Below are 109,244 nucleotides of genomic sequence, written 5' to 3' on the forward strand. Positions count from 1 at the left end.
CCGTCAGTCTGCCCCTGGGCAGCTGTGGCTGCAAATGTAGTTTACCACCACCAGAGTGTGAAAGTGTGACTGAATGAATAATGGATCCACTGCACGGCCTTTGAGTATGCGTTCATATAAAAGTGCTATATAAATCTAATCCATTATTATTATTATTATTATTATTATTATTATTATTTTGGCACAGTGTACATGACCAGGACTCTACTATCACAGCTTCTTTCTGATCTAGCAGAAACCCTAAAGTCGCGGAAAAAAGTATTAGACCACCCTTTTTTTCTTCAGTTTCTTGTTCATTTTAATGCCTGGTACAACTAAAGGTACATTTGTTTAGACAAATATAATGATAACAACAAAAATAGCTCATAAGAGTTTAATTTCAGAGCTGATATCTATCCATTTTCCATGTTTTCTTGATAATAACCAAAATCACTTCAGTTCTTACATCAATATCTATGGCATTGTACTGACAAAAACAGTGCTTTTAGGCATTCCATGTTTTCTTTTCTGTCTGTTTTAGTCACATGATACACACAGGAGTTAGAACTGGATTGCATAAAATGTTTGATGACTTTTGATGGTCTAATAATTTTTTTCTGTAACTGTATATGAATGAGGTAATAAATCTTGGCTTCACCAAATAACTCATCCAATTAAAACCTCTGGTGTTACCTGTTTGTACATCAATGTGTTTTCTGCCCTGGAGGGCCTCTGGAGTCTTTGGTTTGAACTGTTCTCTGGCTTGTTTGCGAGCGATGGCTCTCCTCCTGAGCTCCTGCTGTCTTTGTATTTCAGCTGGGTCTGGTTGAGTCGTCTGTTAAAGGTGGATTACAATAAACATTTTTGAAATAAAGTAATAAAATGAATGGCAAACTAGGAATACATGTTTGCACTGTACTTACAGTTGGAATGATGCGTTGGGCGTATGTGTTTCCTCTGACCACTCGTCGATCATACATAATGTTTCCATAATTAATGTGACTCCTACATTTTGAAAGACATCACGCACAGCCCAGTCATGTTCATGTCATTAGTTTGCGAGTTTTGGTGGGTTAAATTTTAATTTTCATGATCATTTTGTGTGCAGCCTAGTGGAGGAAGGAATCATGATCTTTTACTTGTTCAGTGATTCAATGATTCAGGGATTTATTCCGAACATGCAATGAAATTTGACCCTTTCATGCATAGTGGCCACTACAGTGGACAGCTATTCTCCAGCTGTTCTCTTGTATATTCATGGATTTAGTTGTTTTAGTTCTGTGTCAACCAACACAGTGGACACTTATGCATCATCTCATAAACTGCAATTCATACCACTACTGTAACTTTGCTGTTCTTGATTGGTTCTTGAGTGGAAATCAATTCTTAATTGTTATTTTTTGCATATTATCTCCACGAAGTGAGTAATAACTAGTATTAGAATATGTTCAAATGTGAGAAAACATCAGATTAGCTGCATTAAACATGGTTTCATTTCACTGTTTTCATATCACTTTATGATATTGGGTTCAAAATACATGTTTCTTTGCTTCAAAAATAAAATTCATGGTGTAGCTGAGTGGACATTTTTGTAAATCTATGGAAAAAAAACCCCAAAAAAACCAAACTCAATCTAATTTTTTTTTTTTTTTTCATGCCTAAGGAGGAATAAAATCACTCAAAAAAAACCAAAAAACCCTCAACTAAGGTTCTCATAATTCATGCTTGAAAGGGTTAACATATATGCACTAGCAAAACATACATAATAATACAAATATCAGGAATCATAACAATCTTAGTCAGAAGAAAAGCACAATAATTCCATTTACATGCCAAAGTAGTATTACTCAGTCAGAAGTAAAAGTGCTGCATTCAAAACCTTACTATGGGGTACAAAAGTATTTTCAGCAAAATTTTCTTTAAAACACTGCTAATAGTCTATTTCACCACAATATACCTTACTACGAGGGCCGTTCAATAAGTTCATGGCCTCACCCAGAACAGAGCAACACAGACTGATAATTTATATTTTATTTTTCAACATAATCTCCATTTACAGCAATGCACTTGGTCCATCGATGTTCAAGCATCACTATCCCATCACGAAAGAATGTAACATCCTGTATTATAACAACCAGTATTTCTGGGTGAGGCCATGAACTTATTGAACGGCCCTCGTACTGCTTTTCTCAGGATCAGGACCCAAAATGCGCCATGGAAGATTTTTTACTGGATCACCAATCAAATTACATTACATTAATATTATATGTGAATTCATTTTCTTAATTAAAAAAGTAGAAGGGTGAGCTCTGAAAGAGTTTCTAAATGTTTACATATCTATGTAATGCAGAGGTAAGATAAGAGATAAAACCATCTGAACTGGCTCCTCTGTGTTTGTACTTCATATATTACATGGACAATAATTACAGTGTGGATGAATTAACTGTCAGTTTAATAAGCTAGTAAACTGTAATCTGGTACAGAGCATCTTTACTCTGAGGCTGATGTTTTCTGTACATGGTCCCTGACAAACAGATGAATGAAACACAGAAAATGTTTTTATTTTAAACTGTTTCAATCTTTGTTGTTTTTAACTTCTCTGTACCCTTTAACCCATAAAGACCCAAACATCCACCATCTACCACAATCATCTGCTGATACAAACTATTTAATACTTGTTGATCCACAAATCCTAGCAATCCATGTAAACAACTGGTGTAAAATACAGTTTGTCATCTTTTCATGGTCATCAGATCAGATATGACCCATTTGGACATTCAGAGGCTCCGTAGTCAATGTGGAAACACTATCATCTTCTACAACATTGATTCACCAGTAAAACCCATGGAGTTGGATCAATGATTGAATGATTTATTTATTTTTTTGTGTGTGTATGTTTTTTTTTTTTATGTTTTTTTTTTATTGTGTTTCTATATATCTGTTTGCTTTTTAATGTGGACCATGAGTCTGTAATAAAGCTTACCTATCTATCTATCTATCTATCTATCTATCTATCTATCTATCTATCTATCTATCTATCTATCTATCTTCTTTGTTAATTGTGCCACTTATTGTTGTACTTATTGTTGATTTTTTGATAAATTTTGTCTCATTTTGTTCATTTTTCGCTAATTTTGTTGCTTATTTTTTGTCTTTATTCATTTTGTTGCTGATGTTTGCCCATTTTTGGCTACTTCGTTTCTTATTTTGTTAACTTTTTTAATCAATCTAACATTTTTTCCCATTATCAATTTACCTATGGCAACAAATTATTAATATTATTAATTTGTTCATTGTGCTACTTATTTGTGTTTATTTTTGTCCATTTTCTTGCCTTTTTTGTTCAATTTTTTGCATCATTTTGTTCATTTTTCATTAATTTTGTTGCTTATTTTTGATTTTTTGAATTTCCCCTTGGGATTAATAAAGTAAATCTATCTATCTATCTATCTATCTATCTATCTATCTATCTATCTATCTATCTATCTATCTATCTATCTATCTATTGACAGTGGATGGAGACATTGGGTTATGTTCAGTTAAAGATAGATTTAACAGAAAAAGTCACTTTTTCTGCAGTTTTCTCAATTTTTGATAATGACCCTCAACTTTACTCTGAGCTTTTATGAACATCTACATGATTAGCAAATTAAATGTAGGAAAATGTTTGATTTTCACTGAAAAAAAAAAAAAAAAAACACAAAATACGGAAGATAATATTACAATAAATGGTGATAAATCACTTAAGGATGGTTAAATATAGAGAAAAATTAATTTGGGCACTGCCACAAATGTCACACTGGATCCTTATGGGTTAAATGTGACTCTGCACAATAAATATTAATTATTTGTCAATTGTATTTTTAATATTATAATTAAGGTTGTCAGAAGAAAATAGTACAGTGCATGTTTTTGCCTCTGAGATGTAAGGCAGAAATAGCTCTAAATGTAGTAGTGATAACACAGACAGCCTGAATACAGTCCTCCTATGGTTTACTTTTTGATAATACTGTCTGACACTTAGGTAGCGGTGAAAATACTTCAAACCAAACGGTAACGTTAGTGGAGACGTACTGTTCTTGTGGAGGTTCTCGGTACTTGGAGCGGTTCTCCACAGCCCTGGGACGGCTAGAGAAGGTGTACATTCCGTTTGGGTCTCTTTGGCTATGCGAAACAAAAGCCATTCTTCAAAAATTACCACAAAACACCGGTAAAAGCTAGCGTTTCTTGGTACGCTAGTTACAGGAACAGGAGAGGAGGTTGTTGTAGAAACCGTATCCAGGAAGTGTAACTAAGGAAACTAGTGTGACGTATCTTCCGGTGAAACAGAGGAACAGTGACTTTTACCAAATTAATTTATAACGTTATCTATATTATTATTATTATTATTATTATTATTATTATTATTATTATTATTATTATTATTATTATTATTATTATCATTATTATTATTATTATTATTATTATTAATAATAATAATAATAATAATAATAATAATAATAATAATAATAATGAGAAGAAGAAGAAGAAGAACCCATAAGGACCCAGTGTGGCATTTGTGGCAGTGCCAAAGTTAATTTTTCTCTATATTTAACCATCCTTAAGTAATTTATCACCATTTATTGTAATATTATCTTTTGTGTTTTGTGTTTTTCTCTGTGAAAATCAGGTATTTCCCCACATTTAACCCTTTCATGCATAGCCGTCACTACAGTGGACAGCTATTGAAAGATGTTCTCTTACATATTCATAGATTTTGTTGTTTTAGTTCCATATCAGCTAGCACATTGGGCACTCATGCATCATCCCATACACTGTAATTGATACCATTACTGTAACTTTGCTGTTCTATATGAACCTGATCTGCACTAACATATTTGAGTGTAAAGCAATTACTTGTTATTTATTTATTTTTTTTGTTGTTGCATATTATCTCCATGAAGTGAGTAATGACTAGTATTAGAGTATGATAAAATGTGACAAAACATCAGATTAGCGGCATTAAAAATGTTTTTATTGCATAGTTTTCACACAGTATATTAGTAAATAAATGTTTATTTGCTTCAAAATAATCAAACGCGTGCTGAGTGGACATTTTTTGCAAATCCATGTAAAACAGTTTCATAAAATATTTTTCAATCGCATAATTTTTTTAATGCTTAAAGAGGAATAAAAACACCCAGGAAAGAAGATTCTCATAACTCATACATGAAAGGGTTAATTTCCTAATCATGTAGATCACAGGTGTCAAACATGCACCAAATTTGGCCCACCAAAAGGTTCAATCCGCCCCTAGGATGAATTTGTGAAATGCAAAAATTACACTAAGATATTAACAATCATTTTAGTTCAGGTTCCACATTCAGACCCATTCAGTCTCAAGTGGGTCAGATCAGTAAAATACTATCATAATAACCAACAAATAATGAAAACTGTAACTGTAAATTTGTCTCTTTGTTTTAGTGTCAAAAACGAAAAATTACACAAAAATGTTTACATTTACAGACTAGCCTTTAACAAAAAATGTGAATATCTGAAATGTCTTAAGAGAAGTATGTGGAATTTTAATAATATTCTCCCTGTTATTTAAAGTTTTGTGTATTTGTAGATCCACTGTGATCTCTAAGTTGTGATTCACGTGTATAAATGATAAACTAAGGCGTAATATTGTTAACATTGCACTTAATTTTACTAACTAATTTTCAGGTTCGTACTTGATCATGTTCTGTTCAAGTACAATTCGTAGATATAAACATTTTCATTACGGAATTTACTTTTTTCACTCAAAAGTTCTTATCCTATTATTTATATTATTTTACTGGTCTGGCCCACTTTAGATCATATTAAGCTGAATGTGGCCCTTGAACTAACATGAGTTTGACACCCCTGATGTAGATGTTCATAAAAGCTCAGAGTGAAGTTGAGGTTATTATATAAAAAACAGAGAAAACTGATGAAAAAGTGACTTTTTCAGTCAAATCTATCATTAACTGAACATAAACCCAGTGTCTCCATCCACTGTCATTGATCCAACTCCATAGGTTTTACTGGTGAATCAATGTTGTAGAAGATGACGGTGTTTCCACATTCACTACGGAGCCTCTGAACATCCAAATCGGTCATATTTGATGACCATGAAAAGACGACAAACGGAATTTTACACCAATTATTTACATATATTGATCAGATTAGTGGAGGTATTAAACATGTTAGATCAGCAGCAGGTTTTGGTCGCCAGTGGCTGTTTGGGTTCAAAGATTTTTTTAATTGTCAATTCACAGAAGCACAAGAAACACATGTAATTGAGATCATTTTGTTAATAAATAAGTGGTATAAAGAATAAACTCTAATAGAATATAAAGTGTGCATGTCTAATTACAGTAGCAGCGGTAGTGCAAAACAGTGACGGTTGAGGTGAGGAAGTGAATGATGGAAGTAAACAGCAGCAGATATGACAATAGTGCACTGTTTGTAATAAAGTGCAGAAGACAGTCAGCAGCTACAGTGAGAATATCACCAAATATAAGTCTACTGAGTCTTAAGTGCTTTGGCTTTGATTGAATTAGTGAAGTTTCTTGAGATAATCATGTATTATGATTGGTTCTATGGACATAAAACTGAGTTGAACTGAATTAATAGGCACCAGAAGTTAAACATAATATGTAGAGTCACTGGAGTTACACACATATGTAAATTCTGTGTTTAACCTTTTGATGCAAAGGTTACTTCCTGTCACTTCCTTCTCAAAGTCTACCTGCTACATTTCAGGTCCTTTTTTATCCAGTGTTGTATAAAGTACTGCAGTGGTTCTCAAACTTTTTATAGTGGAGTAACCCCTGAAATATCCTGTTTTTTAGCCAAGTACTTACTCTTGCTGCAGCATTTTTGAAAATAATTAGGCAAAATTTGTTCCTGTGCCAAAGGAGTCTGTTTATATTTTCAAAACTATGTAAACAAACAACACATATTTAACAGTAATATAGAGGCAATAACAAATTTTGGGTGCAAAATATAAACTGAAATGTGCACCGTCGTTTGCACTTGTTCATTACATAACACTGGGGAACACAATTTTTGTTGAGTTAGGTCTGACAGCTGTTTTTAACTAATTTTTGGGTGCGGAATCCAAAACTGATCTCAGTTTTTCTCTATCACATCAAGTTTTTGAACTACAGGGTGGGGAAGCAAAATTTACAATGAACATTTAGTTGTTTTTTCTCAGCAGGCACTACGTCAATTGTTTTGAAACCAAACATATATTGATGTCATAATCATACCTAACACTATTATCCATACCTTTTCAGAAACTTTTGCCCATATGAGTAATCAGGAAAGCAAACGTCAAAGAGTGTGTGATTTGCTGAATGCACTCGTCACACCGAAGGAGATTTCAAAAATAGTTGGAATGTCCATAAAGACTGTTTATAATGTAAAGAAGAGAATGACTATGAGCAAAACTATTACCAGAAAGTCTGGAAGATACTATTAAAGAAGAATGGGAGAAGTTGTCACCCGAATATTTGAGGAACACTTGCGCAAGTTTCAGGAAGCATGTGAAGGCAGTTATTGAGAAAGAAGGAGGATACATAGAATAAAAACATTTTCTATTATGTACATTTTCTTGTGGCAAATAAATTCTCATGACTTTCAATAAACTAATTGGTCATACACTGTCTTTCAATCCCTGCCTCAAAATATTGTAAATTTTGCTTCCCCACCCTGTATAGGATCCCAGTTTTCTTAAAAAATATGAAAAATACTGTACTTAATAGATATGTGCTTGTTTTATAAAAATTTTCAAATATTAACATACAATGAAATATCAAATCCCCTACGAACTGAATCCTCGTGAATATCAAAATCTGCATCATTGCTGTCACTGTGTTCTTCAACATCACTCAGATCTTCCAGAGGAGGTAGTTGTTCGAAAACTGGCACTGGAATTTCAGCTGAATGAGGCATTGGTCTTATAGCTGACGGTAAATTAGGATATTCTATTTTACTTTTATTTTTCTTGTTAAATCCTGATGTTTTCACTAAACAAAAGTAACAGTCTGTGCAATCTTTTTGCTCTTGCCAAACCATGGGAATACCAAATGCTAAGTGCTTGTACACTTTGTGAGGGGCCCATGGCTTGTCTTGATCACCGAGTTTTACTTTAACCCTTTCATGCACAAATTATGAGAACCTTAACCAAAATTTTTTCCTGAGTGTTTTTATTCCTCTTTAGGCGTGAAAAAAACAATGCGATTGAAAATTTTCTTCTGAAAAATAAAAAAATAAAAAATAAAAAAATAATTAAAAAAAAAAAAATTAAAAAATCCATTAAAAAATAATAATGAAAAAAAATTCTTATGAACCTATTTTTCATGCAGTTGCAAAAACCACACATTAAATTTTTGACGCACAGAAACATGTATTTACTGATAAATTGTGTGAAAACTATGGGGAGAGCTTGTGTTTCTGGGGGTTTATGCTCAGGAGAGATCTACATAATGTTACCAATTCATGTCAGAAAAGATATGTAGTGTCTTAAAACTTTAATAAAGATATGTGTAAAAAAACAAACAAACAAAAAAAACAATGAAAAGAACAACAAAATCCATGAATATACAAGAGAACAGCTGTAGAATAGCTGTCCACTGGAGTGACCAGTATGCATGAAAGGGTTAAAATATGCAAAATATACTTGTTTGACAAATGCACTGATGTTTGTCCTCTGACTTGGAATGGTGAAACTACCACAAATATAGCAAAAGGAGTCAGGGTTGTTTAGGCATTTACGACGAGAAGTAGCAGGAGCAGATATGATCTGGAACAAAGGAAATATATATGTCGAGGCCCAAAACGGAATCTGGCCCGATTCAGAATTGGGCCGGCCCAGAATGGAATTCTATTCTAGGCTGGCCTAGAATGGAATCCTGCTGCTATAATGTTATTTTTATTCCATGTTTAATGCAAATGATCTAAATTATTACAAAAATCAATACATGGAATTTGCAAATATGTGAAAAAAAAATGAAACAAACAACATTTTAATTGTAAACTATAATACACTTTATTTACAAATAGAACCTAGTGGTACTCCCCACCAATATATGGTACAGTGAAATCGACTGAAATTGACAATAGTTACTCAAGGTATGTAAGACTGAAAATGTAAAATTATGACAAATTGTGGAATTATGGATCATTTGCATTAAGCATGGTATAAAAATAACATTATAGCAGCACGATTCCATTCTAGGCCGGCCTAGAATAGAATTCCATTCTGGGCCGGCCCGATTCTGAATCAGGCCAGATTCTGTTTTGGGCCTCGACATATACCTATGTAAATAAAACACTAAGATGGAATAGTTACAAGCTTTGAAAACTAAAAAAACAGCATAAAACGAAATAGAACTTACAAAAGTATGCCCATGGTTACAAGGTTAAGAGAAAAGCAGCACAAATCCTCTTAATTCCTACTATGCTAGCTTTCTGTTTGCAGATATTGATAGTACTGACCTACTGGGAGCTGCACACACCTCTCACTGCACTGTCTCAATTGTGACTGCACAAACAAGTTGCCATGTAGCTGTAGATGAGTCAAATCGTAATCAGCTGGCAAGTCTTACTACAGCTAATCAGTGGAATTTTGCTTATCTGGAGGGTAAGCTGTGAAGGAAAAACTTGACGTGCTAAAAAAACTGACTGCAATTTTGGAATCAGCGTGCCAATTTTAGTTTAAATCAGCATAAAAATCTAACTCAACAGAAATTTTTTTTCAAATTGTTCCTTATTATAATTACGCCCAATGACAAATCAGCTTCCTGACTTTGTTGCAGTCTCAGCGGTGAAAACACCAAATTTCCTTTAACCCTTCCATGCATGAATTATGAGTACCTTAATCAAGATTTTTTTTTTTCCTGAGTGTTTTTATCCCTCTTTAGGCATGAAAAAAAGCAATGTGATTATTTTTTTTTTTTAAATCAACCTGTTTTTCATGGAGTTACAAAAATGTCCACTCATCTACATCATGAATTTTATTCTTGAAGCAATGAAACATGTATTTAAAACCCAATATCATAAAGTGATATGAAAACAGTGAAATGAAACCATGTTTAATGCAGCTAATCTGATGTTTTCTCACATTTTAACATATTCTAATGCTAGTTATTACTCACTTCATGGAGATAATATGCAAAAAAAATAAATATTAACAACTGATTTCCACTCATGAACCAACCAAGAACAGCAAAGTTATAATAATGGTATGAGTTGCAGTTTATGAGGTGACGCATAAGTGTCCACTGTGTTGGTTGATATGGAACTAAAACAACAAAACCCATGAATATACAAGAGTAAAGCTGTAGAGTAACTGTCCACTGTAGTGACCACTATGCATGAAAGGGTTAATTTATTTTTTGTAATGAGTAATGATACTGTGCATGAAAAATGTTTCAGAGTAGAAGTGTGCAGTTGAGTTTGGAAATGTAGTGAAGTAAAAGTGAAAGTAAACAGAATAAAAAACACTCAAGAAAGTACAAATCATCCCAAAACACACTTTAGTTGGGTAGCGCAGCCTTCTTACTACGTCACTGTACAACACTGCTTTTATCCCATGTCAGTAGGTCATTTGCAGAGCTGTTACATACACACACCTCTTGCTGAAAAGTAAATAGTGTTCGATAAAACATCAGTGCGGGCTGTGCTGCAGGCGTCCCAGCTGTTGTCACCTTTATGCATGCACAAACACAACAAGAGCAAAACAATCCATGCTCTTAAAAACAGATTTGTTTTGTTCACATCCTGCAACCCTGAAAGTGGGTGCCATGATACATTTAGAGAAAGCAGAAAGTCAAATCTAGAAGACGTTAACCACAAAAAGCATTTTCAGCCCTACAGAAAAGGTTTGAAGGAGTTTCAGAGAAAAATAGGCCACCGGAATTCAGACTTGACTGTACTTGTATGAGTAAAGGTGACGATTCTGTGGTCAGAGCGAACACTAAACATATCAGAGATCTTTTATCACAAGCGATCATGACTTAGTTGTACTGCATAATAGTAAGAGATAGTGAGAAATTATGATGGATTTGAAATAATCCTAAAAATTCAACCGTTTGCTCATAAAGAAAACATTTCAAAACGTGCTGATAGAACAGACCTTCGCTTTCCACAGACATCTGAGCATGCTCAGTGCAACCCCCACGAAACACTGAGCAGTGAGTGAGACCGACTCACTATAATAATAGACTGATTTTTTTTAACATCTTTTTCCTGGTCATTTTTGGTTGTAGTGGTGTGTGCAGTGTTGTCAGGATTTTCCTTTATCTATCTATCTATCTATCTATCTATCTATCTATCTATCTATCTATCTATCTATCTATCTATCTATCTATCTATCTATCTATCTATCTATCGTTCTATCGTTCTATCGTTCTATCGTTCTATCGTTCTATCTACCTATCATTCTATCTATCTATCTATCTATCTATCTATCTATCTATCTATCTATCTATCTATCTATCTATCTATCTATCTATCTATTGTTCTATCTATCGTTCTATCTACCTATCGTTCTATCGTTCTATCGTTCTATCTATCTATCTATCTATCTATCTATCTATCTATCTATCTATCTATCTATCTATCTATCTATCTATCTATCTATCTATCTATCGTTCTATCGTTCTATCGTTCTATCGTTCTATCTATCGTTCTATCGTTCTATCGTTCTATCTATCGTTCTATCTATCTATCGTTCTATCGTTCTATCTATCTATCTATCTATCTATCTATCTATCTATCTATCTATCTATCTATCTATCTATCTATCTATCTATCTATCTATCTATCTATCGTTCTATCGTTCTATCGTTCTATCTATCTATCTGTCTGTCTATCTATCTATCTATCTATCTATCTATCTATCTATCTATCTATCTATCTATCTATCTATCTATCTATTTACATATTTTTTTTTATTTTTACTGCTTTTTAGGCTTCAATTAGTTGCTAAAAAAAAAACAAAAAACAAAACAAAACAACAGAGAAAAAGAGCCTCAAAACAAAAACCACGGGGCCAAAATTCAAACACTTGTTGTTGTTCATTGTGTTCCAGTTCATGTCCAACATCCTAAATCTCTTATTAATGTACGTTTTGAGTGCCTTATTTAGTAAAAACCTGTCAAACTTCAATTCCTCTCGTGGTCTTTGTCTGTTATTCCACTTTATTCTGACCCTAAAACACACAGTAAAACAAAGTGACTGAAGGAAAGGAACACAAGTACAAACTCACAGCAGCTTTTACGACACTTCCGCAGCCGATGAAATAATTCTTAGGGGTAAAAGGGTTAAATAGACAAACAAAAAGTGTTGCATAACATCGCATAGAAAACTATGCTGTAATCACAGTACAACGAGCCAAATATAGCCGTGTCAGTGGTCATGTTGGAAGCACGTCGTGTGTTTTTGATCAAACAGAATAATGAGTGTCTATTTACATACATGTCAGTGTTTCTGTAAAAGGGTTGCGATGTGCTCTGCTCCCTACGTGTTATATTGTTTATGCTTCACTTGCCACAAATCATTAACCATTATTAAAGGATAGACCATCCGGCCTGCCCCAGTGTTAGCCTCCTCTCATTAGCGTTGACTGCCGGCCATGAGATTATGCAACAGGCGGCATAAATCCATATGTTCACTCCAACAGTGCCTCCTCACAACACATCTTTTGTTTTTCATTCTCAGGTTGACTTAAGATGCGTGGCCTCTTTTCACTTTCGTACAAAATCCACAAATGTCACATACATTGTATTTTCAACACCTTAATCAAGGGTGAGAAACAACAGTCGCCCACATTTTAACCTTCTGCACTGAGCGATCACACGATATCAGAGAGAGGAACTACAGCAGATTAAAAAAAAATTTGGGACTTTGTTGTGTTGGGTCACAAATATCGCAGATGACAGAAGCAGATCCAGTGGAAAGGAAAGTTTACCTCTGCAAGCAGCCTGTAGTCCAGTGTTTTTCTACCTTGGGGTCGGGATCCCACATGGGGTCACCTGGAATTCAAATGGGGTTGCCTGAAATTTTTAGTAATTGATAAAAAAAAAAAAAATTAAAAAAACAAAAAAACAAAAACAAAAACAACAAAAAAAACAACAACAAAAAAAACCTTACTAATAAAAAATATTTGGTGAGTTGATAGAGACAATCCCAATCCATAAAAGACCTGACAAACTCTGAAGCTGAAACTGAAGCACTGTGGTACTGTTTATCTGTCAAATGTTCATTGTGGTCAGTTTCAGATGCTGCAGCTCTTTCATAATTCATATGACATGGTTTGCATCAGGTTTTCATCCCTTTTACCTCTGCTTTAACTGTTATTTAGATGAATTGACTAATTTACTTCAGTTTTTCTTAATATCAGTCATAGTTTTATCTAAAACTTGTCCCATTATTTAATAAATCTCTTTTTTTAATCAGTTCTATTCCTCTTATGAGTATTATTTAGATGATTTGAGGGATTTTGGATGAGTTTTGCTTTGGTTTTTGTCTCACTGTCATGTAAAACTAATTAATTCTTCTAAAAATACCTAAGCTTTTCTTCAATATCAGTCTTATTTTGTGTTTTTTTTGTTTTTGTTTTTTTTTTAGTATTTCATGCGTTTTAGTCCTGCTGCAAGAATTATTTTTTCTTTAATTGTTTTCTTTTTTTGTTCAAAATCAGTCGTAGTCTGATTTTGGATGAGTTTTGCTTTGGTGTTTATTTCAGTTTCATGTTAAACTAAATATTCTCCTAAATATGGAAATAAACTCAGATTTTCTTCTTTATACAACTTTATTGGAAATAAAATGTGCAACACCGGCAAGGATCGTTTTACTGCAGAAAGTGCATTTTGCTGATCATACTTGTACACTTTTGCTTAAATAAGGATTTGAATGCAAAATCTTTACTTGTTGTGGATCCTCTTCCCAGACAGAGAAATCATGTTTTATCTAAAAAGACCGAAGCATTTATCATCGTGGTATGTGGTAGTTATGTGCATGCAGGACATATATATTGTATAATTTACTCTTTAAATGAGCCACTTGTTCTTAAATCTCCCATTCACTGACACCCATATTTAGGTGTTATATCCGTTGGGTAACCATAGTATCCTGTTGTGGGGATATATGATATGTGCTTGTTACTTTGACTCCATTACTGATTATTAAAGAGCTTCACAGCTTTAATTAGTTCCAAAGAATTGCAGTTACAATGAGGCACGTTGTACAAGCTGTGAATTAGCTGATAAAATGTGAACAGGTCAGTAGATGCTTATTAGCTGCAGTGCATGGATAGTGGTTTATAACAGCTCTGACTAAAAAAAACCTGCCAGCAGGATTATGTTATGTAACATGGAATTTAATGAGCGCCAATAAGAATGCTTGATTACTCTCAGTTAGGTTGATTTGCTGTTTTCCTTCTGTTCAGGACAAAACAAAAAACAATCAATGTGAAGAGGTCACATAATATGGAAAAAAAAGTTATATTTGTTAAATTGTACATAAAACACTGAGTTTGAAGGTTTTAAAGCACAGTTAATAAATAAAGATACCAGAGAGATACCAGTCTGAGCCACCAGAGGAGAGAGAGAGAAGAGGTTAGGATGGATGGATGGATGGATGGATGGATGGATGGATGGATGGACAGACAGATGGATGGATGGACGGATGGACGGATGGATGAATGGACAGACAGATGGATGGATGGATGATGGATGGAAGGACGGACACATGGATGGATGGAAGGACAGTCAAATGGATGGATGGATGGATGGAAGGACAGTCAAATGGATGGATGGATGGATGGATGGATAGAACAATAGAATGATAGATAGAACGATAGAACGATAGATAGAATGATAGAACGAACGATAGAACGAACGATAGAACGAATGATAGAACGATAGATAGAACGATAGAACGATAGATAGAACGATAGAACGATAGAACGATAGATAGATAGATAGATAGATAGATAGATAGATAGATAGATAGATAGATAGATAGATAGATAGATAGATAGATAGATAGATAGATAGATAGATAGATAGATAGATAGATAGATGGAAGGACAGTCAAATGGATAGATGGATGGATGGATAGAACAATAGAATGATAGATAGAATGATAGAACGATACAACGATACAACGATAGATAGATAGAACAATAGATAGATAGAACGATAGAACGATAGATAGATAGAACGATAGATAGAACGATAGATAGAATGTTAGAACGATAGAACGATAGATAGAACGATAGATAGAACGATAGATAGAACGATAGATAGAACGATAGATAGATAGATAGATAGATAGATAGATAGATAGATAGATAGATAGATAGATAGATAGATAGATAGATGGAAGGACGGACACATGGATGGATGGATGGATAGAACAATAGAATGATAGATAGAATGATAGAATGATAGAACGATAGATAGATAGAACAACAGATAGATAGAACGATAGAACTATAGATAGAACGATAGAACGAACGAACGAACGAACGAACGAACGAACGAACGAACGAACGAACGAACGATAGATAGATAGATAGATAGATAGATAGATAGATAGATAGATAGATAGATAGATAGATAGATAGATAGATAGATAGATAGATGGAAGGACAGTCAAATGGAAGGACAGTCAAATGGATGGATGGATGGATGGATAGAACAACAGAATGATAGATAGAATGATAGAACGATAGAACGATACAACGATAGATAGATAGAACAATAGATAGATAGAACGATAGAACGATAGATAGAACGATAGATAGAATGATAGAACAATAGAACGATAGATAGATAGAACGATAGAACGACAGATAGAACGATAGAACGATAGATAGAACGATAGATAGAACGATAGATAGAACGATAGAACGATAGATAGAACGATAGAACGATAGAACAATAGAACGATAGATAGAACGATAGATAGAACGATAGATAGAACGATAGATAGAACGATAGATAGATAGATAGATAGATAGATAGATAGATAGATAGATAGATAGATAGATAGATAGATAGATAGATAGATAGATAGATAGATAGATAGATAGAAGGACGGACACATGGATGGATGGATGGAAGGACAGTCAAACGGATGGATGGATGGATGGATGGATAGAACGATAGAACGACAGAACGATAGAATGATAGAACGATAGAACGATAGATAGATAGAACGATAGAACGATAGAACGATAGATAGAATGATAGATAGATAGAACGATAGAACGATAGAACGATAGAACGATAGATAGAACGATAGAACGATAGATAGAACAATAGATAGAACGATAGAACGATAGAACGATAGATAGATAGAACGATAGAACGATAGATAGAACGATAGAACGATAGATAGATAGATAGAATGATAGAACGATAGATAGATAGAACGATAGAACGATAGAACGATAGAACGATAGATAGAACGATAGAACGATAGAACGATAGATAGAACGATAGATAGAACGATAGAACGATAGATAGAACGATAGAACGATAGAACGATAGAACGATAGAACGATAGATAGATAGAACGATAGAACGATAGAACGATAGATAGATAGATAGATAGATAGATAGATAGATAGATAGATAGATAGATAGATAGATAGATAGATAGATAGATAGATAGATAGAAGGACGGACACATGGATGGATGGATGGATGGAAGGACAGTCAAACGGATGGATGGATGGATAGAACGATAGAACGACAGAACGATAGAATGATAGAACGATAGATAGAACGATAGATAGAACGATAGAACGATAGATAGATAGAACGATAGAACGATAGAACGATAGAATGATAGATAGAACGATAGATAGAACGATAGATAGAACGATAGATAGAACGATAGATAGAACGATAGATAGATAGATAGATAGATAGATAGATAGATAGATAGATAGATAGATAGATAGATAGATAGATAGATAGATAGATGGATGGATGGATGGATAGATAGATCGATCTTCTCATAATATAGGTTCAGAATTGAAAAGTAAAGTCATCCTAACGTCCTCACTCACACACACACCTGCAGATGAGTTCTAATCAGCACAGGTTCTTTCAGAAGTTGAAGTTTGACACTAAATTGAATTGAATTCAAATGCATTCTTATTTAATTTGAAAACAATGACCTTGGCTCATTGATAGCAGCTTAAGAACACAATGATATTAAAACCAGTTTGTCGTGATGCATTAAAGGTTACAAAACCAGGCTGCACCAATTGAAACATGACTGCTCTGCATTAACTCTGTGACACTGACTGTGTTTGTTGTTTGTGATTTTGCATTAATGAGGTTTTAATTATGCTCTTCGGTGACTTTCTTACAAACTTTGTGGTATTGCACAGTTGCATAGTGTTGTAATACACTTCCTGCATTTTGCTTTGTGTGTGCTTGAAAAAACGAACTTGTCATTTGTCTGTGTGTGTAGTTACATAAGAACAAATTCAACAGTTATTGAATTCAGTGTGTGTTCCATTGGATTACAGAATTATATTATTTAGGTTTTTCTATATTGTTGAAAGAATCCACAAAGACACATTTTAATATATATATTATGAGTACTTTTTCACTTTTTCAGTAACAAATTGATCAGTTTTCTATTAAATATTCATCTTCAGGCTATACTTTGGGATGAATTAAATCACCTTAATAAGAAACAAAGTGTTAAAACTTTACAAAGGAAGGAAGAAGAGCTGGCATCAGTTCACCATGCAGTCAGAGACAGAGGAACTGCAATTCAGAGAAAAACCAAATCCGTCCATGTGACCGTGTCTGGTTTCCTCCTGTTAGAGTATATGTGTCAGAACATCGTGTTCTCTCAATGATGCCTGTTTCTTCTGTTACGCAACAAATCAAGCAAAGAGAAGTTGAATTTCACCAGTCATTTTAACCCATTTAGTCAGTAATCGTAGTAATCATAGTTTCTGAACAGTCTAATCTACTGAATTAACCTACAGGCGTCCAAACATGTGCTGGTAGAAAAGCTTTTATCTGTGCAGTATTTTGCTTCCAGTTTCATTTTGCCTACAACTGTGACAGTAATACTGGACTTGCATAAGAAGGGTGGAAAATGGTGATAAATATTACTCATACACAAATCATCAAGTGCTTCTGGACTTTATTTAAATGTGCAGCAGACAAGTAAACTGCATTTTTGACAGAAAAGTGCTTCAATGTAGTGAAAGAAGAAGAGCATGCAAGGTCAGAAGGATGTTACAAAAAGCCAAAAACTTGCGTGCTCACCTGTACAAGTTACTATGTTAAAGAAAACTCACAGAATACAAAAAAAAAACATAGCATATTTAAACCACAGTAAACCGTGTTTTTATAGCTTCATTGTGATAGACTAGTTATCTATCAAAATAACTATACATATATTACTATATGTACTCTAAACAGTACTACTGACACAGTGCAACCATCACGGCAGCACAGACATGGCATTTTTCCAAAGTGAGACAGTGAAAATATACAGGATTTTATGTACATTTACAGCTTTTCTCAAACACGGAGCTGCTCAGCCTTAAAACAGTTTCCTCATTTACAAGAGTAAAGGGAGGTGCACAGCATGAAAGCAACTCAAGCCCTGGTAGAGTTCAGACACTCCCAGTGTCGAAGTCAGAAGGTCAATCTGGTTAACCTTCTCAAAGGTGTGTCAGCGCCCTGATGACGTGACTGGAAAATATACTTCAGGTAGCTTACTAGCAGTATGAATAAAATAGTCTGTTTTGTGTCCTACGTCTGAATTATTTCTGCCTTTAAGTCGGTCTGTACGAGTGAAATCCAGTGTGTGAAACCTCTGACATCTGTACAAGTCCCTCAGACGTACGACTCCTTAGCATAAGAAAACTCCTCAAACACGGGCTGGCTGCACCGCCGGGACACGGCCTCGTGGCGGCCTGCGGACACCGACTCGGACATGGCTCGCTGACGGAAAGGCTGCCTCCTCTGGACGCTGACGCCTCTGTCCTGACCAAAGCAGTCCACGTACTGGTTCACAGGGCAGTCATAGTTCACAGAGGAGGGGCGGGACCTCCTCTCCAGCTGAATGGCGTCGTGTACGGTCATTGAGCCGTACTGCGGAGGAGGCCCCGCGTTCTGGACCGCCTGCTCGTACGACGGCGGCCTGCACGGCAGCGCGATGGCCGACAAGGGGCGCGGCTTAGGCAGAAGTTCGGAGGGCGCGTCTGTTTCGCTCTGAGAGTCCTCCTGCAGCGTTTCACAGGGGAAGGAGTTTTCCTTCTGAGAGTCCCCTTTCTTCAGGCTGTTCCTGCTGAAGGCACCTAAGCTCCTGGTCCTCAGCAGGACTTTACTGGTGACTCTCATGGACTGGGAGCGTCTCCTCTCGTCTGAAATTGGCGTGGGAATGTCCGGCTGGGGCTTTGCTACTGGAGTGGGTTGGTTAGGCCTCCTGGAGCAGGTTGGTGACCCCTGTGGAGAGCTGGTGAACACAGAGCCCTCTGATTGGTTCGAGGCGGTGCTCTCCAAAGACGAGCATGAGCAGCCTCTGACGCCTGTGGCATAGATCTCCATGTTAGAGCTCAGTTTGTGAAAACCCACAACCGGTCTCACTCCACCTTTTCCTCTGAGCAAGAAGGAGTCATCTGAGATCTGCTTGGTCAAAGGCTGCTCCTCATAGTCCCTCCTCTCCACTGAGCAGTCGTCGTGGCTCCTAGCGTGGCTGCACAGACCCTTCAGATCGGCCGAGAGGACGATGATGGGCTCGGAGCAGCGGCGGTTGAACGGCGACTTTGTGAGAAAGGCGGCGTCGGAGGTCCAGGAGGAAGTGTTGGTGCTGGGGCTGAGGGAGGAAGAGGAGCCAGTGTCTCCTTGTGCGGAGCTGGTGCTTTCTCCTGCTTCTCCATCTCCATCTGGGTCGGTGCTGTCGTATGCAGAGTCATGATGCTGGGAGGACAGTGAGTCTGCAGAGGAGGAAAGCCAGACATCAGTATCCTTAAACACATGTGAATTCTACTAATTATACAGTCTGTCATCTACTGTCACTCAAAGCTCCAGGTGTCATTTGCTTTTCTATTGTTTGATTAAATGGGTTGTTTTCAAAGAGCAAAGACTGCATCTTGAAAATGAAGCCAACGTGTCAGTGTCTTAAAATTATAACAGTGTTGATGACATTCCTGTGAGGCTTCATAATCCCCCACTGGATTTCACTCTACTAAGTCAGTCATTCTTTTCCAGGACTCAGCAGCTTAGCCCTCTCTGACCCTCAAACTCTAAACTTTGCATCACTGTTTTCCAAATGACAGACGAATAAATGCTTCTATACTTCTACAATATGCTCCATCCACTGAAAAATGGCTTCTGGTTAATATTGGATTTTAGCTTGAATGCATCATGTTAACTGACCTTTTCTTTACCCTCAATTCTGGAAAACATTTTTTTTTTCATTTCTGCTGTAGAATAAGTCTGACTTGACTTTAGTGTTGTAAAAAAAAAAAAAAAAAAAAAAAAAAGAATGTGTTTTTGGTTTACTCTCTGTGATGGCTTTACGTATGTCTGTTATTCCAAGTTTACATATTTAATCAAATCAGTCCCTTAGACGAAAAAACAATGTGAGTGATATTTAAAGGTACCTTCATCTGTGTCCAGTAGATTGGGGATATTTTCTCCAAGTAGCTCCCAGTGCTCGATCATGAACTGAGTTAGATCTGTCACCTGTAACAAATCAGAAAAAGAAGCAGATGAGTAACACAAGAAATGACAACTGAAAATGAAAATTTAAGTGAAGTGTGAATCAAATCTGGCTTTCGGATTAAACAGGACATGGGAGTATTTTACTTCCAAGTACTAATAGTGAGTGACACATTATATTCAAGTAGGAATTGACTGGTTCTTTTTAAAGTAACAGAATACTGACACTTTATTAGACATTATTATTATGATGTGTAATTATATTCTTATTCATGTGTATGTGTGTGTGTATATATGTATATGCATGGGTACTTGCATGCATATATGTACATATGTGTATGTGAGTGTGTGTGTATGTGTATATGTATGTATATATATGTATATGTACAGGTACTTGCATGTATATATGTATATATAAATGTGTATATGTGTGTATATGTGTTTATACATTTAATCTACAGTCAAGAGCGTGGTCTGACATTTCAATGCACTGTTTTAACCTTGTTTTTAAGATTGTGTGTGACAAATAAAATCAATCTATCATTCAATTCAGACTTGACTGTACTTGTATGAGTAAAGGTGATGATTCTGTGGTCAGAGTGAACACTAAACATATCAGAGATCTTTTTATCACAAGCGATCATGACTTAGTTGTACTGCATAATAGTAAGAGATAGTGAGAAATTAAGCCTTTAGCCCCTGATGTGTCTGTGGTGAACATTCTGAATGTATGATGGATTTGAAATAATCCTAAAAATTCAACCGTTTGCTCATAAAGAAAAATTTCAAAACGTGCTGATAGAACAGACCTTCGCTTTCCACAAACATCTGAGCATGCTCAGTGCAACCCCCACAAAACACTGAGCAGTGAGTGAGACTGACTCACTATAATACTAGACAGTTTGATTTTTTTTTACCATCTTTTTCCTGGTCATTTTTTGTTTGTAGTGGTGTGTGCAGTGTTGTCAGGATTTTCCTTTATCTATCTATCTATCTATCTATCTATCTATCTATCTATCTATCTATCTATCTATCTATCTATCTATCTATCTATCTATAAAGCTCTTATTTACGGCTTATTCTGCATGATCATACTCTAAAACACCTTGGTAAAAGCAGCTTTTCCTTAATAACCTTGTCATTATTGCTTATTAATAGTAAGTACGGATGTTTTTATACAGAAGTATACTCAGTATGGGTATATAACGTGGTTTAGTTGTTATTAATGTACAGTAAGTAGGAGGAAACTGAGGAAAAACTATTATTTGTAGGAAATGGAACTGAAGAGCGACCAATAAAAAGCTATTATGCTACTGATATGTTTGCTAATAATCGACTACTTAATCAGCTTTTGTTCTAATTTGCTCTTGACTAAACAATCCGCTTCCAGGAGTCTGTACAACTGTAACAACACTTATGAAACTTGGTGAGGTTTTCTGCACCATGAACCACAAAGCTTCAAAAGCCCCAAACAGAGAAAGTACATTCATACTGAGAGACCCTCTACTACCTTCTTCATCTTCTCCGGCTGCTCATCCAGGGGGGTGGCGTTCAGCTGCAGCAGCGTGGGCCCGATGCACAGCGCCAGGTTGGAGGCGTCCATCTTGTTGATGTCGGCGCTCTCCTGGATGTGATGCAGGACGCAGACCAGGTGCTGCAGGAGGAGTTTGTTAGGCCTCGGAAGCTCATCCACCACACTGTTGGCGGGGCAGAAAAAAAAAAAAAAAAAAACAGGAAGGAAGAAAAAAAAAGGAAGAAGACATTAGCTTGGCGCTCTTTTTTTTTTTTTTTTTTTAATTCAGTATCTTCCTCTTTTTAAACAGACAGCGGGTTGTGTTCAGCCACAAAAAAAGTAGGACAACGGAACAAACTCAGCTCTATATACTGATTTCCTTCCTTTAGTGTCCCTACTTCAGTGTTAGCTCGACTTCCCAGTTGTCAGTATATACCTCATTAGCAGCTATTGATTACTTACTTTCTAATTTCCAGGGCTCTCTGCTGGGCGTCCTTACAGTCCAAAGCTGCCATCCACTTGTCATAAAACTCAGTCACCAGCAGGCTACCAGGAAGTTCCTTCAGAAAACTCTAAAATAAACACAGCGGGGCGGCAATGAGCATTAATTCCACCTGCATTGATCCATGACAACACACTGTAGATACTGATACTGGACAAATAAACTACTATAGTGATGCAAGGCTGTGTTGATGTACTGCTCTTATGTAAAAAATCAACTATAACCAGTGATTTAAGATGTTTTTACTCATACATTAAAGCACTTAATGTTATGAATGAGCAATACAGCTCATGATTGGACGTACTTTGAGTAACCCCACGAGCAGAACAACCGGCTGGCCTTCTAAGTCCACCTCCATGTCGCTGTTAAGCTGCTCTCTGACGTCCTTCATGTTTTTGGAGTTGCATTGCTTCCGAAAAACTCCCTCTGTGGATGGGCCGTTCTTCCTCAGCAACATCAGGATCTCCTAAACAGGAACAGGAAAGAGGAAAGAGGAGAGGAGTTAGTAAAAAAGACAGACCTGTGCTTTTCAGAGCGCTGTCGGTTCAGGTGACTTCGCTGGTAGCATTTGTGGTTGCATGATTTCCTTTGCGCATTAGCATTTTCTGAGAGCAAATGTCAGAGGTGAACTACAAAGTTGAGTGTTTTTAGTTTTCAAGTTCCTCATGTCTAGCCTTCACTGCTCATTTAGTTTAAAGTAGCTATATATTTAACCCATAAAGACCCAAACATCCACCACAGACCAAAATAATCTAATGATCTAAACTGTTTAACACCTGTTGATTCACCGGTTCAATCAATACATGCAAATAATTGGTGTAAAATGCAGTTTGTCATCTTTTCATGCTCATTTGGAAATTCAGAGGCTCTGTAGTTGCCATGGAAACACAGTCATCTTCTATAACACTGATTCAGCAGTAAAACCCATGGAGTTTGATCAGTGACAGTGGATGGAGACACTTGGTTTATGTTCAGTTAATCATAGTCATTTTGTCTTTAGTTTTCTCTGTTTTTGATACAATAACCCTCAACTTTAATCTGAGCTTTTATGTAAATTAAATATAGGAAAACACCTGATTTATATTGATAAAATGCAAAATACAGAGGATAATATTATACTAAACGGTGCTAAATCACTTGAGAAAATTTCAGGAACTGACATAAAAGTAGCACTTTATGGGTTAAGCAATATATGTGCACGTTACACACACACAAAAAAAAAAAAAACATTCAATCCTTCCAAACATTTTAGAGGATGTGTGTGAATTTAATGTGACATTTGAAGGTTAAGTGAACTTACTGTGACTGATTTGGGAAGTGAGGCCTGGTCGGGGCAGATCCTGCTGAGGGGCTGTCCGAACAGCTGTTTCTTGGCGTCTGCATCTGACCCTCTTGATTTGCTGATGAAACTGTGGCCCTTTTTCAGCCTCCTCACCAGGTTCCATTTAGAGTCTGGTTGTAGCAAAAGTGTTTCATCCATCAGTTTGTGCCACTATTAGTGATTCACTGTCCAACATTGCAAGTATAACCCTACATCTAATGTGCAAACCAATGTGAAAAAAACATTTTCTTCACTCGCTCAACCCGTTATGAGTCGAGGCGTTTCCGTTTTCTGCCTCTGCGGTTGTTCTCTCTGGTCTCATCTCTACACATGGCACACCTAATGAGGCCCTCCTTCAAACAAAACTGACGCTGAGTGGCCGTTCAAACTCACCAATGGACTGCGTCAGCTTCTCCTCATTCAAGTCCTTTGCTGGAGCGGAGATATTTGCATTGCCCTGGCAACAAAATAAAGAGAGAAAAAAAAAATGGTGTGGTTATGATTATGTAAGAGGAACATCAACATGCTAGAAGAGAGAGAGGGGATGGGTTTGATCTACTAAACTAAACCGCCCAACACCGGCGCACATCCTCAAAACTCATGCCTGTTTACACGTGAACGAATAATCACCACAAAATAGTCAAATCGACACAACCAGATGATTCATTTTTAATTCAGATGATTATCAAAAGTTATATCTGGTCTGTTTGAGCTGCTAAAACTGTTTACTTTTTGCAAGTATGTATTAGTACATTTGGAAACGGTACATATCTGTTATATGTAGGCATAAGCAAGACTGGAAAAATGCAGGATATTTATTTAAATACATTTAAACCGAATACTTACATCAAGGCGAAACTCAATTAATTGTTCCATGCCACCTCCGGTTAGAGTTTTAGTCTGTTTAGTAGCAAGAAAAGCACAATAAGACACAAGAAATGACAAAGAATGTGGGAGATAACTTAGCAAAAGCTGGGGTATTTTAGTATTTAAATGAGAAACTTACTGCGATGTTTCCACTCAACACCTTCATGAGTACGTCTGGAGGTGAAGAAGCACAACCAGCCCTCACTTTTGCCTCTTTAATTTTGCTTTAAAAAGAAGATACAGAAAATAATGTGCATTTAATAATGAATCTTTAAGCTGTTTTTGCTTCTTTTTGATTTTCAGAATCAGAATCAATACTTTATTAATCCCAAGGGAAAATTACTGGGTGTTATAGTCGCTCCATTCAAGTATAGTAAAAAGTAGCAAGAAGAAATGATCAATGCAACAGAAAAAGAAAAAAAAAACAAATATACATGTTGAATCACTCTTTTAAGACACAAAATTATAGCAGCAATTTGTACAATACGTACTAGACAATACATTCTCAATATAATTAAAGAAATATACATAGGAAGTGTGCAAAAATATAGTTTTAGAATTATTGTGATGCTAACAGTGAATCAACAATATACTCTTAAAGCACTTTTTGTACATTTTCTTTATATTAACTTATTATTTTTGCACTGCATTATATGAAAAGTTGGCTCACAATGAACTAAAATAGCATTTTATAGTGAATATGGCTGTTCAAAACAATACAAATAAACTTAATTTCTGTCCAATATATTATCTATATATTATCAATATGACAATTAAAGAAATATACATAAGTGTGCAAAAATATTGTTTTATATTTATTGTTATGCTAACAGTGAATCAAAAATATACTCTTAAACCACTTCTTGTACATTTTCTTTATAAAAACATATTATTTTTACACTGCATTATATGAAATGTTAGCTCACAATGAACTAAAAGATTATTCTATTGTGAATATGCCTGATCAAAACTAAAAATTAGCTTCATTTCTGTCCAAATGTTATGAATTATTTATGATAATTTGCTGATATAAGCATCCTCTTACCTGTGAAGAGTATCTGACCAGCGTTCTTTTACCTCAGGCGAGCTGTGGACAAAAAAACAGCATGGTATAGTTACTAATCCACAGTGAGACTGGAGTCGACGGCAAGTACAGTGGGAGGAATGAGCCCAAACGTGCACCCACAGTCTCTCTTAAGACCTCTGCTGGAAACTCTAACTCAGTCATGGGAACAGGAAGCAGCGTCACGGCGGGCCCCGACCAAACACCTTCCACTTCCTCTTAGGTTAGTTTTGCTGCAGTTTTGTATCCACGAGTGGAAACAGACCTGACGCGTGCCTACGTTTTCACCTGAAGACTTCACTTTTATTAACCTCCATTCACCCAAGGACAGAAAATTAGTGAGAAAAACAAGCAAATATTTCAAAAAACGGAGCACATGTTTTCAAATAGGCTCTAATGAGAAGGATGAGAAGGAATGAAACTTTCACACACTGAATGAAACTGAGAGAAAAATGGCATCTCATTTTAATACCAAACAAGTCAAAGCCCACCAGTCGATTCGTCATGTTCTTGGAATGAAAAAGGCAAAAACACAGTTGATTTTCATGATTTTGCGAGAAACGTGGGAGTCCATGAAGAGCTTAAATGGACCGTTTCTCTGTGAAGTTGATCAGACAGAGTATTCTTTGAGTCCAATAGTCGATTACAGTGAATTCTCTGTCTAGACTAAATGTAGACTTTTCCTTCTGATGGTGTTTTTTTTTTGTAAAGCCCTGTATTTCTTGATAAACTCACCCCTTACATAAACACCAGTTGAGCTCCCTACTTCTCATTTTGCAACATTTGTCTTGTGACGCTGAAGAGAGGACTTTCTTTTTGCTACTTCTGTTTTTGGGATGGCCACAGATCATAAGACCGTTTACTACAAATGTGGGATAGTTCATGAAAAAACTCAAGTTACGATAAATGACAGAAAGATCACAAACAATTATTGAAAGTCTATGTTTGGGAGAGAAGTAAAGCATTAAGTTTTTTCAGTTTGAAGCTTTATTAGTCTTACAGTTTGATTTTAGCTATAGTCCATTGCAGTTTTAGTTGTAGTCTAACAACTTTAATTGAAAATTTTTATTAGATTTTGGAATTAGTTCATGTTCTTCTAAGAAAATGTAAACAATTTGCTGTTTTATTCTTCTGTACCATGAACCATTACTATCAAAAAATGAAAAAAAAACATGTTGATTTTATTTGAAAGTCCTTTTTGTAAACTCTACATCTTTTATTTATCTATCATGTGAGTTGATATTCAGCTTAATGTTATGGTTAACTCACTTTATTATCTCCATAGGGGAATTCAATCAGCATTTCACCCATCCTAATGCACACACAGTATTATTACGATTCATTATATATACAGTCGCGTAAAAAATGATTAGACCATTAAAAGTCACCAAAAATAACGGTTATGCAATCAAGTACTAACTCCTGTGTGTATCATGTGACTAAAACAGACAGAAAAGAAAACATGGAATGCCTAAAAGCACTGTTTTTGGCAGTACAATGCCACAGATATTGCCATAGCTCTGAAATTAAACTCTTATGAGCTATTTTTGTTGTTATCATTATATTTGTCCAAACAAATGTACCTTTAGTTGTACCAGGCATTAAAATGAACAAGAAATTAAAGAAAACAAGGGTGTTCTAATAATTTTTTCTGCGACTGTATGTGATGATGATTAAGGGCTGCATATTTTCAAATCAATGTCATCACAAATCACCTGAAATGTGGATAATCATGTCATCTCATTCAGTCAGTGGCAGTAGTATGGTGGCCTTGAAGCTCAACACAAAATGGTTCACCAAAAAAACAAATAAAAAAACATAACAAGTCAGGACAGCTGTGATATTTCTTGTTTGTGATAGAACCCTGAAGCTGCCACCCACAATTCAATGTTACTTCCTTCATTTTCCCTTCCCCTTCCAGTTGTGACCCATGGGACTTTATTACAGTCAATGGTGACAGACATGAAAATTTCCTTTTTTTTTTTTTTTTTTTTTATGGGCTCAGCTGGCTGACAGGCAGCTGTCTGTACCGATAAGGCAGCAGCCGACACCAACTGTACTCCAAGTCAACATTGCCCATTTTTCTGACACCTTTGCTTGTGTATCCTCTTTTATTTGGACATTTTACCAGGGAGTATCTCACATTACTTTTTTTTTTTTTTTTTTCCTACTTGTCTTGTCCAGGATCCTAACAGCAGAATGGTAGTCTGGTTCCTTTTGGTGCTGAACAAATTTGCTTTGCCAAGGGTAACTTCATAAAGTGTATGAAATGCCCTTTGATATTCTGCTGTGTTTATTATGAGTTTTGTTGAACCACATTTCGATGCCGGACCTGACATGGGGGGTGGGGTAGAAGAAGGGGAGAGAACAAGAGACAAGAAGGTGGCGAAGACCCTCACAAGACAGTATCAACAACACAAACAGTAACAACCATGGAGACAATTATAATGGTAACAATAACTACAACCAGAACTGAATAAACTAGGCAGAAGAGAGAGAAAAAAACCCAAAACAAACAAAACTGCAACCCCCCCCCCCCCCCAAAAAACAAACAAACAATGAAATACATAAGACCTATGAAATGATGAATATAAGAAAAGAAAGCACGAACAAAATATCAAAAATTTCCAGTCCTGCTTGAATTAAACCATCGTTTATACATATGGTGTTCGTCTGTTTAAGTCAAGCAAGTGGCAGAGGTGAAGTCATCATACTTGTCTTTCTCCACAATCAGTTCTGAGCTGCTGAAGATGTCTTTGCAGGATCAACATGACAAATTTGTGGAGATTTTCATCTTTTTTTAATGTTTTCTCCTCACTCTCCAAGATTGAGGTAAATTCTGCCAGAGCAGTGGTTGTTCTAGTGTTGGTGATGCGTCCGTTCAACAGTTGAACACAAAACTAGATGCTTCATTAATATCATTTCTACAACCTGCAACTTTTTTAGCTTCTAAAATTATCCTTTAAGTGACAGAAATCATATGTATAAATGGTGGCATAAATCAAACAGGATAAAAAACAAACAAAAAAAAAAAACTGCCCATATTTTATATGAATTCAAAGTGGAAGGGGCAGGGCTTCAGCGCTTTATTGAATATACTGCTATGAAGAAAGAAATGGATTTGCAGTAGTTTTGGTGAGCATATTGTATTTTATTAGCATTTTTATGTTTTATTCATTAATTTCTGAAGTAAATATTGATGCTTATGCTTGAGATGATGTATGTGGTGCATCTGTGGCTGTAGTGAAAAGAGTCCTGCTGAGTTGTGTTCACTGGTTTAAAATTTGTGGGTTTTTTTAAATATATTTTTGTTAACTTTATTTTTCTTATTTTACTACAAACATGGTAAAACATACATAACACAAACAGCAGGATCAGGCTTCATCTGTTTTTGAAGCCAGCATCTGTCATTTAATTGTATTTTTATTAACCTTTATTTAACCAGGGAAACAAATTGTATAATTAGCCTATTTATCTATTTATTTATTCTTCTTGCTCTCTTTTTTCTCTCTTTCCCATTCTATCGTTTATATCTTATTCTTGCTCGAGGAAAGTTAGTGCATTTTTAGGATGTTAGCCCCGTTTTATGTATTTAGCTGAAGCCATTCAGTGTGAGCAGACTTTCCTATATCTGTCATGTTTAATGGTTTTCTTCCAGTATATTATGACTTTGTAATCTAAGTAATGTTTGTTATGTTAGTCGTTTGTCCAGGACAACAGATGGAAATTAGCTTCCCTGCTAAATCTGGTGCATGCATCTTGTTGTTTGTAACTAATGTCAATACACAATGTTCTGTAACTAAATAAATAAAGACAAATACAAATACATATCACTTTGAGATTGAGAACCTCTTTTACAACAAAGTCCTGGCATAGATTACAGATACACAGTTACAAAATTACACCGTTAAAACACACATAACTGACACATTTAACAATAATTTGTAAAAAAAAAAAAAAAAACAAACTACTTTTGCTTTAATAAGACTTTCATTCTTGCTATATGAGATACCTATCCGTGATGTAACGCCTTGTTATATTGTATTTTTTTGCATTGTACTGATGGTATAGTATTGATCTGGTACTATTTTTAGTTGCAGAACAGTGAAGTGATCATCTTCTGCTTACGTTCTCAGTGGACTGTGAGGTGTTTGAGTAAGACTGCAGTGTCACAGTCAGCTGAGGGCCGTAACAGCGACACATGCTTTATCATGTGTGTCAAAACTCGCCTCTGTTTGTATGTGAGTCATCTGTATTGTGTCAGCTTACCAGAAACACACCAAACACACAGTGAGATCCCAGGCCAGGATGAGGGTCACCCTGAGGTCGATGTCGCCCGGCGCTCCCTCCTCTTCCTCAGACTCACTTTCGAACCCATAGAGCCAGACGTCCTCCAGGTTCACCCGGTGCTTCAAGCGGTAACTGGCTGTCGACCTGCTCACACAGAAGAAGAAAACACTTTGGTTTTCTAAATAAACCTCTTTTTCTATTCCTCTGGGTCTTTTGTGATATATTTAGATTTTCTAGCCTCGAGAAAACAGGAGCTGAAAATACAGGAGTTCCTTTTTTATCCTACCAGCAGAAGTTCACCTTTTGGACTTTCCACATAAAACATTTGAGGAAGTTAGGTGAGACAGTTTAAAGAGTTAAAAAAAAGTCCCTAAGTGAACCAGGTTGTGGATGAATGGGTTGTGCTTAACTTTTACTTATTATTTTCATAATTTTCAGTTTCGGTTACACTTTGGTTATTTTTAGGCACCAAAACTAGTTAATTATGTTCAAGAAAATCTCACTGTTTAAAGCAGGGGTGTCAGACTCATTTTAGTTCAGGGGCCACATTAAGCCAAATTTGATCTAAAATGGGCCGGACCAGTGAAATAATAACATAATTTATAAATAATGTCAACTCCAAACTTTCCTCTATGTTTTTAGAGTGAAAAAAGTTAAATTATGCGATGAAAATGTTTACATCAACCAATTATCGTTAAAACAATGTGAATAACATGAACAAACTGAAATTTCTTTTAAAAAAAAAGAAAAAACTCAGTTCAATTTTAACAATATTATGTCGAATTAAAACAAGCTTTTTTGGAAATGTGGAGGGTACGAGGTGGGGTAATAGTATTGAATGGCGGTGCATTAAAATACAAGGAATGCAAAAAAGTTGTAAAGAGAGATCAGTTTTGGATGGATTGCAGGAAATATTGTTTAAGGAAGGAGATGAGATGATCTTTTATGGCTCCAGTGAGTTGATCTAGGTTTGAATGACCTTTTAATGGGTTAAAACAGTGATTTAATGATGATCATGATGATGATGTTTAGGAGGTGCGAAGGGTGCTGAGGTTGAGGAAACGTAGACACTCAAACCATGATGATGATGAACAAACTCATCCCCACCTAGTATTCAATTGTATAGACTGGACATGCATACATCTGCATTATCTCTTGCTGATTTTTTGAAAATTCAGGAATAATCTACTGAACATTTGAATGGAAACCATCTGTTTAAAATGTGTTCATGTGCCAGACGCATCTGACTCAGGCTACAAAACATTAGAAACCAGTCAATATTCATTACTCTACCTGTAATGCACTGCAGATAGACTTTGTTTTTAACCCATAAAGACCCAAACAGCCACTGGCGACCAAAATCATCTACTGATCTAAAATGTTTAACAGCTATTGATCAGCTCATCCAATCAATACATGTAAATAAATAGTGTAAAATACAATTTGTTATCTTTTCATGTTCATCAAATATGACCCATTTCAACGCTCAGAGGCTCCGTCATCTTCTACAACATTGATTCACCGGTAAAACCCATGAAGTTTGATCAGTGACAGTGTATGGAGACACTTGTTTTTATGTTCAGTTATTGATATCTTTGCTGCAAAAGTCACTTTTTCTTTAGTTTTCTCTGTTTCTGATATAATAACCCACAACTTTGATCTGAGCTTTTATGGACATCTACATGATCAGTCAATTAAATATAGGAAAATGCACAATTTATGCTGAAAAAATATAAAACAAGCAGGATAATATTACAATCAATAATGATAAATCACTTAAGAAAGGTTAAATATAGAGAAAAATTCATTTGGGAACTGCCACAAAAGTAGCATTGGGTCTTTATGGGTTAAAACATACAGCTGTTTGTGTGACATGCCTGATTCTGAAGCACTTTCTAAAGTAAAAGCAGTTCACATTGACATTATAACTCATGTTAATTCATGAAAATATAGCCATGTGCAGTAATAAAGGTGATATATTGAGCTGAAGCCTTGTCACTGTCAGTTTTAATCAAATCATGAAACCAGCGAAAATTCACACCTGAAAGATCATTTGTTCCTTCTTTAAACAGTTTCATGTAAATCAATTATCCGTACATTTATAGCACTGACCACAGAGTGTGTACTCGCATCAAAAACTGAGATTTGTGTAAGTAAATAGATACGAGCGCTAAAATGATTATGTTGGCCGTTTAGCGTGAAGATACTATTACCAAGAAGCATTTGAGTAAAATCACATGCATCCCATTATGTAGATTATACACTGGAGGGAAATCAAGGACACGTTCTTCTGTATGTGGATATTGAGTGTTAAGTGAGGAGTAGTGTTGATGTTTGGAATAAATAGATCCATAACAGGTTCAACAAGGTGCTTCAGAAATGGCTTGTGGACATTTTTTCCTTCAGTTTTCACAGTGTTTTCTGATCTTTCGACCTGTGTGTGTTTGAGGCAGACTAGTGTCGACTGTATCCCGGAGAGCGCACAGATTAAAAGGAATAAAGAGTCAGAGGAGACGAAACCTGAATCACCTGCAGCTTCTGGGAAAAGCGAGTGGATGCATTAACATGGTACAGTGTATAGTACCAAGCCTCTCTGATCTACAGTTCAACACAAATAACAAACAGCAGCAACTAATGTATACGTTCTGTATTTGTCTGTTGTGTGAGTTGTGATTCTAGAATATTAATTTATTTATTATCCGTTTTTTTTGTTTCATGAAAAGTGGTGTTTTGATATGTGTAATTTTTCATGGTGTTTTTTGTGACGTTTGTGTTTTGAGGAATGATGTGTTTTATGTAATGGTGTGTTATATGTCGCATTGTGGTGTTTTTAAATATCGTGTTTTGCAATATATGTGATTAAAATGTTTTTTTCTGAAATGTTGTGATTTGTGAACTTTTATCTTTTGTGAACTTTGTTTGATGTGTAATTTTTCAAAAATATTCCTGCATTTTGACATGTTTCTTCTAACATACTGTGTTACATATTGTTTTTTTGTGATTTTTTTTTGTGTCAATTGTCATTTTTTTCCTGAAATGTTGTGATTTGTGAACTTCTGCGTTTTGTGAAGTTTGCTTGATGTATAATGTTTCTAAAATATTCCTGCTTTTTGACATGTTTTTTTTTATAACATACTGTGTTACATATTGTGTTTTGTCAATTTGTTTTGTGTCATTTGTCTTTTTTTTCTGAAATGTTGTGTATTGTGAAATCTGGCCTTTTGTGAAGTGTGTTTGATGTATAATTTTTCTATAACACCCCTGCTTTTTGACCTATTTTCTGTGGTACATATTGTTTTTTTGTGAAATGCTTTTTTATGTCACTTGTCATTTTTTCTGAAATTTTGTGTTTTGGTCTTTTGTAGCATGTGTCTTATGTATTGTATTGACTTTTGTTTGTGTTGTTATGCATCATTTTCCTGAAATGTGTTTCAACATGTTTAGTTTTGACATGTTCTGTTTTGTGGCATGTTGTTTTGTAAGATGTTGTGTTTTATGAAATATGTTTTCATGTGTTTTGTAAAACATTTTGTGTGTTTTCTGAAAAGTTGTCGTGTTTCATGAAATGCATGTCGGGATAAGTGCAATGCTGTTGTGTTTTCCCCTCAGGGCTGCTGCACTTACCTGCAAAAAGAAGAGTTCTAAATGCAGAAATGACATACTTTGGATTGAATATATTTTCATCATTTTGTGTGTTCTCGGATCTCTCATTTGAGTGTCTCAAACAATACCGTGAAAAAACAAAACTCATCACTTTAGTTTGAAAAAGTAGCACTATATAAACCTTAAGAGCTTCATTAAATTTGTTCTTCAGTTCATCTGACCTCCATTCTGTCCAAAACAACATATTAAAAAGATGAAGGGAATTGTCATTATCTTTTCGGGTATTCAAGGATGTTTCAGAAGGGTATGCTACTATGTTTGGACTCCAAAGAGATAATATTAACAGAGAAAAGTTCACCTACCAGAGAATATATGTCTTAAACTGCCTTAAACTGTCACCTGATCTTTACATTAATAACATTTCCACTATAAAAACATGAAAAATAACTATTGGGCCTGAGAGGATCTGCTTGATGCTCTAAACAGAAATGTGTAGCCTTCAAAACAACATATAACACAAGCACTTAACACAAAAAAATAACTCTAAACAGATAAACATGTCTGATTTGGGGTTTTTACAGGTTCTATTTCTGATTAGTGCAATATAGAGTATGACTAGAAATTAATGTGTGTTCTTGTCAAATGAAATGTATGACACATAAAGGCTCATTACTGGCATAATGATTTAGTATTTGTAGCTGTATGAATGCACAGCGACAAACTCAAAAAAACCTCACATGTATGTTTACTGTATCGCACCGACATCCCAGCTGTGTGGGCACGTTGTGGTATAGAAATGAATGTTGCTGCCCTCCCACTCAAAAGCTACAAAACTTCCACCAGCTTTGACAAACAGCTCTGACTGAGCCGCTGTGTAACCTGAGTTCACCGTAAATAGAAAGGCGACACATGACTTAACAACCCAAAAAATCTAAGCTTCAAAGAGTTCTATTAAAAAAGCAGATGCAGGTGTATTTCATTTATCAGAACTGTTGATTTTTGATGTCTGTGACTGGTGACTGCACCACATTTAACAAAACGTTTAAGATTTTTAGCTGGTTATTATAGAAATATATGTTTGATATTTGCTAATGTGGCTTTATACGGTTGTGTTGTTTAATGATTATTATTATAGACGCAATACAGTGTAGTGATGAATGGAAAAAAAAAAAATTAAACTACTGTACATGCATGTTTAATATTTTAAACATGATTTGACTTCTACAGTGGTGTCTGTTATAGTCACTGACCTTTGTGACCTGGATAGGGGGGTCTTTCTCTCTGTTATCATGTATACATGTAACCGGGTATCTGTAAAAACTGATATTTTCACATTTTTTGCCTTTCATCCACTCTGGTTTAGGTCACTGGAAGCAATTATTTCTAAAAATTCATTTAGAAAACTGGGGAAACTAAGTTATAGGGTCCCAGACGTCCAAGTATGCGACAAAAACGCAACTTTTGTTTATCCTAACCCTAACCCCATGGTAGCACTACGGGTGTATTTATGTGGGTCTGTGTAGATGAAAAGTTTTCTGTAAACAATCTAGTGTGTAAGAATGAAAGTGGGGAAATGGGCGTTTTAATAAATATCCACCTAAGCGTATACATGACTTCAGTTTTAGGTGGTCTAAGCCCCTCCCTCTGAGTGCCTGACCACACCCCTTTCTACCTGAACCATGCCTGGTCATCAGTGAACACTAAATACATAAGTCAGCCATAACACTGTGACCACTGACAGATCAACAATGTTCTGTTTGCTTTTAAATTAAAATATAATTCCATGTAATAGTGTCTAATGCCACGTTTCCACTACGTCAGGGTGGTAAACTCATTTAGTTCAGGGGCCAAATTCACCCCAATATGATCTCCAGTGGGCCAGAACAGTAAAATAACAATAGTGAAAAAAGTAAAATTACATTATGATAATGTTTAGATCTACAATGTTTCCTTAAAAATCTGAATAACATGAACAACTTGAAATGTCTAAAGAAAAACAAGTGCAATTTGAACAATATTCTGCCTCGTTTTATCACTTGATAACTTAAACATGCGCGTTACAACTTACATGACAATTACAAATACACAAAACATTTAGTAACAGGCAGAATATCAGTAAAATTGCATTTATTTCACTTAAGACATTTCAGGATGTTCATATTCAGGTTATTCACATTTTTTGTAAAAAGACAGTTTGTTAATATAAACATTTTCATATAATTTTACTTTTTTACACTAAAACACAGATAAAATCTGCAGTTGTCATTATTTATAGGTTATTGTGACAATAATTTACTGGTGTGACCCAGTTGACATCTTATTGGTCTGTATGTGGAACGTGAATTAAAATGATTTTTATACCATTGATTGTTAATATCTTTGGTGTAATTTTTGCATTTCACAAATTCATCCCGTGGGCCAGATTTGACCCTTTGGCGGGCCTGTGCACTACGTGGAACCGACTCGACTCGGCTCGGCTCGGCTCAACTCGACTCGGGTACCAGGTACTCTTCCTGGCGACCGTTTCCATTACAGGATACTACAGACTTTACAGTACCTGGACATCATAGCGATGCGGTGCGTTACTTCTGTGTCGTCTGCTCAGAGAGTTGCTGATAAACTCGTTGCATGTTGTCTCGTCAAGCTCACGCTGAATTTTTACATCTGACAAACTATGGTGTAGTTTTTTTTGGGCTGTTACCATGTGGATTAACCTACCACTATATTTACTGTAAACTTCCGCATCTGTTTATTGTAAAACACAGTGTCACAGAGACAATTCTCTGACCAATCAGTGGTCTGCAGTGTTTACACGTCACGTTTTAGCACCTGGTCCCTAGTCCTGGCAGAGGTGATACCAAAAAAGTAGTACCGGGTACCAGACTCCAGGTCGTTTTTCGTAATGGAAATGCAAAAAGGCTGAGCTGAGCCGAGTCGAGCTGAGCCGATACCACGTAGTGGAAACGCGGCATTAGTGCATCCAATTTTGCATCTAAAACTAATCTAATCTAATTACAGAATAAATATAGTGTATGATAAATCTGAAATGTAATCTTTTGCAAACATCCTCTTGTTTCTTCATGATGTGTTGATGTTGTGTTTTTGTCGTATTTTTTCTCCTTTTTGGTTTTACTGCTTTATTTCCTGATGTGACAGTTTTTTAATTGCATTCACCATGTTCATTATCTTTTTGTATTTCCTACTCTATCTAGCATTGGGCTGTTTTTTTGTTTTTTTTTTTGTCATCTTATGTTCACTAAACAGTCCAAGTCCTGCTCCTTCTGCTGTGTACCATGGGACCTAACTATGTAAATGAAAAAAAATATGTACAGTAGTTGATGGAGAGATATGGAAGTCACACATATGTAAAGATGATTTTACAAGCAAAGAAAAGAAAAAGCCAAGTTGCAGTTTGTGTCAAAGATAGTAACGAAAACTGTTCATTCTGTGTGAAACAGCTAAATGGACTGCATCTCTCATCACGTGATACACTTCAACAACACCAAAGCAGCCACTTGGAATATTTTTTCTCAAACTTCAAGGTGAAAAAGTATTAAAATAGGTGAAAATCACTATGAATCTAGTGAAGTTGAAGGTCCACAGTGACAGTTTTGGCGTCACCTCCACGACTTTTAGATGTGTAGCCTTTCATTTTACATGTTTTCACATTCTAATACTTGAACAGCTATACCATAAACTCAACTTTCTTGCCTTGTAAAACTATCTTTTAATTTGAAAAACATATGTGTAAATGATGGTATAAGCCAGACGGGATCAAAACACAACTTGTCTCTCACCGTTGAGTGTAACACTTTTTTTTCTGAAATTAGATCCCACCCCCTCTCTATTTTACTATATCTGTCCATGTCATCTCTGCATTCAAGATGTCCATATGTTTTTCTGTTGTCTGCTGTTGGACTGTGTTTCTTTTCATTTCTTTTTAAAGGTGATATGTAAATGAACTCACTATTGGTATATTAATTAACAGAGACCATGTAATAAAAAACATAGTATTTATAGTTTCTGTCTGATTCTAAATTAGGTACAGATTCTCTTTTTGCATGTTACTAATGTGACAGAAAATCAGTGAGAACTAAAATTAGCTTCCTCTGGAATTTTAGGTTTCATTTAAATACAACAGAATTTTAGGTAAAGACAAAAACTGCTGAGTTTCCCCTCATGTGACTCTACTTTGAGGGAATCACCATGTTTTCCTTTCCTTATTTAACTATAACTGGTCTGCACGCTGGGAGATTCCCTAACAGTCCGACTGTATAGTTTTGTTTTTACTTCCTCTTTCAGTCTCTCGCTGCAGCTGTCTCAATACATGCCCATTCTTCTACAGAAAATTACTCAAATGTCACATCAACATCACAACATCGGGTGATTCAGCAGTAATGTAAAGGTGTCGCTTCAGATTTCAGTGAATGAAAATCATACCTTGATTTTATTCATATATATACACCAGTGCCCATGAAGTTGGCATGAAATATTTATACCTCTTCTCATGAAATGATTGTGACAATGTGATTTAAAGTATAACTGGGACTCAGTACGTAATTATTGTATCTTGTCAAAGGTGATGAATGATGTGTATAAATAGGAATAAAAGGAGGAATGTGCCTAAATACAAAATTATTCCAACTTTATGGGCATAGTGCATGGCATATACATGGCAAACATTTTAGGCCACCTCTGGCTTTGTTGCTTTTACAATCACAAGTGTGTGCTCCTGGAGGATTCTGTTGGGTTTCTGTAAATTGGCTTAAAATTTGATTTGATTTGATCTATCTCTCCTTTATGTGAAGCACTTTGTAACATGTTGTTTTAAAAAGTGCTATATAAATAAAGCTTTACTTAATTACTTACTTACTTACTTACAGGGTTTAAATGAGCATACATATTTATTCCTTATACTCTTTTCTTCGGAAAATGCAGGAAATATGCAAGAAAGTACAGGAAATATGTACCCAGCATTAAAAGACACACAAAAAACTAAACTAAATGGGTTGTAAAAGTTGAAGTCACTATTTAGTCTGACCCCAAGACAAGAAGCAGCATAAAAGATTAGAAATATCTGACGTGTTGAATGAAATCTGATGTAAAACATCAGAAAATTAGTGCAATAAATCTCATATTGTCTGAACAAAAGGGTTCAAGTGCAAAGGGATATCACATTAAATACTACCACTTTGATTATTAGAAGGTGTTTTTTTTCCAGAAAATTGTTTTTACTGCTGTACAGACTTCACATAAATCCAGATTAGATCTTAATAAAGACTTTAAGAAACGCATATGTAGTCATTAGAACTTTACAAAACAAACAAACCTAATGTTTTCTAGGACTTTCGCACATTACATTAGAATATCCATTATAATCTGTGGTTCTTACTTGAGTTTTGCGAAGATGATGACGTCTCTGAAGAGGAACAAATGTCTCTCCTGGGTTTTCGTGCCCTCTGTGACCTGAACACACTCGTCCAACAGTAGGTCTCCGTTCTCGCTGGTGAGGCCAAGGACAAATGGACTCTGCTCCACAGAAACCCAGCAAGAAACCTCCTCCCTGACAGAAAGGGCACACAAATGGGCAGAGTAAAAAGACCAACCCACATCCAGAGTCCTATTATCCTTTCAAGACTACAGACCATTAATCAATCTCCAGACCATTAAAGTGTCACATATGAGACATTCAAGGATATCTACGATTTTAACAAGGTAAAAGATTGTAAGTGGGTTCAGTATTTTTAATTCATCTCACATCTTTGAGTGCAGTATGTGTCTTGATCTGTCATTGTATGATTAACTACAAATATTTAAGTACTACAGAACTATTAAACTTCCAGCCTTGTAACCAGTGTCTGGAGTATTTAAGCATGCATGTACATCACATAACTAGTCCAACACAGACAAAAAAGTCTCTTTTCCGGCTCAAACAAAAGACAAGACTTGATTCTATAAATAAAATCCCAGTTTCAGTATCATTTTTTGACCAGTTAGTGAATAAGGGATGTAAATGATACTTGTTGAGTCAAATAGTGAGATAAAAACTACAGCTGAGAGCTGTGAGAACCTTAAGTTTAGTGTTTTTTTATTTGGCAGGTGATAATGACATAAGTTTTGTTTTATCTGCATTTAAAACTATGTTTAATCCAAGCAAGTTTCATACCAGTTGGGATATATATCACTATATCATCCATACAAAAGTGGATTTGATTGATTAAATATGTATTAAGGTGTACTGCACCTTTTCTGGTGCTCAGCCTATCTTGGCTTACAAGGTAACGTAACTTCAAATGTCAAAATGACTTTCAATTTATATGCAAAAATGTCTTATGTATACAATGTCCTTTGTCTTAGCTGCCAGATATCAACCATAAATCTTACAAACAACAGTGAAAATTCACTAGAAACATTTTGATTTGACATTTGATTTATATTTTAATTGCATTCTGCACTGTAAAGCACTTTGTGACTCTTGTCTGTGAAAAGTGCTCTATAAATAAAATTTACTTACTTACTTACTTACTTACTTACTTAATATTATTTATGTACATGACGAATTGGAGTGGTCCCAAGATCGACCCCTGAGGTATCCCTTTGGTTACAGCGAGTGAACTAGATCTGAAACTTCCCCAACCCATATGACAGCATGATAATGATAAGACAATAAAGTGTTTGTTATCCATGTAATGTTCATCCTTATGTGCTTTTATATAGCCATGGCTGATAGGTCATTTAAGTTCCTCATTAAAAACCATGTAGAGAGTAAAACCAAGCACTGTATTATTATGAAATGGAGGCAGCCTATTACTCCTCATGGTCGTTATTATCATAAAAGCATTTCTCTGAATAAAGTCTTGATCTGCCACATTCCACAATTAACATTAGATTTTTAGGCAGTTGTTGTCATTAATAAGACCAGCATGTGCATACAGTATCATACAAATACCACAAAAAACCCAAAGCCGTCACTGTATTGTTACACAATAATGATATTACATAATCTGTGTAACTACCGGTTAATTTTGTAAATTTCTCCACACAATAAACCTCTAGTTTGCCCAAAAATATATTCAAAAACATGTAATTACGCCAAATAATTGCACTGAACCACCATTTTGGAAGACGAGGACCATTGTTGTAGCGTACTTTTACTGGAATGAAAAATATATAAAAGGTGTTTTCTTCAGTTTTAAGGTGGAAAATGGATTTTAATGAGCCACAAATTCCAGTACATGGTATTAATAATCTTTATTTAACCTTTATGCTGTTTTAGTAGAGAAGTGGGTTTTGGAGACCAAAGTGACAAATTACAATTTAACAGTATCATTTGTCTAATGACTTGAATCATAAGTGACGCAAATAAAATGCTGCATGAATTTCTTAACAGCAGCTTCTACATTTAGTTTCGCAACAAAATGACTAACATTTTAGAGACTAATGTTGAGCAGCAGTGCCTTTGCTGTTTGCCTGGTAACAAAACTGAGCTAACAAACACACACAGAACAAAACACTGCTCTATGATTACTATACAGATCAGATTGGCTGAAATCCTCTAACCAGGGTTCCTATAGGTTTCTAAAAGTTATTTTTAAGACTTTTTAAGACTATTTAGAACAGAATTCAATGCCCATTTCACAGCTGTTTCCCTCCACTCCTGTCAACCAAGTCGAGAATTATCTTTTCTCCAACCAGGCATGATTAAACTTGCACTTTCCCATGCTTACTTTTTGCTTGCAAGCCATCCCTTAAAGTTCGCAAAGTCAGCTTTCTCAGCAGCGTGCGCAGTTAACGGCTGCATGTGTTGGGCTGAATGTTCTGTGATCATTTCTCACTGGGGGCTGCAAAGTTAGCGATAACCGGTTCCTAATTTCAGAATAAATTGTCGAGTTGGAACGGGTGGAACTGAGTCGACTAACGTTACTTTCTTTGAATCGTGGACATTTCTCAGATGCATTTAAACACAATACAGCAAACATGTTTATGGCAACATTAACTTAAGACCTACCATATCAAATTTAATACCTTTTAACCCTTTATAGGGCATTCACAGAAATATTCTGAAATTTAACATTTCAACCTTAGTGTGTTATTGGAGGACATAACAAGACTTAATTACTTTTGTGAAATTTTTCAAAATTTTTTACTGTCATGTAGAAAAACAAGGTCAATGAAGTTGCCATATTTGGTTCCGTGCCCGTACATGGCCAAAAAAAAAAATATCCAAGAAGTAAATATAAAAAAGAAAATGAAAAACACATGTAAGGTAAAAGGAACATGCATTTTTGAACCTTAGAACATCTTTAGAACATCAGAAAAACATAACCTCCACATTATCCCTTTGAACATCATTCCTTACATTAGTACCATTACTTCATGGTACCTAACAAAGCAGGTACACTCACTGTTCTTGCAGAGGTGGACCTTACAGACCCTCTAGACCACATTGGACCTGAGACTGTTGACTCACTTTCCTCACTGTAACTGTTGCTGTTACTGCCTTGTAATGTGTGTGGAAATGACCAAAAATAGTCACTTGCTTGATAAAGGGTTAAAGACTTTTTTAAGGTATTAAAGGCAGATTTGTAAATTCAAGACTTTTAAGACGTTTTAAGACCCAGCGGGAACCCTGTCTAACATTTGGAGGTTAATGCATTTATCTTCCCATACATCAATGTTTCAATCACACAAGCAGATGTTAAATGTGAATTAAAAATACGATGAGAAGATATTTCTTTCAATTTTTACATATGTAACAGATTAAGCAGGTCTTACCTAAGTGTTTTATAAAAGATGGTTAGTGTCTCAATTTGTATTCATGGAGCAGTAACAGACAGATTTATGCCATTAAGAAATTCACCAGATTTAACTTAACTTATTGTGCATTTAAATTCAAGGTCACATTATCATGAGTATGAATAATATTTACTTAAATACAGATAATATATCGAGATCTGTCGTATCCAACTTGTCAGCTTTGAAATAATGTGTCCTCTTTGAAGTCTTCATGTGTTGATAGTTGTTGAATTTCTAATGTAAGCTGTCATATACGTGAAAACTAAATGAAAATCAGCCAATATTTCACATCAACAAGCACAGATCATGCAAACAACTTAATATAAACAACATTAAGGTCAGTATCCCCATTTTCCAGACTCTTATTGTTGTAAAATCTCCCTCTAAATCTGATAATTGATGATAATCGACTCTACGTCTGACAGCACTTAGAGGTCATTACATCTCTGTGAATTTTTTGAGCAATTGATTGAATCCATGGAAACAGAAAAAGTAATCAGATCTGCATGAAAGTACCTGACCAAATCAATATCATGCCACAACCACATTCAATTTTATTGCAGGAAGCGCTTAAGGTTGATATAAGCTGGGGTATTTACCCAGATATGTTATTGAATGGTTCTGCTCATAAGCTTCATATATTTTTAATTTGATTTCTCCAATATTTGATCATCCATAAACCAGATTTTCTCTTAGATGCGAAGATTTGGCATTTAATGAAAAATGAAGAGACCCTCTCATGTCTATATTATTTTAGATTTGAGAGTAATATCAAATATATATATACAGGTGTATGAACAATTATTAGACAATTCAGTATAACACCTCTTTAACGTAACCTTTTCATATTCTATTCAGGGAATATTCATTGTTTCTTGACTGTTTTTCATCATTAATTTCCTTATTACATTTACACTTCAGCAACTCAAGCCTTGTGTAGATATAAACATTTTCATCCTTTAATTTTACTTTTCTCACTTTTTTCACTAAAACATAGAGAAAAGTTTAAAGTTGACATTACTTAGAAATTATTGTGTCATTTTACTTGACCCACTTACCATACAGGGCTGTATATGACCCCTGAACTAAAATGTTATCCAATCCAATCCATTTGTAAAGCACTTCAAAACAACTGCAGTGGAGCAAAGTGCTGTACAGAAGAATAGATAAAACCTAAATCAAAGAATAAAATACAAAAATTGATTAAAAAAACACAAAAGCTGTACAATTTAAAAACAACAAAACATTTTTATGCGACATGGGATCTAAATTTGTGAAACATCTGAACAGCAGTCGATTGTACGAGCTAAATCATTTTTTGATCCTATTTGAACTGTGCAACTATTTACATGTGATATTTGTCAAGTTAAATAGATCATTTTTAAAGCTAAAAATGTTGTTGTTTGTGGCAAAGATAGGAAACGAAAGATCTTTTTTTCATGACACACATCACCAACACAGAAACAGTTGTTGCCTTGGCACATTTCACCTCAGTTTTCCAGAGCAAAAAGAAAAAGTACTCAAGGAGGCCAGGTCATGTTTAGGCTGCAGAGATACAGAATCTCACCTCCATGATTCTCAGGTGTGTAGACTTTGTATTTATGTATTTATTTGTATTTATGTATTTACAAAGTCTGATATTTTACCATGAAATGCAAACATCTTTTTTCTCTTTTCTCTTTATTGATTTATCTTGTCTCTTAGCTGTCTTAACTCTCTTTTTAATTCATGTGCTGAAATATATTGTTTTTTTAGGGTGCCTGTTGTCATGAGGCTGGGGACTACAACAGGATACTAGCCATGTTGGCTAAAGCTGCCTTTTTTACTGTTATTGACAGTTAATTAATTGGGATTGTCCACGATATAATAAACTAATAAACTAAAGTAAACTAAATCTTGACATGGAAAACAATCTTTTAAAGTAGCAAACATCATACTTTTGATGAAAAAATTACTTATACTGCAGAGAAGGGCAGCTGGAAGACAGGAGCAGATTAGCACTGTCCTAAATCTACCAACTGGAGAGTGAAGGGTCGACTAAAGGCTATAGCTATCAAATAATGTAAATAAAGACTTACACTGAAATGTACTATATGCAACAAACAGCCTTAACACTTCTTCTACCTGATTTTTGCCTCACAATAACAACACATACTGACTTTTCATTTCTTTTTAAGTCAAATATGAATAAAGTCTCCAAAGCTGAAGTATAAGTCAGTGTAGAAAACACAAGTGTTGTTTGTTCTAAATGACTGTTCTGGCCATTTCTCTTCCCACTCAGTTTTCAGGGCAGAAATGCAAATGTTCACAGCTGAGGTACTTTCCCTGTGGCATTTCTGGCCCACAGAAAATGACACATTAAATACCATCAGGAGAACTGTGATCTGCAGGTAGTTTTTAAGAGTAAACAAACAGACACGTACCAACCACGATATAATGCAATATGTATGATATAATTTGGGTCATGTTATAAAAGCTCTTTTTACCATTAAAACAACCATCATGTATTAAAGGACTCATAGAGAATATGACATTCTTACTATTTTATATTAACAACGAACGTATCACATCCTTCAGGAGATTTAAACTTTTTTTTCCTTTTTTTTTTTTTTTTAAGATAACACTTTCTGTTTTGATGGTGGGCTCCCCTTACGTCAGCAGAAGTCCCACTACAGTGAAACTACCGCCCATGGAGTCCACCTCCTCCAGGAAATGCATCGTGTGTGTGTGTGTGCTGAATGGGTGAGGTGTGAAAGTAGATCATGTCTGACATTTCTGATTTGGTTTGATGGACTCGCCCACTGGGTACTCAGGTGGTCTTGGTGTAAACGAATAAACTCCAAAAGGTTAAAGAGTTAATGTGAAACATATCGGAGGAAGGGATGAAGAGCCTACACGTTAACGATGTTTTTGACATTACAGGGGTTATAATGCCTGTTATGAAATGTTTTTTGCCTTTGTAGCTGTAAAACACATGTGTAAATGATAAGCCCAGACATTATATTGTTAAAATTATTTATTATTATTACTTATTTTTCTTAAGAAATTTCAGATTGTCCGTGGTTGTTCATATTACTCACATTTTTTAAAGGATAGTTTGTAGGTGTAAAGGTTTTCATAATATAATTTTACTTTTTTCACTCTAAAACATAGAGAAAAGTTTTGGATTGTCATTATTTATAGACTATTATGCTATTATTTTACTAGTCCAGCCCACTTGAGATCACTTGACTGTTAATATCTCAGTGTAATTTTTGCATTTCACATAATTCATCCCTGGGGTTGGATTGGACCCTTTGGAGGGCCGTTTTTGGCCCACGGACCATATGTTTGACATCCCTGTTGTATGAATTCTGCCCTATGATGTCCTGATCTTGGTTAATTATGTGTGTTTTCAGACCGATATGGAGACTGAATATAGGACTGAAATCCATGAATACCAATTACTAACAGCATTCCATCGCTCACGACTTGGACATAATGGATGTTTGGAAGTCATTATGTGTCCTTCAGTGAGTAGGCATGTAATAGATGGCCATCAAGACCTGGTTCACCCTGTCAGGATTTATGTCACCATGATGGCAGGTTTGCTGTGCATTATCCTTGACATTATCACCCAGTCTTTGTATGCTCTCTAGCAAGTCTGTGTGCTGCTTGACAACCATTCTCCATTCTGTCACTGAAGAGCTGCCTCTCAATGGAGGAAAAATTACTAGTAATCAAGACATCAGCTTTGTTCATGTGTTCATTAGATGAATCCTTGCTAGGTTTTTGTGAAAACAATAACAGTTAAAACAATAAGGGGCACTGACTATCTTCAGCTGTTCGAAAATTCACAGTAAATCACGGTTTCCTTAGTAGAGAAGCATAGATACAGGCTTATCAATTGGAGGTAAATATTTATCTACTGTTTTATATTAAAGTTTTTTTTTTTTTTTTTTTTTTTTTTAATAAATTTGTATGTCTGAATCTCTGATGATTCAATGATAACATGATGAAGAAAATAGTACCTATTTTTATATTTATAATGAATATTAGTTTGTTAAGGGATGATAAATAACAACCATAGAGTACTTTGGTGTATGGGTGCCATCAGAGTGCATATTTACATTCATAAGAAGTCATACCTGAAAGACCATCCCAAACAATGTATAAAGGTTATGGTTAAGGTTAACTTGCTTTATGATCCTCAAAGAAAAAAAAAATCATTTCTGCATTATCTTTACCCATCCTAAAACATGCACAGCACCCTGGATTAGCATTAGCATTAGCATTAGCATATAGTAGAGGCAGTGAACTACATGGATGTGCTCCATCAATATTGGGTGAATTTGTCATGTTAAAATCAAGTATTAATGAAAAAGTAACCAGAGCCTCTACTAAAGATGTGCAATACCTCATAAATGCACAACATACAGTAAACAGGTGTTATTAGTAAAGGGTAGTGAGCTGCAATAACAGTATGTACTACTTTTAATGCACTCAAAATCCATTTCAAACAATGGCGCAAAAGGAAACAGATCTGTGATTATTAATTTCATACCAATATGTGTAATATTTACTGTTGTATGTTATCATATGCAGTATATATTTGCTGTCTGGTGTTTTCTTATTGTGTCATGGATTTTCAATGTGTGATATGTTGTGTGTTTTGCTGTGCAGTGTTTGATGATGGGTCCGATCAAGCGAAAGTGAACGTCAATATGAAAAAGTACATTTGCACACATCATTTATCAAGTAGGCTAATTGTATAGCTTAAGATCTCTATTTTATGGAACTGTTATCCTTTTTAAAATACCATTTGTAGAAAAAAATTTACAAACAATTATATCGAATGCACTTTTTATACCATAGCTCGAAATTATATCGAAAAAATGTGAAAATTGATCTGACTGAGATTGACAAAAAGGCCTGTGTGCTAACATAAAAGCTTAGAAAAATGACTTTACTTTCTATAACAACGTGAAATGGTATCAGTTTTATGTTTATCATTTAGTCTTTTGATAATGATTAAGCAAAGAGAGCAGCAGGAGGAAATTAATATGTACTCTGATATAATGATGTAAACTAGATGTTTTGTGTTGTTGTTGCACTGAGCTAATGTGCTCACACAGCTTGTACATTTTTGTCATTAAAAGCTTTGTGCGTCCTGTATGTTTCTTTGTGTTTTTCTTCTCTTTGAGCCCATGCACAGATCAGAAATATTTTACAGCATCGGTAGATGTCTGCATAAAAGTCCAAGAAGAGAACCTCCTGTAAGTTCTGAGACCACCAGTGAGTCATCCTCCACTTTCCACATTTATCGTCTTTCTAAACTGTGTGATTTTAACTCTCAAAGACAAATAAAAATCATCAGGTCATTTTGTCTGTGGTTGGGAGTGAAGATCAAAGTGGTTAAACCTACACTGTGTCAAAACTCCACTCTGTAAATCCCCCACAGGCACATCTGTGTTCGTGGCCTGAGCAGAGTGGGCTGTGAGGCCTGAGAGGTGACACCGAGGTGACGCCATGACACCGTTCAACACGTAGCTACAAGTGGAAATAAATCTTAATATGGTCATGTGTGGGTCATGTGCTCTACTGTGACGACGGCAGATGCTTTGAATTTGTTTTCCTGTGTGCTACCACCTGCAGGCTGGAGGCCAGACATAGAAAGTACATTTATAAGCACACTTAAACTCTGATCATTATCCGATTTGTGGAGTTATTAGATTATTCAAGTGATCATAATCTGATAATGGCAGTAATCTGATTATGAGAAATAGGATTAACACACCTGGATTTCTCCCCAATACTTCAAAGTCTTTATATATGTATGCCTGTTAATCTGATTTATTCTACTCTTTTACAGCTGAGCATGTGTAAAAAAAAAAAAAAAAAAAAAAAAAAGGAAATGTAAACAGGCAAGTTAACCCATTCACTGTATTCTGGTCTGATTTAGGTTTTCCACTGCGGCTGTTGGCATAAAACCTGTTAGAAAAACCTGATAAAATCCAGTTGGAAATCTCTGGAAAACATGATCTATCTCCAAACAGATGCAACTGAATGGATTTCAGATATGTAACCCACCAGTCATAAAATGGTCAAACACCAGGACAAAATCACAATGTATGAGTAAAAGAGCCTTCAATGCTTTTACATTTCCAACACAAATTGTTAATAGTAAATTGTGAGGACAGACAGCTATATAATTGTGACAATAGTATCTTGAAATGCATAAATTTTACTTGAGAATCATTAGTAAATCATCTCATTTCATTTCACATTACTCTGTGCTAATGCTGGGTGCTGTGTGTATTAAAATGAGTTTCCTTATGGAGATAATAAAGTGAATAAACTTTTAACCTTTTTCCAAACATTTTTTTCATTGTTAGAAGTCAGATCCTTTCATGACACTGATCTTGTGCTCTCGCATCGGCCTTCAATGGCATTAGCAGTTATCTATATCGTAAAATGGAAGTGAACTCTGTGTGTGTATCTCGGGCATCACACAAAATCCAGAAAAAGCTGACTGCTGCAGTTTGGCATACTTATGTATTTTTGGTCAAGGAAGAGACTAGCAAAATGGCAAGTTGATAAGACCAATATTTCGGGAGATATTAGTAATTTTGGAATACAACGGCCTCCCAATGGCCAACCACATTGCTATGCCCCGAATCATAGAATCATCATTGAAGTGGGTTTCCTAGCAACAGATAAACAATAAGGCCATGTTGCTAAGGTGTCAAATTTCATGTGCAGAAACTCACATGCTAGCTGAGAGGTTATTCAACTGAAAATGCCGGTGGAATTTACCAAGAAAGTAAAGGAATGAACTGTATCAGAGAATCTAGAATCGGAGGTTGCCCAGTAGTCTGACAGAATTGTCTTCATCTAAAGTAACAGGGTTCCAGACTGCGAGTAAATGGTCTCATGTGCGACCAGTAAATTTGCCAGTTTTATTTTTTCTGTGTGTGTGTGTTGTTGTTGCTGACAAACACCTGCTCCACACTTCAGCCCAGTAGTTTACAGTAATGCGCAAATGCCAACCGATATTAACTGCAAAAGAAGAAAAAAAGTGGCGAACACCAAAGAAGAAGAATGCGGGCCAAAGTTTGTGGGGGGGTGACCACTGTGATTAGCTTATGTGTGAAAACAGGCAGGTCTTGGGCTTGTCGCGCGAATCCACAGGTTGAACACATAACTCTTGGAAATAATATGTCGAAGAAGGCTATCAGATCTTACTTTCTTCCCTATAAGCCATGTGTTCCTGAGGAGACAAATCCAGAAAATGATTCCGACTCAGATAGTGATGAAACGGTCGTGGCGAAAAAAGCCCAGAAATTGTGTTTTCGAGATGAGTGGCTGCGCGAGTTCACGTCGCTGAGGTATTGCAAGGAAACTAACTCAATGAACTGCACATTCTGCTGTCGATACCCACAACATGCGGGAACACAAAATTCACTCATAATACTGGCACCACACAATTAAAACACGACACTTTGAGCAAGCACAATGCCAGTCTGAAACATAAAATATGCCGTGACCTGTGTAATGAAAATGCAACTCTAGGCACAAGTTGTATGTCTTGTCTATATGTTTATACTTGATCTGTATTGGTTAGCGCAGCCACTAAGCTGTTTATTATGTTGTGTCAACTGCTGCACAATAAAATGTGAATTGAAAACATAGTTTGTGCATTTATTGTCAAGTATTTATCGGTAATAGAGTGAAAATGATAGGAAATGTGAATATTTACTTTGTTAGTTAGGGGCCACTGTGCTCCTCGGAAAAAAGTTAGTCTGGAGCCCTGAGTAATATATTTTTTCAATCACAAACATTATTGCGTCTGTTTTGAGCTGCTTCCTTCGCTGATAACTCTCCACATACACTCCATCACGACAGACAAACCCTCTGAACATCTGCTGGGGTCAGGTGGCCCATATTTCAGCTGTCAGCTACTGAGGCTCGCAGCTCAGACGTCAGCACTGATTGTAAATGTGGTTATAACTACAGAAGGTGACAACGTCTCCTGTAGGACAAACGTGTTCGCTATGTCAGTGTAAAAGCCACATAAGATGGTTTGACCTTTCATCAAAAGCTACCATTATGTTTCATCATTGTTTTTTGCTTTCTATCTTTACAGATGTTGAAAAATTCTCCACTTTGAAGTTGTTTCCACCACCTTTTCTCTTCTTAACATCATACTTTTTATATTATTAAAACACACACTTTCTTCCAATTAATAAAAGAAAAACTAAAAATCTCACTCTCAGTGGGATTGCAATTAGGTTAAAAGAAATTAGTGTACAATTATGCAAAGTATCTATTAAATCAAGTAGCATATACAGGCCAATCAGTGAATCCATGCTGAGTTAATTAAGCAAATGAATCATTAACACCAGACATGGATGGTCATTACACACCATCATTTATAAAGGCAAGACTATTTGGTCAAATAGGGAAAAAAAAGAAAAAGAAAATAAATTTAACTAAAGTTGAAATGCTGAACAACAGTCCAAAACTGCTTGCAAAAAAAAAAAGGGCACAATTATTGTCAGAAAATAAAAATGGTGAAGGTGATTAAATAACATACCTGATTGGAGACCATGGCATCCCCAAAGCCTTCCCTAACGCCAGCGACGGGGCTGAACGCCGCCTCTGAGCCAGGTGTTTGAAGTGCTGAAAGAAATAGAGCATTTTTAATATTTTTTAAATATTTCATCCAATCCAGTCCTCTAGGGCCGGTATCCTGCATGTTTTAGATATTTCCCTCTTTCAGTACACCAGGTTCAATTAATGATCAGCTCATCATCAAGCTCTGCAGAAGCCTGATAATGATCTAATGGCTTCCAGGAGTGGTGAAAGAGGGAAATATCTAAGACATGCAGGATATTGGCCCTCGAGAACTGGATTTGGACACCCCGATCTAAAACATAGAACGTAAAGGACGTTCCTATTGACTTGAATATTGACTTTAATATTAAAAGCTGTGACCCTCATATACATGGAGCTTTCAATGGCTTGAATAAATGGCGGTAATGAATGCGGTAATGAATGCACTCTAAATACCTGGCGTAGCACTGCTGACTCTTTGAAAAACATGCTATAAGTTAATTCAGTTAATTTTGCCACTGGCTCTCTCACCTTAGCGCTGCTACATGTTAACTCCCCTCTGTCTTGTCTATATATGTTTGTGTGTCTCTATGTGTCTGTATGTTTTGTGTGTTCATGTGTGTATTGTAGTAGGTTATGTATGCATTTGTTTTTTTGAGTGTGTATTTAACCTGACTTTTTTTTCTCTTTTATTATCATCATACTATCACTGTGTTCTACGGTATCCCATGACAGGTTCTTATGTCTTGGGCCCATTACTGGTATTCTTGTTTTGATACTCCATTCAAGTAATATTGTATCCCCTGAAATACCTCTGTATTATTTCATTTGTTAAATGATATGGTAATGAAAATAAAAATTTGATCGCAAAAAAAAAAAAAAAAAGCTGCAACCCTCATGAGGAGTAAGGATGGATGGATGTTTACTTTCCATAAGATTTCAGCTTCTTTTTACCAAGGCATGATCTACAAAACTGGTGTTCACAATGGCCTTACCTGATTAAATAAATAAATAAATAGAATACAGGATACATTTAGCAACTGAAAAGGCCTTCACAGTGTCATTTGTACCAAGAGCAGTCAGTCCATTAAATAAACACATGTGATAGAAATTGTCTGTGAATGCTGTTTAGTGATTGGGGAGTGTTTTTATTGTGATTTTTTTTAGCTCCACTTATTTAATTAATTGATTGAATTTGTAATGTATGTGCTGTGTGTGTGTGAACCAAGCAAAATGTTCAACTACACTTGAAAATAAAGTGGAACTGAATTGAAAAAAGATTCTGTGGCTTTTGTTTGCAGCCCAACTGCTGCAAATGACACAAAAATATAGTAATTCACAAAATTGCCCTGCCAAAGAAATAGCACATTTGCATGGATATAAATAATAATAATATTCATTCTGTGCTGTTTCTAAACCTTTCTGCATGAATGACATCCACTTCTGAACTGCATAAAAGATCAGAGCAAATAGCTGCTCAGAAGCCTTCTGACCTTAGCTACTGCAGAAAACTGGTGTTAAAAAATGACTGAAAACTCCTGCTCTTTAGCTCCCCTATTACACTGGTCAGCAACAAATTTATTAAGTTTTTTGAGCTGATTTAGGATAATTTTGGTGTGCTGAATCCAAAAATCACATTAATTTTGCTCAATCAGGTCAACTTTCTGAACTATGCTGCATATTGGCTTTTTAACATTTTTGCTTAAATTTATGGGCATTTTCACATCATGTGATACAAAATTCTTTCATATTTCTTGCAATAAACGAGTTCTGAAGATTTTACTTTTGCCAATTTATGATTAATGTTTTTTTTAATATTACAGGTGAATAAAATGGCTTCGACTAGAAGATCTTGCAAAAATAAGCCTGACGTATTCTGCTACATCTGCGGTGAATACACCATTGTACCTAACAGGAATCAAGTCACAAGTTTCATAAAGTGTGCTTACCAATCTTATTTTGGTATTAATTATTATATTTTGAAGATAGAAGAGAAGATCAAATTTTTCAAAATCAAATTAGCAAAAAAAAACCTGACCTGATTGAGAAAAACAGATGTCATAACAGATGTCATTTTTGGATTTAGCGGTGCAAAATGGTCCTAATTCAGTTGAAAAAACCTAGACAACTTGCAAAAAACATTTTTTTGTAACCCAGTGTTATCAGTGCTGTGGTTGTAGCTCTTCCAGTCCTACCTACTGCTGTGTTTTAGGATCAATGGTCATGTAAAATTACTTAACTTTTAACTCAATTCACAATGTGGCATAATGTGTCAGTAAGTGTTGTGATATTTACTATCTGACCCTTTAACCCCTGACAGTTGTCTTTGTTGTTTTTGCTGTTATTTGCAGTGTTGTGGTGATTTTTCTCTTTTTTTTTTTTTTTTTTACTCTTTTTACCAAGCTTTTTGAAGTTCAACCTGGTGCCAAAAAGTAGCTGAACTGATTTAGAAAAAAAGAGCCCCCAAACAAAAACTACTGGGCCAAAATTCAAATACTTGTTGCACAGTTCATGTTCAACATCCTAAGTCTTTTATTGATGTACATTCTGAGTGCCTTATTTAGTAAAAACCTGTAAAACTTTGTCTTTTTCTGGTATTCCACCCTGTTTTGACACTAAAACACCCAGTAGAACAAAACCACTGAAGAAATGTCTCAGGAGTTAAAGGGGGTTCTATGTATTAAAATAAATATTGATATTAATATTCCAAACTCTCAACAGCATCAGCAAATCAACAATATGTATCCACAGACCGTATCACTCACTGAAAAAAGTATTTGCTTATTGTTTACGCACATCTGTATTATGGTTTATTAAGTTTTCTTCTTCAAATAAAACTCATAGGCAGTCTGTCAAAATAAGACTGTCTTATAATCTTCATGTGCTGCATCAGCTGATAGTTTACATTATAGCTTTGTTAGCTTAGCTCTGTTTTTACATAGAAAACAGTCACAGTAAAACCACTAATCCCCTCCATTTTCTGTACAGTTCATGTTGTCAGTAGCTGCACTAAAGATCTCTTTGGAATCGTCGACAAACAGCCAACCTATCAAACATAATAACATCACATAATACCTTTATACCTTCATAAGCCTTATAATCAAACTCACGTGTAGATGAAACGCTGCCATTCAGCATCAAACTCTATTCTTTTCATTTAGAGCTGTGTCCAGTGGTGAAAACAACAACAATGCTTGTACTTTTTTATCCCTTTATCACCTTATTTGACACTAAAAGTTGTTTCTTAGTGGTTCTCATTTAAACTGGCCACTTTCTTAAGCTTTGGTCAAAGACCCCATGGCGTTAATTTTCCTCACCATTGGAGACCGACAGAATAAGAACTCATGAAGTGAATAAAACTCTAACATTTTACACCCTGTCCACACTATTGCAAGCATTTTACTAAACAAATATAGTAGTAGTACTAGTAGTAGCTTATTCAGTCATTAATTACTTTAAACAACAAACAAAAACAACATATCCATTGTTCCATATACAATGCGACCAAAAGGATTTAGGCTGAAGTTCAGACTTATTTTGCCTAACCCAATTTACAATTAACACAATGTTTCCACATGAAAAGAAACAAACAAACAAACAAACAAAAAAATCAATGCTATCATTGCTAAATATACAACAGAAGAGATTACATATTTAATTTAATTCAAGTAAATTATGTCCTTATCTCAACTACCAATATTGTTCCAAGTCTTTTAAACAAGTATTTTCTTTAGTCAATCCTAAGCTCTATATTTTTGAATAATATAATAAAATAATAATAATAATATTCCTCACAACAAATAAAAGAAAGACCAAAAGTTGATCTTTAGGGTCACTTAAGTTGCTGAATGCATTTCATTTCTAAAATCTGAATTAAAGACAAATCATGCAGGAAGTATTAGCATAAATGTAGCATAAATGAGCATGAAAATACCACAATATTTTTAATCAGGGAAGAAAGATGAACAAATATGACAGGAGAGTTCACCAAGGACATGAGCAACACTATTACATATGTGAGATTTTGTTGGATGGGATAAAGAGATCATAGATTGGATTTGCTGAAAATCATATTCAACCTTTTCATTCACATGCCTCTAAATCCAGTGGGACTTAGCTGAAGTAACTGGGTGAGACACAAAAAGCCACCCTCCTTACGTCTGTCATATTCAGTGTCTTAGTTGAAATATTGGTTGACATATACTTGGTTGACATTTCAGCTCTTATTAAATGAGTCAGACTCTGAAACATATGAACTAGGAAACAGTGGTGGCCAAAATTATTAGTACACATGACATATCTGAAAATATTGAAATTTTTATTTGCCTCCGCAACAAGATTTTATTTCCTAACATTCAAGAAGCATGCAGATGGTTGATGTGAGCACAACAAATATCAGATAAAGTGAGTCCTACTGTTTTTATCCTAAGACTAACCATCAATTTTACTACGATCACGCCTGACACTGAGCCTGTTTACATGTACACTAAAACTCGGACCATTATCAGATTTCTGGAGTTATCAGATTATTCCAATAATTATGTGAACAGCATAATGAGCCATTTACATGCACCTCAAAAATGCAATAATCGAAAAACCCTGGTTTAGATGCTCCACTCCAGTATCAGAGTTCTTTTGGAGTACCTATGTACTGTACATACACTGCAAAAATCAAAATCTTACCAAGTGTATTTTTCTCATTTCTAGTCAAAATATCTCATCACACTTAAAATAAGACATAATCACCAGAAGAGTAACTTTTCAGTGAGATATAAGAACTTATTTTTAGACAACAGATCTGGAAAATTTTATTTCAAGAAATCTTACCAAGATAATTTTCACTTGTTCCACTGGCAGATTTTTTTTTTGTTGCTAAATTCAATATATTTTTTTGCTTAATTCAAGCCAAAAAAAAAAAAATCGGCCAATGGAGCAAGTGAAAATTATCCTGGTAAGATTTCTTGAAATAAGATTTTCAAGATCTATTGCCTAAAAATAAGTTTTTATATCTCACTTACAAGTTACTCTTTTGTTGATTATGTCTTATTTTTAAGTGTGATGAGATATTTTGACTAGAAATGAGAAAAATACACTTGGTAAGATTTAGATTTTTGCTGTGTAATGACAGTAGACTCAAACTTCCTGTCAACTGTGTAACTTCCATTTTCTACAATTTTAATTGTGTTCACACATGAGCAGTAGAAGTGTAACGGTGCACTCGTTTGTACAATATGGAGGTGTACTGGACGAATACATGTAGCCTATAGAACACAAACACTCGGGAAGTAGGGTGTCCGCAAGCTGGTCTCCTTTACTGTACCGAAAACACCAAAACTGTATTGAGCCAAAGACCCTTGTACCGAAAACATACCGAACCAAAATTTTTCTGTACTGAAGTGCTCGAAAGAAATGGTCACAAGAAATAGTTGGTCTACTGCTTGTCCCTGACTGCTGTCATGTTGCCTGGAAACACATGATGATTTACTGTAGAACGTTCAGTGTGATTGAATCCACAGACAAAAATGTTATCTAGCATTGTCTGAGATTTGTTTTAGGCTTTTGTAATTTCATTTGGCACATTAAATAAAGCTTTGTTTGTTCAACGCAACATCAAAGTAGTATAGTAGAAGAATGAAATAAATCAGATTAATCCGTATACATGCAGGACGATGTCAGAGCACTGGGGAGAAATCCAGGTGTGTTAATCACATTTCTCATAATCAGATTACCCCTGTCATCTGATAAAACAGATTAGATTATGTTATTTATTTGATCACTTGAATAATATTATGATAATACTCTGATAATGATTGGGGTATTACTGTACATATAAATGGGCTCACTGACAGTGAAACAGGCCCAGCTGGTTTTTTGTAGGAAAATGACCAAAATGTCCTTATCATGACTCTATTCTATTCTTTATACAACATGAGGACTTTGTATTTCATTTATTTTATAGGTATTTTCAAGACCAATTAAAAATAAATAAATAAAAACAGATAAAATCTTTAAATATGTCAGTTCTAATAATTTTGGCCACCACTGTAATCAAACATCAGAACTTTACTTGAAGTTTATTTTCATACTATACTATACATACTCATACTACTTGCAAATGTTTCCACAGACTGCTGTACTGTGGGTTCATTTCCTCTCCACTTATGTGTTCTAGTTTAATTAATATCTGTGATAAAGTTCCAAGAATTTCTTAAGTGGAACTGAGATAAAGCATCACCATACTTTACTTGAACTCAATTTTGCAGCACGTCACCATTTCAAAGAACATATTCCATTAAAGTGCTTGACTGAAGAATTCATAAAAAGCACCAAATGTGCATGAAAAGGAAATTAAATTTAACGGGGCAGAGGAGACAGAAATGTCACAGATAATGTTCATCTTTCCAACTCACCTCACTCAGGCCTGAGCTACAGTCTGAATAAAGCAATAAATATTGGTTTTAGAAGTCGTTTTTTGTGTGTCATGTCTTTTCATCAACTCTTAAGATAGGTTTCTTTTTTCATCCTGTGTCAGATACAACACCCTGAAGCAGCTCAGCAGTTATAAAAACATCTCATATTCTGAAGTGCTCAAAAGAAATGGTCATAAGAAATAGTTGGTCTACCGTTTGTCCCTGACTGCTGTCATGTTGCCTGGAAACACATGATGATTTACTGTAGAACGTTCAGTGTGATTGAATCCACAGACACAAACATTATCTAGCATCGTCTGACATTTGTTTTAGGCTTTTTTAATTTCATTTGGCACATTAAATCAAGCTTTGTTTGTTCAACACAACATCAAAGTAATATAGTTTTAATCAAAGATTTTATTTGGTCCATTATTTATTTTTTTTAATGACTGAAGTGTTTTATCTGTTTTTATCGAGGCCAGTGCATCATCATTTCATTTTGCAGTACATCTATAGCCCCTTTTCCACAGCACTTCTGTTCCAGGAATATTTCACCTTTATTTCGGAACGACGTCTGTGTAAACGAAACGGTGGGATCTAGGGATGCAAATTATCGATTAATCCATTAATCATTAGTTGGTTGACCTTACTGATCAATAAACGATTAATTGATAAGCGGCAATTTTCCTGAGAACCTGAATATCTCTTTTGATAGGGTCTATAAAAATAAAGGCTAAATACTGCTTATATACTTCGTGAAAAAAGCATGTTATATTCCTTAATGACTGATTTATAGTACCATTGGATACAGTACAGGCAATGACATTTATGGAGTCGAACTAAATAAATTCTGCAGAGAAATTCAATAAAATAAAAGGATCTGAAGAGGGGCAGTTTAGAAGAAATGGGCATTTCTGACTTTGCATCACTACCTGACATGATGGAGCCACATTTTTCAACGGAGATGTGGAGATAAAGTTCTAATGACGACACATATGCATTTTTCAGTCTCTGCATTAAGATCCAATCTGGATATATGTGAAGTATGTACAGCAGGAGAACAAAAGTTACAGCTTCTATAAACCCAAGTGGTCATATTTAGTGTGACCTGCCTTTGCACCTAACATGTCTTTAACCCTTTTGTCCAAAAAATATAAGATTTGTTGCATTAAGTTTCTGATATTTTATACCAAGTTTCATTTAACACACCAAATGTTTGTTATTGTTTGTGCTGCTTCTTGTCATGGGGTCAGGGGTCACACTAAACAGTCACTTTACAACTTTCACAACTTTATAACCATAACAACTCATTCAGTTCAGTTTTTTTGTGTGTGTCTTTCAAGGCTGTGCACAATATTTCCTGTATTTTATTGCTGTATGTGAAGAAAAGAGAATGAGAAATAAATATGTACGTTCATTTCAACCCTTCAAAAACAAGACTTTTGCATTGTACTGTAAAAAAAAATATGTTTTGAAAAGGTTATGAAATCACAAAACTACTATATAAGTTTAGTATGTTACTCACAAGTATGTAACACCTGTAAACTGTAAACTTGGCTTTATTTGACATTAATAGAAACATCCTAATATTAAATTTTTCATTTTTCAGCCTGAAATTTGACGTTTCCTAAAGGATAAAATGAAAAGAAATTCTGTAACTAAAACTGCAGGTAATATTAGACCAGTATCTGGTGAGAGTGTGAGTGTTTGATGGTTTTAATTGCTGGAGATGAAACCCTCCAGACCGAAAACTGTTTAATTTTGCTCGTAATAAAAATCCTCTTGTCTGATGTAAAAGAGGACATGACTCTTTATTTTTTACATAAATGACTCTAATAGACACTCCCTCCTGAAACATTAATTAGCTCTTTCAAATCATCTCTTTGTCTCTTTGTCTTTGTCTCTTTGTGTATGAAAGGACATTTAATAAATCTGAGTAGATCTGTCCTCAGGGGTAGAAAATCAACCGTATGATGGATGTATTACAATACTGACTAAACCAGTGGTTTCAGCTCAAGATCCCCCCCCCCCACACACACACACACACACACAAATTGTATCAATTGACTGTGCAAGCTGTTATTGTTATTGTTATTCTTATTCTTATTATTATTCTTATTATTATGTCCTTAACAAGTTGCATGACTTGTAATACTTCATATTTTGCTCATTTCCAAACACTGTCGCCCATAAAGTGTCAGGATCTGCGCCTGTGTGAGCCTCAGCTCCTCCCTTTTGGTCATGGTCTGTGCCTGTGTGACCCTCAGCTCCTTCTCCTAATCATCATCATCAGACTCACCTGCTGGCGCTGCGTGGCTGCAGCCAATTACCTCCAGCCTATTTAAGGCTTTGGTTTGCAGCCATGCAGCGCTGGTCCATTTCTCTTCACTCCTTTCCATAGCCTGGACATTTATCTATATTCATCTACGGACTCTGATTCAGGTTTTGTATGTTGTTTTTTTTATGGACTCTGCCTTAGTTTTTGTGTTAGGTTTTTCGTTGTTTGGGTTTCTTTTGTGTTTAATGAACTTGTTTTTTCCCTTCAGTACTGCGCATTTGAGTCCTCTCTTTTCCCCCCATTGTGACATAAAGTTGGAATAATTTTGGTTTTAGACACAATCCTCTTTTATTATGATTCATACTTATAAGTAATCATCTTTGACCAGGAGCAGTGATCACATACTGAGTCCCAGTTACACCCAAATACACTAGAATAATTCACACTGTCACTTTCATTTTATGAGAAGAGGTAAATATATTCTATTCCCACTTTATAAGCAACAGTATGTATTTCTGTAATGTTTCTGGACACTTTACAACTTTAAAACATATATATTGTTGTATATATTTTTTATGCTTTTTATGTTTCTTACTTTAATCCTTAAATTTAATATCAATACCTTATGCTGCTGTAATACTGCAGATTTCCCTGTTGGGGGATTTTTACCCTTTAAATTCCAGTTTGGCTACACAATGCTAATATTTGTTTATGAAAAAAACACACAAATAATTAATTATGTTCCATATAACAAACATTGGTATGCTAGGATTTTTTTTTTGTCTTGGATATGTCAAACATTAGTCAAAATATTGACTTGAATTACTAGTTTTGTTTAGCTTCAGATTTAATATTCACTTCCTTCTTCAGTCATTAGAGGACAAAAATGTCCCATCATGAACATGACATTTTTCTCCTGAATGACTCAAATGGACATAAACTATACTGACACCTGAGGGTTAATACATGCTTTTATTTGCACTGGTGTTTATTTTCTATCTGGGACATCCTGATGCACACTGTAACCCAACGCTTTAGTTTATTTGGGCATCAGTTGTTGCTTTAATTACTTGGCAAACTAAAAAAGAAAAAAAAAAAATGTGGTGAAGCAAAATGGATGGCGGAAGGGAAAACAGAAACACAAAACAAACAAAAGCAGGAACACTTTGACAAAGCAGCTCTTTCTGGCCTTTGTCTGTGTGGCCTGGCTGCACCAGAGATGGACCAGCACCAGGACTCCAGGACCAGAGTGACCCGCCTGCAGACCATAAGAGCCCAGTGTTTACACATGGAGCTCACTTGTTATTCGCCCTGTTTGTTTTCTCTAATGAGCTCTATGCCTCTCTACTGTCATGGGGGTTTTTTTGCAGGTGGATCCATAATATTTCATTCAATATACCAGTAAAATGGAGGAACTTCAAAACCACCAACCATTAAAAAAAATACAAACCAGCGTCCAAATGAAGAGGTACAAACTGAATCTGTGAGTGAACAACGAAAGGCTTTTCAGTTTCATTTTCCCTTGAACATCCTACATTATGTGTTCTCTTTAGATGTATTTTTGGTGTTCTTAATTTCAATGTCAGCAAAGAAAGAACATTTCCCCTCACTGGCTGTAGACAGTGTTATCAGGTTGTCCATTCATATGTCACATGATGTCCTCAAACTGATGTCAAGTGACACTTGATTAGCCTTAGCAAAGGAATAGAACCTCACCAAAGATTTATTGTAGTATGCACAACCTGTCCAATAAAGCCCCAAAAAAAGCCACACACAATATTTCACTAGAGTGCATTTAGCTTTGATAGCAAAAGTTTTCCAAGGATTCTCAATGTGTTTCAGGTTTGGCCAATCCATGTATGAACCCGGGTATTGTCTGATCTTTTTGCTCCATAGAAAAATGATGGTTATTTAAGAAATGAGAAGCTACTCACTGCATCATTAAGAACTTTAGGAGCTGAGAACATATGAATCACTGCAGTAATAATCCAATGGCAGGTTCATATCTTTTTGCTCAGTTAAATCCACTTGTTTTTGTTTTTTGGTTTTGTTTTGCTTGGCTGTTTAGATCGAAACTGAAATTCTGGATTAATGTCGACACTGAGAATTACAGTAACAACAGCCCCTTTTCCACCAAAAAGCAGGAACTTTAATCACCAGGAATTTATTTACTTGATCACAACAATTTCTGGTAATCTGTGTGGTTTGTGAGCTTTCCAGTGGACCTTGTCATTCATCCACTACTCATAGTTTCCCTTGTTTTGCTCCATTTTTCCAAATGTCAAAAACCAAATGAAGTGAAGCTTACAGAAACGGAATAAATATGTTTGCAGATGCACACTGGCTTAAACATTAAAAGTGAACGCAAGTGTGGAACGCTGCAAATGTGTTCCACCGATCAGCATTCTTTGTTACATAGCTCCACCCCCAAGAATTCTGGTGAATCTGAAAAGTCCTACCCTCCAACCAGGAAGTTTTTTCAGGGAAACTTCATGGTTGAGGACTTATTTATGTATTTTTTACCCAGGCAATTTTGATGGAAGCATGCTGAGGTTTTTCAAAATCCTGAGTAAAGTGGAAATGGGGGCTACTGAGGCTAAAATACCACTGCTAGGTATTGGTTAACTTGTCCTCTTACATATTTTTTGTAGTTATTTATTTGTGCTACTTTATGTATTTTTTTATACTGTGAATATCTCTAATCCTTACTTTTAATACTACTACCCCTAATGCTGCTGTAACACTGCAAACTTCCCCTTTGTTGGACAAGAAAACCTGATTTTATCTGTAAAATAAATGTCAAACCAAATGTTCTAACAGCCAGACACCTTAAACGCCTCCTATTTCCATTCACTCCATATCCAGTTCATTCTGAAGTTCAATCATCTCTACTTAATATTCCAGGTTTTCTCCTGCTCTGGGCCAATCTTGGAGCTCTGGCAGACTCTCAGGTTGATTGTTATGCATCCATCACAATAACTCGACCAGACTGAAGACAGCAGCGTTGTTTCGCAAGGTTGTTTTCTGTGTTTGTTTGCTGCTGATTTTAATTAATCTCACACATTTGAATAATGAGATTCTTCAGGAATTAATGTCAGGCTTTTAGTTAGAATGAAGAAAACATCATAGCTTATATGTTCAGTCTGGTTTGGTGTCAGGTACAGTATTGGTTTTTCATCACATCTTCCCAGATTTTTTTTTATTTATTGATTGATTTTTTTATGAAACCAAACCTTGATATCTTCTCCTCACCATAACCAAATGTTTTCAGAGCCAAACCATATGAAAATATAAACAACAATTAACAAACAATTACATCTAAACATTAATTTCTGAGACATTCATTGCCAACAAATTATGATCTAGCGCTAATAACTCACCATTTCATGCAGCCAAGGTATTATCATGTATGAATAAGCCCTTATTTTATCTCTGTAAATAAGTTATTATCATGTGGAAACAAATTGTTTTCTGTTGGGAACAAGTTATTTTTGGGAACTACTTCATATCGTCTATGAAAAAATGAAGACACTGGTGCTAAAAGTACTGAAGTCACAGAAAAAGTCTGTTAAAAATATTCATAGGGTGGACTTAGCTAAACAAATACAACTTGTTTGTATGCTCAATTTGAATTGTCCAAAAATGTGACTTCAGTACTTTTAGCCCCAGGGTCTTCAAGTTCTAAAGTCCTTATCTTTTAGGAATGACTTGCTTTATTTTGGGAACAATTTATTATCTTAACGAATAAGTTTTTTTTTTTCTAACCCTAACCCCTAACCTTCACGATAATAAGATAAAGATAATAATAAAGATAATAAGTCATTATCTGTTGGGGAAAGTAACTGTAAATAAACCATTTAAGGATCTAGAATCAGAGAAATGACGTCAACATTACTCAAACCAATCACTGACTATCAAAACACTTGTCAGTTTATTAATTTACAGACGTTTGCTGATTTAACTTTCATTTGTAGGAAACTGCCATAACCAGTGTTAGTTCAAACAGGAATATTTGACACAGCTTCATTTTGCTGCTTTTTAGGTTGACAGTAAATAATAGCCCAGCCTTTTATCGCCTTCCGTGACTTACTTCCACTTTATTTTCTATCTCATCTATCCAAGTTATTTTCTATTACCGACAACTGAACTGGAATGAGTCTAACCTTCACCGATGTTCTTTCACCTTTACTAAATCTTTCACATTAACCTGCGAAATTGTTTCTGTTTTGTCCAGCTTTTATTTTACATGACCTGTTCTCAGATGTTACGTAAGCTCTGGTTTTCCCATCGCTCTCCTAACTACGACTTGAGTGAAATTATGTAAGCGTCAGGTTCACGTGTGGAAGCAGCGTCCCAGTTGGTGGCCATGGTAAATAGGGTCTGTACCAGTGGAAGGTATCGATCAATACTTACAGGACGAAGAGAAGCTGCTGCGTCATCATAGCTCCCTCTCCTCAGGGCTACGTTTCCATAATCTGAGGTGTCCATGCTGGAGTCCAATCCCCAGCAGTTGGTGTTGTCACTTTGCCGTTTTCAACCCTGCAATGAAAAGTAGAGAAGCACCAGTTTGTGTCCCAGTTTGAGCTTTCCTTTCTGTTTGCTGTGAACAAGCCAAGCAGCGGCTGCAGAATGACGCCGTCTGTCCCGCAGGACCCTTCTAACTAGTGCTAATGAGGCTCAGAACAATGGAGGTCCACAAAAGAGGAGAGGCTGTTTTGTGCCTGAAATGGACCAGCATCACCACCTCCCTCCTCTCCCAAAAAACCTCCCCATCCCTCACATCCCCAGTCCCTGTCCTGTTCCGCTCCACTGGGGCGGCTTCATCCCATAATGACATCGCCGTACATCCCACCGGGGCATTGCCACCTCGTCCCCATTTCAGGCTAATGAGGGTGGGATGCCGTGACAGCCAGTGCTTCTGAAAAGGCTGGTCCTAGCAGATCGTCCCAAACCCACCACCCCCCCATGTACAAACATGAGGATACAGTAGATGTCCCGACCCACACAGATGGACTTTGGAAGCTTGCACAGTCTACATGACATTTAGCAGAGACTCATTAAAAAGGGAGAGGAAGTTCATGTCATGCTCTCCTCTTATTGGGCCTCATGCAAGAAGCCATAGAATACAGGTGTCAAACATGCGGCCCGGGGCCAAAGGGTCCAGTCCAGCCCTTGGGATGAATTATTATATTAACAATCCTTTTAGTTCAGGTTCCACATTCAGACCAATTCAATCTCAAGTGGGCAGGACCAGTCAAATACTATCATAATAACATATAAATAATGACAACTTTAAATTTTTCTCTTTGTAAATGTAAATATTTTCATGTATTTACACTAAAAAAAGTATAATTTTGCAGAAAAAAATGTGAATGACCTGAACAAATATGAACAACCTGAAATGTCTTAAGAGAAGTATGTAGAATTTTAACAATATTCTGCCTGTTACTAAATGTTTTGTGTGTTTGTAGATCCACTGTTATCTGTAAGTTATAACATACATGTGTAAATGATAAACTGAGGCAGAATATTGTTAAAATTACACTTATTTTTTCAGTTTGTTCATGTTTTTCACATCTTTTGAAAGGATAGTTTGTAGATGTAAACCTTTTCATTATGTAAATTTACTTTTTTCACTCTAAAACACAGAAAAAAGTTTGGAGTTGAGATTATTTATATATTATTATGTTATTATTTTACTGGTTTGGCCCATTTCAAATCAAATTTAGCTGAATGTGGCCCCTGAACTAAAATGAATTTGACACCCCTGTTCTACAACATTGATTCACCATGCAGTAAAACCCATGTAGTTAGCGGTTATGCACACTTATAATACAATACAATACAATACAATACAATACAATTACCGAAAAACAGCCAAAAGCATGAAACAGACGTGACAAAGTTCTCAGCAAAAATTTGGTCCAGCAAAGTAATATCGAAAGTACAGAAATACAGAGAATGGAATGTGTATCCCAAGAGTGTGAAAGCATTTAACGTTCCACATTAATGTCCAAAGACATGTTTTTCTTTGTTTTTATTTTTTTCAATTTACTTTTTATAAATGGATTCTACAGTCAGTCACATATTCTAAATGTTTTGGCAGTGACACAAAAGGTGACATTTATCAAATATTTCTATTCTTTTTTTCAATGTTCCACAGAAACATATAGAAAAACAAATTAAAAAAACTGCAGCGAAGTTTGTTGGTTAAGTTTTTGGCCATGACTATACAGTACAATGGGAGTGAATTTGTTATTTTATTTTGTTTTATTTTTTCAGAGTGAGGCATGAGACAAAGATGAAATTAAAAAAAAAACAAAAACGTGGCAACATCAGACAAAAACTGTGCGATTTTATTTATTTATTTATTTAATTAATTTCTGTTCTTGAGCTCATGAACATTTTATTTCCCCCATGGGGTTGAATAAAGTCAACCATCTGTATAAATGGAGACTTGTGTTTGACTTAACATGAGTTCAGTAGTAAATCAAACTGCAAGAACATTTTAAGGCAGAAAAAAATGGCTAAAAATACATCTGTTTGACTGTAAGTTCATTTCTTTTCTAGTTGAAATTGATAACTACCAATTCTTCCTCATACTCTGACAGAAATTACAGTTTTCATTCATGAAATTCATCACAGACTGTCTCAGTCTGTGTTTTTGGTTTTGCTTGCTTAGTTTTTCATTCTTTCATAGGTTGATTTCAGTCCTCAGGTTGAAACCATGTAGACAAACCCATGTTTAACGCTTTGCCGCTTTTCCTCTGTCTGTCTAAGTCGAAGATTGATTCTAAATTACCACTGGACCATTCTCAGTTGCAATTATACTCAACAGGATATAAGTAACCCAACCATCATTGCAGACGACCTGCTGAGTTTTTCCATTTGCCAGCTACATATATCTATAAGTACTTCATTTTTGCTCTATCTAAGGGGTTTGTAAGGGGGGGTGTCTTCTGTTTCAGCTCAGACCAATTCTTGGTATTGTATCACTGCAATTAAGTTACAATATACATGTACAATACATAATATACACACTTTAATCTTCAGCCACTGCTGTATGAGTGAATCTACATAATCTGTGCAAATTCAGGAAAAAAAAACCCATCAAACTAAAACTGCATTGGATGTGTGTAGGGCTGCACGATTAATCGATTTTAAATCGAAATCGGATTTTTTAATTAGGACGATTTTTAAAAAAGGGAAATCGTAAAATCGATTTCATCTCTCTCGTGCCTCCGGGCCGCGCACTTGCGGGCTCCCGTAGGCTCCTCCTCCTATCAGTGACAGCGGTCTGTCACAGAAGTCCGTGTAATGACCGGACTATAAATGTGTTATTGAGCCCGCAGTACTTATAGCAATGTAAGCCGTGGCTTCACGCACGGATCCCGCAACTGAAATAGAACTGCATGCGGATCACTCATCTTACATTGTCCCGGATCCGTGCCGTACTGTCTTCTTCCGAACCGGGTCCGGGTCTCGGGGTCATCAGCCTCAGCAGAGGAGCCCACACAGCCCTGTGCCCACACACATGCACCAGCTCCACAGATAGAATCCCTCCAGTGTGTCCTGGGTCGGTCTGTTCCACGCACGGATCCCCCAGTTTAAATAGAACCGCATGTGGATCACTCATATTAACGTGGTCCACGCACACACGCACACACGCACGACTGATGCCTGTCACTGACTTACATTGGTATCACTTCTGTGGGCCCAGATACCCAGAGAGAGAAAAAAAAAAAAAAAGAAATATATATATATATATATATATATATATATATATATATATATAATTATTAATTTAGTCCTCTTACTTGCTAAATTTTTCATTCACAAATGTAAGTTCTGTAACACAAAACCAAATATTATTTATTTTTTGAAAGATGTTGAACTTTATTTAAAGCTGTTAGATAAATCTGGAAACAAAAAGGCAGGTATAAAAAAGGTATAAAAAAAACATAAGTATTTGCTCTGATTTGGACATTGTATTATATAGTGTATTCCCCCTGACAAACTTCTGTTATTTTCTTGTTGTATACATTGTTTGTATACTCTACTTCATTCAATAAAGATTTAATTAAGAAAAAAACTTCTGTGGGTTCATCTCGTGATACCATCACAGATTTGAGGTCAGAGCAGTGCCTTGCATTGTTGGCTGCTCACAAAAACGACATGCTGACTTCTGTTGTCTTTTGTAGTTTTACCCAAAAATCGAAATCAAAATCGAAAATTGAGTTTTTAGAGGAAAAAATCGGGATTTTTTTTTTTTGCCAAAATCGTGCAGCCCTAGATGTGTGTGTTTGTCAACTAGTTGTACAGATAGCTAACAGTGTTCCAATAAACACCCGGGAAGCCTCTTGCTATTTTGAACATTTACTGTTGACTGTAAACTAAAATCAAAATGCATGTTACAGGGTGCTTGCTCTTTATCCAAATAAAAATTCCAGACTTTTTCAAAACTGCTACTTTTTTCTCCAAGGCCTTGACTTTATGTACTTTTATACTTACGTGTCTACTTTTTTGGTTGAGATTTTACCTGTTGTGTGTAGTAGAAAAGTTCATTTTAAATGTATGAATGAATGAATCCACAATTTGCAGTAAATTATGGTTTACTGACAGAAACGTTTTCAAAACAAATGAATATCACAAAAGTGCATGGATATCACAACAAGTTTCACTAGAATCATTCCAGTACCAACTGGTAAACCAAATCATACTGTTTTTTAATATGCTTTCCTCATATATTTCTTATCTGACAAGATTATGTGCCTTTGAGCATATTGGAAAATTTGACTTTGAGACAAACTTTTTTCCATATTTTATTAAGACTTTCACACAAAACTCCAGACTTTTCAAGGTCTGGAAAAGAGCGTTTCAAAATTCCATACTTTTAAAGATTTACAAAACCTGCTCAAGCACGCTGATGTTACAATTATGTATTACAGCTTTATATTATGTAAAATATACACAACATTAACTTAAAGTTAGTTACAGTTGTTAGTTATATAAAGGTAGTTGTGCTCTCAGCTGCAATAGAGTTTGATATACGAGGGCTGTTCAATAAGTTCATGGCCTCACCCAGAAATACTGGTTGTTATAATACAGGATGTTACATTCTTTCGTGATGGGATAGTGATGCTTGAACATCGATGGACCAAGTGCACTGCTGTAAATGGAGACTATGTTGAAAAGTAAAATATAAATTATCAGTCTGTGTTGTTCTGTTCTGGGTGAGGCCATGAACTTATTGAACGGCCCTCGTAGAATGAGTATAGAGATATAAATATAGATATAGAATACAGAATGAATAGAGTCTCAGCTTTAATAGTTTGTATTCATCAGCTCAAATCTGCACCATTTCTTTTAAGCCTAAATTTTTTATCTGTTTTATCTGCTTATCTGTTTTTGTTTGTTTGTTTGTTTGTTTGTTTGTTTTGTTTTGTTTGTTTTTCTCATGCCTATACTTTTCATTGCTTCCCTGCTGTAATGCTTTTAATGTTTTATGTGAAGCACCTTGAACTGTCTTGTACATGAAACGTGCTATATAAATAAACCTGCCTTGCCTTGCCTAGTTGTGCTTAGTCAGAATTTAGTCTGATATGTGTGGGATTTTTTAGTTACTTATGGGATCTGACAGGAATTTAGGGTAGGTTGAAGGATGGAGTAAGGGAGCAGAAGATTATAAATTAAACTTCATCCAGCTCCTTTTCGAATGTTTTCCTTTCTTTTTATATAAAACTTTTTGTTGTTTGGTTTTAATATTACATTCAAAATAAATAAACAAACAAAGTTAGCAACAGTTCCACACAAAAAAAACCAAATAAAAACCTTACGTTAACGCCAGCGATTAGCATGATGCTAAAATGCATTGAAATTCCCACACCCATGCTAACGCCATTAGCGTCTTACGTTCTTACACAAAAATAAACTCTGTAACAACACAAAGAACCTCGACTGAGTATGTAAGGTGAATAAACATCTCATTACATGACAATACTTACAGAAAGATGTTTGTTTAGGCCCAAATAACAAGTAACAGGGCTTTAATAGTAACTGAACTAATAACATGTCTCGAGCAAGATGGAAACTACGGTGGTTCTGAGTGGACAAAACACATAGACTCAAACTGAGGTGTCTCTCTCTCCACTAGGGGGCAGTACATTGAGCTTGAGATCCCAATAATGTCTGTAGTCTTGTGTAGGATTAAACGTTTCAGCCATGTACACTCCAAACAAAAATTGAGGATATTTTTAATTTTTTGGCTGTTTTTTTCAGTTGGGATTCTTGCACAGCGCTTTTTACTTTTTTGTGTGTGAAAGGAATTGAAACACATTTTTTAATGACCAGACATAGTTTTATTCACAAATGGCAAAAAAAGACAAAAAAAAAAAGACCAAAAAAAAAAAAAAAGAAATATCCTTAACTTTTTGTTTGTAGCGTATAGGGATGGGAATGAAGAACCGGTTCTTTTTGAGAACCGGTTCCCAGTAGCTCAATTCTTTGGAATCATTTGCCTGCCTGCTTAATGATTCTGCTTGTCGATTCCACCTTCATTGTGCATGCGTGATGACATCAGATGTACGCTGCATTGTTTTGGTCAGAAAGTAGCCAACATGGCGTTGAGGCAGAAACGGTCTAAACAGACGACACCAGGTCCACTTAGTTGGAACACTGTCAAAGCTTCCATGTCTTCAAAAGGGTGGAATCCCTCCAATATGCTCAAACATTTGTCCACAGCATGTGAATCATTTACAGGAATGTCATGTATTTGATTCTCTACTTAGCGGCACTTGTGAATGTAGTGGCAGAGTGAACGCCGGTTCTGGTTCTGGTGTGGGCAACAAACGTCGTAACTCCTCAAATAGAAGTTTCTGAAGGTAAGAAGGGAAAGGAAATGAGGTGCACAACAATGGGAGACGAGCCGAGCCGAGTTGAACCGGTTCCACGTAGTAGAAATGCGGCAATAGAGGAATTAGTAAAGCGTCTTTAGTTTCACTTTCACTGTACACCCCACCCCCCCAGTGTCATCTGTTATTATTATTTGTACATACTGTATATGATATATTTTCTGTGCAGAGATGGAAACATAAAAGACAGTTAATGCAAACACACCCGTTGGTACTCTTTTATTCCCTCACCCAATGAGAATCGATAAGAGAACCGATAAGGAATCAGATCGATAAGCAATATCGATAATGGAATCGTTAAGAATTTAACGATTCCCATCCCTAGTAGTGTATGTTAAAGCATCTGGGTTGGATCATTTTGTAACTCTTCACATTGGAAACAAATGGGGGAATGTTTGAGTGTTTAGGCAAACAGAATAATATATAAGTTGAATAATTAATATGTGTCTGATAAGATCCTAAATTGCAGCGAAAAAACAATTACAGCAGCAAAACCTAGTAAAACAGAGAAATGGATGTATTAAAAATGGTAAGAGCAGCAAAATTGTAAATGAATAAATAAATGAAAAAAACGAAGGTAGAGCAATATATGAAATGGAATACATCTTGGAATTACAGGATATTTTGCAAATTTTGAATATTTTCTTTATTGTTTTCCTTACATATGTGTTAAAACAGACACGGTGGTGCAGTGGTTAGTACTGTCGCCTCACATAAGGAAGGTCCAACCAGGAACCTTTCTGTGTGGAGTTTGTGGTGAACTCCAGAGTGTACCCCACCTTCGCCCATAGGTAGCTGGGATAGGCTCCAGCACCCCCCAGTGAGGATAGAGCAGGTTCAGAACATGAATGAATGAATGAATGAATGTGTTAAAATAAAGGATGAAGCTGTAAAGTCCCAGAAACCAACACTGTTATGACCACAGATACCCTATTCATGATTACTAACGTAAAATATTTCATCTTGTCCGAGCAAGAAAACATAACTAAAGGGAAATTACTTTATTATCTTCTGTGATGAATGACTTGCAGGCAGACATTCAAACAACATATTTCCACATTGTTAGTGGTGTTTTTCGCTGGCTTTGCTCACAAAGGACTGCATTTCCCTGGGTTTGTGGAAGGTAATGGTTTTCATTTTGTTGTCAAAAGCTCCGCAGGAATCCAATTCTCAGCCAGTTGCATTTTTCTTAAATAGTTTAATCTTGTCAGTCCGCTGAAGGAGCAGTGATGAGCTGCTATTGGTGAAATTCTAACATAAGTTGTGGTTTTATCTATATATTAGTTCTGTGGTTAGGCTGCAAGTTATTGTCCTCTGTCCTCCATCTGCAACCTTCATACACATATTTAACATATTAAACCTGGAGACCTGGAATTTCCCCTTGTGAGACGAATAAAGGCATATCTTTTCTTTTCTTTTCTTATCTTATCTTATCTTATCTTATCTTATCTTATCTTATCTTATCTTATCTTATCTTTCTTATCTTATCTTATCTTATCTTATCTTATCTTATCTTATCTTATCTTATCTTATCTCATCTCATCTCATCTCATCTCATCTCATCTCATCTCATCTCATCTCATCTCATCTCATCTCATCTCATCTCATCTCATCTCATCTCATCTCATCTCATCTCATCTCATCTCATCTCATCTCATCTCATCTCATCTTTAGGCTTAATCATCTGCCTCTGTTTCCTTAACACATACAGACCCAGTGCTATTTTTGTGGCACTTCCCAAATGATTTTATTCTTTATTTTGAACTTTTGTTAAGTGATTTAACACCATTTATTCTAATGTTATGCTCAGTATTTTGCATTCTTAAGTGAAAATCATTTATTTTCTTATATTTAATTTACTGATTATGTAGATCAGGGGTGTCAAACATGCAGCCTGGGGGCCAAAGGGTCTAATCTGGCCCGCAGGATGAATCAGCAAAAATTACACTTAAGATATTAACAATCAAGGATGTCGTAGTCGTTTTTGTTCAGGTTCCACATACAGACCAATGTGATCTCAACTAAAATAATGGCATAATAACCTATAAATAAATTTTCTTAGTTTAATGTGAAAAACATAATATTACTTTACATCTATACATAAGTCAGGACAACTCCAAATTTTTCTCTTTGTTTTAGTGTAAAAACTTACAGTAAATGATGAAAATATTAACATTTACAAACTATCCTTTAACAATAAAATGCGAAAAACCTGAAAAACCTTTACTAATTCCTCTGTTGTCGCATGTCCACTACATGGAACCGGTTCGACTCAGCTCGGCTTGTCTCCCGTTGTTGTGCACCTCATTTCCTTTCCCCTACCTTTGGAAACTTGTATTTGAGGGGGTACGACGTTTGTTGCCCCCACCGGAACTGGGCCTGGATGACGGGCTGGTGTTCACTCTGCAGCTAGATTCACAAACGTCGCTAAGTAGCGTATCAAATACGTGACATTCCTGTAAATGATTCACATGCAGTGGACAAATGTTTTAGCATGTTGGAGGGATTCCACTCTTTAGCAGAAATGGAAGCTTTGACAGTGTTCCAGTGGACCTGGTGTCGTCTTTTTAGACCGTTTCTGCTTCAATGCCATGTTGGCTACATTCTGACCAAAACAATGCAGCGTACACATGACGTCATCGCACATGCACAACGACGGCGCAATCGATAAGCAGAATCGTTAAGCAGGCAGAAAAAAGATTTCAAGGAATCAAGCTCCTGGGATCCGGTTCTCAAAAAGAACCGGTTCTCGATTCCCATCCCTACTGTCATCTTCTACAACACAGGTGTCAAACATGTGGTCCAGGGGCCAAATCCGGCCTGCCAAAGGGTCCAGTCTGGCCCTTGGGATGAATTTGTGAAATGCAAAAATTACACTAAGATATTAACAGTCCTTTTAGTTCAGGTTCCACATTCAGACCAATTCAATCTCCAGTGGGCAGGAGCAGTCAAATACTATCATAATAACATATAAATAATGACAACTCCAAGTGTTTCTGTTTGTAAATGTAAATATTTTCATGTATTTACACTAAAACAAACTATAATTTCGCAAAAAATGTGAATAATCTGAACAAATATGAGCAACCTGAAATGTCTCAAGAGAAGTAAGTGCAATTTTTACAATATTCTGCCTGTTATTAAATGTTTTATGTATTTGTAGATCCACTGTGATCTGTAAGTTATAATATACATGTGGAAATGATAAACTGAGGCAGAATATTGTTAAAATTACACTTATTTTTTTCAGTTTGTTCATGTTTTTCACATCTTTTGAAAGGTTCGTTTGCAGATGTAAACCTTTTCATAATGTAAATTTACTTTTTTCACTCTAAAACAGAGAACAGCTTGGAGTTGACATTATTTATATATTATTCTGTTATTATTTCACTGGTTCGGCCCACTTCAGATCAAATTTAGCAGAATGTGGCCCCTGAACTAAAATGAATTTGACACCCCTGTTCTACAACATTGATTCACCATGCAGTAAAACCATGTAGTTAGTGGTTATGCACACTTATATCAGATAGTTTATGTTTATTTATTCAGTTTTCCCTGTTTTGATATGATAACCGTTGAATTTACATCAGTTTTTTAGAAACATCCACAAGATCAGTTAATTTAACTGAGAATACCTGATACCTGAGAATACTAAATTTAGTGATTAATCTCTTGGGAAATATTAGATGTAGGGGGAAAAAAGTCAATTTAAAAGTGCACCACATTATGCGACCAAACATGCAGAGACACTTGACATTTGTATTTTATAACTTTGCACAATTGGAAATGCATTCAGAACTAGACTTCTCATTTTCTTGTATTGATCGATCTGTCCTCACGACCATGTTCCAATAAATGTTTCCTGCTTAAAACATTTTCTGAGTGTTCCGACGTCTGCTGTATGAGCTGCCATCGCACAACAGAAGAAATAAATCAATTTGTACCAATGTAAATGTTTTCCTCTTCTTCTTCTTCTTCTGTGACAGGTTCATTTACACGTCACTGTGAATTGGCTGAGTGCTTTTCACTGCAGAAGAAGTCCACATGAAGCTCAGTGATGGGTTCAGTCCTGCAAACATAAGTAGGTTTTGTAGCTGATTGAAATAGTGGAAGGACCTCTGCGGTACATGGGTGCTTTGCAAATCAATGCAGCCTCAATATACGCAATATACGCATATGAAGACCTTTCACATCATGATCTCACAGTATCTATAATTAACTCCTCAGTCCAGGACTTTTGTCTTCTGAGACTGAAATGTCACCCTCTTTTATACGTATGTGCATGTGATTATTTATCGAAGATTTATTTCCGTTTGTTGAATACTCTGGAGGTCAGAATTTATACGCAATAAACAAACCTCCTGAAGTTTAAAGATAAACCAGTCTGTAAATACTGATAGCATGGAGGTGAAATGTCATCACTGTTTCACGAGTAGAAGTTTAAACATGAGGTTTATTATTGAATAAAAACTGAAAAAGCTGAAAAACCTTTGAAGTCTGAACAGTTTCATGCTTTGTTGAAGGCTCTTCAGTGTGGATCAATGACACAGTAAAGGATCATTTGGATTTCTTTATGATCAGTGTGCCTCCGAATGTTTGTTTTTTCCTTTTTTTTCATTATCTTAACCCAGGGGTCAAATCCGACCCGCCACAGGGTCCAATCCGGCCCTTGGGATGAGTTTGTGAAATGCAAAAATTACACTGAAGATATTATCAATCAAGGATGTTCAATCTAAAGTGGGTCAGACCAGTAAAATACTATCATAATAACCTACACTGGTCAACAACAAATTTACTGTTTAAGTTTTTTGAGCTGATTTAGGATAATTTTGGTGTGCTAAATCCAAAAATCACATTAATTTTGCTCAATCAGGTCAACTTTCTGAACTATGCTACATATTGGCTTTTTAACATTTTTGCTTACATTTATGGGCATTTTCACATCATATGATACAAAATTCTTTTATATTTCTTTCAATAAACGAGTTCTGAAGATTTTACTTTTGCCAATTTATGATTAATGTTTTTTTTAATATTACAGGTGAATGAAATGGCTTCGACTAGAAGATCTTGCAAAAATAAGCCTGACGTATTCTGCTACATCTGCGGTGAATACACCATTGTACCTAACAGGAATCAAGTCACAAGTTTCATAAAGTGTGCTTACCAATCTTATTTTGGTATGAAACTTGGTGACCAAGATAAAGTTTGGGCGCAGATTGTGAGAAGATCAAATTTTTCAAAATCAAATTAGCAAAAAAACCTGACCTGATTCAGAAAAACAGATGTCATTTTTGGATGTAATGGTCCTAATTCAGTTGAAAAAACCTAGACAACTTGCAAAAAACATTTTTTTGTAACCCAGTGCTATAAATAATGAAAAAAGCTAATTTTTTTTCTTTTTGTTTTAGTGTCAAAAAAGTAAAGTTACACAAAAATGTTTACATTTACAGACTGGCTTTTCACAAAAAATATGAACAACCTGAAATGTCTTAAGAGAAGTATGTAGTATTTTAACAATATTCTCCCTGTTATCAAATGTTTTGTGTATTTGTAGATCCACTGTGATCTGTAAGCTGTGATGCACATGTATAAATGATAAACTGAGGTGTAATATTGTTAAAATTACACTTATTTTTTTTTTAAGAATTGTCAGGTTGTTCATATTTGTTCATGTTATGTTCAAGTACGGTTTGTAGATGTAAACATTTTCATTTCGGAATTCTACTTTTTTCACTCAAAAACATAGAGAAAACTTTGGAGTTGATATTATTTCTAAGTTCTTATCCTATTATTTATATTATTTTACTGGTCCAGCCCACTTTATTTCATATTACGCTGTATGTGGTCCCTGAACTACATTGAGTTTGACACCCCTGTCTTAACCCATAAAGACCCAAACAGCCACCAGTGACCAAAATCATCTACAGATGTAAAATGTTGAACTTTGGTTTTTTTTTCTTTTTAACTTGTCTTGTACATCATCATAACACACTGAAAACATGATTTTTTTTTTTTTTTTTTTTTTTTTGGTGTAGTAATATTTATTAGGTTAACTGTCCCAATTTTTATTTTCTAATTGTAAGTATCAGTGAGAACTAGAATTATTATGTCGTGATGTAACTAGTTATAAAACGTAACAAATTTAGCAGGAATTAAAACAAGTTGTATACATCCACTTGATTTTTGCCGGAATGAACATAAAGATACAGTCATGGAAAAAATTATTAGACCATCAAAAACAATGGTTATGCAATCAGGTACTAACTCCTGTGTGTATCATGTGACTAAAACAAACAGAAAAGAAAACATGGAATGCCTAAAAGCACTGTTTTTGTCAGTACAATGCCATAGCTACTGATGTAAGAACTGAAGTGATTTTGGTTATTATCAAGAAAACCATGAAAAATGGATAGATATCAGCTCTGAAATTCAACTCTTATGAGCTGTTTTGTTATCATTATATTTGTCCAAACAAATGTACCTTTAGTTGTACCAGGCATTAAAATGAACAAGAAACTGAAGAAAACCAGGGTGGTCTTATAATTTTTTCCACAAATGCAGCTGTTAGTGTATAAATGTGGTAGCAGGTTTGAGATAAACATGTGAAATGAAATGAATGAATCATTTGGTTTTCTTTATGATCAGTGTACCTCCGAATGTTTGTTTTTTCCTTTTTTTTTTCTTTTTTCTATATCTTAACCCACAGAGACCCAAACAGCCACCAGTGACCAAAATCATCTACTGTAAAATGCTTTATTTTTTTTATTTATTTATTTTTTCTTTAACTTGTCTTGTGCATCATCATAACACACTGAAAACATGATTTTTAAATTTTTTTTATTTATTTATTTTTTGGTGTAGTAATATTTATTAGGTTAACTGTCACAATTTTTATTTTCTAATTGTAAGTATCAGCGAGAACTAGAATTATTATGTCGTGATGTAACTAGTTATAAAACGTAACAAATTTAGCAGGAATTAAAACAAGTTGCTTAGAGTCTTGTTTTGACCAACTCTATACATAAAGTGTCATGAGATAACTTTTTTGTAGTGATCTGGCGCTATATAAATAAAATTTGATTGATTGAGTGATTTGATTGGTTTTCCCTTGTAAGTCGCTTTGGAAAAAAGTGTCTGCCAAATGCATAAACATAAACATAAGTTATATACATCCACTTGATTTTTGCCGGAATGAATATAAAGATACAGTCACGGAAAAAATGATTAGACCATCAAAAACAATGGTTATGCAATCAAGTACTAACTCCTGTGTGTATCATGTGACTAAAACAGACAGAAAAGAAAACATGGAATGCCTAAAAGCACTGTTTTTGTCAGTACAATGGCATAGATATTGATGTAAGAACTGAAGTGATTTTGGTTATTATCAAGAAAACATGGAAAATGGATAGATATCAGCTCTGAAATTCAACTTTTATGAGCTATTTTTGTTATCATTTTATTTGTCCAAACAAATGTACCTTTAGTTGTACCAGGCATTAAAATGAACAAGAAATGGAAGAAAACCAGGGTGGTCTAATATTTTTTTCCGCGACTGTAGCTGTTATATGATGAACTGGAGACAGAAGAACATTCAGTGTTATCCAACTGTAATCATTATGTTGCATTGTCTGAGTGAACTGCGTCATCTCTATTCACATGGATAAAAATAGCTGAATGAAATTAAGAAGGTCGTCATATTTCACAGTGACTGCAGCTAATGCTTCCTTTCATGATTTGTAACACCTTTGTATCAGGTTCTGTATGATGGAAAATGTCGGAGCTGAGGGGTTTTTGTTTATAATACATAATTAATCAGACAAACGTGAGTGCGGTACTAAATCACTCTTGTTCTTCATTAGGTGAAATGAATTATGGTTATGCTGTTATTATACAGGACAAATGGTGAAAATGAAACCATTAGTCACAACTGTTTGCACAATTCATGTGTTATTATTACTATTATTATTATTATTACTTTCCCTTTACTGTCATTATGATTCTACCTCCAATCAGTACAATGTCTTATTTTTGCATAATTAATTAATTTGCTTTATTGGTTTTTCTTCTTCCTCCTCTTTATTATTATTATTATTATTATTATTATTATTATTATTATTATTATTATTATTATTACCTGTCATATGGTCTGTCAGTTTACTATTCTTTCCATTTATGTTGCAATGTGTCAGGATTTTGCCACAAAAGTGCAAAAAATTATCCACATAAGAGTTTTACACTCAGAACACAACAGTACACAATACATTTTAATAACATTTAAAGATCAGCATGATGGTCAATAGGCATTTTTGAGATTATTACACTTATACAGAGAACACAAACACAATAAAAACATCAACTCCTTTACATAAAACAGCAAAATAATGTTTTACAGCAACAAGATATTTAACAAAGGCCTGACACAGCAGCAAAATTACAGATGTAACATGGTGGAAATGGATCTGACTGCTCTGGATTCAACTGAAATCACCAGTGGTTCCTGTCATCGTTGACATTTGCACCTGATGGGTTATTTCATCTAAAGTGAATAGATTTATGTGTAATTTCTGACACTTATGAATTGCATCTGTAACATTTTACTTCCTGATAGATAATAAATATCCTCAATGAGATCCATACAAAAAAGCCCTGAGGGATTATTCAGACAGAAGAAAAATAAGCTTCATGACTCAAGGATATTAAAGAATAAACTCCATATTAAAGTTAAAAGTCTGACAGATGAAAAAAAAGTGATTTTCAGACGTTGTTTTTTTTTTTTCATGAATTGTTAAATTTCCCAGTTACGGAAGAGGATTAGGGCCACTGAAATAAATAAATAAATAAATAAATAAAATTCAATTTTTTAATTATTATTCTCAGAAAAAAGTCAGAATTCTGACTTTTTTCTCAGAATTCTGACTTTTTTTCTCAGAATTCTGACTTTTTTCTCAGAATAATAATAATAAAAAAAATATTGGACCTTCCTTTTTTTCTTTTTCAGTGGTCCTAATCCTTTTTTACCCTAATCCCGTTTTTATGTTTTTTTTTTTTTTTTTTTTTTTTTGTTTTTTGTTTTTTTTTACAAATTGTTAAATTTTCCAGTTACAGAAGAGGATTAGGGCCACTTGAAAAAAATAAAAATAAAAAAAGGTCCAGTATTTTTTTTATTATTATTATTTTCATTATTATTCTGAGAAAAAAGTCAGAATTCTGACTTTTCTTGAAATCTGACTTTTATCTCAGAATTCTGACTTTTTGGACCTTTTTTTTTTCTCTTTTTTTTCAGTGGTCCTTATCCTCTTCCATACCCAGTACATAAAGGGATTATAAATATTTTTAATGCTCTCTGGGTCACATTGTCTTCCTAATACTGATTTTGATGATAGTGTGAAGTGCAGCGGATTCACAAAATCCAAAATTTATGTCTTGTATCCTGTACATGTTTATGCTCTGTGCTATGGTTATGGTGAAGAAAATATCATGGTTTGGTTTAAATATTACTAATTAAATTTTTTCATAAATCGTTACGGATTATGTATTAAACCAGAATTTTTTCCTAAACCTGAACAAGTGCTGCTAGTGCATAAATCTGAATATAAAAATAATCACAATACACATAATATAATATAATATAATATAATATAAATACACAGTTGAAAAGTGCCATGACTGGTTAAAACACTGCGGTTCACAGAAACACATATTTAGAAATGTTGATATAAGCAGTGATCCCAACTTTTCAGACCTTGACAACTTTTTTCCCCTAAAAATCACAAACGACAAATTAGCAGAACTAAAAAAATATATATGCAGTAGAAGTAGCATGAGCCCCATTTGTTAAAATGTTAGGACTTTTTAGTGACAGTTACAGATAAATTTAATTATCCAATGCCCAACATTTGAACACACCACCAAAATAAAAGCAAGCACCAGTGAATTATTTACAGAATAGTCAGTCTTTTGTCCAATGGCTAAGGCGTTTCAGTGACAATCATACAGAAAAAAAAAACAAAAATACAAATGCTGAGTGCCTGGAACAGACTCAATAAAGTTTTTTTACCGCTGCGTCAACTGGTCTGGAACTGATTTATGATAAAAAAAAGCACGTAAAAACAGGACCGATGACATCTGAGCATCTGAAGTCGTATAAATAACAATAAATGGCAAAAAAAATTATATATATGCAACTGTGCAAAATTTTTAGATTTGTTGTTTTTGCAGCGTTGAAATGAACATGCACATTTATTTCTCAGTCTCTTTTCTTCAGATACAACAAGAAAATGCAGGAAATATGTACACAGCCTTTAAAGACACACAAAAAAACACAACTAAATGGGTTCTAAAAGTTAAAGTCAGTACTCAGTGCGACCCCTGACCCCATGACGAGAAGCAGCAAAAACTGTTGGAAACATCTGGCGTGTAGTTTACTGTAGTACGCACTGAAGTAAGAATAAAAGTTTCAGTGAAAAAAACAGCTTCTATAAACCAAAGTGGTCGTATTTAGTGTGACCTTGCTTTTACACAACATGAATTTAATCCTTTTGTTCAGACAGTATGAATTATCTGGTGTTCACTTTCTGATTTTTTTATTCCAGGTTTCATTCAACACATGCCAGATGTTTCTAACGGTTTTTGCTGCTTCTCGTCATGGGGTCAGGGGTCACATTAAATACTGACTTTAACCTTTAGAACCCATTTAGTTCTGGTTTTTTGTGTGTCTTTCCTGTATTTCCTGTATTTTCTTGTTGTATCTGAAGAAAAGAGACTGAGAAATAAATATGCATGTTCATTTCAACGCTGCAAAAACAACTAATCCAAAGGCCACCTAAAACTTTTGCACAGTATTGTATGAGGTGGAACAAAAGTATAAACAGGAATAATTCTGTCAGTGAAATAAATGTTTAACACAGGGGTGTCAAACATGCGGCCCGGGGGCCAAATGCGGCCCGCCAAAGGTTCCCATCCAGCCCCTGGGATGAATTTACAAAGTGCAAAAATTCCACACTTTTGAACTGAATTAAGCAAAAAACATAAAATTAAAAAATCTGCTTGAATTAAGGAAAAAATGTTGAATTTAGCAAAAAAAATCTTAAATTTAGCAAAAAATCTTGAATTAACCAAAAAAAAAAAAAAAAAGCTTGAATTAAGGAAAAAATTTTGAATTAAGCAAAAAAAAATTCAATTTAAAAAAATCTTAAATTAAGTAAAAAAAAATTTGAATTAAACAAAAAAAAGTCAAATTTAGCAAAAAATCTTGAATTAAGAAAAAAAAATCATCAATTAAGTAAAAAAATCTTTAAGCAAAAAAAAAAAATCTTGAATTTATCAAAAATATTTGGAATCAAGCAAAAAATCTTGAATGAACAACTTCAAAATTTTGTCTTTGTTTTAGTGCAAAAAATAACATGAAATTATGAACTGTAACAATAAAATGTGAATAACCTGAACAAATATGAACAACCTGAAATGTCTAAAAAAAATTCAGCCCAGTTTGAACTCTTTTCTGCCTGTTCCTCAGTGTTTAGTGTCTTTGTAGATCTGATCCATAATGAACATGGACAAATGATCAGTGGAGGCTGAATATTGTTAAAATTGCACTTATTTTTCTTAAGAAATTTCAGTTTTTTTTCAGGTTATTGACATCTTTTTTGTTTGGATACTTTATAAAAGTAAGTATTTTCTTAATTTAATGAGGTTTTTTCTAACTAAAACACAGACAAAAATGTGGAGTTGTCATTATTTATCGGTTATTCTGTTATTATTTTACTGGTTCGGCCCATTTGAGGTCAAATTGAGCTTATTGTGGCCCCTGAACTAAAATGAGTTTGACACCCCTGGTTTAACAAATCATACATTTTTTCTGGAAATGGGGTTTGCAAGTTACTAGATAATATATCATATTCTGTCTGATTGTTGAAGGAATCAAATCAAACCATCTGTACCATATTGGATTAAATAACATCATCTTTGGCTTTGTACTGTATTGTTTCATATTTAACACTGAAACGCATTGTGTTGAGTCAAATTATGCTGAATTGTTCTGCATCGCAAAAGAAAATGTGAGCTGTACCATGTCAGTCAGTGTAATCTGCAACATATGAACATACATTAGCAACAGTGACACTGAAAATTACACTGACAACACTAATTCGAAAGGGAGATGTCAATGTTTGAAGCTGATTTAGTAGTGGTTTGCAAAATTATGAACACAGACGCAGCCAGTTTATTACCCCGCCCCCCAATGGGAAGATCAGGGGTACTGATTTTGGTTTGGTTTGTTTCTTTGTTTGTTAACACTCTAGCAGCAAAACTATTGGTTGAATTCATATCAAATTTGGTTTATATATTACCAGTGATCCAGAATAGATCTCATTACATTTTGGGAACAGTAGGTCAAAGTTCAAATTTTTTATGAATTTTTCAAATCTTTTTTTTTTTTTTTTCCCATTTACTTATAATTGGCGAAATTTAAAATGTCTGTAGCAGCAAAACTATTGGTTGAATTCATATCAAATTAGACTTATAGATTTCCAGTGACCTAGAATAGAAATGATTACATTTTGGGAACAGTAGGTCAAATTTCAAATTTTTTATGAATTTTTAAAATCTTTTTTTTTTCCCCATTTACTTATAATGGGCAAAATTTAAAATGTCTGTAGCAGTAAAACTATTGGTTGAATTCATATCAAATTTACTTTATAGACTGCAAATGACTCAGAATAAATGTAATTACATTATGGGAAAAATAGTTAAAAGTTAAAATTTTTGATGAATTTTTCAAATCTTTTTTCCCCCCCATTTACTTATAATGGGCAAAATTTCAAATATCTGTAGCAGCAAAACTGTTGCTTGGATTCATATCAAATTTGGCTTTTATACTGCCAGTGACCCAGAATAAATGTCATTACATTTTGGGAAAAATAGATAAAAAGTTAAATTTTTAATAAATTCTTAAAATCTTTTTTTTCCCCATTTACTTATTATGGGTGAAATCTCAAATGTCTGTAGCAGCAAAACTCTGCATTGAATTCATACCAAATTTGGTTTATAGATTACCAGAGACCCAGAATAGATGTGATTACATTTTGGGAAAAGCAGGTTAAAGTAAAATTTTTTTATGAATTTTTCAAATCTTTTTTTTCTCCCATTTACTTATGTGCAAAACTTCACGTCTATAAAAACAACAATTTTGTTTCAGTTTACTTCAAACTTGGCACATATATAGAGGCAGTTGATATGCTGACATCAGCACACGTGTAGACATGATGACATCAGCTGGATCCATGCCAAAATAAGCTACAATACGTACGAGGGGCGGGGTTTGTTGTGCCTGGCACCACTTGTTTCATTAATGACCTGAAAGGATCAAATGAGCACCAAACCTGATGAGGGTGTCGGGGTTCTACTAACACAGACACACTGTGATACGACAACGTTTTTCATCACCAAATGTGGGTTTTGTGCTGGTGCAAAAGTGTAAGTAAATCTCTACAACAGTGAGATTGTAGTTGTTTTGCAGCAGAGTGCGATGGAAACAGAGTTCATAAAGACACAGACTGGGATTTGTCCTCGGGTCTGTGCCCCCTGGACGAGGCCACCATCTTGGGTGTGGACCCCCAGCAGACGTACACCTGCCTGCCGTGGTTGTTGCTGATGACCAGCTCTTTGCTTTTGCTACTGTTTTTGTGTTTGTGCCGAGACCCGGCTCTGTTCCTCTCCTGCAGCTGGATGTGGATGGGATGAGGGGCTTGGTTGCTCTTGGAGATATGGGCCCCGACTCGGTTTCCCCCTAACTTGGGGCAAAAGGACGCAATCAGGCTGCGCAGCTCCCGTTTGAAAGTCTTATTGAAGTAGAAGTAGATGAAGGGGTTGTAGACATGGGAGCTTTTGGCAAAAAGAGCAGGGAAAACAAATCCCTCAGGAGCCATGTACCTGTGATCCTTATGAAAGATGAAGAGGAAGGAGACCACGGTGTACGGAGCCCAGGCGATTATGAAACCCAGACTGATGCAAAAGAACATCTGGAAAAGAAAGGATGTAGCATTAAGGTCCAAACTCTGATTAAATGCAGTATTTCAGTGACTTATGAATGAATGAATGAATGAAATCTTTATTTCGAACATGTCGACAGTGAAATCAAAACAAAAATCAACCAACAAAATATAAGCACTGGAATATACATGACTGATAAACAAATAAACAAACAACAACATAAATAAATACATAATAGTAATAGTAAATAAATAAATAAAAATAATAAAACAAATGAAATGAAATTATACATGCTTGAAAAGGAGTAGGAAGAAGTAAAAACTTATGTACTCCTACCCCCAATTACTATTCCTTATGATCACTATATAGCAATTATTATTGTGTATGAATATCAATATAATAATAATAATAATAATAATAATAATAATAATAAAACAAATGAAATTAAATTATACATGCTTGAAAAGGAGTAGGAAGAAGTAAAAATTTATGTACTCCTACCCCCAATTACTATTCCTTATGATCACTATATAGCAATTATTATTTTGTGTGAGTGTCAATATACTACTACTACTACTACTACTACTACTATTACTACTACTACTACTACTAATAATAATATAACAATAACAATATCACACATCCTTTTTCCTATATACACTAATATGATAATACCCATTTACAACTTATCCTACCAGATATTAATACCAGATATTAATAAAAACTACAAAAAAAACCCAAAACAAACAAAAACACATATACATATATAATATAAATACATATAATATTCTATATTGTCCTATATAGTAATATAGTAATAATGTATTCATATTTCCATATTTAAACTAGATATTATCAGCACATATGTGGCAAAGCCCCACTATGAAAAACAACCGGAACCCCCCCCCCCCCCCCCCCCCCCCAGCCCTTTCCTCTCTGTATTTTGTAAAAATCACTTGTTTGTATTTGTTTTTAAACTGTTTGATGTTTGGACATTGTTTCAGCTCCACACTCAGTCTGTTCCATAGACTTACACCATTATTTGATAAACTTATAATAAAAGAATAACATTAATTATTTTGTTACCATTGCACGTTTTAGGGGTCCACATACAGCCCAATATGATGTCAAGAAGATCAGACCAGTGAAACAAAAATAACATAATAACCTATAAATGATGACTACTTCAAACTGGAAAAACTGAAAAAAGTAAAATTACAGTAGAAAACAGGTATGGTAACAGGTATAATATTGTTAAAATTGCACTTCTCTTACGGCATTTCATATTCATATTTGTTCGAGTTATTGACATTTTTTGTGAAAGAACAGTTTGTAAATATAAACATTTTTCATGTAATTTCACTTTTTTTACACTAAAACAGAAAAAATGGAAGTTGTTATTCCTTATAAGTTATTATGACACTATTTCACTATTTTCACTGTACAATAAGTCAACTCTCATAAACCTAATGTCACTATACAGGTAAATATCAGTATGCACCTTTATTATACTGAGCATTACACTTAAGTTTTACAATTTATACTTTAATTATCCAGGTCTTTGACACAGGTCTGTTTTCTTTCTATCTATCTATCTATCTATCTATCTATCTATCTATCTATCTATCTATCTATCTATCTATCTATCTATCTATCTATCTATCTATCTATCTATCTATCTATCTATCTATCTGTCTATCCGTCTGTCCGCCCGTCTATCCATGCGTCCGCCTGTCCATCCATCCATCCATCTATCCATCCATCCATCTGTCTGTCCGCCCATCTATCCATTTGTCTGCCTGTCCATCCATCCATCCATCCATCTTCCATCCATCCATCCATCCATCCATCCATCCATCCACTATCCTCCATCCATCCATCCATGCATCCATCCATCCGTCCATCCATCCGTCCGTCCGTCCATCCATCCATCCGCTATCCTCCATCCATCCATCCATCCATCCATCTGCCTGTCCATCCATCCATCCATCCATCCTCCATCTTCCATCCATCCATCCGCTATCCTCCATCCATCCATCCATCCATCCGTCCATCCATCCATCCGCTATCCTCCATCCATCCATCCATCCATCCGCTATCCTCCATCCATCCATCCATCCATCTGCTATCCTCCATCCATCCATCCATCCATCCATCATAATTTTCACATTTCTCAAATTCCCCCCATGGCCCAGACTGAACCCTTTGGTGGGCTGCTTTTGGCCCTGCAGACCATATATTTGACACCCGTAGATTAAACTGATCTCAGTCCAGTTCTGCATGTAGCGTCACTGACCGCCGCATCAGCATGTACTGTACCTCACCATGGAGAGTCGTTTTTCAGTGTAGCGCAGTTTGTTGCGGATCCCTCTGGCTGACAGCAAGTAGGAGAAGCGGGACACCTTGTAGAGGATTAGACACTGGGACACCACGATGAGGATGACGGGAACCAGGGTGAAGAAGGCGAAGGAGCAGATGACATAGAAGGCGTCCTTTGCTGAGGTGTGGTAGCCCCTCCAGGCCACGGTGCAGGACAGGCCATAAGGCTCAGGGACGTACTCGCCCCAGCCAAACAGAGGGAAAGAGGACCACACGGTAGAAACCAACCAGACGGCAGCGCAAATGAGCCGGATGTTGGCGTCTTCCAACCACACGGCTGCAGACACAGTTACAAATGGCATTTTACTAAAGCCTTCAACTAAACCTCTACAGCAGGGCGTGTCGAACTCATTTTCTTTCAGACCAATTTGATCTTAAGTGGGCCGGAGCAGTAAAATAAAAGCATATTAACCTATAAATAATGACAACTCCAAACTTTTCTCGATGTCATAGGTGTCAAACATGTGGCCCGGGGGCCAAAACCGGCCCACCAAAGGTTCCAACCTGGCCCGTGCGATGAATTTGCAAGTAAAATAATAGCATAATAACCTAAAATAATGACTCCAAATATTCTTTTTGGTTTAATATGAAAAACTAGTATTTTATTATGTGTATAAATAATGACAACTTCATTTTTTTTTTCTTTCTTTTAGTGCAGGGGTGTCAAACTCATTTTAGTTCAGGGGCCACATTCAGCTAAATTTGATCTGAAGTGGGTCGGACCAGAAAAATAATAACATTTTTAACAATAATAACAATTAAGTAAAAAAAATCTTCAATTGAGCCAAAAAAAATCTAGAATTAACAACTTAAATTTTTTTTCTTTGTTTTAGTGCAAAAAATAACATTAAATTATGAAAATATTTATATTTCCAAACTATTCTGAAACAATTAAATGTGAATAACCTGAACAAATATGAACATCCTGAAATGTGTAAAGAAAATTCAGCACAATTTTAACAATTTTTCTTCCTGTTCCTCAGTGCTTAGTGTCTTTGTAGATCTGATCCATAATGCACATGGACAAATGATAAGTTGAGGCAGAATATAGTTAAAATTGCACTAAATTTTCTTAAGTTTTTTTAAGTTAAATTTCAGTTTTTTCAGGATTTTTTTTTTTTTTTTTTGGATAGTTTTTAAAAGTAAGTATTTCCATAATTTAATGTTTGTTTGTTTTTTACACTAAAACAAAGACAAAAATTTGGAATTGTCATTATTTATAGGTTATTATGTTATTATTTTACTGGTTTGGCCCACTGAAGATCAAATTTAGCTGAATATGGCCCCTGAACTAAAATGAGTTCGACACCCCTGGTCTAATAATTTTTTCCGCGACTGTACACACACACACACATACACACACACACAACATCAACAACTAAAGTCATTTAACTCACAGTAAACCATGCAGGTCTTCAGGTAGCGGATGACGCTGATGGCGGTGATGGTGAACATGCCACACAGGCCGAAGATGAAGCATCCAAGGCCGTAGTAAACACAGGTGATGTTTTCGCCGAGCCACACATGGTTAAAGGACGACACGATGGGGAACGGGTAGAAGAAGACGCAGCAGAAGAAGTCGACCACAGCCAGGTTGGCGCACAGGAGCTCGGAACCGCACAACTTCTCCCTCCTGCGGTAACAGATCGCCAGAACCAGTCCGTTGCCCAGAACAGAGAGAAAAACTACACAGCAGGACAGAACACAGTAGCAGTATATGCATCAGTATAGTACATGATTCAGTGGTGGAAGAATGAATGAATGAATGAATTTAGTTTGGTTTGTATATCAATTTATAGAACATTATGTGAATAAGTGAAAATCTAGTTACAGAAGAATGCATGAAATAAGATATTATATTGAATTGCCTATTTGTAATTAATTAATTAAAACTAGGAATGGGAATCATTAAGAATGTAATGATTCCGATTCCATTATCAATATTGCTTATCGATCCGATTCTCTTATCGATTCTCTTATCGATTCTCATTGGGTGAGGGAATAAAAGAGTACCAACAGGTGTGTTTGCATTAACTGTCTTTTATATTTCCATCTCTGCACACAAAATATAACATATACAGTATGTACAAATAATAAGAACAGATGATGCCGGGCCGGTTGCGGGGGTGGGGGGGGGCTACAGTGAAAGTGAAACTAAAGACGCTTTACTAATTCCTCTATTGCCGCATTTCTACTACGTGGAACTAGTTCGACTCGGCTCGGCTTGTCTCCCGTTGTTGTGCACCTCATTTCCTTTTCCCTCTTACCTTCGGAAACTTGTATTTGAGGAGTTACGATGTTTATTGTCCACACCGGAACTGGCCTGGCGTTGACTCTGCCGCTACATTCACAAGCGCCGCTACGTAGCGGCGCTTGTGCAATTATCCATTGGATGAAAGTGATGTTGTTCTGCATTGCATCTGTATATATAAGTTATTTATTACAATAAAATGTTTGTTATAACTGTGTAACAGCACAACAGGAAAGAGAAAAACTAAGGATCAGGCTCTCAGGTTGTGTGACCCTCGGCTCTCATTGGCTGACGTTCCGTGACGCTGTGCTCTCATTGGCTGACGTTCTGTGATACTGCACACTGATTGGTTGACGTTCTGTGACGCTGTGCTCTCATTGGCTGGCGTTCTGTGACGCTGCACTCTCATTGGCTGACGTTCCGTGACGCTGTGCTCTCATTGGCTGACGTTCTGTGACACTGTGTTCTCATTGGCTGACGTTCTGTGATGCTGCACACTGATTGGTTGACGTTCTGTGACACTGCAAAAATACCAGCATCTGCCACCAAGTGTGCGTAAAATAAACACCTACAAATCAAACTATTAAATATTATATATTGATTTATTTTTCTGCTCTAATTTGATTTTATTTTTGTAAATCAAGGTCAGCTCTACATATCAAATGGAAGAAATAGTGCGTTTTTGGCACACTTGGGAGACAGATGCTAGTCTAGTCATTTTCTTCTGTCTACAATGTGCAAATTTTAGTTGGTGGCCAGAATTTTAAAGATCATGCAAAAATGAACAATTTTTGAATTCTAACCTTATTTAAATAGTGAAAAATAATATGAAGTTTTTTAACAGGAAGTGCAAAGTGTGCCTAAAAAGCACACCCGGATACCGGAGGATTAAAGAACTTTCTGAGGGACTGAATTTAGTTCATATAAAAAGTTTGGTAATTTTCTTGAAAATCCCTTTTTGGCAAAAATTTTAATGGATTTAGAAACTTAAGATGCTATGCTACTGAACTACAAAAAATTTTGAAATTATCTCATTTCTACCTTTTTTTTCAAAGTCAACAGGCGCATGACTTGACCCTATTGTGCATAAATACTTAGTAAGTAATATAATACTAATACTTAGTAATAATAAGCAACAAAGGTCATTCAGACCACGTCATATGTCACGTCATACTCACTGTCTATTTTGTCGTCAATGACAACACCCAGTCCACAAATAGAGTTTAAATTAGTCCTATGGTCAGTAAATATAAATAGCTGATGGTAGACCGGATACTCAGAAATAAGCCCCATTTCTGCTGAAGCTCCTGTGGTTACCAGTACACTACATTGCAAAACACGGCCAGAGACTGCGTGATGCATATATGACTAATAGATCACAGCTGGTGTTAGTCAGGAAAACAGAATAAACTGGGAGCAGAGCTGAGGACCGGTTACATTAAGTTAAACAACATTCATCACTTTTAAAACTAAATGTAATTAGATCTAAACATTATTTTACATTATACATTAATTGGAAAACACAGAAAAAATAAAAGTAAATACCAAACAAAGGTGAGAAACACAAAGTAGGGAGCACGGATCACACTCAAATATAATTAATCAAACATATTTTATGTTTATTTTGGTGTTATATCATTTCATAAAGCATAATTTTTAACAAAAAAATAAAAAATAATAATAAGACTGAATGCTTTTGAAAATATCAATGATAAACTGACTTGACTTCTACTATAAAATAATTTTATTGTGAACCTTTTTAACCCTTTAAAACCTAAACCTAAAATGGTCTTTTGAGCATAAAAAGGTTCAAAAATATGCTTTGAGTGAGTCCATTTGCCTATTTTTCCAGAGCAAAAATTATCGATATAGATAGATAGAACGATAGAACGATAGAACGATAGATAGAACGATAGATAGAACGATAGATAGATAGATAGATAGATAGATAGATAGATAGATAGATAGATAGATAGATAGATAGATAGATAGATAGATAGATAGATAGATAGATAGATAGATAGATAGATAGATAGATAGATAGTTTCCACAGTGAACTGAGTCCACATTAAAGGTCAGTGCTCCATAGGAATGACATGTGGCCTCTTTAGGGTGGGGGTGGGGGGTGTTTATGTCCACCCCAGGGCCCCTTATCAGCCTCTCCTGTCTGTTACAGTTGAACAACAGTGTTACATAATATAGTTACAACATAAATGCAACCCCATTTAATTCAACTAGTATTATTATTATTATAATTATTATTTACTTCATTTTTTCCCCATGTATTTGTTGCATGTATTCTGTACTGTTCACATGTCAATATTGGATGTACATTCAGAATTGCTCTCTTTCGGGTGGGGTGGGATTGTGGGAAAAAAAAAAAGAAAAAGAAAAAATGAAAGAATGGAAGTCCTCTCTATCATGTTGCACTGTCATGTTGTTGCCTGTGAAATTCCTTCCAATAAAGAAAGTCAGTTAAAAAATAAATAAATAAGCAGATGAATTATAACCTCTACAGGGATTGCATGTGAGATTTTTCACTTGTAAATACTGTAATTCACTATGTATATTCTTTCTTCTTTTTCTTTGTTCTTGTCTTTTTTTCTCTCAACTTTTACACACTCAAAATAAACGAACAATCAATAAAAGGAAAATGAATAATCTTCAAAAATGCGGTTACAATCTGTAGTAATAAATAAACCAGAAGAGAATGATGTATAATCCGTACTTTTATGTTGAAACTCTAACTGGATCTATAGTCTTTTCGAGTTGCATTATTTACTGGGGCTTTTATTCTGCAGATCCACATGAACCCTTACACTGTACTATCCCACAGTATTAGAGAAGGTGAGACAAGGTTTGATTTGGTTGCAATCTACAAATTCACCTCTAAATGCCACTATATATCATGCACCAAACTGTTAAAACATCAAACAAATCATAACATAATCAAATGTAATGAAACTGTTTGCTTATTTAACCCTCCGGTATCTGGGTGTGCTTTTTAGGCACACTTTGTACTTCCAGTTAAAACACTTCATATTATTTTTCACAATTTAAATAAGGTTAGAATTCAAAAGTTGTTCATTTGTGCATGATCTTTAAAATTCTGGCCACCAACTAAAATATGCAGATTGTAAACAAAAGAAAATTACAAGACTAGCATCTGTCTCCCAAGTGTGCCTAAAACGCACTATTTCTTCCATTCTAACCACTGTTTTTGATCTGAAAGCCATTAAGGCATAAATCCTGCTTTTACTGATATCTGGGCTTCATTTGAGAGGTGAGGGTCTAAATTAATTTATTAATGTTGTTAATGTTGCTGTTAATCATTGACATATGCCAGGCTGCAAAAATCAAATAATACGTAATCCAATTTTTATGTAGTATATTGAAAAAAACAAAACAGATTTTGTGTTTTTTGCATCAAAAAATGTAGTGACATCATGATGAAAAGAGATCATTTAAAGGGTTAAAAAAAATTAAAATGAATGATTATTTGATATGTATGATTAGGGCTGACCTGGATTTACAAAAATAAAATCAAATTAGAGCAGAAAAATAAATCAATATATAATATTTAATAGTTTGATTTATAAGTGTGCATTTTACGCACACTTGGTGACAGATGCTAGTATTTTTGAACATTTGACCTAGCGCCAAAAATAATAATGCAAATTAACTAATGTTGGAGTTAATCATTGACATATGCCAGGCTGCAAAAATCTAATAATGTGTGATCCACTTTTTATGTAGTATATTGAAAAAAGATATTTTTTTGTGTTTTTTGCATAAAAAAAGGGGTTGTTTACATTACAAACAGCATTTAAAGGGTTAAAAAATATGACAGTTATTGAGTATTTGGTATTTTTATTTACGGCTCAAGTTGATGAAATAGAAAAAAGTGCAAAAGAATTAAAAACAAACTGTGTGAAAAATTTTTTGACATTATTCCACGAGTGTGCGAAAAAGGCACACTTGGTGCTTAGTAAGGGCCTTGCTAGACAGGATAATACAGTTAATACTCCATATATTCTATCATCCATGTGGATGTATTCTTTATTCTTTGGAGAATCCTCTTATCAGCTCAGTTCAGTTAGTCTATTTCAGTCCCAAAAGACAGAAAGAGAAATTGACAGCAAGACACTGAATTACACAGAAAAATAAAATCACATTGGCTGAAAAGGCGTAGAGCTGTGGTCTATTATACCCACCCTATGTACATACTAAAGCAAAGATACTCATTATGGTAAAGTTACACTGGAGCCTTTAAAGAAGAGCTGTCATCTGTCTCTGTAAGGCATCTGTCTCTGTAATGCATTTCAGGTTGTTGTTTTTTTTTAACCTTTTATGCAGTTGAGTGTGTTTCATTCCGAGAGGAGGAGGTCCATCTGAGTCTGACCTTAATTTGATAATGGAGGACACTATGTACCTAAGAGCTCAATTTTCTATAATCTAGCATTTGCATAGACTCCACTATGGACTTGAACTGTATATCAACGTGGCTACTTTTAACATGACTCGAGAGGGTCTTTGTGTGTTATATTGGGCATGGGATCATTCCTAGGTGCTTTTTTTTTTTTAAGGTTAGAACATGTAGCAGGTGGAACTAATGTTTTAGTGTTGGAGCACCCTGGACTCATTTTAGGGACGTACAACAAACAAATCTACTGCCATAGCGATCTGCCACTAGACTAGACAAAGAGTTTAGATTTGGAGAATGGACAAGGATTGGACTGGCAATGATCAGCACCCTTAGTTTTCCTCAACATGTGAGACCAGCAGAGTGACTCACTACTCCCTCTAGTGGTCACATATATAAATTGAACAGTCTGGGTAAATACAGTTGTGGAAAAAATGATTAGACCACCCTTGTTTTCTTCAATTTCTTGTTCATTTTAATGCCTGGTACAACTAAAGGTACACTTGTTTGGACAAATATAATGATAACAACAAAAATAGCTCATAAGAGTTTAATTTCAGAGCTGATATCTATCCATTTTCCATGTTTTCTTGATAATAACCAAAATCACTTCAGTTCTTACATCAATATCTATGGCATTGTACTGACAAAAACAGTGCTTTTAGGTATTCCATGTTTTCTTTTCTGTCTGTTTTAGTCACATGATACACACAGGAGTTAGTACCTGATTGCATAACCCAGTGGTTCCCAACCTTTTTTGTCTTGTGACTCCATTTTAACATCATAAATTTCTGCCGACCCCAGACATTCAAGACATTTATTTGTTAAAATTAATTTGTTTTTTGTCATGTGATAGTTTGCTATACTATGTTGCAAATAAATAGTACATCAGCATCTATTAGGGGTGTGCATTGGCAAGAATCTGGCGATACGATACAAATCACAATACTAGGCTCACGATACAATATATCACGATATATCATGATACTGTTAAAAAGGCAATTTTTAAATGGTTTTCTTTATTTTTTAAAAGATTATTTCCTGGAAGAATTGAATTACACCAGAAATCTGCACAAATACTAAACCCATTTTTATTTGATCACAACAGGATCTGATGCTATATCACAAAATGTTCCTGTGTTAAAACATAAATTCTGTTTTACAGACATTACAGTTTAAGATCCTGTTCAAATGTTCATATTCTATTAGTTCATATGTAACATCGGAACATTATTTTTGTGCATTCCCAACAAAGGAACTAACATTATTTAATAAAAGAGTGTTAAATAATAATAAATGAAATAGAAACAAAAAGAAAAACAAAAAACAAAAATGAACCTCCACAATATCTGCATTTGAAGAACTACCTAAAAATATCGATACAGTACTTTTTAATATCGATAGTGTTGTGAAATGAAATATCGCAATATATTGCAGAACCAATATTTTCTTACACCCCTAATATCTATGGCATTGTACTGCCGAAAACAGCGCTTTTAGGCATTCCATGTTTTCTTTTGCGTTTGTTTTAGTCACATGATACACACAGGAGTTAGTACTTGATTGCATTACCATTGTTTTTGATGACTTTTGATGGGCTAATCATTTTTTCTGCGACTGTGTATTCAGTCTATAGGTCAACATTGTCATCTTCAGCTCACTCCAGGATTTTTTAATCTGAACATTTTGACATTTTAGCTTATTTTTTAATATCTTTAAATAGAAATACTACACGTATCTCCTTTAAATCCATTGTCTCCCTACTTCTGAGTTCTATGTCCTTTCGACTGTCCACAGTTCAGTAAAGCCATAAAAATGCAGCGGTAGAAAGTAAAACAGCATTTTTATTCAAGTACTGCACTCAAGTATAAATTTAAGGTACTTTACGCTTCTACTCCACTACGTATAAGTGGTAAATCTTGCTCTTTCTCTCCTCCTTGGTAGCTTTAGTGACTTTTCAGATTAGAGTTTTCCATCTCCTTCCTCCCCGTTGAAAACCATATACTGTATCTTCTAATGTGATCATTTATGTAAATTGTTAATTTATGGGTTGTCTTAAGGTAAATAAACTCTTTAAAGGTAAAGTAGGCATTTGTTCCTTTTCTTTGTTAGAGGTGTTCAACCTCGCGCCATCCTTTGCACTATCAGTTTCTTTGTTAAAGGAAATGTTAACATACTTTGAAAGCCTTTAAAAACATCTTGGAGTAACTGGCCCATACATCATCACGTATTTCTGAGCTCATGATAAGTCATGTGACATGCACAACAAAGCAACAATGATGTACTACGATAACACAGGTGTCAAACATGCGGCCCGGGGGCCAAATCCGGCCCGCCAAAGGGTCCAATCCGGCTCGTAGGATGAATTTGTGACATGCAAAAATTACACTTAAGATATTAACAATCAGTGGTGTCAAAATCATTTCAATTCAGGTTCCACATACAGACACATATAGTCCAATTAGATTTGAAGTGGGTCAGAACCAGAAAAATATTATCATAATAACCTATAAATAATGACAAACCCAAATTTTCTTTTTGTTTTTTTGGTGTAAAACAGTATGAAATGAAACATGAAAATGTTTAGATTACCAAACTATACTTTTACAAAAAATGTGAATAACCTGAACAAATATGAACAAACAGAAATGTCTTAAGAAAAGTAAATGCAATTTTACCAATATTCTGCCTGTTACTAAATGTTTTGTGCGATTGAAACACACACGTGAAAATGATAAACTGATAAACCGAGGCATAATATTGTTAAAATTGCACTTGTTTTTCGTTAAGACAATTCAAGTTGTTCATGTTATTCAGATTTTTAAGGAAACTTTGTAGATGTAAACCTGATCAGTATATAATTTTACTTTTTTCACTGTTATTATTTAACTGGTCCGACCCACTGGAGATCAAATTGGGCTGAATGTGGAACTGAACTAAAATGAGTTTGACACCCCTGTATTATAACCTCTTAAGACCCAGCTATGAGTTTTCTGTCCATGTTTGTGGACAACAGTTTCATAGCTTTATTAAAAAAAACAAACTGTCCACCACAAAGGCCATTCCATAGAAATGTGAAAAAAATGCATTTGAAAAAATTGTTGCATCATAATGTTTCCAATATAGGCAATTATTTAAATAAAAAAAGTCAAAACTTGTACTTTCATGGGTCTCAGGAAGATAAATTAAACCAGCATCAATATATATACAGAATTAAAGCCGTAAACATCTACAGCATTAAAACATACACATTAAAATGAATCCAAAACCATATTATGCTAACGAACAGGCAAGAGATAATTATTTTTACTGAGATCTATAGCTGAAATAAATAAATAAATAGATAGATGATAGTACATAATCTGAGTCAGTCACTCAAGTGTGTCTTATTGAATTATGTTGAAAACATGCCTGAATAATAAAATCAGAGACCTTTCATTTTAAGTTTAGTTTATCCATAAATAAATAAAGCGTTAAAAATGCAGAGCAAATTTGTGAAATCACCTTGAGAAGCTGTGTAAAGCTTAAAAGTAGGGACAAAAGGAAATAAGACAAGTAAGACTAAGCAAAATCCTAAAAGTAAAAGTAAGGATTAGCTTCAAACTAAACCCAAAACCTAGTCCTAACATGAAAATAAAGCAACTAATATGATTAAATGAACCTCAGTAAAACCATTAATTAAATAAGTCAGAAACTATATGGACAAAAGTATTTCATTAACAGGAGACTGGGCTACGAAACAATAATAACATAATTTATACTGCAATTGTAATAAACAGTTATTTTGTCTTTAGAGCTAATTTTATTTACACTGTCACCTAAAACACTAAGAAAACGCAGAGCTTTTTTTTTTCTTTAATTCATTATAATTGTTGTAAATGTTCTACTTCTACATTTATGAAATATTTGTCAGGTCCTGATTATATATAATCATCAGAAAACCCTCACTCAGGAAGAAAAAGCATCATTTCGACTTAAAATAACTATTGATTCGATATTTATTGTAATTACTATTGACATGACAGCTGACATGAACATTTTTAGCCAGACAATATTTGAGATTAACAGGAACGGAAAGATGTACGTTTGATGTGTCCCAGTATTTTGGTTCATATAATGTATAAAAATGTAAATAACAATAAGTTGAAGTAACAACATTTTATGTAACCAATAAAGTTCCTCAACAAAAAAGTAAATTCTTTATAATGTAATCCTTGTAAAAATGTTTTCAGTCATTTCCTAACAGTGATGCTTATTTATTTATTTCTAAGAAAACTTATATCATCTGTTTTGGTCCTGTCTCTTCTCAAGCGTTTTCTTGCAAGATGTCTGTTTCTTTTTATTTGTCAAAATATTGATTCTGATTTTTCTCTTACTTATGTAAAAATATTGTTTGGTATTTTCTCATATCCTGGCACCAAATCAGATCAATATTACATCATCAATCTAATTCTGATTTTAGCAATATATCATATTCATAAATCCAAATTCTTCAATCACAAATCTTCTTTTTTTAATCTTTAAAACTGAGTTTAAACAATATAGTTCAAGTATTTGATATTCTGAAAATAAAAAAAGCTATCAGAACCACTGATTTATGTCACACTTATAATCTTTACATAAACTGATGTATTATTTCTGCCTGTATATTTTGTCCCCTGGCTATGTTCTGTTCATGTTGTTATATCAATATTGTACTGTATTCTTTATGTTTCCATTGTATTCTGTATAACAGAAAATAAATAAATATGTTAAAAAAAAACAAAACAAAACAACTCTGCCAGAATACAGAATTCTGCTTATTTATTCAGAATGATTCCTTTTTTTTTTTTTTTTTACTGTTTTAGTCACTTTAGTCACAAAAAATACACTGACTTTGTGACATGCAAAAGTATGTTAAACTATTTTTACTGAAAATTATAATAGTACACATTTTCTCTCTCTTACATCCTACTTATAATAACCACACTGTAAAAAAAATCCTGTTGTTTTTACAGAAAAAAACTGGCAGCTGTGGTTTCCAGAAAAATACTGTAAAAAACACACATCCAACTGTAAACATATTTACACAGTAACATGTAGATTTAACAGTTTAAACATTTAGATTTAACATTTTAAACAAGTAGATTTAACCGTTTAAACATGTAGATTTAACAGTTTAAACATGTAGATTTAACACTGGATTTAAATGGTAAACGGACTGCACTTATTTAGCACATTTTCTCCACCTTCATGGTGTCCAATGCACTTTCCAAATCCACCAGGTCCAACTGAGAACAATTTAGGGTTCAGTGTCTTCCATGGACACTTGGACATATGGACAGTCGGAGCCAGGATTGGAACCACCAACCCTTTGGTTATTTAACGAGCCGCTCTACCAACTCTACCAACCCATTAATTTACAAATTTAAAATGTTACATTGTTAAATGTTTACTTTTTTATAACTTTTTAATATATACAGGGTGGGGAAGCAAAATTTACAATGAACATTTAGTTGTTTTTTCTCAGCAGGCACTACGTCAATTGTTTTGAAACCAAACATATATTGATGTCCTAATCATACCAAACACTATTATCCATACCTTTTCAGAAACTTTTGCCCATATGAGTAATCAGGAAAGCAAACGTCAAAGAGTGTGTGATTTGCTGAATGCACTCGTCACACCAAAGGAGATTTCAAAAATAGTTGGAGTGTCCATAAAGACTGTTTATAATGGAAAGAAGAGAATGACTATGAGCAAAACTATTACCAGAAAGTCTGGAAGATACTATTAAAGAAGAATGGGAGAAGTTGTCACCCGAATATTTGAGGAACACTTGCACAAGTTTCAGGAAGCGTGTGAAGGCAGTTATTGAGAAAGAAGGAGGACACATAGAATAAAAACATTTTCTATTATGTCAATTTTCTTGTGGCAAATAAATTCTCATGACTTTCAATAAACTAATTGGTCATACACTGTCTTTCAATCCCTGCCTCAAAATATTGTAAATTTTGCTCCCCCATCCTGTATATAAAAAAGCAAATGTGCTGTTATTTCAACACTATGGTCTTTGCTATTTAAACGGCACCACATTGTTTTTCAATTTACAGTTTTATTTTCTAAAAACAATAGAAATCCATCATTTCTACATACAAATCTGTTTTGTTCACATACTCTTCCTGTAAAAACTACAGCTATATTTGATTCAATTGTTAACACAAAAATCTTTTCAAATAAACAACTTTGCATTGTATTGTCACTTACAGATTTTTTAATGTTGCAATTGTACAACTTCTTGGTGTAAATTCTACAGTCATTTTTTACAGTGTACTATCTGAGGTGTGTTTCAGCTCCTCGTGGATGTTTAAGACGTGAATAAAGGACATACCCACAGACAGGATGGCCAGGCCCACGCATATGTCCGCGGCTGGGGTGAGTTTGGAGGTGAAGCCAGACTCGGTCCGGTTCTCATCGGAGCAGTTCAGACTCATTGGTTGTTCTGTTTCTGCCGTCGGCTCTGAGGGGAGAGGAGCGCGCGGAGGCTGATTTTTATACAGACTGTACGTCACCATAGCAACTTCAGCACGAGACGACCTGCTCTGTTGACGCTGATGATGAGTGAGTCCACTGGAGTAAAAGGCCTGATAGTATGAATGTGTGTGAGTTACTCATAAACCTTATAACAGAGTATTTATTGTAAAACATGAAAACTATTATAAGAAATACTTTATTAATTATATTGTTGGGTTAACGTTATTAAACAGTAAAAGTATCAGACGGTGAAAACAGGCAAATATAAAGACTGCACACCTTAAAGTTCTTCTTTTTACAAGAAAAGAGACATTTGTTTGTCTTCTTGAGGTGGTAAGAACAAGAAAAAAGTCCATCCTGGTCAACATGTTCCACGCTCCAGGAGGAACTCACGTGCCTCACTCGCATCCTCTGCATTTCCGCATTAACCACGCCCAGTTCGAATGCCTGACCAATCATGCAACAGTTGTCACGCACCGCATGACAGGTAATGCTTTTTTTTTTTTTTTTTCTCAACTTTATTTAAATATCAATTTACAAACTGTCAAACGTTTAACATATAACACAATACATACAAGAAAATACAGATATAAAAATGAAATACAAACATAAAATCAATATATGCACAAAATACATTTTCAATAATTCATATACAAATAAATAAATAAATACATAAATAATTTCTCACCTAAAATTTCATTAAATGTCAGAGGAAACATTAAATAATTTATCATAACTAACAAGCAATGTCCTATTTTTTAATTATTATTGACAAGGGTTAATGATTTATGAAGTAAATGAAGTAAATTTATGAAGTAAAGAAAGGTTGGTTTAGAGGCTGAAAATTTTTGTTTATGAATAAAATATTTACCCAATAAAATAAAACAAAATTAACTAAATATTGGAGACATTTGTCCTTATTTTCTTAAAAACATATAACATCTTTCAGGGAAAAACACTATGACATGTTAACTTGGGTAAAGATATGAGAACACAGGTTAGACCAAAATTGCTTTGTGATATTACATTCAAAAAGCAAATGGTTTAAAGTTTCATCAGCATGTCCACAAAAAACACAGGAGTTATCCACATCCTTGAATTTTGAAATGAAAAAGTTGACAGAATATATCTTGTGAAGAATTTTGAAATGAATTTCTTTTACTTTGTTATGGATACAGTATTTGTGAGGTAAAAGCCATGCTTTTTCCCAGTCTGTGTTCTCGAAATAAGAGCGCCAATAAAATTTTCCTCGTGGTGAAAACCTATTTTTATCTTGAAAAATTTTTCTTATATGTTTATTGTTACATTTCTTGTCTTGTATATTGATACCATTCAAAAGCATGGCCTAATTTCTTGACAGAAGGATAAGTGACTTTTCATTAAATTAAGTAGACCAGAGGGGATTGCTTTTATCACTGAGTTATATTATGAGAAGTAATGCCTGACACATAGATCAGTTTCATGTGATGTAAGACGTATGCTGCGCTCACCTTGGAGGCAGAAGGCACGCCGAGTTCATAGCAAAAGCAGTGACTGCCAGTGTGAATAAAGGGAATGCACATACGCCACTTCCCCCCTGGGCCACGCCCCTCTAAGCAAGACTGAGTGGCAAAAACAAACCGGCTCAACATGGCGGAGTATAGCAGTAACTACAGCGAGACTGGGAAAAATGTGGAATATAACATGAAATTAAAGACATTTGGACTGGACATGGATCCATACAAGCTACCAAACAACAAGCGGTCTACGAACATTGATATGTGGCCGGAAATCACGTAGCCTGACATTTATATGAACCTGATTTCAACGCCGGGAAAATCCCCAATGCAAAGGCTGAAAGCATACAAAAGCCAAAGAGTTGTTGACATCCTCGTCATCGTTAATTAGAGGATTACAGCTGGTGAGTGCTTTCAATTCAACATACTATTGTTTTGAGGGTTTCTGTCAGTGCAGACGTATTTTCTTGGTGGTGATTTCCAAGGTAAAGGCCCAGCAGTAGTGCTCACAGTTCACTACTGATTTACTGGAGTTGAACCCTTAGTATTGACCCAAGTGAGTGTATGATCTACTGGTACTGTGGAGATTTAAGTAGAGTTAACATCAAATACTTGATACAACACAGCTACAACAGCTTTGTGCTAGAGTACCCCCTTATTTGGAAAACTAAGTTAGCCTCAGTTTAAGCTAGTTTACAAATTATGTAGAACACAAGGTTCAGAATCACACAACTGAAGACAAAAACGTTTCAGTTCTGAAACATAGAACTAAATGACAGATGCTAACATCAAGAGCTTTACTAAGAAGTAACGTTAGCCAAAACCATATGGAATTTAAGGTAGGATTTTACACAAGAATACAGCATAAATTAACGTTACCTGACACAAAATGGCAACCACAAATCCAGGTTTCGTTGCCTGGATTCCAGTTATTTCTACGAATTGCAGCGATCCATCTGCTTCTTCTGTCTTTGGCTTTAGGTCGCCGCTAAAATGATAGCTCCCAGTGCTTTTTAAACCTGTTTGTGCAATCAATGACACAACAGCTCTCCCCCATTTTTTAGATTGTTTTAAAGTTTTCGCAGTATTTAAGCCAAAGCCGCTACTCATCTCCCTCTTTCTGCCACTCAGTGGATGTAACCGCGGTGACTTCCGCTAGCGGTGACGTCACGTGCATACCCTCTATAATGCCGTCGTCTTGCTGTGCCGTGGGTTGTCAGAATAGAAAGAGCACACAGAAAGATTTAGTCTTCTATAGAATTCCTGCTGGTAAAACATCCCTTCCACAAAAATCAGCTAAAGTTGTGGTTGCAGGTATTAAGACGCAAAAACTGGTCTGAGGAGGAAGTTAAGAATATTCATCTGTGCAGCGCACACTTCAGATCTGGTAAGTACTTGAGATCTACCATACAGAGGTCGCGTTAACTGAAAATATTCCGTCATTGACAGATTTTTTTTTAAATGACGGAAAATTCTGAAGGCCGTCCGTCATTTTGACAAATTAAAATACTGAAGGTAGTCTACCAAAGAAAGTTTTCACACAACACTATGAACAGAACCTGCTCACAGGATCGCTGCTCTGTCTGTCTCTTAACAAGTCATCAAACATTCTGGATCAGCATCCTACCTGTATATAACCCTAACCCTAACCCTGCTAAACTCCTGTGTGCCATTTATTCCTTAGCTTCCACCAATTATAAGTTCAGAATTATAAGAATTATGAAGAATTATGAGAATTATAAGGTCAGAAAGACCACTTGGTTCTACTGGTGGCAGTGGTGGTTCTGTTCTGTGAATTGCCCTGTGTATGAACTGTACTATACAAATAAATCTGCCTTGCCTTGCCTATCTATGGTAGCCCATAAGTCATAAAAATAAATAAAATAATAGCGTGGTAAGAGTCAGCAAAAAGGTATGTTTGAGAACTTCATGTGGGCTGCACTAACACTAAACTTTGATGTCAAGTAGGGGGACACAAAGCATCATTCCGCGGGCCGCAAGTTTGAGACCCCTGCCTTAGAAGGTGCATGGAGTCTTGTGAGGCTCTTTTTTTAAAATGTCTGTGTAGGTTCTCATTTGCCCAGGTCATCGTTCATCTCTGTAGTTCTTCTCAGTTCAAATGGACTGGTTTAACTTTTTTGAGAACATTTCGTCTCTCCTCCAAGAGACTTCTTCAGCTCTTTTTTTTTTTTTTTTTTTTTTTTTAATCATTTTTAATTGCATACATTTAATTCTGTTCTTTAGCATAGAGGTGAAATATGTAATACCCTTATTGTCATTCTCTGAGGAACATCTTCACACATTCATCCACAAACCTATCCTCACTTCATCTATGCACCCATTGGATTACACCATTATAATACGACCTTTGTCAAAATCCCTCAACTCCTCACTTTCACTTTGCTTCTTCCAGCACATTAGCATTGATGATTATATGTTCACTTGGTGCCTCATAAGGGAAAGATCCCTCAAAACTCCTTGTGAATTGATTTCTCATCTGCTTTTAATTGCATTCAGACTCATATAGTTGGAGCTGGATGCAATTATAAGCAAACAGGGCTCACCATACTTCATTACATGGCTGATAAACAACCAATTAGTCTCACATTCACACCAATGGACAATGTAGGTTAACCAATTAAGCTACAATAGTAAGTGTATGTGAGGTGAAATATTCAGTACCCTAACTGACATTCTCTGAAGAACATATTCACACATTCCTCCACAGACTGATCCTCAGTCCATCTATGAACCTACAGGATTACACCATTATAATATGATCCCTGTTAATGTCACTCAGGTCTTTTTCATTGCTCATTTGGGGGGTGTGATGGCTCTGCAGAGATGTTTCCTGCCCGTTTCCTGTCTCTGGATGAGCAGAAGTCGAGGAACTCCGCGATGTAGAAGTGGATCAGCAGCTCCTGGGGCAGGTTGAACTTCCTGAGCTGACAGGAAGTACATCTTCTGCTGGGCTTTCTTGATTATGGAGTCTATGTTGGGAGTCCACTTTAGGTCCTGGGAGATGGTGGATCCCAGAAACCTGAAGGTCTCCATGGGAGGCATGGTGTTGTTGAGGATTGTGATGGGGGCCAGAGTAGGGGGGCTACTCCTGAAGTCCACTGTCATCTCTACAGTTTTGAACATGCTCAGCTCCAAATTGTTCTGACCACACCGGAGGGTAAGCTGTTCCACCTCCCATTTGTATGCAGACTCGTCACCATCCCAGATGAGGTCGAGAACCTCAGGAGTTTGATAGATGGATCTCCCGAAGTGCAGTTGTTGATATAGAGGGAGAAGAGCAACGGGGAGAGCACACATCCCTGGGGGTCGCCTGTTCTGATTGTCTGGGAGCTGGATGTGAATTTCCCCAGCCTCACCTGCTGGCTCCTGTCTGTCAGACAGGTGGAGGCCTGGACGGTGAGCTGGGGGAGTTTGTAGTCGAGGATGTCTGGACTGAAACCCATGAACAGGATCTTTGCATACAGTTGCGGAAAAAATTATTAGACCACCCTTTGTTTTCTTGTTCATTTTAATGCCTGGTGCAACTAAAGGTCCATTTGTTTGGACAAATATAATGATAACAACAAAAATAGCTCATAAGAGTTTAATTTCAGAGCTGATATCTATCCATTTTCCATGTTTTCTTGATAATAACCAAAATCACTTCAGTTCTTACATCAGTATCTATGGCATTGTACTGACAAAAACAGTGCTTTTAGGTATTCCATGTTTTCTTTTCTGTTTGTTTTAGTCACATGATACACACAGGAGTTAGTACTGGATTGCATAACCCAGTGGTTCCCAACCTTTTTTTGTTTTGTGACTCCATTTTAACATCACAAATTTCTGCCGACCCCAGACATTCAAGACATTTATTTGTTAAAATTAATTTGTTTTTTGTCATGTGATAGTTTGCTATACTATGTTGCAAATAAATGTTAATTTTAGACGACATTTAGTCTATATAATGTATATTATTATGGACGGAGGCAGAAAAGCCAGGTGTAGATTACTGCACAAAGTGAGAATTTGATTTTCCTTGGTCAGGATATGTACAGTCAGTCCAGCTTGGGTTTACAAGGCTGACAATTAATACTGAACAAACAAGAACTCAAACTATGAATTATGAAAGAGCTGCAGCATCTGAAACTGACCACAATGAACATTTGACAGACAAACAGTACCACAGTGCTTCAGTTTCAGACTCAGTTTGTCATGTCTTTTTTATATATTAGGATTGTCTCTCTCAACTCATCATATATTTTTAATAGTAATTTATATACATACATACATATTTATTTATTTATTTATTTATTTATTTATTTATTATCACTTATTATTATTATCAACTACAAATTTCAGGTGACCCCATTTGAATTCCAGGTGACCCCACGTGGGGTCCTGACCTCTAGGTTGAAAAACACTGGCATAACCATTGTCTTTAATGACTTTTGATGATCTAATAATTTTTTCTGTGACTGTATGTCCCTGGGGAGTCGAGGTGTTACAGGATGTAGTGTAGTGTTGTTTTATTGTACCCATTTTATGTACAGCACTTTCTTATTTTTATCTGTGAAAAGCACTTTATAAATAAACTATACTTACCTACTTATTACCTCCACCAGGAAGTATTGTGATCACTTTGCTTTGTGTGTTTGTGTGCGTGTTTATTTGTTTGTTTGTCTGTTAGCAAGATAACTCAAAAAGTTATAGATGGATTTTCATGAAATTTTCAGGAAATGTTGATACTAGCACAAGGAAGAAATGATTAAATTTTGGTGGTGATCGGGTGTGGGGGGGGCAGACCTGTCTTGTCGGAGGTCTGTGCTCTCCGAGTGCTTTTCTTATTTACTAGTGCAGACCCATGTTGACTGCATCATCCACTGACTACAGGGGTCCGGCAGGGGTCCTGTGATGTCCTTCAGGTGGTTCAACATCAGTCTCTCAAAGGACTTCATGTCCACAGATGTCAGGGTCACGGGTCTGTTGTGTCAGGGTCAGGGGTCTGTTGTCATTTAATCCTGATTGTTGGTTTCTCTGGGTTTGGATTATTGTGGAGCGTTCGAAGCAGGAGGGGACTTCATAGAGCTCCAGTGATCTGGGTGAAGATGGGGGGCCAGCTGGTCTGCACAGACCTTCAGGCAGGAGGGTGACACCCCATTTGGACCTGGAGCTTTCCTGGTCTTGTGTTTCCTGAAGAACTGCCACACGTCCTCTTCACAGATCCTGAGTGATGGTGGGGGGTCGGTAGGGAGAGGTGAACCAGCAAACAGAAGTTCAGTGTCTCTCTGAGGTGTGGAAGTTCATTCTTTTATTTATCTGGGACTATGCAGCGAAACATAATGGACATACAGATCATCTACTGTTCTGCACAGAGTACATAGCTTTTAGCAGATCCACATCTCCTGTCCCTGGTTGGGCTTTTCAAGAAAGAACGTACATTGACAATATGAACAACAATATAAAAACAGTATAAAGAACTGCATAAAGAATCCATATATATATATATATATATATATATATATATATATATATATATATATATATATATATGTATATGTATACAGCATGTATTTGTGATGATCCTGATGAAGGCCATGAACTGAAACGCTGATCTGTATTCAGAGTTAAACATAATTATTCTGTGTGACAAGTGCTGCTCTCATTGTCCATGCACCTTGGAAGTAGCTGAAGAGGTACTTGAACTTTTTACTTAGAAACTAAACTAAATTATACTGAACACTTATCGATATCTGGTCAAGAAAAATAATTCACAAAGAAATCTGCACTTTCTCGTCGAGCTTTAGTCATGACTATGTCTCACTAAACAATTTTCCCTGCATGGACTTTTTAAAAAAATTTTTATGTTAACGCCAAATATCAAGTGATGGTTCAACCACAGAGAAAATGATTTGCTTCTCATGCATTCTCAGACAAATTAGGCTTCAATACACATCTGAGCGCAGCACGGCAGATCACTGGAGGGACTAATAACCTCAGAAATGGCTCTTCTCCGGTGATTACTGTTACAGTCGCGAATGTTAAGATTTCCATCATTTTCAGACACAATCATTAAGTTGCTGAGAGAGCAATTCATATGCTGCCAGCGTTCAGATGTGAGGGTGAGTCTGAACACGTGTGCAAAGTGAAACCACACCACTGAGAGAAATCTCTGCATGTGTCTTGAGGTGAATGGATTTTTTTTTTTTTTTTTTGAATGGAGGGTTTTAACACTGTTGTGTCAGACCAGTGACCTCCACAACTGAAGGCTGCATCATTTCTCACACAAATGCAAACTCTGTTTATTGAAGCTAACCTTTACAACCTCGAAGGCCACATCCACACAAAACCGCATCTTTTCCTAATTGATATTTTTCTTTGTCGTTTTCAAAAAAAGTAATTTCAGGAAATATCTGCATCCACATGAAACCATTGAAAACGCCTGAAAACGATGTAGTACAAACGCCAGGCCTGTATGTGGCACCGTGAGAGAAAAAAAACTTCACTTAAACAAAAATTAAGACATATTTGAAGACAAAAAAATTTCCTGTTTTTCAAAGAGTAAATGTGTAATATTCAACATTTTTAAAAATTATTATTAAAGTTGTAATATTTCAAGAAAATTTGCTAATATTATGAGAATAAGTTCTAGTTAAAAATTTTACAAGAATAAAAATACAAAAATGCTTTTTTGAGATTAAAGTCATAAAACAGTTCATTTTAGGAGAATAAAGTTGTAATAATTTAATGTAATAGTTTTATGTCAATGAATGTGTAATATTTAGCAAAAAAACCTGTGATATTATGAGAATAAGTTGTGACATTTTGGAGAGACGTTCTGTTTTATATGAAAAAAATGGAATATTATTGAAGTCATACCATTTTCCGAGAAAAATCACAATATTATGAGAAAAAGTCATAGTTTTTCTAGAAAAAATGATCTGTTCTGTTCTATGGGAATAAAGTTACCTGGGATGAAAATAGTAATATATTGAGAATGAAGTTATAACATTTCAAAGTTATAATTACACATGAAAAAAGTAGGTTTTTTGCAATAGTTTTAAGAGAATGATTCTCATGTTAATATCTGAGACAGTCACAGGAACTGCTGTTTATTCATCAGATGATTGATTTAATAATGGGGCTAGGATTTTGTTAATTAAATTTGCTTATTAAAGAGCTGTTAATAAGAGTTAATACTCATCAACAGCTCATTTTATCCTTGTACAAACTGTTTCCAACGCATCAATTCACTTTAACAAAAATGAAGACATATCTGAAGACAAAAAATTTCTTGTTTTTCAAAGAATAAATGTGTAATATTCAGCAAATTT

The 109,244-nt window shown here is 35.2% G+C and overlaps 3 protein-coding genes across 3 annotated transcripts in view; all 3 read right to left on the reverse strand.

Annotated features, from left to right (window-relative positions):
* Window positions 1-4,321, reverse strand: part of rsph3 (radial spoke head 3) — an 11,393-nt gene extending 7,072 nt beyond the window's left edge. The window contains exons 1-3 of the mRNA XM_030127755.1: window positions 4,054-4,321; window positions 903-984; window positions 673-814 (exon numbers count right to left, since the gene is read on the reverse strand). Of these exons, the coding sequence (XP_029983615.1) occupies window positions 673-814; window positions 903-984; window positions 4,054-4,163 (334 nt within the window). The 5' untranslated portion in view covers window positions 4,164-4,321. The remainder of the gene's footprint in view (window positions 1-672; window positions 815-902; window positions 985-4,053) is intronic.
* A 13,836-nt stretch (window positions 4,322-18,157) lies between these two features.
* tagapb (T cell activation RhoGTPase activating protein b) lies at window positions 18,158-64,765 on the reverse strand. Its single transcript, XM_030127748.1, has 14 exons — window positions 64,357-64,765; window positions 51,236-51,321; window positions 39,257-39,427; window positions 30,241-30,405; window positions 25,954-25,995; window positions 25,048-25,132; window positions 24,888-24,941; window positions 24,435-24,498; window positions 24,021-24,172; window positions 23,025-23,186; window positions 22,681-22,790; window positions 22,216-22,402; window positions 20,648-20,729; window positions 18,158-19,978 (listed from the first exon to the last, which is right to left on the reverse strand). Exons 1-14 carry the CDS (start codon window positions 64,429-64,431, stop codon window positions 18,876-18,878), a joined length of 2,538 nt encoding a protein of 845 aa, XP_029983608.1. The 5' UTR covers window positions 64,432-64,765; the 3' UTR covers window positions 18,158-18,875.
* A 19,492-nt stretch (window positions 64,766-84,257) lies between these two features.
* opn8c (opsin 8, group member c) lies at window positions 84,258-100,385 on the reverse strand. Its single transcript, XM_030128954.1, has 4 exons — window positions 100,272-100,385; window positions 88,625-88,912; window positions 87,173-87,504; window positions 84,258-84,877 (listed from the first exon to the last, which is right to left on the reverse strand). Exons 1-4 carry the CDS (start codon window positions 100,372-100,374, stop codon window positions 84,398-84,400), a joined length of 1,203 nt encoding a protein of 400 aa, XP_029984814.1. The 5' UTR covers window positions 100,375-100,385; the 3' UTR covers window positions 84,258-84,397.
* Window positions 100,386-109,244: the final 8,859 nt, after the last annotated feature.

The sequence above is a fragment of the Sphaeramia orbicularis genome, chromosome 24, assembly GCF_902148855.1.
Source record: "Sphaeramia orbicularis chromosome 24, fSphaOr1.1, whole genome shotgun sequence".
Classification (NCBI taxonomy): Eukaryota; Metazoa; Chordata; class Actinopteri; order Kurtiformes; family Apogonidae; genus Sphaeramia; species Sphaeramia orbicularis.

Coding starts and splice junctions, on each gene's coding strand:
- tagapb (XM_030127748.1), bottom strand. CDS start 64,431: ATGGACACCTCAGATTATGGAAACGTAGCCCTGAGGAGAGGGAGCTAT. Junction 39,428..51,235: donor ATGCCATGGTCTCCAATCAG/GTATGTTATTTA, acceptor CCTTTCTGTCAG/GGAGGAGGTTTCTTGCTGGG. Junction 20,730..22,215: donor AGCCGGAGAAGATGAAGAAG/GTAGTAGAGGGT, acceptor GATTTGTTACAG/GTGACAGATCTAACTCAGTT.
- opn8c (XM_030128954.1), bottom strand. CDS start 100,374: ATGAGTCTGAACTGCTCCGATGAGAACCGGACCGAGTCTGGCTTCACC. Junction 88,913..100,271: donor CCTGGCCATCCTGTCTGTGG/GTATGTCCTTTA, acceptor CCTGCTGTGTAG/TTTTTCTCTCTGTTCTGGGC. Junction 84,878..87,172: donor CTGAAAAACGACTCTCCATG/GTGAGGTACAGT, acceptor TTTCTTTTCCAG/ATGTTCTTTTGCATCAGTCT.